The sequence below is a fragment of the Epinephelus moara genome, chromosome 4, assembly GCF_006386435.1.
Source record: "Epinephelus moara isolate mb chromosome 4, YSFRI_EMoa_1.0, whole genome shotgun sequence".
Classification (NCBI taxonomy): domain Eukaryota; kingdom Metazoa; phylum Chordata; class Actinopteri; order Perciformes; family Serranidae; genus Epinephelus; species Epinephelus moara.
This window is the reverse complement of record NC_065509.1, coordinates 15,268,198-15,412,376: the sequence shown is the minus strand read 5'-3', so window position 1 is coordinate 15,412,376 and position 144,179 is coordinate 15,268,198. Positions and strand designations below refer to the sequence as shown.

Genomic DNA, 144,179 nt, shown 5'->3' with positions numbered 1-144,179 from the left:
CCGGTTCGGACTGTTGGAGGCACCAAGTTTTGGTCAATAGATATGGCACAATTATGCACTATGTGCTTCTGTGGTGACTTAATTAATCGTAACTATCAGGCAAAGGCATCAAGAGATAAAGTGAACAGCTCCTGTATTGATTTGCCTACACAGGACAGCTTGACAAAACTGAGTTACTTAAGAGAATCAGTCCTCCCAGCGCTAGGTATTAGGGAGCACAGTGGTTTATGTTTAGCACAGGAACAGCGCGAGGCAGCAACACATTATGCCTCCTAATGGTCATTGAATTGGATCACCAGCCACAGTCATTATCAGCCCTGTGTGTGTGTGTGTGTGTGTGTGTGTGTGTGTGTGTGTGTGTGTATGTGTGTGTATGTGTGTGTGTGTGTGTGTCGGGGTCAGTGAGACATATAAAGCACTGGAGGAGGGGGGTAGTGTAGAGGAAGATGTCCACACAGAGCACCCAATTAATATCACATTGTTTCCAGTCACTAAGCAGAGCTACAGAGTACAACAGTATTTCTTTGGGTAACAGAGAAAGCAGTAAACTCAGCCCTTGTCCAAATTGGAACATATTTCATACTTCAGCATATTCAGTAATAAGCAGAGATGTGATCTGATGACGTCTCAACCACAATCAGTTGCTCATGTAAATCAGGGGAAGATTGCTCCATGGTCCATACATGATAAACGAGCATCAAAACATACTGTACATTCAGAGCCACCCTCGAGATAAAAATGAAAGGATGCATCATGGGTGATTCTGACTGGTACATTAGATCAGTTAGATTACATTAGATTCATGCTCAGCTTGAGGAATGGTTGCAAGTCAGTTGCATTATCTCACTGATATGTTACCAGTCCTATATATTCAGTGATAAAAACCCTAAAGAAGTTAGAGCAATGCTAATCACATAGTCACATGGATGAAAGTGGACGATTTGGTTAGTCAAAAGGTCAGATGGTCACCAAAATAACCAGGAACCATCACTCTTGATACCAGATTTCATCGTAGCCAGTATCTGTTGAGACAGTTTTAGATAGAGGGACATATCATGAGCACTCTAAGGCCCTGCAACTAAAAACTTTTGAGAAGCTCGGCCACAAAGAGTTGGCAGACTTGTCATCTGTAGCTTTTTAAAGTTCTCTGCCGTACTGTGGGTGAGCCCTCATGTCTGAGAGTGACTGAATTGAAATCCTTTCGACTGGCCAAATATTGTATGACAGACTTAGATTGGCCATGAGTCACCTAGCTGTCTTTCTTCCTGAGAGGTTTCATTGTGGTCCCTTAATGAAAGCTTTGCCGGAACCCAAGTGGTTTTAGAGCCAGCATGATTTTGAGTCATGGGTTTGTGACACCAGAGTGAGACGAGTAACTTTTAGCTTCAAAAGGCAATTATTCAGCTTTATTGTCTTAAGGCAAACTGGAAAATAATAGAGAGGAAAGCGCTGGAAATGTTACGTCTGATATGATTGATGAGGCGAGGGACGAGGGACAGACAATATGAATTTTACCTCCTCCAGCTAAACGCCAGCAGCTTGCAGAAGAGAAGCGGAGCAGCAGGGTTAAAGAGGTGAGAAGTCTCCCATCGTGACAGGAGTGCGGCCATTATCACGCAACAGCCATGGGTATTAAATTGAGTTATTTCTGCCACGTCCAGCTGCCAGCTGGAGATAAGCGCTGTTTGGCTGAACCTGCGAACTTACCAGCATCTCTTGGAACCTGTCCTCACCACGTTAATTGATGTATGCACCTTCAGCTGTGTAGCCTCATACCAACACAACAAAAATGCTGTCGCTGGGATAAGTGGATTGGCAGAATTTGATTTCAGGTAAAACTGAATTATTGTGCTGTCAGGATAATGCACATGATGAGGTATTGAGCACTAATTTAAAAAATACTGATAAAGGAAAAGCATAAAGCTTCCAAGCCACATGTGCTTTTTTGTTCTTGAAATTCAAGATAATTGAGGGTTTGTGTGTGTGTGTGTGTGTGTGTGTGTGTGTGTGTGTGTGTGTGTATGAGGGGTCAAACGTTTCACCCAACCACACTACAACGTGTCACTTGTGCCTACTTAGGACACATCAGATCTAATCAAACCGTGTGAGCGCACGCCTACATTTTACATAGGTTTCTATGGAGACACGAGTGTTACACGCACGCCCGCTACATGACGCGCAGACGTTGTTCGCTCCACTCACATGACACGCTCACACGTCTTTTCAGGACACGTGCACAGCGCGTTACAAACACCACACATACACTACACCTGCATGTGCGTGTGAATCTCGCACACACATAGTGCATGTACACATCATTAACACCTGAACGCGTCAAATTACTTTGGCAAACTGTCTGTCTCCATAGTTTACACGTGCAGGCAGGCGTGTGTGTGTGCTTCGCAAGAGTGGAATGAATGAATGAATCAAGTCGCTGCAGACATACGCCTGCATATACACACGCATGATTTTTTTAAATTTTTATTTTATCCTCACAAATCAGAGCTACTGACCACCCTCGATGTCTGGCTGTGGTTTAAAAATATTTAACTAAGATAATATATAAGCTACAACAGCCTAATTGTGAATATATAGCCTATTATTGAATTGGATCCTAAATGCTGCAAACCTCCATCTGTATGTTTTTAATCAATAGTTGTGTTTTCATAAACATTTTTTTCACATTTTGCCCTTTTGCGAATTTGACTGTTTATGGAAACAGCTTTTCAGACATCCTTAAATGGGTTTAAATGGGTTAAATTCAGTCAGACTTTCGCTGCCAGGTTGAGAGCGGGGAACACTCAGCGCTGTTCATGCTGATGTCTTGTCAAGTCTTTCCTTACTTGTAAAATCTAGATTTATATTTTATTCCTGTTTGCTGTAAAAAGCCTATATGCCTGAGGGACATTCAGTTTTGGGATGACGTAAAGTAGGCTAGAGATATTCCGGATATCCACGGATTTGGGTCATTCAGTTTTAATTATTAGCCTACTTAATAGCAGATAGGGTACGGGCGGATTAAAACCAGCAGACTTCTGTGTTATACTTTCCCAAACTATAGTCTTTATTGTGTGTAGAACCACTTTCTACAGGTAGCGGCTGGCTTAACTCGCCAATAATGCGCTGAGAAAAATGTTTGAAGTCCAAAAAAAGTAATTAATTACAAAAAAGTCAACAAAACAGGTTTCAAAATTCAAATTATATTTTGTTCAAACAAAATCTTCAATATGACACCTTATCTTTGGTTACTTTTCTTTCAAACATTTTTTTAAAGATATGCACTCCACAGACAGAAAGCACCGCACGGAGCGAGGTTTTTGAGCGCGCTCGGCTTTCAGTTATAACTGACAGGACTGCAAATATAACACAGACACTTAAGATGTCATACTTTAAAACAAACTCTTAACTGTCTGGATTGACGAGACCCTCCCCCGGGGTCTAGGCTTGTGGCGCTGGTCCGACCCGGCCCGTACGCAGTGGAGGTTCCAGCGCTGGAACACCGAGCGGCTGACAGCGTGACAGACGCCCACACACACAAAGCTGGAAAGCGGGAGGACACTCCTAATTCCCCGATCCTTAACTAACCTCCACCCTACCCCCGGAACTTCTCCACCTACGCTGGCTGTCTTCGCCCCCCCTCCCGGTGGTGAATGCAATAAAGGTGGCTTCGTCGGGCTCCGCTTCCCAGAGCCAAATTGTCGCTCGGTCGGATCTCCTTTCTCATTTCTTGCCCTGCAATCAGGTCCAGCTGTGTATGATCAGTCCAGAGTCTCTGTCAGATCCACAGGTGAACGCATTGTCTTTGATTACTTGTCGCCATGGCAACCGGTCCGCTCAACCCCAGTTCATTAGCCTACAATATGAATAAATATTGGACGGTGATCAGAAATTCCTCCAACATGGTGCAGGGAAACTATTTTTCGGGTCGACCCAGGAGAGAGAGACTAGGATTTTTTTCCCCTTGATATAAAGCTGCGAGTATCCTATTATTATAACAAATGATCTGATGTGTTAAAAATAGTGCATGAACAAGGAAAGAAAATAGATAGATAGATAGATAGATAGATACTGTGTAAAAATATACACTACTAGCATAGCGATGCTACGTGTCACACGTCCATCACATGACGCGTTGTTGCTTCAAGAGCTGACACTTTTGACCCCTGTGATCACATGACATGTCTACGCACGCACGTCTGATTAGCAGAGTTAGCATAGCAAGCTAGTTAGCATAGCGATGCTACGTGTCACACGTCCGTAACACGAAGCGTTGTTGCTTCAAGAGCTAACACTTTTGACCCCTGCGATCACATGACATGTCAACGCACGCACGTCTAATAACCACACGTCTAGGCGTGTGCAGGCATTGCACGCGCATTGCATGTGTAACAAGTACACGGTCAATGCACGCGCAGTGCACGCGAAGCAAGTGCATGGTGATGGTTGCACACGCAATGTACACGTATCAAGTATGCAGTGAATGCACTGTGTGTGTGTTCGCTGATACGTTTCACCCCTCATAGTGTGTGTATATGTGTGTGTATATGTGTGTGTGTGTGTGTGTGCGTGTGTGTGAGAGAGAGAGAGGGAGAGGACATGCATTATGTATATTTACTCAGGAATAAATATGACAGGTCCCAGGTGGGAGGACTGTGTACAGATTATGTACCTGCAGAAATAAGAAGATGAAACGGGAATCTGTTTTTAGGTGTAATGCATCTGTTTGGGGATTCTCATTTTGCCTCCTTTCAAGCAGGTAAAATATGCTCTTGATAATGTGGATAATTTACTGTACAGTTCCACTCACATTACAAATTAATTTTTCAGTTAATACATGACAATGACAGAGGAGTGCACTCCAGATGTAAACATTTAAACTGTAAATGCATTGCAGCATTGATAGTTTGATGGACAAAAAGTTAAATATGTTATCCTGACGGTCTGTGATACTTTGAATCCTATCAGTCATCTCATGGCGTATCTAAAATTATACACCTGAGGCTTATACAGTACAGCTCACAACAGTGGTTCCCAAAGTTTTTTTGGTCATGCCTCTATCTGGAAGTGAAATAAAAATAAGAAAGAAAGAGTCATCCTCCACCTTGCACCGTTTCTATTTTATCAGCTGGGGAAGGATAAAGCAATTAAACAAAATATTACAGGGGATAGTAGTAACAGAAGTGTGTTCATCTCTAAATCTTGCTAACCTCAATTTTGTAGCCTTGCTACCATCGTTTTTGTTTTCTTTTTTCAATCGATCCCGAATGAATCAGGCTCCAACACCTTGAAACTAATTGAATTGAACTAATAAAATTAACAATGGCTGAGTTTCAGCAACTATTCCAATGCGCTGCTGTAATTATGTTATTTTATACATTTGTGTTTAAAGAGTAGAAATGTCTGCTATAAAAAGGGTGTATTCACTGCCCCCCATTTTGAGAACCACTGCCTGAAGACCCTTACACACTGGGGCATTATTTTCATGCAATTAGTACTTTCACACAGAACGTAAATATTCCGTGGCAAAAAGCAAAGCTTTCTTACAGTTAATGAAGGCATCAACCAATCACATTGCAACATTGGGATTATACGATAAAACAACAACACGGAGGCTCCATAGTCCAACCAAGCTGACAAACTTTATTACTCCTTTCAACCTTTAGAAAGGCAGCACAAACACATCCACTACCACCACTAATATTCATAGATGAGTATTTCCCATTTTTGTGTTGTGTATTTAAAACGAGAGAATACTTTGCACATCTGTTTTCAAACAGGTGCGTAGGAGAGGGACTCCCGCACACTGTCTAACTTCCCAAAATAATGATTTTAATGCTGCTGCAACGTTTCGGTGACTAGACTTTGATCAGACATACAGTTTTGTGACAAACAGAAGCCATCTTAAGTAGGAGTGGCTGTGAGTTTGCAATCAGTCACATAACCCAGGTGCAGTAGCAAAACCATCAATACCAAACATCAGTAAGTTACTAATCAACATTATACATAGAAATAGAAGAACAAAGGCAAAATTAAAAACAGCTTGGTGACAATCCTAAACACATCCCCCAAAGGTGGTAGAGTGACTTGTTCAATACCACAGAAACGTAATGAGATGTCATGGTGAGCAACATTGAAATGCACTGCTATGGGATAGTCCCTATCGTTTCTATGTATAGTGCTTTTGTGCACTATGTGTTGTGTATTTGTCACACCCCTGGTGTGTAAAGGCCTGAAGACTGATGAACGTTTAGCCATTCTGACAACATTATTACAAGGGTGAGTCTAACTAGCTGAAAGCATGAAAAGTGTACAAAAGTAGCCACTTATGAGAGGATAAACCAGTTGGATAAGAGATTGCCTTTTCTCTGACCCCACTCCCAAGCCTAACGGTACATTTTTCCACCACTATTGGTAAAGATGTAACAGTCCATTTTATATCCATCCAACAATCTTTGTGTCCTGGTGTGTAACAAGCCTCAGAGCTCCTTGGGCTTCACCACTCACCTGGTTCTACTAAATACAGTATCTGGTGTTTTACAGTGTTTCCTTCCTTTAATTTCTGTCATAGTGTTATGTAACTGTCAGTCATGCCCCCAATTCCCAAGTCCAGTGACCCATAGCAAGCAATTTTGACTGACTCAGCCCTGACACTTCACAGACATGGATCCTTTGTAGACTCACCACACAGAGGTCATATTAGCACTACGGGTCTCTGCTGATGCAGATGACAAAGCCCCGGGCTACTAATGGGAAGATAGAGACTCAAAGAGGAATCATTAATTTATAGTTAAGCATGTAACAATGACAGTATTAATTGCAGTGACGACAGTGATGATGATAATGCTGATCATTTTATTGATGTCTATAACGTCAATTATCCCATGTTAACACAGAAAAAGCCCTTTTTAAAATCAATCATCTAAGATTCTGATCATAAAGTGATCAAATACCCTGGGGGCTTTATTTCTGCAAAGGCTGTGCTGCTCTCTAAAATGTTATGAGGGATTTACCCTTTCTGTCCTGATTGGTGTTGTATTTCCTTGAGTTATGTGGCACTTGATTTTTACAGAGCCTCTTGTTTAAAGTCTGCGCTCATTTGGTTTTAACCTTCACTCCCTGTTGTCAGGCTTAGAAGACAGACATCAAAGAAACGGTTTTGTTTTTAATTTCCATTACATTAACCACCCTCGTGATTGGCTCTGTAAAACTGGCAATTATAACCATGGCTTCAAATACCATTAACTGTTTCATGCTCAGCTCAAGCAAAATAAATGGGAGGAAGTAAATACAGTTCATATGCAAAATGATTTGAGTCTCACACATGTGTTTTTGTGAGCATTTAAAATTATTATTATTTTTTTCAAGATGGAGTGAGGGAGAATGTTGCTTTTGATGATGAAGTCCAGGACGAAGCTAAGCCAAGGGATAGGCTCTTGTAAAAACAGATGAAGCCAAGTCAAGGTTGAGGATTTGCTTGGGAGCGTGGTATAGCTGCAAGGTCAGCTAACGAGGCTAGTCCGCTCTAGAACAGGGGGATTAGGAGCTAAAGATTAAACCCTAATGATCCTCAGGTCTGTGTGGTAAGAGCTTCAGCACAAGGACCATTAAACTTACTCCAAGCCTGTCATCAAAAACAATAGTGGGCTTAATAAGCTTTTCCAATGAGTTCTAGCCCACAGGCCTGTTTCCTCGTCTCCGTCTGCATTCGGATAATATGCTGATAAAACGCTGTAAGTGTTGCGAAGCACTCTCTTGACCTTGATAAGGCAACCAGGTATGATGAGGGGCTAGGGGAATTTATACATCAGCTTATCTAAACAGTTGACTACAGACTCTTAACACACAGAGAACGAAGGAAGCAAAGTGAGAAAGGAGGACAAAGAAAATAAAGGGGAAAGAATGAGAGAGACACAATAAAGGAAAAGGGGGGGGGGGGGACACATATGTGTGTTAGAAGAGATGTTCAGTAACTAAACCTGTATCTTCAAAAGAGGCTCCCTGCCTCTAAGAAAATATGTTTTCTTGTACGCTGGATGATTGTACATAAGAAATAACTGCCTCTGAGGAATGACCACATTTTAATTTGCCCAAGCGGAACAAATTTAGAGGGCATTATCAGTCTTGTGAAAACAATCACACCACAGACATTGATCATACCAAGAATAAACAGGGTGTGCAACTGACCTTTCCCTGAAAGAAAAAGACCACAGAAACAACAGAGAAGCCTGCTGATACATCTCCTCTCTCCTTGCACCATTTTTGGAAGCCTTCATTCAAATTATGAACATCCCCCGCTGACTCTGAATACGTTCTACCACTACAGGTGTCTGAAAACAAAAAGCCGTCCTTGTCATGATCCAAGATTTGAAAAACTGCCTTGAATGGGTAATGTGGCATTGCACAGTAGGAGCTGAATCTTTGCCATTTGAGCAGAGATTATGGCCAAGTCCTTAAACGCTCTGCCTTTTGATGTGGGCCCCAATGATGCACCTCCACCAGGGAGGTGTGAATGAATGCCAACAGGATATGTTTCCACCAGGACTTGGGGATCACTTCATTAGCAGATGTGGCTAATGTGCAAAAACACCAGGCAGCACCACAGGATGAGCTGCCAGCATCAGATCGGAGAGGTGCATGAAAGTCAAAGACGTTTATTGGTTGCACTGAAATCTTCAGTGTGTAAGTCTACAGAACTCCTCATTCTTTTAACCTGGCCATTATAAAGAGGGCATCCATGTGGAAGTAGACAGGCGTTACCTAACTGATGCTACAGTGTCTTGAGCACTGTGTTCACTTTGAGTGTGAGGCACTAAGGAGTAGCCAAACAGTAAATTGCTTTACTCCCTGAAAGGTAAAGAGGAGGAAACTTGCTGTGCCTGAAAACCACCGACACATGTTAAAAGTGGATGTCAAGTGTATCTTTGAGTACCAGTCAGCCAGAAGTGAAATCTCTGCAAAAGGCAAGCATCCAGTGGGTCAAATCTACGTATACCTCCTGTCTCCTTTTTTCCTGGGTACCAGAAAATGAGCAGAGTAGCAAATGTCGTTCCTGTCCTCTTATTCCAGTTCAGTAATCGGCAACTTATTTTCAAGAGAAACAACTTCCTTTAGAAAGGACACTTATAGGATTCTCCAGAAGGCAAACTTTAAGAATCCCTGAAAACTAAGTACCAGGTTGCAGGCAAGCAATCTATTTTGGCGCTGATGCTACAAAGTCCTTATGCTTCCTCCTTCATCATCGGTCCCAATGGCTTAGATAAACACAAGGGGGGCTGGAATTAAATGAAGCGCTCCTGTACAATGAACAATGACCCTCTCAGGCTTAGAGTGGCCAAGCAAAGGGAGGGCTGCAAAAACAAGGGATTATCTTCTGCTTCTGTGATGCTGCCCACGAAGGCATGAACGAAAGGCCATCGACAGGGGAACTGAGCCCTTTGGGGGAGGGAGGAGGCCCCTTTGGCTTTACTTTCTAAAGCCACAACATGCACTGTTTTGGATCTGGTTGTTTATGTGCATGAGGACTGACCACTCGACTGAACTATCTTCAGATGGTGCTTTCACAGAAGATTCCTGCATTTGACTGGTGGTTGACACAATTAATCAAGAAGTACTAAGGCAGCAAAAGATGATGAGGATGACATGATGGCCATTAAGGAATTCATAATCCGGCTAAGTATCGGCCACATTACTCTCTGTCAAACAACAAATGATTCACACAGCCATGCTCATAGTGTTTCATAGGATGGGAATCTTAAGGCAGGAGAGCTGCAAAGGCAGGATACAAATACAATCACTGTTTACCCCAAAACCACCAAGGGTCCTCTTCACCTCTACTCAGACCACTACCTACTTGAGGACCATAAGCCCTTGTAGGAAAACATCCCACATAATGAGACGCTACCTTACCATTACCAATACATTCGGTAATGAGTCTTCAATACTGTATATTACTGCAATTTGCACCCTGATGTTTTCCTCCCCACTAGGCATATTAATTTGAAAAAAATTGCTTCAGGGCTTTGGGGGAATATTATAATTAAACCGACATTACTCAACATGAATTTGTCACTTCTATAGTTAAAAAGAGTCAAAGTCTCCTGCATACGGCTTACACAAATATGGGAATTATTTGACATTCTTGCAGCAAAGTAAGAAACCAAACTCTGAGGCACTGTGAAGCAAAAAAAAATGTTGAAGAATAAATGCTTCTTTCTATTTTCTTCCTCTGTTTTTTATCAATCATGCCACAATTACCAGTAAACTTTCTTCCATCACTTTAGGGGGCGGCTGCATAACAACAAATGCTAGTGGTGGAGAAATGAAAGAAACACATAAAAGAATGATCTTGCAGAGATGCAATGGCAGAATCTATAACATCTACTCTTACAAACCCACTATAATAACACCTCCAGACTATTACCAAGTAACACACAAAGAGGCAAACAGTTTTATTTCAGCAGCGGTGTTATTTTGTAGCTTCAAGATATAACCAATGAGAAATTCCTAGGTACACACTACTAAAAGTATGTTGTACTGTTTAAAAGCAGCTGAATAGAGCAGTCATCTTTTCGTCAGCCGAGGGGGCTCTGCCTCATGATTGTGTCTTTGCTTGAGTGTGTTCACATCATACACACATGCAGTATATTTCAGCACATGCCTGCCAATGCATATTCATTATTTTTTTCCTGTTTGCCATTGTCTCATGTGACAACGAGTTATGCGTTCAATATTTCCATGTTTATGAAATGTGATTCCTTTATCCCGCTCTCTGCTCTCATATCTTCTCCATGCTTGTCCTCAGAGGCCCAGTGAGCTTATCTCTCTGCAGTGTGTTCATCCAAACCGTACATGTACAGCGGTGGCACAAACCCCCAAGAGAAAAGGTGATGAAACATCCCCCCCTAAGCAGCTTAAAAGAGAACTGCAGTTTCCATAGGAACAGATCTAAAAGCAATTAGATATGATGCAGGGAATGAGGCTTGATGAGCCATCATTCAGGGATGGCCCTCGAAATTCCATCTCAGATGCGCTGAAGCCTCTCCACGAGTCCCTCTCTCTCATTTCCTTCTCTTCATTGCTTGTGTTTCCACCGTCTCTCCTTTTTCCTCCTCTTCACCAGATGCTAGTTTAAAGCAGGCTTTCTGCAATGAATCTCATCTTTACATCATGAGGGCCCTATTCATCTTCTGATCAGCCAGCATGTCTGAAGTGCAGATCGATGGCACAGTCTCGCTTTGTGAAAAGGAGAATGGGATGATGAGGATGGGCCAGAGAAGCAAACACAAGGATGAGTTTAGGGGAGATTAGGAAGTAAGAGAGGGCATTGAAAAGAAAATTAGAGGGGGGAGGTAAGGACACAGACAAATTGAACGATGAGGAGGATAGAGAAAGAGGGCGGGTAGATGCAGAGAGGAAGAGGAGGAAGAAGGAGATGTAGTGATCGGTGACCCTGCCTTGGGGCTGCAGTCCACGCTCCATTAAGGCTCATTTGCATAATGTTCCTCCTGGCCTCATTAAAGATGAGCAGAGGTGCTAGCAACATTCTGCCAGGTAATACATGTGATAGCATCTCCTCCTCCTTTCCCTCATTCCCATCCTCCCCTTATTCAATCGCCGCCCTCCATCTTTGCTCCTCACTCCTCCCACCCTCCTCCTGTCCGACCTTCCCTCACTCTGTGTGTCAAAAACGCATAAGAGAGATAAAGGGAACATCTGACAGTCTGCAACCCACTCCACCTCTCATCCATCATACATAAATGCTTCCCTCCCTTCCCCTCCATCGCCAAGCTGCCACCCCCCTACTCATTTGTTGGTATATGTTCTGCCTCCCTTCCTCTCCCCTCCGGCATATCTCTGCTTGCTCTGGGCTAAAGCATGACTGCACGTCAGCAGCAGTTTAGCAAAGTACACATCTTTCTAGGAAGAACTGAATGGATTTGATCTCTATTTTTTTGCCTCGCTGTCCTCCTGCTTCCCATTAGAATTAACGGAGAGTGACAACAGCTCTGGCTGCAGTGTAAAAGTCCACTGGTAAATGGATAGCATGAGGGAAAATGTATTTTTTTCCTGTAAAACTGAATTTTAGCCACCAAATGTGAGCAGCAACCAATACAAATCAATGGTCCCCAGGAGGAGAAATTCAAAACCACATCAAATACCATCCATCACATCCCCCTCCATTATTTGCCTTAGTCTCTTGACTTGGAGAATAATGCCTGCTGTGGCAATCAATAGATTTCCTCAAACTAATGTCACTCCCTGTTCTGCTCTCTCCCACACACCTCCTCACTTGTTGAGAGGCTAGATAGCACAGCACAGATTTTTTCTCATTTTCCGCTCACACACTCCATTTGTTTTTACATCTTTGTACTTCTCTCCAGCTCTGGTCCCTTTTCGCTCTCTCCTCTTCTGTCGCTCCCCCTTCCCTCTCTCTTTCTGCCTCCCTCTCTGTCTCTGACAGCTGTTGTTGCTTTGCTGTGTTTGCAGCCTACGCCTTATCTGGGCATGAATTCATTTAGCTGCCATTAGATGCCTCTCCACAGACCCTGCCCAGAGCTCGTCTAAAGGAGGCAACCCATTTAAACGGCATAATTCATAACACAGAGAGCAGGGATACAGATGGAGGAGTAATGTTCTTTAATGCTGTCAACTGTGAGTAGACAAATAGCTGGTCATTAACATCCATATCAATGCATGGGGAAAAAAGTAGATGCTCCACTGTTATCATTTACATAGGATATGTTACAGTAAGCGCTGCATTTTTGACATCAAAGTATTCCCCCAGCAAAACGACTCATTCCGTGGGATTTATGCTGAAATGTAGGGTCTTATTTTGCTTCCACTGCCTACGTATGCAAATTCTGCTCAACTTTTAAACCTTTTATCCAACTTCACTGGATTCTCTGGCTCTCATGCTTGCCATCAGCATATTTCAGCAGTCACCTATCCAGATTTGTGTACCATATGTCCTGAAATCTGCAGGCCTGTTTTTAGACTCAACCCCTCCTTCTCCTCCATCCCTTTCTCTACCTTCTTTTCTTCCTACCTTACAACATATTACTGGACAGACTGAAAAGTTGGCTGGGATTCTGTGGAGGAGTACTGAATTGGATCGAATCCTGTGTGAAGGACAAGGACACCTTTCCATCTATCGGTAAATACACATCTGGGCATACAAAAATGATATCGGAGTTCCCCAAGGCTCCATTATCGGGCCTCTTCTGTTTAACATGTACCTGCTCCCACCAGCTCACAATTTTTTTATTATACTCATGTGGACAACACCACTGTTGCCAACTCCTCAGTAAGAAAAGTAGCTATTGGCTGTCCTAAAAGCTGCTAGAAGTCGCTAAATGACGTCATCGCCTAATTTGCATAATTGTCCATATGCATGTAATTGTAATGGCTGCTGTAGGAGAGAGGAATAACGTCATGGGAGAGACAAAAACTGAGTAAAAAAAAACCACTCTGAATATGTTTAGAACTACAAATGAACCTTCTTTCAGTGATTTATATTAGACAAATACAAATGAACCTTCTTTCAGTGATTTATATTAGACAAAGAAAATTCTACATTTACATCCCGCCCTGACTGTAAGCCAGGTCGGGATCAGCCAGCGGCGGTTCCACGCATGTGCTATTCACTTGCAGTCTGGACGTGGAGGGGTTAACATCTCCTGCTCTGACTGCTACTGGGAGGGAGGACTGGGCCGCCTTTGAGTGCTTTGGGGTGAGAGAGGAGCCCATGGCATCGTCCACTGCTCGTTGAAAAGAATAGAAACGATACGTGCTCTCACGACAGAGTCTCCAGAAGTCTCCAAAAACATCAGAAAAAGTCACTAGATTTGTTGCTAGTCGCTTTTTTGAAAAAGAGTCGCTGGAGGGGTCTGAAAAGTCGATAAATATATCGACAAAGTCGCTAAGTTAGCAACACTGGACAACACACAGATTTACATACACATCACCAAGTGCCTATGGTTCTGTACAAGCCATGAGTTGCTGTATTGAACAAATCAGTGATTGGATGCCACATTCACTTCAGTTACACAAAGATAAAATAGATTATTGTTTTCGGAACCAAGGAATAATTACTGGAAGTCAGTGCTGAAATCAACAGCCACATTAAGAAAAGTCTATCACTTTAAGAATATAGAATTAAAGAATTAAAGAGCATATGTCTCAGCAGGACTTAGAAAAATGTGTCTGTGTTTATCTTAAGTAGCCTGGACTCCTGTGATGCTGTCTTTAAAAATGCCAATCAGACATTTGCATCTGCTGCTGAGAGTCCCCACTACGGAGGGTGGATCACAATACTCTAGGTCTCAGATCTTTTCAATAACTTCCTATTTGTCACTTTACTTTAAAATGCCAATACTGCTGTATAAAGTACTACATGTTCTGCCCCCAGAGTCAACTAAACATGGGGAATTTTGTTTTTATGCACCTCGTACCTGGAACAAACTTCCGGAAAACTTTAGGTTTGCTCGAACTCTCAGTTCTTTTAAATCAAGGCTTAGGACTTTTCTGTTTGCCACTACATTTTAATAAATTAAAACTGGGACTGTTTATTCTTATCTGGCACTACACTTTAATATCTTGTCTTAATGCCTTACTTCTATACAAAAAAAAATGTGTCTTGCCTTTGTCCTTGCTCTGTTGTATCGGTGGTATGACCATTAATACTATGGTCACTTCCTCTTTAAGCCAAGTCATCAGATAGCTTTGTCACTTCCGCTCAGCTCTGATAATGTGTCTTCATATCATCCCTCTCACACAGGTCCACTCATACATATTAATTGGAAATCAAACTGAAGAAGCTCCTCCGCCCCCCTGTCACTTTTGCAGGGGTATTAATGGAAAGCCATTAACCTGTTAATGACCAGCATACTGTAATGTTCAATTAAATGACATTATGCATGCATTTATTCAATTTGAGTTGCAGAGTTCAAACATCACAGCAAAGCACAAAATGAGAGGCCTCAAATATGCAAAAAATTTAGATAATGTTAATAGTATGCATATAGTCTTCTTATTTTTATCCTAATGTGGCTGTGCGCCAGAGTGTGATATGTATTTGTCTAGTGCAAAGCCTGCACACTTTTCCTTTCTCCTGCAGGGAGGAAGAAAATGAATCCGTTTTCCACTGAGATTTGTCCCTAGTTGCTGTTGTCGCCGCTTCAAACTGCTCGGTCATTACTGCACCACAAGCAGCTTGGCTTAATGTCTTTTGACTTAACACTAATGACTGACTCTGCATCTGTCCCTGCGGGGACGAGAGCGGACGAGAGCACTATGAAAAGTCACTCTAACTCTTATTTGCAACAATTAAGGAGGCAATTCTCATTTCATCAGTTTTGTTAAAGTATTTCCACAAGGATGTTTTGGGGTTTTCATATGGCCGTTAACAAAGGAATTATGTCCTCCAAGAGGAGAGGAGATGAGATGAGAGGAGACAACTCTATCTCCTCTCTCCCTTTCCGTCCTTTCTCCCTCCCACCTCCCCTCCATCTTCATCTCTCCTCTCCCTTCCTCTTTCACCCCTTTTTTTCTCCACTCCATGCACTGTGTTGGATAACCCATGCATATTTAACATAGCTGCATCTTCAAAGCTATGAACTTATTCATTAGCATTTAGAGTGCTAATGAAAGCACGCAGAGTGCTAGCACCCTCACTGTTTCCCTACACCTCCTCTCGACTCCTCTCATCTAACCCCACGCCACCCCGTTGCACATTGCACTACAGTACATTTCATCTACTGCACATCTACTCCCAACCTGTCCGAGCCCCCTCTGTCTTCCTGTCTATTTCCCTTTTAGTGTATTCAGCACAGAATTCAATTACAGAAGGACGCACTTAAAACTTGAAACTTAAAACAGAGAAATGTGTGGGAGAGGTAGCAGAACCCCACAGGGTTTTCTTTCTCTTCATCCGCCACCACTTCCACCCAAGGTTCCTCTCTTCATATTTCACCCTTCTCTTTCCTTATTTCATCGTTCCTCTTTCTTCCTCTCTCCCAGTTCCAGGCTGACTTGGGGGAGGAGGAGGAGATGCGAGGAGTTCCCAGGGGTCATAAAGGTGTGTTGTTCATTCCTTCACATGCCCTCATTCTCTCCCTGTCTCTTTCTTGCTGTAATCACTCTCTCTTTGCCTCTCGCTACACACTCACAGAATAGACAGGAAGCAGCTGGATGCTTGGCTAATTGGACAGGAAACAATGTCCTGCTCTCCCATTCAGTTCCGCGCGGTGAATGAAGTAAAAAGTGGGCTCCTTTTCTCACCACCGTGGCCTCAGTTTCGGTCTGTCCCCACACAGTCTCTCTGGCGCTGCCCCTTTCTGAAGAGAGGAGCTTTTGATGCCGAGGCTAACATGCTCAAAACGGGGGTGGATCTGTACACCGCCTCCACGGCTACAGATCCATCGCTCTCCCACACAAATACACAGGAGCCCATGCAGGTAGCCTGATTGACAGAAAGCAAGAGAGAGAGGCAGAGGAAAGCAATAAGGGAGAAACTGGAGGGAGTGATGAGGGAGGAGGAGGAGTGGGAGGAGGGAGAAAGACAGACGCTGGAGATAGTGGGTGTTTTGGAGAAAAGAGGGGTCTGGAATGAGAGAGTTAATCTGCAGAGGAACAGATTGGCTTCCCATCCCTCCTTCCCTGTCCTTCAAAGCAAAGCACAAATTCAGCACTCTGAGACACACATGCTCTCTCTCACACACACATACATACACACTCATGGGCATCCACACACAATAGAAGAAAAAACCCACATGGTGAACACTCAAGCATGCAGCTTATACCATGAATTTGCACATGCAAAATTTACACCAACAGGAAAAGAAGGTAATCCAATTCCATCACACACATAAACAGGTATGGATGTATATACAGTAGACTACATGCTGATTTATACGTCATTCAGTGGCTCGTTGCTGTGCTCCATTTTTGCCACCAAGACACTTTGGGTGACCCGAATGGGGTTGGCGACTTGAAAGATATGGGTCAATAAAACACAAGGGGCATTTTAGCTCAATAGGAAATGGATTTCTCGGCAGCCAGAATGTGCTTTGACCTTCACAAACCTTCACAGACCCTTTTCTCACGACTTTATGAGGAATGAGCTACATTTCCTCTCTTGTTTGTTCCAAACAAGTCCTACTGCTGCAGCCGTGGCCCTTCAGCATTTCACAGTACATTAGTCAATATTCTGGACTCATCCCCTCATGGAGACACTCAATGGTTTCACTGTAGTTAAAGCCATGGGGATCTCTGTGAGTAGCCACAGACTCAATTTATTTTTTCCATTTCACAACAGTAACTACTAAATTACAAAGAAACATATCAGTAAATCTGCGTTTATTTATACAATAAAGGTTTTTGTAGATAAAGTGTTAGTGTGCTATTTTAAAGGAATACTTCTTGGGCTTAGTTGGATGAAGAGATAAATACAGCACTGAAATCTGTTGAACTTACAATCCTTTTTCATGATCTCAATAGTTTTTATATTATTTATGTTCAGCATTTTGCCAGCAATTTCCATTTAATGTATTTACATGCAGTAATGATCTTTCTACAGAGTTGTTCATTGTCAGTGGTGGAATCTGCCATTCCTGTACTGGATTTAAATTGGCTTAAGAAGAAACAGTATTATTTATGCATTGATTTACAGCAGAGTTAACATTCCCTGCTTCTGCTTCACATTGAAATAATTCAATTGGTGAAACAAGAGGTGGATTTATTCAAAAGTAGCTGCAGGAAACTATTTGTTCCCAGTGACAGCAACAGGCAAAAATGCATCCACATAACAAGATGGCAGTCATTTTTAGCATTTTTCCATCAGGGGATCATTTTTTAAATTTTTGCAAGGGAGTAATGGGACAAGAAGCAGCCATTATTTTTGAGGGACTTCTCCATAAAAAACAACAACATTCATTTGTTACACAGGGAGTGTTTTCTGTTTTCTGTATTACACCACACTTGCTGTTGCCACCGGTAACCACATTTCTTAAAGGAACAGTTCACCCTAAAAACAAAAATACTTATTACAATACAATAATTTACAATATTACTTCTAGTGCTATTTTATCGGTTTAGATTGTTTTGGTGTGAGCTGCCAAGTGTTGAAATTCATAAAAACAAATTCTGAAAAAAATGTTTTTGTTTTTTTTGGTGCTTTGGGCACCAAAAAAACAGCGATGTCTCTTACCAGAAATCACGACCTGGTCACTCAAGATCATCCACAGACCTTGCTGTGAGCAGTTTCATATAGGATCTTTTTTCTTTCAACCCAAATAGACCGTATCACTGAGCGAGGGCTGCCCCCAATAGTCCACTAAACAGTAGTCGACCACAGAGGTCATTGGTTGGCAAGATTTGATTCGTCACTTAGTTGCAGATAAAAATAAAAAATAAAAAAATTGAAACTCTATTAGGAGCTGTGCCTTGTCAAAATAAAACAAAACCTATATGACTGGACCATGTGGGAAATTCATTTGAAAGGACAAACACAGGAAGTGGGCTTGCTCAGCAGTCAGATCAAAAAATCAAACCAAAGGCATGCACATCTCACTGTGGGAGGGCAGGTGCTGAGTCGATAGTCGTAGATGAAAAAAGGGTGAATGACTCGCAACACTGCTGGACTCTTTGCAGAAAAAATTATTATTTATTGCACCTTAAGAGAGTCCTGCAGTGTTGCGGGTCATTCACGCTTTTTTCATGCTCAGCAGTCAGGTTAATTTCCAGGGCTGGTACCTGCTGTTATTCCACAGACTAGTTAATAACATGTCGGGCAGGAAATCCAAAGTGTGGGATCATTTTGAGAAGGTGAAGGACGATCCCAATGGTCAACCATCTTCATTGGTCGACTACAAACGTGACGTATCATCTGAAACATGGAAGTAGCTACGTGTCCATTAGCCACTTAGCACAATCATTACTGCTTTGCCGACAGCGTTATTAACAGGTGGCTCGATCAGTGTGTGACGTGCACTTGTAGATAAAATATAGGCCTATATTAATGAAGGTTCATTGGTACGGTTTTGTATTTCTCTGTAATGTAGCACAGTGTTAACAATGTTACTGATACTATTCTTTCCCACACCTTGAACTCAAACCATTGTGCTGCCCCGCCCAAAATATATCATTTAATGCTTGGATTAATATTGTAAACATGTGGGTAACTAGTCGACTAATGGCCCTTAATGACGACTGTTGTTCGACTAGGAAAATTCTTAGTTAGCGGCAGGAGGAAAAAAGGAAGCAGGCATCTGCTGATGGACGGAAGCTCATGCTTATGACAGTGCAAGATGTAACCCTTATTAACGCCATCCTCGGCTGAGCTGTAACGTTAGCTAGCTCAGTGGTGCTAGGTGAGCTAGCAGTAGATGCACGCTTCCTTCTGCACAGTGACACAGTTGGCGGGTGTACTTGGGTATAAAGGAAATAGTTCTTAAATAAAACTGCGCACAACAAGGTTTGTGGATTATTTTAAGTGACTGGGTTATGATTTTTGGAGGGGTCACTGCTGTTGAGTTTTTCAAATGTATTTTTTGGCACTTTTTGTACCACAAGCTGAGTGCCATCTAGTCCCATTATATTGGAGAGAAGGCAGATATCTCTATGGCCAATATCTCCAACACTCAGCAACTCACACCAAAACAATCTAGACTGATAAATAGCATTACAAGTAAGAGGAAAAATATGTATGGGGGTGAAATGTTCCTTTAAGGATAATAATTTTTAATCTGGAGCTGGAGCCGGCAGTCGGTTAGCTCATTATAGCATAAAGATTTGGAACAGGGGAAAAAAGCTAGCCTGGCTCTGTCCAGTAGTCAATGACGATTAATAATACATTCATAGTTTTATTAATTTTCTTTTGTTTTGTCAGTTTGCATGTATTTTCTTGCAGTTGCAGTGCACTGGGGTCTCACACAGACTTACCTTGACCTTTTGTTCCATAATCGAGAAGATGAAGGGAATGTAGTGATACAGTAACAGTACGCTGCAGTCACATGTATTCCACAGTTGTGACAGTAGACATCCCAGCATGTTTGTATATGCATTATGTGCATGTGTGGCTGACCCAGTAACAGTGGGCATGTCCACCAGTATTACTCACACTTGTCTGCTCTGCACAGCTCGAGCAGCCCAAGAGCAGACCGCTATATATCAGGCTCACTACTGAATCATAACTCCATCCAAACCGCAGGACACCTGGGGGGGAATGCTGTTTTGAGTGTTGCTGTAAACAGTTCTGCCATGTGATCAAAGCAGAAAGATGTGCACTGCGGAAGAGAAGCTTCAAGGTTTAACAGGCAACCAGCAAGTGTGATTTTTCCGTATGGTTTGACTAGGAGTCATGTTTGGGGCAATGATGAAGTGTTTACTCTGCTTACTAGAATTTTTTTGTTGAATGGCTGAGAGTGTTGTGTGTGTGTGAGAGAGAGTTTCTACTTGCTGAAAAGTCTCAAGTTCTGCTGTTTTTATCGACTGCGCTCTTTCTCCTGTCTCTTCTACCGTGACTTGTCGCTGACCTTTCCACCTCTGCTTTTCTCTCCCACTTTCCAAGACTTCCTCTGCGAGTATTGAGTCAGTCGGACTGCATCAGGCAGCGATTGAGATCATTAGAGCTGCTGATTTAACGAGCTCATGGCACCCCGTGCAGCTGCGGCAGTAAAGGTTTGCACCGCTGATAACACAAACACACACACACACACACACACACACACACAAGTCCAAATTGATTGGGCCAGCAGTGATTTCCCTGGGCAAATATGTAATGCACGGTTGCTTTCATGGGAAGGAGCTGTCAACTTCATCGCCTGCAATGTATACTGCAACACATGAGCCATGATATTGAACCCTGTGTGTGTGTGTGTGTGTGTGTGTGTGAGTGTTAGAGGGAGAAAAGAATAAAGAGACAGCGAGTGGTTATTCAAACCAGCCTCAAAGGTTTCCAAGGGATTTCATGATTAGAAAATTAATTACTTTGCATCCAAATTTTTTTTTTTTTTAAACAAAGATTTCCAAGGCCTGAGTGTCTGCTTCTCTCTCAGGCCACTGACGCCGGCTGTGTGTAATAATTAGAGTCAACTGTCTAAAAAAATAATGTGAACAATTTAAACAATACATTTTTATTCCTTCTCTCTCGCCTTCCGGCTAAATAGCCGAGACAGCCGTTATTGCAGCTTCCTTCTTAGTTTGAAAGGTTTCTTGTGAAAGCTGTTCACTGGTCACACTGGTCAGTGAGATTGACAGCTCGGGGTCTTCTTAATCATTCATTTCCCCTTGACCGTCCCTGTAAGCGTGTCTGATCTCATTTGAGCTCACCCTGTTAGCCGTGCAGAACGTTAATTTGTTTTGATTGATCCTAAATGCTTGTAAGCGGAGGCAGAACATTCATACAGATACGTCAGGTTTGATATTCAAAATGATTAGATAGTGGGACAGTTAGGTAACGTATCAATTAACGCCTCTCAAACTTATTGTTGTCATAGCACACTCTCCCGACATGTATCCCTTTACCATCATAAGTAATGTGCAACAAACACATCTTACAAAAAGCTAATAAAATGATTTTCTCCTAATTGTTAATTGTGTGTTCCTCACAATAGCAGATGGTGGAGAGACTAAAAGGTTTTATGTAAATAACAAGATGTGTTTATCCTCTTCAGTAAAGCAATTAAGAAAACAAGAGTGGTCTAATTTGTTTATTGTAATTAAACCAAGGTGTCATAATTAATTTGACCATCATACATGCAGTAAAAGCTTTAAACTGCTGTGACACACGGAGCTTGCCGTAGCTGTCATGCATGCATAGTCTGATGTAAGTGACACCAGGTCACACGACCTCACACACAGGGTTACATAAAACGTCTTTTTCCACGGAGGACACTTTGACATGTCATGGGGAAAAAGCATGGGTGTAAATAATACAGTCAGTCTCAGTCCTGGTATTGTGCGCGCTGGCTCACTGTCAAACTTAAATAGGACGGAGATATTGTCAGTGTTATTAGTAACAAAATGTCTGTTGTGAAACAGGTGTTTTTCCTTAAATCAGGGATAAACACAGGTTATTAGAGCTCAGAGGCAGAACACAGACAAAAAAAGAGAAATAAAAACAACAACCAAAGCCCATTTATTCATGTGCTAACTCTGAGGTACTGATATTCTACTGGAGTATTTCATTTTTATAACATTTCTAGCAACATTTTTACTGTATCTGTGTAAAACACTGAACCAAATAAGCAGGAAAAAATACAATGTACTGCTTGTAGATTAAACTACCCGCAAGTATATAAGGGAGTTATTAGACTGCTGCCTGGATGAGCTACAGCATTAAGAAAAATGCTTTTACACACTAATAAATTCATAATTCATTACTCTGAAGTGGGCACCTACAGGAATATTTTTACACTGTGGCATTTTCCTTTAAAGGACAAATGTTTCTTCATTGCAATATTTTGATTATTATCACTGAAAAGCCACAATTACAGATACCTACCACCTCACTGTGCTAACAGGTGTTTTAACAAGACATTATCCTGCCTTTTTCTCTAATTATTTGACCTTATTGAACTTTAATTAGCTTAATTCGACCTGTCTTTACAATAGCATGTCATACACACTTGCCAGTTTTCTTATATGGTTTCATAGGGTTTTAAGTTATTAACATAAAACTGTTTGTCATTTAAGTTTCCTGACAAGTAAATAAATCAGTAATAACTGGATGAGCGACTTACTCCCTATATGGGTTTCTGTAGCCTGATTTATTACACAATATATTGCTGTAATATGTGTTCTTATTGCACAGTCAATACTAAACATCAGGTCAGTGAGTCGTGATGAAAGTAAATCAGCAGGCTGTAAACTGATAGGTTACAGATACTTGGGTTTTAAAAGCGATACACCGTCTGTACACTGAAGTACCATTTCCTCCGAGCTCACAGTGAATTCCTGTTAATCAGGAAGTGAGTAATGAAAATATTTTCCAAGGATTTTGAAAGAGATGAATTCCCCATCATGTCACCAAAAAAAAAAAAAAAAAATCTCTATTTGAAATTTAATGATTTATCATTGGCTGTCCTTTCACGCATTGTTAGGCAGCCCTAGCTATGAGTTTCCTCTTCGTCATCCGTCCCCCCTGTATGTGTACAGCGAGACAATGGATACAAAAGCCCCCTGAGTGTGGTCCTATTGTACGGCTCTACGTCCTCCATGAGTTCATAGGTATTCACAATATTTCCATTTCCCTAGAGGGGATTAATCAGGCCATTATAATTTGTTCCCTGAAATTTGTCATGTCTGTGTGCGCTGATGCTCGATGTTCTGGAACCGCACAAGTATCGACTCCATCAATCAGTATTACCACGGTAACGTTGTGAGAGCTCGACTTCCCCCGCGGCCAGTGGAGGGGAAAGGCAATTATGCAGGTAGCATATGAGGGAGAGGGAGGTAGAGTCGGAGCCAGAGAGAGGGAGAGAACACCTGAATAGCAACAAAAGGATAGATGGGAACAGAGCATGTTTATTCCCCACATCACTTGTGGTTTTCTGTGCGTACTGTATGTCTGTGTGATAATTGACATTATCCGATTGACTGTGCTCTCTGAGCATAAACGGCCTCCTTGGGTGTATGACGCTGAATGATACAAATATTACAAATAAGTGTGACCATCTGCAATGCCTGTCCATAATTTGGTAACTGAAAAGACTGTGCCAGTGTTTCTCTATGGTGCAGCTCGCAGGCTACAATACAGTAGTACTGCTGTGCCTTTTTTAATTTTTCTCTTCTCCGACAGGCATCGATTGATTTCTATTCATTTCACTACAGTATAAATATGAAACAAGAAGGACAAGTATTCTCTCAATTTTTCCCTTTTTTGAGCCAAAAAAATCTATTTGGAAATACCTGAAATATGTGAACCGTAGTAAACACTGTGTTCGCTTTTAATAGTTTTTTTTAAACCATCTTGTTGTTGTGACGAATAAAAAACAGTTGCCATGTAACTAGTGTAACTATGAAGATTGGTTCCTTTCTGAACCTTATTTTAGGGGGATTTTCTTAAAGGATAAGTCAAAAATAGGCACTGTTTATTTTGGTTCAATCTCACATACAGTGTCCAGCTGCTGTAAAAACTCAACAGCACACCAAACCTGAGACTGAACCCAGACCCCTACAAATACACTGTTTACTCCGACTCGAGTGACTTCAGCTAAAACAGAGTCCAACTGTTTTTGGAGCTTATGGTTTTTATTGAAAAAATAAATAAATAGAAATACAGTATGCTTTTGTGACCCTTTTATGAAGATTTATGTCTCCTGAAGTAGTCCCCTCGATGGGCTTGAGGATGAAAGCCAAAGGCAGGCTGGGGAAGTCAGAGAGCATTAAAAGATGGACTACAACATTGCTGGTTTATAATTTACGTGGAATTTTTAACAGTAAAAAAAGAATATTAGTAGCTTTTTCCTATGAATAAAATAAATGTATGTCATGTACGAAATACATGATACATGACACGTAGCCTAATAAGAGAAATGTTTAAAAATCATGCATCTGTCAATGAATTTATCAGATGTGACATAGTTAATTACATTTTATTCATGTAAATTCATATGACTGTCTTTGTAATGATGTGAAACATCATGATATAATGTCTGTTCAAAACCACTTCAGAAAAAGAAGCATACCTTAAAGGAGATCTATACAAAATTCATTCATTCATTATATGATTTAGAGGTTGTCTGCACAAAGCTCACAACATGGACGTGACTGAGCTGGCGGCTAGCAGCTAAAGCCCCATTTCCACTGAGCAGTACGGTACAGTTCAGTTCAGCTCAGTTCAGTATGTTTTTTTTCCGTTTCCACCGTGAAAAGTTGTGGATGGTACCAATGGAACTGCTCTGTACCGTTACCATTTTTGGTCACTCTTCTGTTGGGGTACCTAGCACACAGATCTGGTACTAAAAGGTGGAGCTGTGAACACTGCAGTCTGTTGATTGGTCAATAGCAGACAGTCACTCTGCTCAGGGCTGAGTTGTGGCTGGTTTTGAGGCTCATGTAACCACTGTTCATACTGTGGAGAGTTTTATTAGCAGACTGTAACTATAAAATGAAAGGATGTTTTGCGCCTCCAGTAGCAGCTGGAGTTGGAGAAAAAAAAAAAATTAATTCACTGGGCCGAATGCTGGCAACTTTAAAGGTGGGTTGTTAACATATAATGTTACTCAATGCATGAGTTGACGACGTGAATCAATCAGCACACCTTAAATTTCACTGTGACAAGTCTGACCATTCCTTTAGTTTTTATATGACATACACTTTTAGTAATGAGTGGATCTTCAAGCGTTTATATATATTAACTGTGACTGGATTATGTGAACTGCACATACTATAATCCTCACTCTGGAAAAAAAAAATCGTTGTGGAGCGTAGTTTCTGTGGTTCCACTAACATTAAACCCCTGAGGTTGCCTTAGAAGGACTAAATGCACAAACCCGCTATTTTTAAATATCCCATTGAGAGAGACTCTCACTGCAGCCTGTTTTATTTTGTTCTGAAAATGTCAGCGTGCAACCTCATTGTGTGGATGCTAAATGAGGCGCAGACTTCCCTCTGTGTCACCAGTAATGAGGAACTACAGTCAGTCCTGGACGGAGCAGTGAGTGACAACATCCCCGCCCACATTTAAGAGTACTGCTTGCGGTGGAAACGTAAGGGTCTAGGTACCATGTCTGAAGGGTTACTTTTGGTTCCAAAGGTACCATACTGAAAATGTTTTGTGGAAGTGGGACGTACTAACAGCACAAACGATGCTAAGAATGGCAACCGTGCTGACAGAGCTAGTGGTGTTAACCAGGGAGGAACCAGAGGGTGGGCATAGGTGTACACTTCTATGACAATGCTGTTTTGATATCACTGGTAACCGCTGTATGAACACTGTACACCGCAGTGCAGAGAGTGCTCAGGGCACCATTAATGCACTAAATCTTTACAGAGCAAATAGTTGCTATATTTTGCTTTGACTTTTTTTTAGAGTTCCGTTAAAGGACTAAAAATACCTTATCTTCCTCTTAAACAGTTCATATGAATTCTGACACAACTTCAGTACTTTCAAAAGTCCCAATCTTCCCCTACTTCTAAAAGGCACGCCTCCTCTCTGGGCAGACCTGCCGAATCAATTATAGAGGCGACTAATTAAGCCACATGTCAATATAACTCATCCCAATTAAGGTACAGAGCAGAAATCCGGCATGCACTGATTCCAGGCCGGTCTGCTTCCTATCGATTCTGTAATAATGCCAGGCATTTGTCCAAGGCTGGTGCACTTCCACAGTGTCTGTCAGTCAGTCAACAAGTGCTGTAATCAAGTGTGCAGATAAAGCGAGTAATAAGCCAAAACTATCAGAATCCATTACTGATTTCTGTGTGTGACATGAAGATTGATCACTTCTGCACAACTGAGAGAGCACATGGAGAGAGATGGGAGGACAATTTTCACACTATCTAGTGCTGTATAGATTATGTTTTGCTATGCTTTTTCTCTTTTGTTAGTAAAGGATGGGAAACAATAGCACACTCAATTGTACTGCTCTGCCTTCTTTGACACAGTTTGGTTTTCTCAAAGGCAAATGGACTGGAACATCTCATAGAATTGATGAAATTTGTAATAAAAATCTGGGAGGCTTTCAGTCTGTTTTATTGTGTTTACCAAAAAAGTATATGCTACCATTTTTACCACTGAAACATTTACAGTATATCTTGTAAACCACTGTTACAACTGACAAAACTACCCTCACAGTGTCAGCAAAACAGGGATGTGTTAGGGCCCTGACACACCAAGCCAACAGCCGGCCATCGGTCAATGTGAGCATCTGTCGCCCTAGGTTTTGTGGCCCTTGTCAGCGTTTTTCTGGCTGATTCAGCATGTTGAATTGGTATTGGAGATGGCAGAACCTGTCAGTAAATAAAATCACTCCGATTGGCAGCTCAACTCAGTGCACGAGTAGAGAAATAGAAGTGAAGACAGCAAATAAATGACAAAGGTAAAGAAGCTGTGACGGCAAAACAAACTTGTTATATAAGGTTTATTTTGTTTGCTAGCACACGGTTTATGTCATTCGTTTTTTTAACATAGGGTTGTGTGCTAACAGGCTAACTAGCATGTTGAATCTGTCCTGTCAGTCTTTCCCTTATTTAATGAATACACACTACCACCACCTGCTGGTATGCAAAGTTATTTCCTCTTACGCAGTCTCAGAACACAACGTGCTTCTTGGCTGTTGGCTGCTGTTTTTGCCACGAGTTCAATTGTAAATTTTGGATATGACAAAGGCGCCCAAGGCAATGCAACAGTCGGCCTTTGTTTGCACTCAACACGTCATCCCAACCCGTCAAATATTGCTGCTTTACGTCTACATATGACGCGCTAGGTATCCTCCTGCGTTTGTTGTTGTTGTTCTTGAACGTTGCGTCAACTTATTCTTGTTACATGCATTGTGTCTTTTCAAAATTATCTTCTGTTTTCACAAGAAATGTACAGTTTCTGCTTGTGACATGCATACAGTATTTTTCAAAACAAACTTACTACACCATTGAAACACCTTGTATTTACATTTATTTCCTTGCAACAAAAGTATATGGTTAGGTTTCGAAAAAACCATCATGGTTTGGCTCAACATTCACACAGAACGCAAACAGCAGGCTCCTGTGTGAAAGTCCATGGTTTGTTGGACCCATCCACCTCCGCCTCCCGCCTGCCCTACAGGGACTGTCCAGCTCCTTTTATTATGTTGCTACTCATGCTGTTTGGCAGCATTATAAACTGACACACCTTTCATGGTGGTATGATTCGTCACTAGGCTGTGTTTAGTTCCTCCACGAAAGGTGCCTTTTTGCATCAGTGTCTGATGCTGAAATCACTGACAAAGTGGTGTTATTTGACGAGTTTGATGTCGATTTGGTGTGTCTGGGCCTTTCGTCGTCATCAGGGCTATAATTACTTTTGAGGTAACAGAGGTCATTTTTTTAAAGGCTAATACCAATATTAAAAACTGATGCTTTTAACCTTTTGGTTCTTCATTATTTTCAGGCCAAGAAACAATAAGAATAATATATTCATTGACTGTCAGATGGATAGAAGCTAATAAAAGTTCATAGGGCTTTGTGGTGTAATTTGTGTGTATGATTTTTAAAAGGAAAGAAAAGTTAATTAAAGCTTTTATTGATCCTTGACCACTAGGGGGCACCAAAGCAAGCTTAGAAATAAAGAAGAAGTTGTGGTGGCTAACATGTTACAAACAGTTAACTGATTTCACACCCAGCAGACACGGAGCAACATTAGCATTCAATTGAAATCATGTTTGTGGCCATCTCACAAATGTAAGTACAATATTTGTGAACACCTTTAGTCTCAGCTAATGCTTGAGAAAAATATCTGGCTCTTGAGCTAACTTTAACTAGGTATTAAGGGCCCGTCACAATACCCCCCCTTGGCCCTACCCCTACATTTGCACATTCCCGCGAGGGGTAGTGGTGTCCCAATTCCTTTTTGCGTTTAGGGGTAGGGGGCATAACGAGGGGTAGTAGGTATGAAACTAGCCCTTCGGAGCGAGGGATTTCAGATGCTGACTTGCCAGCGAGGGGTAGATGTCGCCATGGCTACCACCGAGCAAGAGACGGGGAAAAAAGTTCATACTAACATTACTGTCGTCAGGTTGCTTGTTAGCTAGCTAGCTAACTCGCACTATCTGGCGTCTGTCATCTGTCCTGTTCTGCAGAATTGTTGGACTTTTAACATTACGATAACACGCCAGCTAGTATAACTATGCTGCCTTGTAATGTTAGCTGGTTATCTAGCTATCTAGCAAGCAGAAGTCCCCTGTCGTCTGTCGTTCCTCAAACGAAGCATGATGAATGCGGCGAACGGTAGGATGAATGAGACTCCATTGTAGATGCCGGTTGGAAATGTAGATGGCCAGCAGCTTCCTGTTTAAAATAGTTATGTATGCGTGAGCGTAACCGACGTGGTGATGTAGTGAGTGGTGTCCCAATTCCTAAGGAAAGATTTCTACCCCTACCCCTTGTTGCTTCATTTTGAGGGCCAAGGGGTAGTGGCCAAGGGCTAGGGGTAGGGCCAAGGGCTAAGGGGTAGTAGACAAGGGGGGGTATTGGGATTGGGCCTAAGAAGGCATGGGAATCACCAGAGGATTCATGATACTATATTATCATGATACTTTAGTCACAATACAATATTATCATGATTTTAAAAATGCAGTGATATGCTGAGTATTGCGATAAAATATATTGCAATATATTGTGATTACCTTTATCAACTGTAAATAATGTCCCCAAAGGAAAATTTTGTCAGCATCTGTTCAGCAAAATGTATCTAGTGGACTGAAAAGCAATTTATTATAATATTCTTGTGCGTTACCTAAACTTTAATTTGTATTTGTCACATTAATAATTTACCTAATTAAGAAATCGATACTTGGCACTGTGTGACGATAGGATATTGCCTCACAAAAATATAGCGATATTATGGTGTATCGATTATTTCCCCTTACCCCTAATATTAAGTATGTTCACAAGATAGCAATTTGCTAACTTTGTATGCTTACAGTTTAGTGCTGGACATATAGCTTAAAGTTTGTTTGCATGAGAACTTGTTTGTTGGGGTTGATGTAAGTAGTGATACCTTAACATTGCAACAACAACAATGCAGGGACAGTTAAACCATAGCAGTTAGCTATAAAAGGCTAACAAGCTTGTAGAGCTCAGAGTTTGGTGATGATGCTCTGTTTTGAGCACTAAACGCTACCTAGAGTTGTTTCATTCCAACATATTGATTGATTCAGGTTGAGTAGACCGTGTATTCAACCAAATATGACTGAATTGTTGTAAAATCCATTTCTGACCATATCCAACAACATCATCCGTACTATTTTTTTTTTCATCCTGTCAGTAGTTTCTGTTGTCTCTGGAGAGCTATCTATGGCAGGTTGACATTATTCTGCTATTTCACATCTACTCCTCGGCCTGTTTGACATATTTTGTTTCTTTGTCACCTCTGCAACAACATACTTTTTATAGTTTGCCTCCAGCAGTATGACGTACACAAGTACTTGACAGCACAAGTGGTGCGGTGGCTCAATTATAGGAGTAACACACTGGGGAGTTTTTCTTTTTTTTCCCCCCTCCTCACTCAAACTGGAGTGGAACCAGCAGATTTTGACGGATTAGCCTCATTATACTCTTCACATAGACTTCTATTAAAAACCCTCAGACAGACACTCACATTATGATCCATGATGAAGACATCTTCAGGAACAAAAAGACAGCGTATTTCCTTCTTTCTGTTACATAGTGTCTGTCTGATGGTGATGATATTTTTACCTTGCACAACAAGCACCATGATTGTTATTCCTCCACTTAGCACCATAGAATATTTAGCCATCGTTACTAATGCTATTCTAAGATCTATTTGCATTAATCAGGAGTTTAAAAAAGATTGCATGGCATTCATTACACATGGGGCACTGCAGGCAAACGCGCGCACACACAAAGCGCACCCAAACACTGAAATATGCACTATGAAACAGGCTGGTAAAATATGCATAAATCAAATGTGGTCTTGCACACAGAGAATAAAATGCCAAAAAGATGTGAGAAAAAACTGAAGTATTGCATTGAAAGGCTGCCCAACCATTTCTGTTTCAGCTAACCACTCATCATTTTGAACAAAGGCGAAGAAAATTGACCATTCTGCCTGTATTTATAGGACGTCCATCATTCATAGATTAGATAACCTTTTACTTCCTGCATTTGTATTGCTCAAGTGTGCAATGCCCCTCACGCAGAGACATAGTTTTTATCACAAATGTTTCTGCTCAATTGGAAACACTAAAAATCTAATTCACCATAAGCTCCTAATCTTCTAAATTTCATTTTCTGGGAGAAATGTGTTAATGGCTGCCTTCATGTTGTAGAAACAATAAGTAGGGAAAGTGATTTTAACCAGAGCAAGAGCCCTGCCTTGGTCTGATAAGTGAGCTCATCCCTAATCCTAATTGTGTCAAAGGCAGGATTTACCACTTCACTCTCTAAACAAGCACCGGGGCATTGCGCCATAGTGTGGTTTGCAATCAATCTCATGTGAATATCGCCAGTGCTGATTAATTTTTCATTGTGTACAAAAGCACGGGGGCTTGTACCTTTTCTTCAGGAAATAATTGGCTGTAGCTGTCTGTAAATACATGGTATGAATCATAACCCTCCTTATCAGCTGTTTGCCAGTCCTGCACTGTGTGAGAGGGAGGGGGGAGCATGCAAAGCAAAAGTCCTCTTCCACATTCAGAATTCAAGATTTTTTTATATTGAACCTGGCCAGTTTAAAGAATAAATCCTGGCAATATTAAACCCATTTTCCAGAGTTTACATCCCCTTTACTAAAACTTCTAAATCTTTGAAATTGTTACCTTCAATTTAAATCCCATGTGCTTCAGCTCCCCGTGATACCAAAGTGTAGTTATCCCTGGTGGAGATGTTGCCATCCATTTATTGTTTTTATTTTCTAATCCTGTATAAGCAACCAAGCAAAGGCAAGAATGACTCATCTGAGCGTTGTCTTTAACATGCTAAAACTGTAGGATGTGGAAGCAGCAGCAGCATTTTCAAAACAAGAAAATCATATTTGGTCTTTTTACTACTGACTGCATCATCTGATCTCATCTAAAAGCCAGTAGATAGGCATCACAAAGGTGTAAAATATCAGTCACCATCGTTTTATGTCAGCTTGGATGTAAATAATACAGCAAGACTCCCTTAATATTAGATGTGCCAAATTAAAGCTGCCTTTTTGAAGATGAAGTACAGACCATCTCCATCAAATGTTTTCAATGCAGCAACAGACCTCTGAAATTAAACTTGGTTCTCTTTGTAATGGGAGATGAAATTAAAAGTTAAAATGCACCCTTGATTTTGGAAACAGCCATTGAGAAAACACCAACAGAGTAATCTTAAGTGCTACATCGAAGGCAACTGGACTTGCTTGGGTTTCTTGAAGACGTGTCACCTCTCATCCAAGAGGCTTCTTCAGTCTTGATATGTTACACCTTTCTTTCTCTGAGAACTGAAGAGGCCTCTTGGATGAGAGGTGAAACGTCTTCAAGAAACTCAAGCAAGTCCAGTTGCCTACGATATAGCACTTAAGATTACCATGACTGAGAATCTTTACTAACATCTTCAACAGAGGATCATTTAGTAGCTGTCTAGAGCTGTTGGTCACATGATCTTTCTTTCATTCATCAGCAGATGGAGTTTGCCCAATTACCATGGGTTTGTTGTGTTCTATGCTTTAACCAGGTTGGTTTGAAAATTGAGATTCAAAGGTGATTGCTGACCATGGAAACATTAGAAAATTAGGAAAAGATATCCTTGAATAGCATAAAACAGTGATACTCAACTTAGACCCTGATCACACAGGACGATGCATGCTGCACTACCTTTTTTTTAACCGAATGCCACTAATAAAAAAAAACGCCTACTGTGCCTTTTTATTGTTGCCAGGCAACCACCCCATCACCTCCTAACATTCCTGTGTAATCAATATACTGTTTATTCATTTTAGTTATTTAACAGTAGTTAGTATCTAGTCCCTAAATTATTCAGGCAGACTTGCTGTAGCTCTGGTTGAGGGTGAGAGGCTGTCAGTTAATAGTTTGTCAGGCACAAGGAAACGGAGATCTGTGTGGGTACATGAGACCCTAAAAAAGAGGCTGGATCATGGGGAGTACCACCAGTTGGTCCAGGAGCTTCACCTCGCTGATGGCTGTCTCCAGGCACATTTTAGGATGACACGGGGCAGTTTGACAACCTGCTGTCTATCGGCGGGCCGTATAGCTTTGGGTATCCAGCAACCGCTACTACCAGTTTCACCTCCATTGTTTTGCCAGCTGTTAACTTGTTGTCATGACCACCACAGAAGGCCCGCCTCTAAAATCATCTGTTGGACAATGGTGATAAAGCGGAGATGATGTGAGGCGTTGTTCTGTTCTGAGCTGAAGTTCTTTCAACTCGAGGAGTTCAGAGTGCTCCAGCAAAAACGCCAGGCACTTAGAGCGCAGAAACAGCAAGCAAAAAGCTTCAGTCTCATTAAAATCTATTACAAAAAGGTGCCCCCAGCTGCTAAAATGTGTCCTGTGTGATCAAGACCTTATGGTCCATGGGCCAGATAAGGAGCCTGGTGGCCCACTGCTCATTTTCTAATTTACAATGAAAATAAACTGACTGACACAAAATAGACGACAAAAGACCATGCTGCAGATTTCCTGGACCCCCTGACAGAGGTCCTGGGTCAGCCCCGGATGTCCTCAAAGCTTAGAAACGCCCCTGCGTCACCTGACCTGTGTGAGGCTGCAGATCCAGCGCAGAGATGACTGAGGAAAGCAAACGTGGAAAGGTTAAAAACAGGCAAGATCATAAATGAAATGTGGGGGTTTACATCCAAACTGGATTGCATATTATATTATTTGTTTTTAGACTACTCACTACTGTACTGTATATATATGCAGATACTAAACGCCTCCTCATATCCCTTAAATCACTTCACTATTTGAAGAATTTCAAGATGCAGAATATGGACAAAAGTAACACCCCTTTCTCTTAAATTGTTTTAAAAAAAAAATGCAAAAAATAATTTACTACAAAATAAAAGCACATCATAAAGACGTTGTGGGTAGTATTGTGCATACTTTTGCAGGGCAGGAAAGTGAATGGATATCCATGAAATCCCGTGCGTCTCCTGAGGGACCTGTGGGTGCGCTCTGAGGGTGTACACTGCAAAAAATATTCAGTCCGCGAGTCCTTTCTGTCAGGCATCGACATTTAAAGTGTTATTTTGTTTTATTTAGAAGCGAAGACATCCTTCAGTCATGTGAAATGATATCACTTGTTTTCTTTGCAGAATTCTGGGATGTTTCTCATTTATCGATATGATACTGAGCGATCTGCTCAGTTCCACCTTGTTGCATTGACACTTATTTCCGGACATTCCTTTAAAGAACCGAGATGTCCCTGCAGGCAAGAAACAAGAAATCATGTCGCTGCATTGTGGGGAAAAATCTGCTATTTTAAGAGACAGAAATATTAAAAATTGACATTGAGGCTCAACAGCTTCAAAAGCCAGGCATATTTTTTGCAGTGCGGCTAATGCTGAAGTCATTCTCCGTCTCATACAACAGCAGCCAAGGACAAGAGAGCATCAGCAGAGAGAGGGAAAAGAGGAGAGAGAAAGGTGCCTCCTCTCGCCATTGCGATAACTGTCTCGGTGTTGAATCGATGTCGGTGTCCGTGCTGCTCTAACAGGAGGCGATAGGAGTGGCGGAGACGCGGGGGATTTAACTTCACACACGGACAAACCTATGCGTGGATTTCGGCTCTTTTTCCCTTCGCCAATGCAAAAGGAAATATGCAGCGAAGCTTCACCATTCTCTACACCAGTTTACTGGGGATGTGCTTGGGATCAAGCTCAAGTTTTCCAAGTAACATCAATATAGGTGAGAATGGCGCACAGGCATCAGACCTTTGGTCTCAGCACTGTAACCTTTAATGCAAGTTTGCTTCATGTCTCTTTTAATATCTGTGTGTTTCCCCCTTGATTTGAGTCCAGTGTGTCCAACATTAACTCCTGCTTCTTTGCTGCTCAACAGGAGGATTGTTCCCAACCGAATCGCACGAATATGAGGTTTTTCGTTTCGCCCTCTCTCACCACCAGGACATCCCCAAACTGGTGCCGCAGGTGGATATGGTCAAGATGGGGAATAGCTTCTCCATGACATATGCCTGTAAGTACTATCATCTCACTGGAAGCAGATTATATTTACTGGCATTTCCCCATTCTCTCCCTGCAGCCCTTTCCCTTTCCCTTTAATCTGTTTATCGACTTCATAAAGAGCGCTTGGAACTCCACGGGTATAAAACCTGCGCAGGTTGGTGCCATATATTATAGGCCTACTGCAAAGACGTTTGTTCGTAGGTTATCTTAGTAACTGTTGCGTGGGACCGCGAAGGACTTGTTTTCTCTGCTGCTTTCCTCTGCAGCGTGCATTTTGCGCTCTGGAGAAGCCACGGGGATTTAAAAGCAACCTCTGCAGCATCAGACCCAGCAGTCATATAACATCAGCTTTTACAGCTATATGAATTTGAAAACGGCTGCTGCTGATCCCTGTGCGCCTTTCTTTTCTCTTAGCCGAGAGAGAAAACAAAGAGACAGAGCGCAGATCAGGGCTCCCAGGCGATGTGCACAAAGAGGAAAAAACGACTCTTTAAGTGCATTTCTAATTAGCCACGGATCACAATCCGATTATCTTTTTCTGGCAGAACACACACTATTAAACCCTCCCTCCCTAAAACCTTAACAAAGACATGCGCACACGCATGCACAATACATATTTCAACTTTTAGGACTTTGGGATTACCCTGATCTTTCTGATCTGATCCTCATTAATATATATGTTCAACAGAAAGAGCTTCTTTAATTAGTGATGTGAGGGATAAGTGTTGCATTTTAAATGGAGATCATAGCATGTTGGTGATGGGAAGCAAGATTTATGGTCAAGAAGGAAGTTGAAAAAAATCATTGCAGAGTCCTTGGTCAGAGCAGTGAGGACGCCATACTCCTGTGGGTGATAATGTGTGCCATTATGCCAGCCAAACATAACTCCATGTCTTAGCTCGACAAAAGAAATGCCAGTCTAAATTGTTTCTTCTTTGTTAACCCTGCACTTATCCCCTCTTTGTGTTCTGACAAGAGTTTGTCGCCCTTGAGGCTTTTCAGCCGTGCTTTTCTCATTCCATCCTCGGCTCCTCTGAATTTGCCTGTGGCTCACTCACACTCACTGTGGCGAAGTCGCACACTTCCAGGAGATACCCTTTGACAACTGCGCCTTCCTGACTCTCTGCCAGGTGTGTGCTTCAGTGACAGACATTTGATTACTTCTTTCAGACATTGATTTTAGCATTTCCACTTTGAGACGCGTCTGGAATTTAAATACTGGTCTTCATTCCGTTTCCACTGGCTTGGATGCAGTCACAGAGATATATTAGAGCTCACAGACTAAACAAAGGAGTGGAAAAAAACATGATGCAGTTTTTTAAGACACGAAAGACATTCTGACTCAGAATGAGGGAAAGTCTTAGAAACAAATTCTCTATATGCTTTAAATTTTCTTGCTCTGTACATTGAATAGTGACAGACGTCTGCTCAGGGACGGGGCATTGAATTGTTTTCAAGGATTTTTCCGTATTGCTGTTGCCACACCAGCCAACACAACTCGCGTGTGCATTTGTTGTTCAGTGCATGGTTCTTTACAAAAGAGCAAAGCCAAGCTATAAACCATTAATACAATTTTTTACTTTAAAATATTCAGTACTATTGCTCACCCTTATCAGCAGCAATGGAAAATACGCAGCATTCTGTTCTAACTGTGGCACTGGAATTTGGTGCAATCCTAGATCTTCCTGCGAGAACTGCAACTTCTGTCTATCCTCTCTGTGACCAGATAAGTACACATTCTTTGATGCAATGAGAGAGACACAGATGTCTCTCTTGTTCTCTGACTTGTCAATGTTTGGGCTCATATAGCAGTGTGGCGGTGATATCTTCAAGGGGTCAGGTAACTCTGCTTGCTGGGTCTATCATGCATGTAGGAGGTTGTCAGGGAGCCTTGGATAATCCCACTCTCTTTTCTTGTCCTAAAGACCTTGGATCAAAATCTTAGCTTGGGTGGTAAAAGGGACAGCATACTCTAAGTCTGGTAGATACTTTGCATGGTGATCACGGTGTCATCAGTGGGGCTGTGCTCGTGAGATAACACGTCAACAATTCCAATGTGAAGCAAATGGGGATTCATAGAAGTGTGGTTGGCCATGATTGATCCAAAGGTCAGTGCAGGTAGATCTGGCATCTGCAATAAGATGGCTGATGAGAGACAAGTTATTGCTTGCCCACTGTAGTACGTTGAATCCTCCAATAGCCCGGAGGTTGCAAAGCTTCACCGCCAGAGCCTTTGCCTCTTCTTCTGAACCAAAACTCTGGAAACCGCTGACCACATGAAAGGACTTCTCCACCAGCTCATGATCTTCTCATGACTGGCTGTGGTAACAAATATGCTTCTGCAGTGCATATGGCGCATCCTAGCCCTCCGCAGTGTGGAACTGTGATTTGGGGACAGGAACCTGGGTTGGGTTTAACTCCCGCTCTGTCAGTGTTGAAACCCTCAACTGCTCATCAGCCGTGCTCATCATGACCTGCTCCATCATTTGCTTAATTGCTCCGAATGCCTTAAGGACCATAGGCAAATGATCTGTTGTTTGATGCAGTTCCACAGTCTCTCTCCTCCTTGTTGCTCCTATACAAGTCACCTCTGTCGCTGGTCAGCTCTTAGATAGCAAGATGATGATCATTTTCTCTTTGAATATCTTTGATGGGATTCCACTAATGCACCACCATCCAGCGTGGAGGGCTTGTATGCTGGCTGATGGGTGCACTGGAAACTGAACAGTCCGATTCACTAGCTTCCCGATGTAGTGTGTAACCTGGTGGGTGACAAACATCTGCGCTGCCCCTCACTAAGGTCGTAGTGGGCTTAATAACTAGGTCAACGGATGCTGGGTCTTGGACGAACTGAGGGCTCCTTTGCAGGCTAATCTTGATTCATGGTGATTGCTAGAAAACAAAACAGTCTCGGGAACTGACTCTATATAACCTTTATCTTCTCTGGTTCAGTGTGTTGAATAGCCAACAGGAGTTTTACTGAATACTTTCACCACACCAGTCACCACACACTTGTCCACTCGGTGGTTAGTGTATGTCTCTACACAAAAATAACAGATGAACAATGCTATAAACCATGCAGATTCATCCTAATGTAAATAAACCCCAACAATAAGCAAATCTCCATATCCACACAATGACTAGATAAACATTATCAGCAGCAGATTAATGGACAACTAAAAATGTTCAATTTAAAATACATGACAGCTCTAATCACTTACGTTTATTAGCAGCAATGGAGAGTATGACATATTAAGTGAAATAAATGCAGCATTTATTTAACAACATACGCTCTAAATGGATCACTATGTTCTTATTTAAACTAATATACGACACTGGGAGGAACAGCTAAATGATAAAACGGACAGTTACTAATACAAAGGTTTGGCACTAACAAATAGCTGCACATAAAAGCACCAATTAGTTTTTAATAACTCCATATGAACTGTATCTTCAACTGCAGAAACTACAAGTCCATCTTGGCTACCCATGGAACACTGCTTGTTAACTATTTCACAGAGCTAGCTTAGTGAACTAAGACCTTGTCCATGTGTGCATGCGTAAATTTGACAGCCCTTTTTTTTAAATGCTTTTTGGCCTTTCATCAGCACAGCTGTGTTTTAGGTCACAAAAAAAACTCCATTCAAGGTGAAGATTTTCAGAGACTTAATTTTCACTGTTGACGTGTTGATAGGTAAAACTGATTTTCTGGCTTGAGACCTCAGAATGTGCGCCGTTACCTCCTTTGGGAGGCATCACAAATGAGGCGACATTTTGTGCAATGGCGAACATGGCTGTTGTGCTGGTTCTAAAATAGCTACCAGGACTTATGTGTTTACGCATAAATGTACAGTTACTGTTCTACTATACTGAGGAATAGAGGCATCAGCATGCGCTACGATCACTGCTGCAGGTAACCCTCTGGTAATAACTTTTTTCAGGCTTCTGATTACACAAAATCTTCGTCTTCTTTGTGTGGCTTTAGGGTTATGATTATATCACCGCTTGTTGGTTTGGCATGTTCTTGATAGCTTCAGAGTTTTTTTGCGATTTCATTTGGATGGAGATTTTTTTTTAACAGTGCGTGTGGATGAAAATTTTTATGAAAATGAAGGAGGGGAAGACCCTGTTTCCAAAATACATATGATCCGTGTGGATCAAACCTAACGTGGCTGGTAGACTGACAGTGGCCATTTAACGTTCATATCTAGGAATCTAAGAGCCTTTCCCACACACAAGTTTAATGTAATGTGGTTGTAGCAGTTGTTATGAGATTTAGTTATGAGCTCTGAATTGGATTGGAAATAAAGCATTATGTGCAACAGCCCTCATGCAGATTTATAGACATTCGGGGCTAGCGGCTGGCAAACGTTGAACACTGTCACTAAAAGGAAATTTGCTCCCTATCCCCGCACTTTACACACATTGCACATTATTTAGTTTAATTTCCCCTACCTGATCATAAAAACAGACTTTATGAAGTCCGTCCTGTCCTCAGCTTTATAGTGTGGTAAATTTTGCAGGAATGCATTTAAAAACCACAGTAAGAGCTGCAGAAAACAGTCACGCTCCCCCTCCCGAAAAAAAGAAACCAAATGCACCCAAGATGCCCTCATTAATGAGATGGTCCTCTGCTCAGAAGGGAATGTTATTCGAATGTGAGAGTCAGGCTGCAGCTGACGTTTCTAGGGATGTCGCTTGTGGAAAAAACATGGTGCCTAAAGCAGCAGAGAGGGATTGGGGGGGGGTAGAATGATGTCTTAGTCACAGCGTGCACCCAGTGGGAAGACAGCAGCGCCAGCACACATACAGTTAAAGAACAACATGGCGATTTGGACTCAAATGGCCAACATGCAGCATGGCGCACCTTCTGTTGACTGCCTTTTCTCTGTCTTTGTAAGCAGTTGATTGGTGGAATTGTCTCCATCATCCATTCAGAAATTGATGAAACTGTAAAAGCAGCTCTTTTGCAAATGAAAAACTGACAGGGATCAAATATCCTTGTCCAAAACATTTCAGAAAACTACTTGAAACTGATTATTTGATCAAGGATCACTGCCAATATTCAGGTTTTCCTAGAGCTTAACTAGATCCAGGAGCTCTCAGCACTACAGGATTTCTACAGATTTTCCCTTCATCCAGTCAACCCTCTCAGTCTTCTGCGCCATGCCATCAAATATGACATCTTTTCTTCAGTGTGTCACGCATATCACTGCAGTCCATGGGTATGATGGTGGGCTGTGGAATAAGCGTGTCAGAAAGATTCACAGTGGAGGGAGACGGCAAAAATGAAAGTGACACCTCTGCCTGCTGTGTGTCACTCGCTCTGAAAGAGTTTTTGGATGTGGAGGCTATGGAGACATGTTTGTAAGGAAGGGCCCTAGGGCCCGCTTATAATGAGTCAGATGATAAAAGCAGCCTATTCCTGGGTCTCTATTTAGTATGCCTGTGTGGAGGAGTGTGCATGTGTGTTTCTGCGCGTGTTTGCATCTGGGTGCCCATTCTGGCATCTGTGTAGGATGTCCTGAGTGAGTGACAGTTCACCTCTGTAAGCGTGTGTGAGTGTGGGAATGTGCTCGGGGCTCTTGGGGGTCCGCAAGTGTGAAAAGCAGCGGGTGAATGGGCCTTTGTGCACGGAGATGAATGGAGCTCCGGATGAGGGTGATACTCATCAGCTGGCTCTTATGACTAGCCACTTCCTCCAGAAGCAAGCCCTCCCACCACACACACACACACACACACACACACAAAAACACACCCGTACACATGCTCACACGCACTCCCTGGCACCTGCCTAAAGAGCAGGGGGCGAGAGGTTGGGGGGTTGGGTGGACTAGGGCAAAGGTGATGGAGAAAATAAAGAGGAGAGAGAAGGAAAAACATAATAGACAGAGACATTGAATGTTAATGGCGATGTGATTCATTTTATTTCCCGCCTGTGGAGTCATTGGGGAAGTAATGACGATGGCAACACTGTCGGCATAATGTGAGACAGGATACTGGAGCTAATTTGCATTTCTCTGTCTTCTCTCTTCCGCTCACATACACAAACCAAGTCATAAAGTGGCAGAGTGCCTGTATTTTTAGCATTTATTATTATGGATCCTGGCTCTCTTTCTATACGTGCCTTTGCTTTTACATGTGCGGTGAAAGCGCTTTGCTGGACTGGCTTATTTTACATGTTTCCAGTGGTTAAAAATAACTGCCAGGGATGGTGTGTGTACATGGAGAATATTAGTCACTGTTCCCCTCAGTTAGATCTCACATTACCATAATCTGCTATTGACTTGGTTTGTAATAAGGACGGCAGTGAATCGCTAGCTTCATGTCAAATCCCCTGCAGGCTCACGCCTATATCATCTACTCTTCCCTTTGATTTCCTGCATATGTGTGGTGAGATTTAGGCTAAGCTTTGGCTATTTTGGGTTGAAATATGTCTGCAGGATATTGCACCTAGCAACAAAATTTAACATTTCAGAATTAGACGTACTTTAAGCTTTGCGAATCTTTAACTCGCATTTGATTTTGTGTCTGGTTTAGACGTCGCGATAATAAAGCTTTCATTAAAACTAATTAGTGTTCATGGAAAAGACGATTCGGGTTGTCACTGTGATGTAGGCAGCAGTATCTTCCCGGGTCTCTGTGGGTCGGTTAAAGAGAACTGGAAGAGGATCTATGAGGCTGCTATAATCAATGAACTGAGCACCGCACAGAGGCCTGCCCAGCCAATCGATACCAAACAGATGAGAGGCTGGGGGGTGCTTCCCTTCGGGCGGGCCTAGAGGACAGTTATGAATTACTGTCGGGTGATGGGATGTATGTAAGTCTATGTCACAGAGGGAGTGTACAGGTTGAGGTCAAGTACAGGGGTGGTCAAATGTTTGTGGTAAATCAAGACTATAATATCAGTGAGGCCATGTGATATTACTGTTCAATAATGAGCATAAACATTATAGTTATAACCAAGTTTTATGGTACTGGATGTATTTATTGATTTAAGTTATTGATAAAGTTGAATGGTGTAAGGCTTAAGCTTACAAGTCCCAGAGAAACAGGATGTGATGTCATAGGTCTGACATGGATAATCAGAAAAATCTGAGCAAAGCAATGCTGCATTTTTTTGTCTGATAGTTTAATGTTGTAAACAACTATGGACACTGGTAGAATAAATTATCACAACAGAAAGCTGGGTGTTTGCAAAGAAAATAGGTGTGACTTCGTTTCCCACACAATGCCAAGTTGCAAGTTGAAGTTTATTAAATAAGTTGTTTAATTTATTACTAGCAGCTGCTTAAGTCGAAGTGTCTAAGGCTGCATCCACTCTAATACGTTTTTATTCTAAAACACAACGATTGCGACATTTACACTAAGCATCAACACTACTCTGGCATTTTGGAGCCCCTGAAACGGAGACCCTTAAAAATGCTGCTGACATGGTTTTAATTTGAAAATTCCACGGTTGCGTTTTAGTCGGGACAGGTATAAACACAAACTTTTGAAAATGATGATGCAGACACCCACATTTGCTTCCCGATTGGTTCTTAACAGTCACGATGTGTCAAGCCAAAACATTATAACTGAGCTTACATACCTCTTGTGATTTCATCCTTCTTGTGTGGGTAGCGTAGCTGCTGTCCCACTGCCATGGCTCCCTGTGGCGATGGATAATGCTCCTGGTAATGCTCCTGATAATGCTCTAATAGGTCACTGTATTTGCTTTGCGATGACTCTAAATCTTGATCGCCTGAAGTGTTACTTTTGATCTTACTTTTTGCCATCTCCGTAGTATTTTCTGTAGCTAAGCAACCAACTGCAGAGTAGAAAATCTGCTTCCTCTTCACGTGCATGTGCACTGTACTTGAATGGTCATGTGATTTTTCTTTTTCAGGTGTGTAAGTAAAGACGGTGCAACAACGCTCATGTGTATGGAGATGGTTTCCATTTTAAAACACAGTTTGAAAATGGCAACGTATCGGTGTAAATGTGGCCTGAGATGCAGAGGGAATATTCACAGAGGGGTGCAAGTGTGACTCAACATGAAAGAAAAGAGTGATGTCATTTTATTATGACTTATTTGTGTAGTTTTGTCCAATGTTCTTATCAGTAATAATATCAGTCCAAAGTTAATTGCTAATTGAACCTGGGAACACTGTGTTCTTCCTAAAAAAATCGGAGAAAGAAAAACATGAGCAGTCAGTCGGGCAGGTTTTAAACATACCCATAAGTTTATCAAACCAATTTGAAAGAGAAAATGAAGGAAAATTTAAAAATGAATCACCCAAACTGACCTCCTGATTCAACTCACATCACTTTCAGTTTTACCTTATACAATAAAGTATTTCAGAGCAGTGGTTTCCAACCTTTTGGACTTGTGGCCCCTTAAGTCAAAGCAGCATCTATGTGTGATCCATCATCACTGCTTCCATACGTTGGTGAGTTTTGACCTGGTCAACCACCATTTTTGTCTGCTTTATTCATTTTATTTTTACGAGCCTAAAGAGACCAATCATCCAGTGATTCTAAGCAAAGATTAGAGTAGTGGAATTGGAGTCCGACTACTGCTACAAACACCTTGCGTAAGTTTTTCTCATCAGAGTAGTTTCTTGCTCCGACTACCAAACAGAAATGTGTGCGAGCATGTGAGACTGCTTTATGAAGTTCTCACTCGCGCACTTGCACACACACAATAGCTAACAAGAGACGGAGCTCGAGCAGATGCATTTAATGTATTATTCAGTGCAGCACATCTAATGCTATCACTTCATGGAGTTATGAGCATAAATATGTGATAATAACTCCACAGAAAAAAAGACAATTGGACTAACTCTGTTAAGCGCTGTTATGCTTAAAAATACACAGCTCTCAAGGATCTGCCTGGAGAAACTTAAAAAGAAAAAGTCATCTCCTGGAAACTTTATGTCTGTATTTATTACATTCACCCTTTTTGCTCCAATCTTTCCCCCCTACAGGGGCAAACAACACCCCAGAAAGAAAAGTCTAAGCTGGGATGGAAGTGTTAAGAAGAGGAGGGTGGGGGGTGGAGGTTAAGCTGCAATTTCAGACCCCATGGCTGGTGTCAGGGAGGCTCTGGGGTGTTGTATTTTTTTTGTGTAGCTACTGTGTCAGTCATTGAGGTACAGCTGTGGTGACTGACTTCCACAGTGCATGCATGTTCGGAGGGATTACCGAATGTTCAATGGGTTATTGAAAAAGGCGGACGAATAGCAGATCACCGCTCCCTCCTGACTGTTCAGGACATGACAGTTATTTGTCGAGGAGAAAACAAAGAGAATGGGAGAGAAGGGGGGAAAAAAAGAAAAGAAACTGACGGTTGTTCTCTTAGGGCTAGAGTCTGGCAGGTGCTGGTTTGATGAATGAGAAGGCTTGGATTTTTTTTGCTCCGGAGCGCCAGGGATAGAGAATGGCCCATAGCAATCAATGTAGATCAGCCAAAACTGCTCCCCAAGCAGCAGAGTGATAGAGTGTGGAGCAGAAGGGGGATAGAGATTGTTTCTGTGTGTTGTATGTGCCGGCATTGCTTTGCAAAAGAAAGGAAGAGGAAATGTGCACGTGGGGCGGGGGATTGAGGGTGAGGGAAGAGAGAAACGGTTAGGAAGGAGAAAATAAGCAACCTGTCATTTAATCTCCTCACCTGCTGTGTGACCATTTTCTAAGAACAACTCGCCTCATAAAAGTAACCCAACGGCCATCCAGTGCCTTGAGGTTTAAGAATTCCGTCGTGTTGACAAGACACCGGTCTTTATCACACATACGCTTCTCGTTCACCACACAAACACACACACACACTTCGCTGATGACTGTGTCCGCTCTGTTTCTATTTGTTCTCCTCATTGTCTTTCTAAGCCTGCTCCGAATCCTTCTCTGTATTCATACAAGCTCACCAAGTATTTAAAACAAATCTGTCGTCTCTGGAGGTAATGGCAGCTGGGACGTGGAGGTCTGAGCTGAGACGTGTGGGGCTGGCAATTAGAAAACAATGTGTTCGGGGATGAAGACCAGGATTTGTGCTGCGGGGTGGAGGGACGAGCGCCGGATGATGGCAGCTGTCATGTTTTTGCGGCAAAGACAGAAGCGAGTCCCTCTTTTGTCATACAGTGCATCTCCGGAGCTTCTGTGTATTTTAATGAGGAACAAAGCCTACAAGCATATTAAACACTGTGACATAGTGTAACTGCTCTTACAGTGACAGCACAGTCGCACAGACGCTCGTTGTACTAAATGACTGCCTTGCCATGACACTAGACCTGCAACAGTTGCTGAAAGTTGGGAGGCAGGGACTCCTGCAAGATGATATTGGATCTATAATGTATATAATTGACTGTTCGCTCAGCCCAGCCCCCCTAGGTTACTGTTGCTACATCAAATTATCTGTTCTTGCGCAGGACATTCACAGTTTACAAAAATATTTGTAGCAGATTTATTTGAAATTCTAAGACATTTTGAAACAAAGGGTCCTTGACTTCCAACGAAAGTGGACCAAAGCTCTTAAATTCTGGCTGGTGATCGTCTTTTTGTTGCTGAAATGACACTGTCTCAAGCATTGAAGGGTTAATTTGCAAAAACAGATATCCATTTGTATTTCTTTCTCTAAATTATATTTTCTGTGTCTGCAGTCCAGGCAATATCAATCAAACCAGAGTTTGTTTTTGATCTGTTTTTGCTAATTAATTCTGTATATATTCATATTTTCTTGTGGCTAGCTGCATACTGCTACTGTTCGCCTGACTCTTTTTAAAAGGTTCATCTTTTTCTGGCCCAGCTAATGCTATACTGCCCGGCTTTGGAAATAACGCTACATTTGCATGAGGCTACTGGTCAACAGTCATGTAGTGGAGGGTATATGTAAGTATTAATAAACTGTCATCTAATTAAAAGATAAAATAAGGAAAGCCAAAACTAAAATCAAGATAATAAATGGGAAATAACATCAACAAGGTAGCAATAAAATAGACAGACAGTAGGTCTACTACTAGTAGTAGCAGTAGGTTTTTAGGAGAGACTTAAATGAAGCCAGTGACTTGGACAGCCTTATATCCTCAGGCAGGTCATTCCAGAGCCTCGGGGCCCTGGTGGCAAAAGCTCTGTCCTCTGTAGTCTTCAGCCTGGAGTCTGGAACAAGCAAAAGACCTCTGCCTGTGGGTCGTAGCCCTTCAACATCAATGGGAGCGCCTGCGATTCCCTTTTGCACATCTATTTTTAAATGCCGGTAGAATTGCAACCAAATAAGATAGAGCAATAATTATTTATTATTTTGCATGTAAAACCAGAGGAGTTACACTAACATATCACGCATTCATCGTGTCCCAGAGGGTTGTTTCCTTGCACTAATGGGTTTGTAGAAATCCAGTAAAAAGCGCACACAACAAAAACATTATAATCCAGACCGCGGGTATTCACAGCACTTCCTACGTTGGAATAAGCACCATCACGTTGTGAGCATGAACTGATTTGCTTGCGTGTATTTAGAAAAATATGTGTAAAAAAAAAAGATTTTAATTTTTGGGGGGTTTATTGCACTTTTTAGCAATTTATTTCATGGACATATGTCCGTACATATTATTAAAATTTGGGATATAAGGGGTGTATTTATGTATAGCATATTAAACTACTCCAAAAATGGCACTACAGCATGAAAAATGTTAAGATGTGCTGTGGCGGACTTGTTCTACTACGCATAGATTCATAAGGTACTAACAGGTCTGAAATGTAATCTGAAGCCAGGCCATGAAGAGCCTTAAGATTTTAAAGTCAATCCTAAAACAAACAGGGAGCCGATGTAAAGAGGCTAAAACTGGTGTGATGTGGTCGTGCTTCTTGGTTTTGGTTAAAAGTCTTGCGGCTGAGCTCTAAACAATCTGAAGTCGTTGCAAGGTTTTTTGATTAAGACACGAATAAAGGCTGTTGCAATGATCAAGTCGCAAAGAGGTAAAAGCATGTACAACAGTTTCTGCACCTCTAAAGGGCCGGTGTCCACACGGCCGGTGTCCACACGGCCAGTGTCCACACGGCGTTTTTCTTTGGCAGGAAAATGGTGGCAGAGCTCTTCATCTCAGCGCTTCACAAAAAAGCTGCTCCCAGTGTCTTCTTTTAAGATGCTAGGTAATAAAGTATTGACCACATAGCTAACAAGCTTGTACAGGGTATAACCTTATCAGCACAGTGATGGAAACACCCTGCATGCTCCCACAAATAAGCTTTTCTGTTTCCGTTATGATAGCTATTGTCCGACATATGGGACACCTGGGATAGACACGGTCAGAACAAGCTTCTCCTCGGTTGTCTTGGTTACACGGGTGAGGAGTCCCACCTCATATGACAAGGTTGCCTGAAAAGGAACGACAGGGATGACACCAGTGCCTCTCTGAGAGGTTCTGAGATTTTTCAAAGGAAATGCTCTGAGCGGCTGCACAAAAAGGGCAGAGTGTTCTGAAAAAAGACGCTACACCTTTTCTGGAGGCAGCCGCATACACTCTCTGTCTTCACTGGAATGAATTGAAAAAGAGACACTATGACTCAGAAGAAAAAAAATGTGGACACAGGCCCTCAGTATTTTTTATGTTTTTGGTTTTGGAAATAGGACAGCACCCTCCAAATATTTTAGATATTAGTTCTGCTAAAAGCCTCATGCATACCACTTCAACATGTGGAGAAATCCAAGGACTGACAGGCCTGCTGTGCCTGGTTACAGTTGCTAAGCTATGATTGGATTTTTGTTGTGCGGGTGAGGGGCTCAGCAAATTGTCAGTTTTTACATCAATGTGATGAAGTACCTTTATTTGTCAAATATTTACTGTATTAACCAAAAGACTGTCTGGTCACTACATCTATACACAGTTTCCCAAGTGATTGAAAACGAATTGACAACATTAATCAATCATTCATTTCAGTCATGCATCAAGCAAAAGTGACAAATGTTAGCATCTTAAATCAAAGAAGTCATTGCTTTCATATAAAGACATCACCTTGGGGAACTGTGCGGCCAATTTTCAGTATTCTCTTACATTTGATAGATTTTTGGAATCAACTGATGAAGCACAAATGATCCCAAAATAAACAACAGTTTATCAGCAGTAACAGTAATTATAACTTGCAGCTCTGGTTTGTTGTAAGCAAATGAATGCAACATTACTGGTTGTACTCATACATTCTGCTCAGGTCTATTACGAACATTTTATTTCCCAGTGGCTCAGCTGGAATTTGTTGAGGACAGTTTTTAATTTTTACAGTCGTATAAAGTTGCATTAGCATGCAGGTTGTGTGTTCGCCTCTTCTTGCTCCACATATCCACTTCCATCACTTTTTGTGTCAGAGAAAGTGTGCGAGCGGGACCGTCCCTCTGCACCTGTCGACACCGATACGCAGATGGGGAGATAATTGCGAAGGGATGATTGTTAAGGAGATAATTGGAGTTTCCATACCCCCTGACAGGAGTTGGTCTGGGCTGGGTTTCTGACCCGCTGCCCAGGTAAGCGTTTATTCAGCAGGCGGCAGGGCTCCGCAGCAAACCAGATTGGAAACGTGGCGAGAAACAGCGAGGAGGGGAGACAATGGCCTAGCGTGAGAGGGTTAGAGAGTGAGACACAGGAAGGGAGAGAGATGTGTTCGGAGCTGAGGGGAGTGCTCTCACACCCTCGATTACCCATTTAATGAGGCGATGCAGTGCCATTGTTTTATTACTTAGAGGAAATAGGAGAAATCTAGATTTCGCCGTGTGGTCCCTGTGTTTCCCACTGCTAGGCTGGCATCTGTTCCCTTTGTTCGCAGCAGTCTCCCTATCATCTCCTTTGGTAGACACTAATGCTTCTGTTTCTTCTCCTCTCCAGAAACCAGCTTTGCCTTCTGTCCGCCCTCACCTACATTTTCAAGACACGCTTGATTTTTGGCTCATCCTTATTAACCTTCCATTACCCCCGTTTCGACTAATGTAATCTCTCATGAGTATCCAACACTTCCCGACATTAATCTAAGATCTGTTTGGCTGGTCAGCTGCTCTGATCACTGCTATTCCCAGCGGTGGAAGCTTAAGAGTTTAGAGGTTTCCTGTCTGCCATATTTCTCTAAGTTCCCCATTTTTTTCTTTTTTCTATCTTCACCTCCTCATCTGTCTTTTCCTCCCTTTTCTCTTATTATTTTCTCTCTTCTTTTGCCACACACACACACACCAGTAACAGCACTGACATAAACACAATTTTATTGCTCTTGCACAGGCAGTAAATCTCCCTTAAGCTTGAGGAGCTAAAGCTGTTTATACCAGGGAATAGCAAGCGCACCTCTCTGGAGCGCAACACTCCATGGGGCATATGGATACTCTGGAGAGGTAGAAAGGCAGTGAGGCAAAGCCCACCCCCTCCTAAAAACCTCTTAAACCTGTTGCATTTCTTGACTTGGTATTAGTCTGCATGGATGAAATGATCTCTCTGCAGTACATTGACACATTATCATGGAATGAATCATTTTCTCCAGGATACATTTCAAGTCGTTTGCAGGAGATCCCAGAGAAAACTGTCCTCGCAGTAAAAACCCTCCTACACAGGCATTTATGCAGATCCCTGTTGGTGCTGCGTTTCGGTCCCCTGGGTCCCTGTCCTCTGAATAGCAGGAGATTTATTGCACCGCGTGAGTCATTCTGTGGTGGAGGGCTCATGGTGTAGGCCACCCCCACCCATCACCTGAGGGATTCTTCACAAGCACAAGCTGTGTGTGAGATGCTGTCTTGTCAAAACCAGCGAGACTTTTTTTTTTTTTTTGAGGGGGGTGCTGGCAAGTCCTAAATGTATTCATATGTGCGAATCGGATATCGACTCCTTTTGCCCAGGCTCTCATTAATGTAGCTGATTAGCTCTCTGGAAGATGGATGGGACCAGAGGGACCACAACATGCTCTCTGTTTTTATTACACACATCATCTGACAGTTATTAGCCATGGGTGGCTGAGTTGAGTATGATTGTGTGCGTCTTGCAGTGTCTGGTGTCAGATGTGTTTATCTCCCCTCAAAGTGCTCTGTGGTTGATTGAGTGACCCTTCACCCTTGTGGAGGTGGTGTATATTACTGCCTGATGTGACAGGAACCTCCTTGCTCCTGTCATCCTTCTCATTTTTCAAAAGGATACCTTAAACTAAGTATGGCATAGATACTATAGCATGCAGTGTGAATGTGTGCCTTATAGTACCTTTATTAAAAATCTGACAGTACACAGATGACAGGAAATGAGATGGGCGAGGGGCAAGGGAGATGGTAAATGACATGCAACAAAGGTGTAAGACCAGACACAGTTTAGAGACGGTCCAGTTCACAGTAAGCACCGTAACCCTTAGGCCCACACCTGCAATAATTAATTTTAAGCATTTATAAGATTTGTGCGGCAGCACAGGGTTTGGCTTCCTGCTTAAACCCGATTTGTGATAAGCATTTTACATTACGCTGTTCTTAAAATTATCAACAAAATAATGTGTTGACCCCTGGAAACACAGCTGGAACAACTGATTAAGCTCATTCATTGATTAGCTGTTATCAGGCATCAAGACTAGAAGTCCACAGCCATGCTGGCAGCTCTCTGAGCAAAACTGCAGCAACAGACAGCAAAACTGTGGGTTACATGCTAATGTCAGCATGCTAACATGCTAACACGAACAATGGTAACATGATGATATTAAAGGAGCTGTATATGACATTTAGAGCATATGTATGATTTGGAGTCTGAGGATTGTCTGCACACAGCTCTCAACATGGAAGTGGCTGAGCTGACAACTAGTAGCTAATGGTGCTAACAGCACAAAAAAGGTGCTAACAATGGCATCAGTGTTGACAGAGCTAACAGTATTAACCTTGGGGAAACTGGAGGGTGGGTGTGAAGCCATGATCAGCAGTAACTGCCTGTAACTGCTGTATGAGTGCAGTGCAGTGCAGCGACAATTAGCTAGCAAGTGAAATATACACATGAGGGACGTACATGCACTAACATGCAGGCCTGGCCAGACCGTATACCACAACAACAGAGAAGCTCGAATTATAACACATTCAGAAGTAATGTGACTGAAGTCTCTGCTCAGGACGCCATTACTCCACTATGTATTTACATAGCAAATGGTTGTTTCCTGCTACATTAACGCTCTGAATGTCATATACAGCCCCTTTGAGGTAATGTTTACCATGTTCACCATCTTGGTTGGGTGTGTTAGCATGTTAGCACTAAACACAATGTACAGTTGAGGTTGATGGGAATGTAATTAGTTTAGAGGTTAAATGAAAACCTGCCAGTGGTGCTACAGAAATTTTAGGTGATCACCAAAGGCTTCATCTTTTGGGCACCATTAATGTCTGTGAAAAAATTTATGGCAGTTTTATTGAGATATTTCTTCTGGACCTGCGTTGACATTCATTTGTCAATAAGTTCTGACATTTATTGAGTAAATGATAATTAATTTTAATAAAAAGGATAAACTGATAATAAAAAATAATAGTTGCAATCTTTTATTATAGGCTAGTGTCCTTGGTTTTCCTTGTTGTGTCCTTTTTATAAACCGATTTTGACTGAAAGTGAAAACAGATTTGACTTCCTGAGGCATCAGCCTGAGATCTGCGATCTTGTAGTGTAAAGGTGACATTGGATAGACAACATAAACCCAGTTGTGTTCGTAGAACTGAGACTCACTGAATAAGGGTGGTGTGTGACTCTGGGAGTCAATCTGGCAGGGTTATGCTGAGGTGGAGGAAAGCTGGGCTGGATTCAGCTGCTCACTCTTCCATTCCACAGTCTTTGTCCATCGATGCCCAGAGGAAAATAAAAACTATTTTCTTTGGAGTTTCACAGGAAGAAATACTCAGACTAGAGAAGGGTACATGTATGTTGATCAGTGGATAGGATGAGCTACTTAATTGGATGTCCTATTTTGTGGAGTCACCTGATATGTCTCTCCTCAGTGGTAAAAAAAAAAAGACCTTTATGGATGGCTGAGCAAGAACCCTCCAATCAGAACGTTCCCTCCAGCTGAACCCAGCTTCCTGCTGCTGTGAAATTCCTTCTGTACTGCTGACCTTAATGTTGCACAGGATAATGGCATGCAAGTCCCAGGGGAGAAAAATAGTAGAAGCCCCGTGTTCCCTTTGTGTGTGTTTGTGGAGGCATATAATGTATATAACAACCTTATCAGAATATGTGGTTTGCATGAGGCCGCAGTAAACCCCTGAGTCCAGAGTACATGTGTTTACCGAGCCAACACGCTCAGACGACGTACCTCATATTGATTCTCGCAAACATGGTTGTGGCTTCCCCTTTGTGACTGCACCCGGTACATTTAAATTCACCTTCTATTGATTTTTTTTTTGACATATCAAGCAATGCAGAGCTATTGAAGAAAGAATCACACCCACACAAAGGAGCTGCTCTGCAATACCACAGTCCTGAACACAGGTTAGTGTGTGCTCCAGTGGAGCAGCTGGGAGGCAGGTAGCAGGCACAAGGGCACCTTGACACCCTTAACTGATGCAGTTTGCCATCAACCTGTATTTACACTGTGCCCCGTCTAAATGGTCTCACTGTGATTTCAGGATAATTTCCCTGTCAACAATTTTAAAAAAAATCTAGCGTTATTTTATAAATTATGTGTCATTTATTTCAGAGCATCTATCAAATACGGCTCAGGCTGCACTCTAAGCCCTTCATACGTTTTTAGAATCCATCATTATTTCAAATACATATATATTTCATAGCATCATTAATGTAATCATAAAGTCAAAGTCAGACTTTATTTTTAAGAGCAAACCAGCAGTGGTCCAGTATGTGATTTTGTACCGAGCTATAAACATTCATGGGCAGTTTGAAGGATGCAGCGTTGCCTACCAACCCCCTAGCATCACCCTCCCGTCATCCACAACTTCAGATGCAGGAACAACTGTCACTAACACGCCCTCTTTGTGCAGCCGGCACAGACACGTCTGTCATTTGATATTTGGCTCATGCTAAGCAGAGGAACAGCTGCAGGGCACAGGAAACAGAGAACAGGGAAGACAGTAGCTGCGTGAGCTGTTTCTGACAGCTCCTCCTGTTGTGCGAGTATCAGTCCCTTTAGGATTTGAGTTTTTCCTCTCTTTTCCTGCGGCCCGAAACTCTTTGACCACGCCAAATGCAAATCAACTTATTGTTCATTCATAGGAGAAGTTTAGAAAGGGTGAAAATATAAAAAACAGAAGACCGTTCCAGTGAGTTTCCCCTGCATCATCTGTATGCATATGCTGAAGGGTTTGTTGACTTTTGGAAATGATTATGGTTTGTTTTGAGTGTAAATAAAAAATGTGATGCTGTGGAAATGCGCAAATCTTCCATTATTTCCGACATTATCTAAGGATTTATTTTTGCAAAGCCAAGTCGGTTTTGCAAATTTGCTAATTCCTTGAGGGGGAACCTAATTATGACAAAATGTCCAAACACTCACAATTCCCACTTCATCTTCCAAAAGTCCTTTAGCAGCTCTGAGCTACTGTAATCCCTGCCAGAGAAACAGACCGTTGCCCGGGCAACCTCAGTTCTGCCGCCATGGCAGCTGTAACTGTGGCGAGGAGACACGGAGTGCCAGGGTGGACAGGTGTTGCTGGGGTCTTCGAGATCACTTTAGGTCTCTCAGCACTGCCTCCAATGTCGTTACACATGTGGAGCCGCGCTAACAAGCCCCCTCGCACACAAACAAACTCAATACGCCGCTCCTCTATACTGCTATCAGAACAAGACCCGACACTGCTGAGTTACACTAATGTCCTGTGTCATGCTCTTGTCGAATTAGACGAGCACATGGTTCTCTTGCCAGCTCGGAGCAGGAGGTCCGTGCCACATGGCTGCATGTTTTATTTTTTTTTTTTGTCAGACAGACATACTGTAGGTATGAGAAATGAGTCATATTCAGTGAAACATGGTAACCTGCTGCAGGGCAGAGTAATGGGACACTGCACAAAAAGTCAAACAAGCTCTCATTACCTTTCATCCAGGCAGAACATGGAGGCCACCGCTGAAATTGGTCCTAGAAAATTGTAAGGGGAAATATAATGTGTGCTAGTGGAAAGCAATAGCAGAGAGAGTGTCGATTTAATAGCAAGAGCGTGTGCAGACCATGAAGGAAAGATAGTTCTGTTACTGAGTCAGTGTGGCGAGGCTCAAAATGTCTATTTCAGGGCTTGCTTTAAGTAGGGTGAGTCACCAGGCTTTTGGAGCACTAGAGACTGCATATGTGTGTGTGTGCTCATGCGTGTGTGCACACGTATTTTTATGTGATACCGCCGAATTTCTCACTCTCCCTCTATCTCCGTCACACACACGCAAACACACACACACACGTGCCTGCCCCGCGGGTGCAGGTCTGTGATGGGTTAGGCGTTTTGGGCACGGGCCATCCTCTCTCTGTCTTGCCTTCAGCTCCTAGCAGCGAGCTGGCCCTCGCGCGGGGACAGGCAGCGACTTCAATCTGTTTGGTAAATACTGAGATAAGTAAGGCCCACCCATTGCCGTGGCAGAAAATAGCCCAGGCCAGACCTGCGAGTGCAAAGATAGCACGCCATGCCGAAAGCATGGAGAGGACATACCTTTTTCCGAAGAGAAGACTGTGAACATAAATTAGCTATTTTAAGGTATTAGAGGGTGTGAAGGAAGTCAGAGTGACAAACAGACAATGAGAGAAAGGGAAATGGAGAGACGGAGGGAGAGAAAGGAAATGAGAGATGCAAACCGCCTCCTGCTGCCAGTAAAATGTCAATGGAACCCTGGGGATGCATTGATTAACCTCTCCACTTCTAATCTGCCTTCACCCGCTGCACCACTCACTGAAGGCAAACACACAGACTGGTGGTATACAGATGGACAAACTGGCCAGTTCTGCATAAACATGCCACAGAGTAGTTGAATGGAGGTGAGGACAAGGCTATAAGAGCTACTTTAAACAAAAATTTGGAAGCGCCGTGTGATGACTCAGGTTTTAATTGAATGGGTAAAACAAATTGTGAGTAAAGACAGATTTCTCTCTCAGAATCTCAGTTGTTGTTTTTTTTAACATCAGGGATAGCTTTTGTTATATGCATTTGGGTATTTAGGTGATGGACGATAAGAGAAAAAAGAAAAATGAAACATCCACATGATCTAGAATTCAATTTTATTCAATGCAGGGCTTTAACTATCAACTGTTTGTTATGCTCTTGAATCAGTGGTTAGTAGTTGGTTTGTTAAGTATCAAAAAAAGGTGAAATTTAACATCTGAATTTCCCAGAGCGCGGAAGAATCTGTTGACCAAAACACCAGAACTCAAAAATATCAAATTAACTGTAGCAGCAAAAGCAGCAAATTTTAACATTGGAGAAGCTGGAATCGACTGTCTAATGATCTGACGAATCATTTTAGCTTTAATTCAATACATCTTTGTTTTTCCTACATGAGGAAATCTATGGGACGTTATTTACAAGCGACAAGACAGTACAGATAATCAGACAACATTTTATTGCATTGTGCAGAATGTGAATCGCAGGTAAATTCCAGTGTTGAAAATTCCTATATTTTGTAGTTTATTGTACAAAAAATCATGGGTCCACCAAAGTAGCAAGTGCCTACTTGATGAGAATATGTTGCATTCATTTCATTTGATCAGATACAGTAAATTCAGAGACTAACTTTCTCCCCGTTTTCTCTTCTCTCTTGCAGTTTGCTCCCAGTTCTCCAAAGGTGTGTACGCCATCATCGGCCTGTATGACAGGAAGACAGTCAACATGCTCATGTCCTTCTGCGGAGCACTGCACGTCTGCTTCGTCACGCCATCCTTCCCCATCGAGACGGCCAACCAGTTTGTCATCCAGCTGAGGCCTGAGCTCCAGGACGCCCTGGTGGGAGTGATCGACCACTACGGGTGGACCAAGTTTGTCTACATGTACAGCTCTGACTCAGGTAGGAAACTCGTGTATTTAATTTCACATCATAATATGTATTTAACATATTATTTTAAGCGGACACCTTTATGTTTGATAAGCTTATATGCTTTAAGCTTTCCCGCTTCACAATGAAAATGACTGTGAGGTGGACCAAGCCACTTGGAGTGTACATGTAGGTTATTTTCGCAAATATTTCACATGAAGGTTTTCAGTGGATTGTCAGTTATAAACAGGTGCATTTATCTTCAATGTGTCATTATCCTCATTCATGTTTGAATATCAGCATTTTTCACAGTGGGATTTCTTTTCAAAAGCATTTCAAGTACATGCACATGAAGACACTCACAGGCAAAACCAGTCGTTAAACCAGCCACCATTAGTCGTCTTCATATTGCCATGGCGACAGCAATGGGGTCAATCATAGCCATTGTGCTGCAATGAGCTGCCATCAGAACATTTATTTCAGACCACCGTCTCTGTGCAGACGGAGAACACATAAAAGAAACATTGACCTGTGCTGAGTAGCAGATAAATCACACAATGGAACAAAAGATTAAGCTTTTCATGGAGCAGCTCTCAGCAGTAACTCCTGTTGCAACTGTCCCTTTATTAGGCGCATACTAAAAAAAAAAGAAAAGCACAAAAACTGCTGTGGCATACAATTTAAACATCTTCGAAACATTTCTGCAGAGATAAAGCAGCACACCTGTCAGCCTCCTCCTCTTCCTCCCCTCTCTAACCAATCAGCTGTACCCTTTCCCATAATGCCGTGCCATCTGTCCCAGGTGTTTAGGGTTTTGGAGCATGACTGTGTGGGTGTATTTTGTGTGCATGCTTTGTGTGCACATTTTGCACATGCACATTATTGCAACTTTTCCCTCCTGGAGTTTTTGACTTGTGTGAGAGACATAAGCAGACTTAAGTCAGCTTTAAAAGACAGATGCCATCATGTCACTCTGCAAAGCACACGATCACGCAGTGACAGGGGAGATTTCACAGTGGTCTCTAGCCCTATTGATTGATGATGGCCGTAGCGACACACATGTCCCACTGATTTTTTTTATCTGCTATGATCCTTTCATTACCAACTGACAAACTGTTGGATAGTGTGTGTTTGTGTGTGTGTGTGTGTGTGTGTGTGTGTGTGTGTGTGTGTGTGTGTGTGTGTATGAATGTGTGTGTGCAGGGTCACCCCTGTGTGATTGAGTGGTGGGATGGAGCCAGTGGAATCCATATCAGTAGTCCTCTGTTGCCTGGATACTACGCTGTAGTCACCCTTCCTACAGGGTTATTTTAAGCCTTTAAGAAAAATCATGTTTAGTTGTGAGGAATTTGTTTGGCGTGTGTGTGTGTGTGTGTGTGCGCACATGTGCGCCATGGGCAGCTCCATCAACTGTGAGCATTTCGCACAAAATTACAATCAATTTTCCGATTATCATTCTTCACACAGATTAACATTCATTTATCCTGAGGTCAATTTGGCTTTACCACTCACAGATGTTTGTTTTGTTATTGTTATTTGTTTAAGAGGATCAGTCACTGCTCATATGAATGCAGAGGTTGAATGAAAAGGTTGTTTGTGGCTACACAGATCTCAAACCCGTACGAACTATGACCTTTTTTTTAGAAATATATTTTACCAACACAACAGAAATAATTCATAGCAAGTTGAAAATGAAAATAATCATAGCTTTTTTTCCACCCTAACAACTGGGTAGTACACATATCTTGCAGACAGTACACCAGATATGAAACAAAGCAAGCATGAAATGAACAGATACGCGAGCTCTGAGTTCCACCAGGCACAGCTGCACCGCGTTTCATCTGCAACACAGTCGCCGGAGCTGATCGTGGCCACTCTAGACCAGTGGTTCCCAACCGGTGGGTCGCGGGTCCATTCTGAATGGACCACAAGTGACTCGCTAATGTGTCAAGTTTGTAAAAAGCCACTTTATTTTTAAGTACAGTGAATTTCCAGCACAGAGCTTTTATTTTGAAGTGCCGTTACCTCCTGTAGAGTGACAGCTACTTGACAGAGACGGCAAACTACCTTGACGACATGGCCAAACACAAGAATATGACACTGAATGTATTAAACTGTGTGGACCATGAACTAATGAGTAAGGAGAAATCTGGACCCCATGGCTGGACCAGTTGGGAACCACCGCTCTAGGCAATGCTTGTGATTCTACCAGACGTGCAACAGTGCATTTCAGAAGCTTCCAAGAAGACCTTGTCTTTTTTTGACGGAGCGGCGGTGCATTTCATAGTGTAGTTTTCTGTGTTGTCTCCTTTACACATGGTAAAGGGTTTTTAAATTATAATTTTAGCCTCTTACTAGCGCCCCCTATAGTCTGTGCTTTTTCCAAGTATCTGTATTTGGCACTCGTTGGTGATATTGCCCATAAAAAGGTTAAAAGCTCTCTAATGTATACAGTATATATATATTTATATTATATGCATTCATACTTGAGATTTTTTCAGTGTTTTATCCATTATGTGAATTGGACAAGGACATAAAAATATACCATATGCAGTGTCACTTTCCTAACACTTCTGCAACTTTAATATCCCCCCCCCCCCCCCCCCCCTTTTTTTTTTCCCTATTAACATCTATCTTGCTGTCTTACTGCTAATAAAAGTGCCTCTCCTTTTATTTTCAAAAGCCAAGCACGGGAAAACAAATTTGATAGCCCATTAAACCTATCATAAACAATATTCAGGAAATGGTTTCCCCAAAGTGTTATTTTCTTTACCTTCGATTGCCTGGTGCCCGGGTCTCCGTGTATTGCCTCTGGCCAGAGGGTTGCTTATGACAGCCAGATTCCATTATGATATTATTCTCTTCCAGGATGCCTTTGGAGGACCATTTTTACCTTGGCCAGTCTCACGAGCCTCACTGTCAGGCTGGCTCTGATTTATAGGGGTGCATCAGCCACATAGCTACATTTGAAAAGGCGAGAGGATATTCAGTGCTAACAGAGTGAGACAAAAAAGGGAAGAAAGCAGGGAAGGAATGAAGAGTAGATGGAAGATAAGAAATGTAATAGACCAGCCACACAGATAGCATTAAAGCAAAGTTGACGCCAGGTCTCGCTGTATTACATTACAGTGCAGAACATTCTCAACACCAAGCGTTAATGAGATTCCAGCACTAATTTTAACTGGTCTTGCTCAAGTGCTGGAACATAATGTACATAATGCAAAACCAGATTACCAAATAAATACACACAGAGACATTAGGACGAGGTGAGATAATTAAAAGAGAAGGCATGAGGAGATAGAGAGAGCTTTAGCTTCCTCAGATCACGGTGCACGGTGCTGTCCATGGTGCTGAACCCTTTCACTCCGTTCAGAGGAAGTTGTCCACTCTCCTCAGAGCCCACTGGCCTTATTCACGGCCATGATTAACTGCCCCCTGTGTTCCCATGCCTATCATCTGTTTCACAGCTTCTACTGAATCTGTCAACACCAAGGACTACCATTATTCACTCATGAGCCACAGAGAATGGATAGAGACACCACGGAAGGAGCTACATGTCTCCATGTACATTTCCAAACGTCATTTTTCGGGGGGGTGTCTATTTTATTTACATGTACTGTGTTGTGGTCATGTGTGGAGGTGAAACAGCATCCATCTTTTCATTTCTTAATGACCTGGTGTCAAATCGGCAGCATGGATTGCCTGGAGAGCAGCTGGTGTGCATTTTAATAAGGCCAGGCAATCATCTTTCAAAGGCTGCGAGTGCCTCTCTCATTCTTCTTTTGACGGGGTCTGTGTTGCTGTTGTTGTGGATAAGCCATATTTACATTTGCTCAATATGCATAAAATGCCTGTATGAACATGAACAAACAAGCATGGAGGAATATACAAAACACATTATGTGTAGGCCCACGGTGACTCCAGCAGTGTTTGCCAGCTTAGCGGTGGTAAAACAAATACAGATAAATCAAGTATTAGTTTACATTTTCTAAATTTTTGTAATTGCTGTAATTCATTTGGGTAATGTCTGCCAGTCTGCTGCGGGTGAAATTACTTTATTTACTCGGTGGAACAACTGTGGCTGCCAGCTCGAGAGGAATCTGATTGGTCTACTGCCAGCAGCAAAGGAGTACAACAGTGAGTCAGACTGTAAATCAGAGCTCAAGATCAATGTGTTCCCTAATCGCCTTTTTTTTTTTTTTTTACTGTCTGAGCATGTGCCTTAAGCTCATTGGCTGCTCAGCCTCTGCCTCTGTGATGCACAAGTGTCTCCGCAGAGACAGTGTAATCGAGTAACGCCACCTGTAATTGGTGCTCGGAGGACGTAAAGCTGGCTGTGAGTGCGTCGTCTGCGCTGATGCACGGGCTGGTTATTTGTTAGTGTGAAAGTGGTGATTATTTAGCCCCACGCTGTATGAAGTGGAAAAACACACCTGTACGTGTCAAAGTGCTTAATGGACTGTCCCACTCGTTACACTTCATCACTGAGGCTACAGGGGAGGTTCTGATGGATAAGCTTATCAAGAGCGGTTTGGTTTTCTGCACAGCTTCTGTTTTGTTCCCAAATTGTTTTAATTCATCTTTTAGCTCATAATATAACCACACACTGTATAACATTAACCTGCACATAATTTATGTCTCGTGCTGCCTAATAAAATACAGACACTTATGGATCACCCTCGGTACAGTACGTGCTAGTCATTCATCACTTCATCTTGAATGTCTTTGCAGAACTTTTTCTGGAAACACCTGCACAGTTTTTTTTTCTTTCCCAGTTTAGTCAGAATGCACTTCTTGCACTGATAGTTTTAACCTTCTCCACTCTTCCGTCTAGGCCTGTCAGTGCTGCAGAAGGTCCTGGACACAGCAGCGGAGAGGAACTGGCTGGTGACCTCAGTCAATGTGGAGACCATGACGGAGGCCTCCTTCTTGAAAGTGTTCCAGGATTTGGACAAGAGGAAGGAGGGCCAGATTATCATCGACTGTGAGACAGAGAGGCTCACTGGCATCCTGAAAAAGGTGAAGAGATTTTCTCTGTTTTTGCAATGAGACAGGATTATGTAATTATGTTGCAATATATAATGCAACTTCAGCTGAAAGGCTGCAACCTCATAATAAAGCCATGCATGTAATGCTGTAGCTCCCAATAACATAAGTACGATTCTTACATGATCAGCACATCAAGCTTATTATAAACCGAGTAATTAGCCTGCATGTTACGTTTAAAGGACTTCTTCAGAAATTCAAAATACACACACTGTAGGACAAGGCTGTGCATGTTTTAATCAGACAAACAAAGGAGAAAGGAGGGGATGTAAATGGAGAGTGGGGGTTGGTTGGGGGTCTGCTGTGGTGTTTAGTCTCCTGGAGCGTCAAGGACAGGAGAGATAAATAACCCAGCATTGGCATTTGGAGTCGGCACTTCTTCTGTGATAGGATCATCACTTACTCACCTCTGTGTGGTTGGAAGGAGACGGATCTTGGCATCACAATCGACTGTTGGCTAAACCTCTTCCCCCAAACACAGTTTGCCCAATCACAAGCTTAGCAACCGTAATTAGGCATGACAGGCCTGTCAAGCTTTGGATTTTACTGCACATTGAAGCAGTGTGCCTCAGCATTTAAAGTGGAAACAGACATGTTTTTTGCTTTAACTTATTATAATGGAATCAGTGTTGATTGCACAATGTAATGGCTATAGAATAATGACACCATTAGCGTTTAGATTGCTTTCCTCTAAGCCTTACTTTCACTATGTAATTCTGCCTGTCAGCGGGAACAGTCTCCCAGGAAAATGAAGGCTTACTTTACAGCTCAAAGGAAGAGCATCAATGATTGTGCAACCAAACAGGAAGCGGATAGAGCTTTTGTTTAGCTGTCTCCAGTTGCAGAAATGGCGGATGGTGAAACAACCAAAGTCACTGTAGAAAACAAAATGCAGTGGGTCCAGTGTTGTTGGTAGTTGCTAGGCTTTGATGGAAATGTAAAGTGATCCGGTTGTATTTGCCACTGAGCCAACAATACTAGGCTACCACCTGGAAAAACGCTAGGGGTGGAGGAAGTTGAAAAGTTGTCTGTTTCCACTTTAAATAGTTTTGATGGTGGCGCATTTTTGTACAATTTACAAAACCAAAATCATGAGAGTGAAAGTGTGAAAAATGAATAAATAGCATTTGTGTGCTCTAAGAGAAGATGCAGTTGTTAGCATGTCAGGCTAACTAGTGTGCTTCCTACAGAAGTAGCCTAAAAGAGGATTACTCCAAAGTCAAAAAGTATTTTGCGACATTATTTTATGGTGTCAGAGGTTACATTATAAAAAAATAATTTCATGCATAGCACATCCTCTTTGTGTGGAAGAATTTAAAGTAACGTTAGCAACTCTGTCCTACTAGTCTCACCCAGACTCCTTATCCAGGTACAGCAGCTGGCATACCGTGCTCAACTGTACGTTAGTTTTCAACCTAAAAGCTTTTTCTCTTTTACAACTGGAACATACGTTTTAAAAACAAAAACATATGCATGCTATGAATGTTATGTTAGAGCGACAGAGTTAGAGCTTAGAATGTTATGTTATAATCAACTGGTGAAGATGCTAACTTTTTGCCCAGGGCACATAGCTTTAGCCTCAGTCTTTAATCACAATATCATGCTTGTAGCCATTCATTACCAATATTACACCCCCCTTAGGCTTCTTGTTTAAAACGATTCAGGTGGAAACATGAAATAGTCGGCCGCAGTCAGCTTTTTCAACCCACTCATGTAGTTAACCTTAGCTTAATTAGCTAGCTACAGCTGATAAAATCTGCCAGGGACAGTTGACTTTCCAACTGGCTACCTCTGTCTTAGCACCCATTGTTTCTAAAAATGACTAAAAATGTTGAGCGGTAAATCTGCTACTGTGATTATAGGCTTTTTCACAGCAGACATTTTGGCGCATTGTAGCAAGAAAAGCAAAGGTATAATTATTGAAATTTATAAAGGGTGCATTTCATACAGGTGAGCTAGTTCCATGGCTCTGGTATTTATGATGCTGGCTCACTGTCATGGCCTAGGGATTGTACTTTATTTATCAGAGGAGGGAGGAGGGGGATGACAGGGATGCAACTTCTTTCTTTATATTTTTAATCTCGAGCCTTCTAGAAGCTGCAGATATATTTTCCTTTAGCCTCCCTGACTGTCTTGTTGAAAGTATGACCCTCCCTCTACTATAAATAACCATATATTTTTTTTAATATTTACAACAAATGTACGTACATGAGCCAATGCAATGAGCAAACAGCAAGGGAGTGAGAGTTATCACCAAAACAAACAGCTAATTTCTTAAGTAAAATGCAAATTCTTCTTACAAATCACATCATTGCACAAGCTGTGTGTGCACCTCAGCAGAATATGGATGCATGTAATGACTGCTTTCACCCAAAAACTGAACACAGCATCAGTAATTTGGCACAGCAGACGTTAAGAGATTTTTATAACTTACCCTTTGATGTTTGAAAGTTAAAAATTGAAAATGAAATCCTGGAACTGAATCCAGCCTTGGTTTGTCACTGTTGTCATGCATGCAGGAGGGCAGAATCTAATGTTAATGCGAGCAGTTTGTTTTTGGCGAAATTTTAAATGAGATGTTAAATTAAAGGATTTTCATGACGGAAGCCTTCATTGCACATGATGTGTTCAAGGCCTGTAGTAATTTGAAAAGCTAATGATAATATCTGTTTTTAAAGTTTCAGGCAATGATAAATGGTTAAATTTTGGTGTTTTTTAAAGGAAACATGTCTTTTTAAACCCACTAGCAGGATTTGAGGTTCCAAGGGGAATTTAAAAAAAATACAAAATACAAGCATTTAAAGTTGTATGTCCCCTGTCTAAGCTAAAATAAAAAACACAAGTCCCTCCCTAGTGCTTAAAAAATTATTTGACTTGCCTCCCCATTTTGCACCACCCCCTCCCTGCTCATAAATAATGAACGGTTCCTTTCTGAACACTGGAACTGAGCCATCTTAAAAACAATATTTGTTTCACCTGAGCTTTTCCTGCTATGATAAGTCAAAATCTGCCGTCAAAAAGGTCTTGTAAACTGAAATGTACCGTGCAAGAACAGGAGCTTGACAGACACAGCAACATTTTATGTGCACAGGCAATTGTATCCTCAGAAATATCCACACATTTGTCATATTTGTATTGTTTTGCTTGCTGATGTCACTTGTGTGATTTATGACTTTTCAGTCAGATTTTAATAGTTCTTTTCTGGCTCAGTATATTGTTGTTGATAAGAAAAGAAAAAAAACGCACACACATGTTCATGACACACAGACGCACACATGCACACACACAGTCCCCATCTATATGTGTAGGCTGTGGCTGCTCCGTGACTGTTATTGATGGCCCGGTGTCTACAGTTAAGGTTATTGCATCAGTTCTTACCAGTTTACAGGAGCTGAGCCTGAGAAGTTCTCCGTTCAGACGGCCACCATCAATCACCCACATCTGCTCCCTGCCTCCACCTCCACCGTCCCGCCTATGCATCCAAACAATGGCGAACGCACACACACAGACACACACAGAACACCCCTGCCTCTTTTGCCCTTTACACCCCCTCCTGTGCTCATCTCATTCATCTCATACAGTACACAGATTCTCCTACGATAATGTCACTGACAGTTTCCTGAGGGCGACTTCTCACATGAACTGAATGTTGATATAGTCTCCTTAGAGAACATTCATTGTGACAGAAGAGCTACCTCAAAAACGTTTCCAAGTGCGTTTTCCAGCAGAGAGACAAAAGCGCGACCCGTTCTCTTGGGGCTGAACTTTGAATGACTCTTTAAATCTGCATGTATAATTAAAAGGCTCCTCACATCCAAAACATTTCCATTTGACGGTCCACTGTGGCAGTAATAAGTGTTTTCCCCCAGTGTCGAGTGAATTGGTGTCTCTCCTTCCCTTCAGTTTTTCCTTGCCCAGGGCTCAGCCGTGGGGCCCGCCTTGTGCTGGGGTCACCATTAATAACAAATGCCACCTTCTGTCATGACCTACAGCATCATTAGACACACACACATAACACAGAAACAAATGAGTACACGCCCTGAAGTATACGCGAGGGAAAATGCTCGCAGAGAGCGAGAGGAGTGAAAAATGTGTGAGGTCATGCATAGTGCCTGAACAGAGACTGTGGAATGAGCCTCTTATCCGCTGTCCTAAGGCTATTAATTGGATGGTGCATGGCTTTGAATAAGCGCTGCACGCTCTGCCTTATTCTAACTGACTGCCCAGTATGCTGCGATGACACACGCATTTGTTGTACAGTACAGCAGGCTCTTTATTTAGGCGAACTAGACAGTTGCCCTGAGTGCCACCAACGGGGATTTTTCTTTTAATCTCACACCACATCTACAGTCAAACGTCAGTCAGACTTGTGTCCAATGTGCCCATTTCATACATAAATAAACCAGCTCTGGCACACACCTCTCTGTGATGTTCAAACGGTGCTGACCCTCAGTGCTCGGCTGACCTGTGACGCCTGCAGTTAGAGAACGACAGCAGCGCAGGCAGAGGAGAGATACAGGCGTGGGAGAGGGGCTTGTGCACAGTTCAGCACTGACAGACTTTATTATTTGACGTTTGGTAGCTGGCGGTGGAGTTCCAGGAATATTGTAAGTTATTTCAATATTAGATCAAAGATCAAATCTGAGCCCTCAGGGGAACACAGACGAGGTGGAGGAGGAGGGAGGCAAATATACTATAGTATATATACAGCACTTACAAATCGGTGACACGTAAAAGCCCAGAGGATGTGGAGTGCGATTTGTTATGTATAGTTTCCTTCCATTTAAGAGTTGAATATTCATTTATTTGTTCATTCATGTTCTGATCCTTTTATTAAGTCATTTGACTGTCCTTCCTATTTTCACTTAATTGTAATAATTATAATTTCTTGCTTTTAAAACGTTCAGCTCGGGTTGTTTCAGGGCATGCTTTGCCTTTATTTGTAGCTGCACATCATAATTATAATATTTAAGTGAGTTTGTTTATTTAGTTGCTTTTCTTAGAAGTGGTGAGTTTGTGAGCGGTAGACAATATGTTTTTACAGGAGTGAGTGTCTGGCCAAAGGCAAAACAATTGTAAAAACAGCCCTGCAGAGCAGAAAAAAAGATGACACAATAGAGGAAAGGAAAGGCGATGGGGGAGGGGAGGGGAGGGGAGGGGAGGAGGAAATTGGAGAGGAGAGGGGAGGAGAGGGGGATACGGGAGAGCAGAGCAGAAGAGTGGAGAGGAGGAAATGAGAGAGGAGGAGGAAGCAAAAGAGGAGAGGAAAGGAGATGAGAGAGCAGAGGAGGTGAGGGAATGAGAGAAAGAGGGGAGAGGAGAGGAAAGAAATAAAAGGGGGAAAAGAACAGGAGAGAGGAGCAGGAAAAGAAAAAGAAGAGGCGAGGCCAAAGTCAAACAATTTGTAAGAAATGCCATGCAGAGCAGGGCAGAGGAGGACAGAGAAAGAGGTGGGATTGGGAAGGGGAGAGAAGGAGAGGAGGAAAAGGGAGAGGAGAAGAGAAGAGAGGAGAGGAGGAAATGAGAAAAGAGGAAGAAGCAAGATAGGAGAAAAAAGGAGATGGGAGAGGGGAGTGAAGAAGGGGAGAAAATGAGAAGGAAGGGGAGAAGGGAGGAGAAGAGGAAATGAGAGACAAGAGTAGAGGAGAGGAGGATATGGGAGAGGAGAGGGAAGGAGATGGGAGAATAGAGGAGAGAAGGACATGAGCAAGGGGAGGAGAAGAGGAAACAACGATTGAGAGGAAAGGAGATGGCATTTTTTATTAATTGTTTTTTTGAACAAACTCCATAACTGTCATTTTCTTGAAGCTACGTTGATGTCTTTTATTAAACGGAGTGCGTAATCTGTTGGCATGTTGACCTGTTACTCGTATTAAAGCTGATTTTTGTTAAGTTACTCACCTGTATTCTTCTTAATGTTAAGTGTTAAGTCCTTTTAGTCTGATACATTGTGAACCTCTTCTCTGTCTGTCCTACACAAGGTCGAGCACTGTGCACTGTACCAGGTATACTGCTGAGACACTGTCAAAGCCTCACACACACACACACACACACACACACACAAACCAACAGTCTGTTTGGATCACAGGCGTTTTATTCTCTCTATCTCCTCTGACCTTGTCTTGCAGATTGTTGAACAAGGCAAGAATGCAAAGAGCTACCATTACATCCTGGCTAACCTGGTAAGGAATCATCATTATATCACAGCATTTTTATCTGTTTAGATTGTCTTTGAAAAATGTCCATACTTGTCTGCACACTTTCATGTCTCGATGAATGAATTTGCGTTGCTATTAAATGTGGCTTTTAACAGGATTCCAGACTTTCCTTGCTTTATTGCCAGTTTAATGGACTTGCATGTGCCGAATAATTTAGCCTAAAACTATCTGGTTTTATGTCTTTTATGTTCTCTCATCCCATTTTCCTCTTCAGCTACTTCATATATTCTTCCTCTGCGCCGTCAGACCTGCAGACATAACAGCAGCACAGTGGTAGACTCACAGTGAAGCACAGGCAGGGGAATGTGTGACAGTCAGAAATCTATGCAGACTCACAGTGACAGAAAAAGGTCAGGCAGCCAATGTATGCAAGCTTATATCCATTAGCTCGCTTTGTCTGCTGCCATTTTCTCAGTGCAAATGGTGTGTGGACCCCTTCAGCACTGCTCAGACTCACTAAATGCAACCAAATGAAGAGAAAATTGACATCAACCGAAGCTGTAGTAATAACAGCATTAATATGCAGCTGCTGGCTTGAACAATTTCTCACTGCTGGAGTTTTAGATTGGCTCAATCTCTCTTGTCGGGCCAGTTTGCCAGATTTAATTTTAAATGATAAGGCTCGGACGGTAATAACAGCTGATACGCAAAGTGGCCACAGTCATTTATAATGGGCCCATTAAAAGGTTTGTACAAAAATTACTTTTTCTATGTCCTTGCACCTTTTCAGAATTTTCTTAATTTACTTATGTGTGTGTACATTTGCAGCTGTGTGTGTGTGTGTGAAAACATAGTGTGACAGAGCCATACACAAAAGAATTTGAGTGGTTAAAATGTGGATGAAATATCTGTCAGAAATACCACCCTCCATGTCCAGTGTTAGCAAAGGCTAGTTTCTATAGTAACCTCTTCAGCTCACTGCGCTGCATTAGCTCATACATGGAGCAGAAAAAAAGACACTAGTCTGTCTGCTCAGCTGAGAAATATGGACACCTGGCAGCACACAGGTACATTAGGGAGACGGCAATGAGAGGAGGGAGAGAGGCTGAACACTATGTCTCTTCTTTACTTGCTTTTGTCTCCTGGAGCTTGAGCTAGCCTTCATTTTGTACCTGCCACCCCGCCGACCTTCCTCAGCACCAAATGGAAACAATCTGAACTCTGAGCTAGAGCTAGTTAACAGCAGTGGTGAAGGAAGTATTTAGAGGTTTTACTTAAAGGGATACTTTTACAGTTTTCTACCAGCTTTGTATCATAACCATACGCATAGTGAATGAACTGTGGTAACCTTCCCTCCATTTTACCAGCGCCCAGATCTCCCTGCTCATCCCCCGGATTAAATCCGCTGGATGATGTGAAACATAGATTTGCACTGGCTCTAGGGCTGTTGCTCATACTGCAGATCTTACTCCCGTGTGTCGTATGCTTTCCACTATACACACAAAGGGTCTCATTCATTTAATATGAGCAGAAAAGTTTGTGTGTAAACTGTAAACTGTATTTCACCATTCATCAATATGTTAGTAACTTCGATCTTTTCATAGGTACTAACAAAATCTACACCTGTTTCTGACTGCTTGCAGTGCTTGTGTAAATAAGATATTGCACATAAATGATGCTTGTCATTATTAGAAATTACTATTACTTTGTATTGTGCTCTTTTATGTACACAGATGCCTTTGAAACATGTATTTAAATCGACCTTATACAAAACCGAAAAACACTGTTCTACCCCTCTGCCCTGTTTACGTGATGCAGCCCCAAACTGCATGTCATTTTTGTTAAATATCAGAGATGCGACATGGGAGACGTAAACATTATTTTAAATTGAGTTTTGGTTTAATAAGACCTGTGGATGTAGGAAAGTAATTTGGCGTCTGTCTCTGCTCACGCCGGGCAGTTGGTGAAGCCGAATCTGAGGGAGAGCTGAAGGGAGATGATGTGGTTTCACACCAGACTATCTTACTTGTTGGGTTAGTGTGGTTTATTTTCACAACAGTGACAAACAGTGCTGAGGACAAACTGACAGAGGTCTCTCCAATGATGCAAGCATTGCGCTGGTCTGCAGCTGAGAACTGTGACTGGGAAGAGCCTCCTTGTAGCTTTATGTTGAACCATTTTCGTTTGACTTTTTGGATGGTTCTTACAACAGATGACACTGAGTTAACGTTTACCTCCGTCCAAGCCTTTGATTTACCTGTCTCTGTCACATTACTAATCAACCCAACTTCACCTAAAATAACTTCAGTCTCAGCGTCAGACGGATGTTTTTCTTTTTCTCTGTTTCTCTTTCTTTGTTTGCTCCATGTTTGCAGGAGCAAATGCAGAACCTATCCATAGTAATTATCACCTCCATTTATGGTGGCCATTGGCTATTTATGGGTGGGGATGGATGTTTATTGCTGACAAGCGGGAGCGCAATTTCAATTTATGATTGATTGGCATTCATGAACATTCACACGTGCCTACAATCAAATCCAGTGTTTTCCGCGGCGTTCATGAATCCAGAGTAGGTTTTTAGTACCAAGGGTTTTTTTTATGTGCAAATCTACTCACAGATTTATTAACATTTCATAAATGAGACCCAGCACCTCTGTCTCTCTCTCTCTCTCAAACAGATCAAACAGTAAAACTAGGCAGTGCTGATCAAATATAAAATCTGTTACGATATTGCCTTTTTCTTTCTTAACATGTGTTCAGAAACATATTTTAGTGCACTGTTTAGCTGTTACATGAGAATTTGTGAACAGGAAGTGGGTGCCAAACTGTTTCCTGTATTGTAAAAGCAGAGGCTGAAAATACTGAGCTCAAACTAGGCAGTGCCGATCAAATATGAACCAAGATTCTGTTACTGTGTTGCCTGTGTCTCACCTCAAATGTTTTTAGAAACATATTTTAGTTTACTGTGCAACTGTAATTCAACATTGTTTGTTACCAGCCAGCTACTACATTGTTTCCTGTGGAAAACCATCCAAGCTTGCATTATGTCACCCACGATGAGAGCGTTTGTTGGTCTGGTGAAATACTTCTTTAGGTAAAAGTAGCAATGCTTTGTTGTACTCGAAATTTTACTTAAAGAACAAAACTATTACCATCAAACTATATTTAAAGTACCAAAAGCAAAAGTACTCATTATGCAGAAATGGCCCATTTGAGAGTATTTTATATTGTATTATAATTGTTGATGCATTAAAGGTCCAATGTGTAAGATTCAGGGGCATCTATTGGCAGAAATGATGTCTAATATTCATAACTATGTTTTCATTAGCGTACAAATACCTGCTGAAACTAAAGCCCCATTTCCACCAAGCAGTACGGTACAGTACAGTTCAGGTCGGTACGCATTTTTCTGTTTCCACGGTAAAAAAGTTGTGGATGGTACCAATGGGACCGTTCTGTACTGTGCCCATTTTTGGTACCCCTTCTGTTGGGGTACCTATCACACACAGATCTGGTAGGAGCTAGAAACACTGCAGTCTACAGTGGAAATGCTAGGGTCTAGGTACCATGTCTGAAGGGTTACTTTTGGCTCCAGAGGTACCAAGTGTTTGGTGGAAACAGGGCTTAGGAATCATTGTGTTTTTGTTACCTTAGAATGAGCTGTTTATATCCACATATGCAGTGGGAACTCTCCCACTGAGTCCGCCATTTTGTTCTGCAGTAGTCCAGAACAGACAATTAAACACTGGCTCTAGACAGGGCCACTGGCATTTTTGTGTCAGCCATTGTAGTTCTTCTACAGCACTGTTGGATGCAATCAGCAACCATCTTAAACCTTATATACTACTGGGTAACTTGTAGGTACTTTCCACCACTAGTTAACAGCCATCCATTTCTTTTTTTGTCTTTTCTTCTTATTTGTCTTTCATCAGAGACAGTAAACAACCGAGAGTTTGAGATAGACATATGGCCAAGAGAGAGCCAAAGCTTCAAATGACATGAAACAAATAACATCAGGGCAGAGAAGAAAGGGAAAGGATAGAAAGGTTTGTGTTGTCAGATATATGCCTGGCGAGCAGGAGAAACACCAGAGACACCTTTTTCTTTTCATCAGTCAAAACTTTACTCTTAAATCTTACACAAATCACAGACAAATCTTCTCTCCTCCACTCCTGCTCAGTCTCTACTCCCACCCATTCCCACTTGTCTGCCTCTTCCTTTTCCCGGCGCTGACAGGCAGCCTGCTGAGAGACCGAATCTGCCTCTCTGCCTTTCTCTCGCTCTGCTCTCTCCACATAATAGTCAGGGGGAAAAATACATGATACCATTACAGTAAATCGCTTCTTTCTCCATTCTGCTCTGCCCGAGGCATCCTTTGCATTGTTCACAGTAGCCTATAAGGTTTTGATCCTTCCATTGTTAACAGTAGCCTATGAGGACTCAGTCTATCAGAGATTAGCTCCGGACTGAACACAGACATGAAATGAGGTTTCTATTTTCTTTCTCACTTCTCCTGCCCCTCAGGAAAGACGGGGATGAAGTATGCTCAATGGGATAACCTCTCTAAGTGAAAAAGGAGGATTTGCCATTTTCATTATGATATTAACCCTTGCACTTTTGATGGCAGAGTTAAAACAGTAGCCAGAGTGCAGCACATTTTGCAGGATTACCCTCTAATGCCAAGTGACCACTAGACCACTGGTTCCTTTTAGACTCGTGACCTCCTGAAACAAAGTAATGTCTGCCTGTTTCCCTTGTTTTATTTGAAGTGTCAGAGTTAGACTTATCTGCCAATTCACAATAAATAAAAGTAAAGGTTAAAGAAACAAAACAAACATGATTTGGTGTTGCATAATCTCTATAAATAGATATCTGAATATGTATGCAGTATCTGAAGGCAACAGGACAAAATTTTGATATCAGAAGCATTCTGGTTTCCATTTGTAGTCTGAGTGGTATTGACCAATCATGTTTGAATGAGCTTTGGTTGCCTGCAGATAAACAGTCCGTATTGAGAGCAATAACAGGGGGAACACATTGGCCAAAATGCAGTCTAGGAACCGATCAGCTATTGTCTGATGACTGTCTAGCTTTTTATCGTATTTTTTCTTCTATATCTGCACTATATCTGTTTTAGAGGGGTAGGCTAAAATGTTGTCTGGACCTGTCTCAATTTGCTAATTGACCCTTCGCTTAGTCCCACCACCAGACGCAGACTGGCCAATCATAATGTAGCATAAAGGTAGAACAAGCAATAACAACAACACAGCTGTGCTCCATTGACTCTAATGCAGTCGTTTCAAATTTGGCCAGGCTGGTTTTGTGGGCATCGAGCTAAATGTTGTGCCTGGGGCACATTGTGTATTAATGATAGTCGTTACCTGGAGAGGTTGGAAAAAGATATACGTTTCTTCCCTCAAAAACCCTGAAAAGTGTAGGGTTAGCTAGCTAGCTACTGAAGATATAGCCTACTGAATGTATACACACGCTGCTGTTGCTTTTTAATGATCATAACAATGAAAAAAGACCGACCCTGCTGTACAGGAACCAGTGAAGGGAAGCAGGGAAACTTTGCTGATATTCAACCAGCTCTGTGTCATCGCATTGTGTGCAGATAAACATTGTTTGACTTCCCTCTGAGATCCCTGCCTGTCCGGCGGCAGAGGTCTGGGCTCAGGCAGCGGCACAGGGTGAAGCCAAAACCCGTTCATCTGCACACACTGCGATGCCACACAGCTGGTTCAATATCAGCAAAGTTTCCCTTTATATTCATTGTCTTCTGTGGCGATCAGCAGTGATGTGGTGGTTCACTTTTACACTGTGATCTGTAGCCTATAGTTCGGCTTTAGCTTCTAACTATCTTTGTCTTTTTAACCTGTTGTTGCTGCTGAGTCAGTTTGACATCCTGGATATATCCTTCAAACACAGACTGTAGACCCCTCTGTCTGCTTCTCTCTGGAATCACTGTTTCATTGCTTCAAAACTATGATAATATTTCTTCAGGGAGTGCAGTTAGTTACAGTGTGGGCTTCGTGCTTACTCCGACAGCTTGTTGGACCATCACAAAGGGGCAGGCCTTAGCATAAGGTCAGTTGATCTGTAAACAGTGATAACAGAAAGAATAAGTCTTGGTCCAGATATCTGCTGGCTACACTGGAACCCCCAAAATATTGGTGGTCAGATGGTAGGCAACAGCTTCCGAGATTTGGTGCAGCATAAATAGGTTTCTTTTCTCTCATGTGATTCCTATCCCCCAGTGGTTCACAACCTGAGGGCAGGACCCAGAAAATAAAACAAATTTCAGTTTCACAAAACGTTTGTTTTTCCTGCTGTTTTTCTTCCTCTTTTTCTTTCGGTAAAACGCTGGATACTTTGACCTCGTCAGGCCTTTTAAAATCCTTCAAATGAAAGAATCTATAAAGGAATAATCGGTCTGTTGACTTTTAAAGTACTCAAAGCTGCAGCTCGCCATGAGGCATAACCTGTGACAAGAAGCTACAAAGCAGCCATTGATTTGTTTGAAGGGGTCACAGGCCAAAAAGTTTTGATCTGATCTAGTGAGACCTCAGATTTGGGATTGTCACTCCAGCCAACATTAAAATAAAAATCATGGTTAAGCAATGCAAGATGTCCACAGTGTCTTGTAGCCCTGTATCTGCTTAAATGGAATGTCTCTTTTCCCTTTTATCTTTGTGGAAAATATGGTTCAGTGTCAGCTGCCATGAATTTTGGTGAATTCCTCTGAGGACTCTGCTTTGCTTGCAACTGTTTTTGCATATTTCCAATATGCATATCTTTTACCTACCTGCATGTCTCAGTTTACCTCTCTGCCTGTCCACTTCCTTTCTCAGGGTTTCCTGGACATCGACCTGACGGACCTGAGGAAAGGTGGGGCGAACATCACCGGCTTCCAGCTCGTCAACAACTCTGAGCCCACCGTCAGCCGTGTGGTCCAGCAGTGGATGGAGTTTGACAACAAAGACTCCAAAGTGCCCAAGAGTGGACTCAAAGTACTACTGCTTTGCTCTCTGAACTCTCCGTCTTTTAGTCACTGATAATGAGGGACAACATAGGGAGTGCTGCGCTGGGTTAAGGCTCTGTGTAGCTAGTTGTAAAAGAAAATCAGGTGCTCTTCAAGGATGGGGCAGTCACTTGAAGATAAAAAACAAAGACTGGCCAGCTCACTCAGCGTAATACAGACTTTCTAGTTGAAACGTGTTGGTAATCTATGTATTACTAAAGGATCTTTAACTACAGTCAGGGTGCCTCGGATGCATTTTTGGACTGCCTGTCTGTACTATGGACTTTTACACTGAGGGAGCTGGCCAGTTGTTTTTTCATCTTTAACTGTCCATCTTTTATTTTCCTTCCTTTATCTTCAAAGTATTAATACAAGAAGTCATAAAGCAGCACAGCATATGCTAAGATGTCACGTTTAAAGTAACGTAAAACTAAACCATGATGGAGGAGTTGTAATAACTGATTTTCTGTGTGAGGTCAAGCCAAGAAAGTTGTTATTTCCCTCGTCAGTCAGTTAGTTTGTTTGTGACTGTCAGCAGCATATTGCAAAAAAGCCATGAAATGGTTTCTATTAAATTTGGTGGACAGATAACCCCTGATCTTATCTGAGTTAGGTGATTCAGATGTGGGATTTCTGCTATTAAATGATTATTGATTTTTAGCCATAACAACAGTCCAGCCAGCTGAGATAAAGGATTGTTTTTGCAGGGTCAAGAAATAAACAGAAAACTTAAGCAATAGAAATGATGTCTTTTCGTGTAAACTCAAAGCTGGGGAATGCTGGAATTCATTGAATTTTTTTTTCATTGCTGCCTTGCCTTTCCTCGACTAAGACCTTTATTAGTTTTTTAACACTGGGCCTGTGTGTTATCTGTCTGCTCTCTCTTTACAGTACACAGGCGCTTTAACATATGACGGAGTGAAAGTCATGTCCACGGCCTTTCAGAATTTAAGGAGACAGAGGATAGACATCTCTCGCAGGGGCAACGCTGGAGAGTGTCTTGCCAACCCACCAGCTCCCTGGGGACAGGGCATAGACATCCAGAGAGCCTTGCAGCAGGTCTGTGCGCGTACAAAGATACACACCATTGCGTGCACAAACATGCAAATACATAGACACACACACACACTCACGCAAGTTCTTGAATGACACATTGGCTAACAGCTCCTGAGTTGGGGCTGGCTGAACAAATTAGGTCTCATTCTGTCGTGTAAAGTTCACATTAAGTCGTAGGAGAGCTCTCCAGTATCAAATGTGACATCATGGCTCGTAAACAAAACCTGCAGGCAATAACGCTCAGCAGTGATCATCATGGAATATGACATCAACAATTGAGTTTAGAAATGTAATATTTGGCGATAGAAAGAGAAATGTTGTACTGGCCTTGAGACTTCACAGTGTCTCATGGAGACACAAACACACTCATGCATGTAAGACCAATTATATTGAGGAACAAGGTCAATTATTTTATTATATTTAAAATTATATTCTAAAAAATGTGACTTTGCAGAAATACAACTGCCAATTGAAAACACAATTAAAAGTCACACGTCATTTTTGTACCCTGAAACGGCATTTTCAGTGTGTAGGTATAATAAATGCACTGTTTGTGAAGGCATATCTGTAATTGTGTGTGTGTGTGTGTGTGTGTGTGTGTGTGTGTGTGTGTGTGTCTGTGCAGAGCTTGAGGCTCTGTCTGCAGAGTGGCTGTGCAGAGGCCTGCTCAGTGTCAATCTAGCCATCTGCCTGCGGATGGACTGGAGATTTGAGCTGTGTTTGCTCAATTAACTCCATCACACAGCCAAGACAAACACATTTCACTGTACACATGCACGCACACCGCCTGTCATTCACTTCCATGGGGACCAGGCGCTGTGGACTTTCACAAATGAATACTTATACGAACACGTGTGAGCTATGCTTAACATGCATCGCGTGTAAGCGTATTATGCAAATCCTCGCTGCCAACACAGACATGAAGAAAATGGACTGTAGGAGTATCATGCTTCATGGCAGCCATTATTTACCCATCCGTCAGAGCCTGTGAATTACTTATTCAATATCTGTGACTCCATTACAGGTCCGCATAGATGGATTGACTGGTCACATTCAGTTCAATGAGAAAGGCCGCAGAACCAACTACACTGTTAGCGTCATGGAGCTGGCCCCCTCTGGACCAAAGAAGGTAAGGCTGTTGCCTGAGGCGCCAACTTAATATATTTATTCTTGCTCAAGGACTCTGTTTAAAAACTGTGCCTGCTCATTTTACACAGTATTCAATAAATCCAGAAAGGTCTGAGCTCGTATTTGTCGAACTAATGAGAGTTACACATGAGAATGCTCTGAGGAGACTCCTTGAAAGTAAAGAAGTTCTTCTCGACAGAAAAAATCAGACACATTTATCAAGTAACTTACCTCTATTTACACTGAAGATAAGGAGTAACATCTTAGAGTGATCAGATTATTAATCACAGGTATGTTTTGAGTAGGATGATAGCTAGTGTGTGTGTGTGTGTGTGCGTATGTGTATGCTTATGTATCTCTGTGTGGGAGGACTGGGTTTTCTCTTTTCTTTTTTGTTTTCTGTTTTGGTTCTTTGTTGTTTTTAACCTCTGTGAGGCACTTTGTATTACTGTCGTATGAAAAGTGCCATATAAATAAAGTTAATTTGATTTGATTTGATTTAGGAAAAGTCAGAGACAAGGATTTATCCTACATCCTTTAAAAAATCCTGAATATCTCCATTGCCAATTTACATGTGAAATCAGCAACAATGTAATATTTTTATTGTAAATTGTATCACTATATAAGTAGGAATGACATAAATGGGAATTGTCTGAAAGGAAAACAAAAAGAAAACCAATACTGCTGCAGATGGACAACGTATATCAGAGAAATTTAATAATTTGAACAATTTGTTACCACATTAAGGAGTGTAAAAAGTGAAGATGCACATAAAGTGACAACATCAGCTTTATTTGTGTTGTTAGCACCCCTATGAAACATCAACATCCTATCAAATATTAAAATCAAATGTCCTCGATAGAGCCATTTCTAGCATGTCCTAGTTTCCTATTATTTTTTGAGTCACTTTAATGTGCCACCTGACCTGGCATCTGGGGAACCTTTAATTAAACGCAGGTGTGCTGAAGTGAGTGTGAAGCGTGGGAGACACCACGGGGTTACACTCTTTAACCGCTGCCTGTTTGGTTAATCTTAGTATTTCATTGTTTGATGAAGTCATTTAATACCCCATTGATTTCAACTCTGCATTTGTACTTTGTTTATTTGGGGAATGCTTGTTTGGGGATTTTTGTATTCATTGTTTTAAACACGACAGTCAAGACAGTTCGTTCATAGCGTCATCTTGCAACTCTCCATACACCCTGCAAACCAAATCTTATCAACTCTTAAACCAGCTGAAGCACCCTGGATCATCAAGCAGTGAGTAAGCTAAACCAAAGACTGACAGTGAGTTCATCATATCTCCCATTATGGCGTCTGTGGGCAGCTATTTTGGAACTCATTTGGAAGCCGCAGTAGTCCTATTTATAATTAAAACATGTCTCAGAAGGTGTGTGCTCACCCTTGTTTCAAATGTCATAAGAAATTAGATAAATAGCATTTATTCTCAGTGTGACTGAAAGTACTTTTTAAAGCTTTTTTTGACATATATTATCCTTGTCTTAGGTTGGCTACTGGAATGAGGATGAAAAGTACGTGACTACCGCCAGCTTGACGAGAAGCAGCAACGATACTTACGGCCTGCAGAACAGAACTTACATAGTCACCACTATCTTGGTAAGTGAAATAGTGAGGTTGAGGGACTTTCGGGGAGGAGGGGCCGGTGAGATGTGGTGAGATGGAGACAGAGAACGGGAGGTGTAACATTTTCCATTTTACCTTTATGATAGAGTTCCCAAAAGTTCAGGGCCCCAGAAAGAATTCAGCCGACATCTATGATTGTATCTCCTCCTCCTTTCCTTTCCTTACCAACTCTATTCTGCTAACTTCCCTCTGTCTGACTCGTGCATGCTCAGAATCACAATTGTTATCACTTAATTTGGCAAGTGCATTACAGAATTTTATCTTGGGGACACTGGCTTACTGACTTGCGGAGTTCCACTGCACATACTTACGATAGATTTAAGAGACAGCACAAGGACACAGCACACAAACAAAAGAAAAACTGGAAGTGACCCATAGTGCATTTATGTTTATTCCTGTACTTAGAACACTCATTTCTGAGGCTGTGCAGTGTCAGTGTCTCCTCCATTCCTCTCTGCTACCATGCCCTTTATTTGGCTCAACTTTCCCCATCAGGCCGTTCAACACGACTTGGTCAGGTTGTTCAGTGTCCTGGCCTACATTACTGAGATGGAGCTGTGAATGAGGTTGGATTTGAGAATATGGCAGCAAAGATTCAATCTGATTAGCTCTCATGGCGGCTAGGATATCATGACATTCTCTCAAAAGAAAGAAACATGACTGGCGGTGCCTGGCTCATATATAGTAGGCGATAATAAATATTGTAGTATATCTTCACAGGTACAGGATGTTCTCAGTGTCTGCATCTTGCTGAAAATTTAATATCAGAGAATATTCCATGTCTGTGGATGCCTGGAGCCCAGCGCTGGCTCTTCCTTTACTCCTGGTATTGTTTTTCAAGTGGAAATGTCTTTTATCTGCGAATCACCGCCACTATGTTATTTTGTGGGACTTGAGGCAAATATAGTTATCCAATGCACGACTGAAACACAAGCTGGTTTTTTAAAAATTCTGCAGCAGACTTAAGGTCCAGCAGGGCAATATGTGTGCAGCTGATCTCCACCACGAGGGTTAATGGGGTATTTCAACTACAGTATGTGCTTCCCTTAAGAGGAAATTCACCGCTCACCAGATAAAGGCTTGGTGGAGATGATGTCGCTGAGAGACAATGGAGAATAATGGAAAAAAACACTCCAATCTGAGCAATCTTTTTGTAGAGGCAAGCTTTCAGTCAGGGACCTTGTAGCATCAGCAGAAAACAGCTGAACACAACAATATATTGTGACACTACCGAAAACAATCGTCTGCTAACGCTGCATTCATGTCATATCTTACAGACCGTAAATACAAGCACCCTAGTGGGAAAAACGGTTCACATCAACGTCTTAGTTGATAATTAAGATATGAGAAATTCATGACGGCAACTGTATTTCCCACCTGGGGAAAAGAGGTGCTTAAGTGATAACAAATTGGTGCTAAAGTGACTGCAGTAGTGAGTAGTTCAATTTAAATACACCCCAGCAATTACTCTAATACAATCAATTCAGATCATTACAAAAGAGCGACATGGTACACACTGTTTATTTGTATCTTATTTAACTCAATGGGAAAGGGCAAGAGATATGTTACACAATGAAACTAGCTAGTTTAGGCTAATTTGACATTTATTTGGGGTGTATACAAGAATAGCAGTGTACAGTGTTCAGTTAGCTAAAAGTAATGGATAAATGGTTGAAAGAGATGGTCCAAAAAGCTAAAGGTTGCCCATCCAACTGTCTCAGATGGAGTTGCGTACAACATATACAGACTGAGCTCTATAATTAAAAAATATTGGCATATATTATCATCAGACCCAACGATATCCATGGATTTAAAAGAACCATCACCCATAGTTTACCGAAGAGGACATTATCTTAGAGACAGCCTGGTACATGCTAATGCAAAACTCGAGGAAAAAAGTAGTCTTTGTTAACACCTCTTCCACCTGGGTGTTACAGATGCAGAGGATGTGCTCAATATAACAATATGGCCAAAGGGAACTATTTCACTCATCCACACACTGGGAAAAGTATTTCATCAACGATGTCATTGCGTGTTCCACCATGCATGTAATTTATATGATTAAACCTCCTTGTGGGTTATGCTATGTTGGTGAAACATCACGTGGACTGAAGCAGAGAGTAAGTGAACACAAGAGCTCCATAAAGAGAAATTATAGAGATTACACAGTAGTAGTACATTTCAGTGACTTCAAACATGTTATCTCATCATTTAGGTTCCAGGGCACTGAAAAAGTTACTCTGCCAGAGAGAGATGGAGGAAATACTTAGCAGAAGAGAAGTATACTGGATATTTAATCTGCAAAGTCTATCTCCCAAGGGATTAAATGATGAGATACCATGGCAGGTCATGCTATAATGGATTTGGGGATCTCCAAAGACCAATTTATGATACAGGGTATGAGAGTATACAATGTTGAACATTTTGAGTGACTTATGAAAGCTGCAAGGCTGATGTGCTCTCTCAGAATATCAACATTTATTTGTAAATAATTGTGTGTAAATGTAAATATAAGTGCTAGATCGTAGGCAACTGGACTTGCTTTTGTTTCTTGAAGATGTTTCACCTCTCATCCATGAGGCTTCTTCAGTTGTCTTGGATGAGAGGTGAAACGTCTTCAAGAAACTCAAGTCAAGTCCAGTTGCCTACGATATAGCACTTTTGATTAGCATGACCTGGATGACTGAGAATCTTCACCGACAAATCTCGTAAATAGCTTTTGTTGTGTAAGGAGCTTGAGTTTTCGAGGTTTTTCCCTTGTTTTTCTTGCTCCCTTGTTCTTTTGTTTGTGGGATATGTGACATATGGTGCACAGGCTGTTGTCAGTTATTCAGAAACACACACCCACATCTGATTAACTCCCCCACACCTGTTCACACCTATGAAGTGGGTGGAGCAGTTACTATTTAAGCTCAGTGTTGGAAATAATGGTGCTGAACACTCTTGACGAAGGTCCAGCAGGACTGAAACGTTAGTGTTACTAATGAATTGCGAAGCTGAGCAACAGCAGTGTGCAGGGTTTTCTTCAAGTGAAATAGATAGCTGAAAGTAATTGATAAATATAAATAATAAATAACATTCAGTTTGAAATTTAGTCAATTGAGCACATTTTTAAAAAATGACAGGTGATGCTGATGAAGGGGTATTTCAGTTTTTCTGACAGGACTCTGGTGATACATGAGACAAAAAAGGAGCTGATGCAGAGCACTGGGCATGCTACAGTACATGAATCCTAACATGTAGTCGACTGGCATCTAATTAAAAAAACGTGAAAATCCTCATTTAAACCCGACGGTTGCAGTCTCCCAAGAGAACGGACCTAAAATAAGTCTCTCTGACATAATCTCCTATCAGTGTCCCCTTTTCTTGGAAGATAAATTGGTTTTCTGTCTTGGAACCTAAGAGAAGAGATAAGGTGTGAACAGTTATTGGGCTGCGGGGTAGCAGTGGAGTTTTACACCGTATAACTTTTGTGGTCGCTGATTCGTTGCCTGGGGGAGTGTGTTGTTTTGCCAATGTGAAGGTTTCACTTTGTGCTTTCCCACAATCCCTACCGTCCCAGCCGCTGCTTTCAGACCAGGCCGGGGTTAACGGGAGATTCGGAGGAGTGAAGCAGAGCATGTTTAATGGGAAATTGGCGCTTGGTGTCTTCACGATCGAGGCTTTACACTTAAACCAGGCCACGGCTGGAATTTTAAGATTTATTGTAAGCATGCTAGATGTTGGTTATTATTGGTATACACCTTGTGTGTAGCCATGAAAATATAAATAGTTACTTTATTAGGCTTTCAGCAAGAAATGGCAGCATTAAATGGCAAATTATATAATTTGGTCTGTTTAAATTGCTCTCAAAGGAATAAAAGAGGCTGATTTGTGCAATATGGTCAAACTAATCAAACACACTCATTCCCATGCATTTTGTATACGTCTGTATGTGTGCGCATAATGTTTGTTTGAAATGTGTTCTTGCGTGTCTCTGTATTACATTCAACATGCTTGACTGACAGCGGATCTCAGCGGAACTGTTCGAGGGCAATGAGACTGAGTCCTGCAGGACCCTCTGTATGCCATGACATGCCTCAGTGTGCACGCGTGTGTCTGTGTGTGTGAGGGCACACGTGCATACTCATGTGTGTGTATCTGTCTGCGACTGCGAGTGCAAGTGTATACCCTGTCAAAGCGCAGCACGCCAGACCTTTCTCACCACTGTCTCCCTGGGGTGCCGTTTCCCTACCAGTGGGCCTCGGGTTTCCATGTGTAACAATGATTACCTTCACCTCAACCATAGAGAGCAGGAGAACCCACATAACTGTAACACACACAGGAACACCCCCCCCCCCCAAGACACACACACACACACACACACTGGACCCTGATGAAATATGATGGCAGGATTTGCTCCGCTCAGCACAGCCTTAGCTAAAAGCAGGCACACATAACAACTTGTGGGAATTGAGGTCCTCCAAGTGCTGGTGGACAGTGCAGACGGAGTTGACTGGAAGTCTATATGAAATACATTTTTCTTAAGGTAAAGCGGGGCCCCAGGTGTCATGTCAGCTGTAATTTCTCAGGACACCCAATCAGTGTGAGATGTACAAATGCGGGTGCAATATAACAAGAATAACAGCCTGGCCCTGGAGCAGAGGTCAGCGATATACATGGCTCAAACGTAGACACACATGCACACACATAGGGACTCCTTCTTCTCAGATATAGTGTGTTCTCAGCTTTAATAACCCTGTCCAATTCCTCCGCTTCCTCACAACCTGCTCCGAGTTATCAGCGCACCTTTCAATGTGGCAAACGCTGTCGTAATGATGATACTTATGCACCTTTTGTGTTTGAATTACACACCATACCTCCAAGGAACAAAGCCAAAATAATATCTTGTAATTTCATGTAATTATCTTTTCTTTCAAACCTTTCAGAGTAACAATTATATTTTTGGCCCATTAAGATTTTTTTTTTCTAAAGCCTCAGCTATGGAACAAGAGGTAAAAAAAGATAAGTGATGAATGGTACTGAAGCATAAAATGCACCCATAGTCCCTTCCCAAATTTTTGAATAGTAATATAAAACTTAACTACATGCTAAAGCTTTATTATCACCCATAATGCTGTCTCTGACTAGATAAGCTTAACAAACTGCCCAGCCGTAAAGTAATGTTACTTACAGTCACAACAGCTTGTGACAAGAAATGATGCATATCTGCACATTTTGTTTTCACATCAGCAAATTCGTGATTATTTCAGAAACTGTTCTGTAATTTCCTGTATGTTATTTTTGACACTGGGGTGTAATTGCATTAAAATTGCCCTACGTCCGACAGGAGTCTCCATATGTGATGCTGAAGAAGAACCACGAGCAGCTTGTGGGAAATGACAAGTACGAGGGCTACATTGTGGAGCTGGCTGCAGAGATAGCCAAACATGTGGGCTACCAGTACAAACTGAAGATTGTTTCAGATGGCAAATATGGAGCCAGGGATCCGGAAACCAAGATGTGGAATGGCATGGTGGGAGAACTGGTGTATGGGGTGAGTGGACGGGATTATTCCCCATTTAAAACTGGATAACAGACATAAACTACTAAAAGACTAATGTGAATGCTGTCTAGCCTTAACATGCTGATGTGAACATTGTCAAAACCATTAAATTAAAGAGACTAAGACTTTTATTTTAATAGTAATTAAAGACAGAAAACTTCCTAGATTTACTAACCCCTTACTATAAATATTGTCAGTCTGACAGTGTCCAATGTCATTGGATCAGAGCACTGTTAATCTGCATGCTGCAGCATTTGTAAAAATATAACAAGTTAAATGAATAATTTATGTGATGTTTTTGTATTTAATAGAACAAACCTCTGTTGTCCTACCCATGCAAAACAGTCCTTCAATACAAAATGATTTTCAGGCCCTTGTGCCGTGCCTCTTTTCATGAAGTACCTCCTGTCTTGAGGCACAAGGCGCTGCACAAGAGCCTGAAATCGTGCCTAATGTTTTTTAAAGCCATTTTTCAATGCTATATTTATTTCAGATAGAATTTTCTGATTTCCCAGGGGCTCCCCCCGACTAGTTCTTGGTCCCCCTCCTGCCACCTAATTTGAAAAATCCTGAAATCAACTCTGCTACTTAGATTCTTTGCTTTAAGTGATTTGGTGAAGACAGTCTTGTGCTTTCCCCATTAAGACACGCATATTTTAGAACATAAAAAAACGATGTGTACGTCATTTTACATGGCTGCTTGCCTCTGTCCCTCCCTAGAAAGCAGATGTGGCTGTGGCTCCTCTGACCATCACCCTGGTCCGTGAAGAAGTGATCGACTTCTCCAAGCCCTTCATGTCCCTGGGTATCTCCATTATGATCAAGAAACCCACCAAATCCAAACCTGGCGTGTTTTCGTTCCTGGACCCGCTGGCTTATGAGATCTGGATGTGCATTGTGTTTGCCTACATCGGCGTCAGCGTCGTTCTGTTCCTTGTCAGTCGATTCAGCCCGTATGAGTGGCACGCTGAGGACTACGAGGAGGGCGCTGAGCCGCAGACTCCCGACGCAGCATCAGCATCCAACGGGGTGCAGCAGGGCCAGACACCAACACAACAGAACACCAACCAGCAGAGTCCCGAGCAGACCAATGAGTTCGGCATCTTCAACTCCCTTTGGTTCTCACTTGGGGCCTTCATGCAACAGGGCTGCGATATCTCACCTCGGTAAGAAACTCAGGCAGCATATTTTGATGTATTGCATCCACAGTGCTTTGAGTCTCTGCTTTTGTTTGTTGGTACACAAAGAGACATTAAGTGCCACCTACGTACAATATATTTCTGTCTGCCACACCGACGCTTCAACATTGTGTGTTGCTTTTTTGTTCAACTCAGTTGGGCTTTGTTTATTGAGATTTTGTTCTTTGCTAGTCACTTGTCATACAGAGCGACGATAAAAGTTTGATGAAGAGCAGCAGAGGGAGTTTATGATGTGGTCATGTTGCAGAGTGTTGTATTTTCATCCTCCTGTTTCCAGATACTTCCTGTGGTGATATAAACATGCCATGAACTTCTAGTACTATAAAAACTTGTTGTTGGTAGCTCTCTCCAGTGTTTTCCAATTTTCAAAACTATCTATCAGTGCGCCGGTCTGTGTATCGATCAGTCAGTCTGTGGGTGAAGGTAAATATCAGAGCCTTTGGAGATTGTTCTGAAGGATCCTGGCGTGAGTATTGAGTGGTATGTGTCAGCTTCCCCTCGAGTGCTCTCATGAGCTGTGGTATGAAACCATTCTCAAAAGGTCACCAATTAAAAATCTCATTAAGTGTTTGAAATTAGAGACACTGAGGTCGACTTTCTGAGCTTTCCAGAGGGAGTAGCAGGAGGAGATGAGAGGATAATGTCAGTGTTATCACTGTTAGTTCTAAACCAGCAGAGACATGCTGGGTCATGGATAGACACAGAGCGTCTTGTCTCTTTAAACATTAAGCCACATACATTATGTATACGTGCAGTGTGGTGGTGAAAGTATGCATAATACATCTACTAACTATACTGTGAGGATGGAGCGGCTGATACTGTTGCTTCGAAGAATAGCTGTTAGTGGGCTCAGATGATCAAATATCTAAGATTCCTGCCTCCACTCCAATACAGTGGAGATGAATGAATTTTTTAGTTTGTGATGGACCTTTTATGCTCATTTTCAGGTTCATACTTGCATTCTGGGTTTCTACTAGAACGTGTTTACATGCTTTAATGTTCAAAGAACACTTTATGTTCCTTCACTGTCTGTGCTGGAACACTTGTATTCACTCTATGTCTGAAACGCTCCGTTCAAGTGCCTGTCTCTATAAACCCCCCTTCCAAACAAAGCTCGGTCTGCGCTGTTTGGTCAGTGTCTCCAGTTCTTCTGTACCTTGGTGTCTCTGTGCTGTCATTGCAGCCGAGGGACTGTAATGGGAAGTAGCAACACTTTCTACTATGAAAAATCACCCACAAAAGCTTCTAAGCCAAAATCTTTACAACTGGAGATGTTCCAGAAGGAATATACTCTGAAATACGCACGCAGCTCAACGTATCTCCATACAATGGTTGAAAATGCCCTCACAACGATATGTATGATATCTAACTGAGTTAGCGCCCCATAAATGATGTTACGTACTTAACATAAATTTATGTAGGTTAGGTTTGGGCAAGGAAAGGAAAAGAAACATGGTGACAACACTTTAATGACTCAAAGTTCACCTGGTTCATTTCACACGGTATCCAACATCAGTTTCCTGGGGGAAAGTCGTGTTTTGTGACCCATCCACCATCTCAACCCTGCCTCTTTACGTGGACTACTTCCTTGCTTACTCCTGTCAGCACGTTGGTCACGTGATCGCAGCCTTCTGAAATACATGGGTTATACACAAATTACTGGCTCGTGATTACGTGGGATATATACGAATTTTTACTTTTCGTAGGTATAGGAACAGCCTGTATACCTACAGTATATGTAGCAGTGTACGTAACGTAAACACTTGCAGTAGTGTGCCTGAAGTAGGTGACCATATAAAGAAACTGGTCATGTGTTGCATGTCTTTTAAGCCCAGTTTAGACCAAAGATTTGCGATGAGACAAGTTGAAACTTGCAGCTAATTGCAATGTGCCATTCAGCAACATTCTAAAAACCTGCCAGTTCACACCAATGCAAATAGAGGAGATGGTGTATCATCTCTGTGCAACAACTCTCTGTACTTGGATTCTGATTTCCAGCTTTTCAGGCTCATTTTGTGGTTGAATATGATTTGTAGCATCTTAAAATATAAATGAGGATAGTGATAGTGAGATACTGGCAGCAGCTGCATTTGTAGTAGTGATGAAACAGCAAAAACATGAATAAAACAAGCATTGGATCGACTGTATTCATAATAAATACACCACAATAATATAAGTAAGCAGCTCCAATTAATCAGTCAATGAGAATGTGTGTGTGTGGTGGGGGCGGCATAAGCACATACAGCGAGCAGCAGCAGTGACCCACCATCCCACACCGGCACAGGTGAAGATGGAAAGAGAGGGCTCAGTGGGGATGGAGCACCTACTGTAGCAAGCAAACATTCCGTCATTTTGACTTGACCAGTGGACCTCACTACAAGCTGATTGGATGTTGAAACAGGTGACAAGCTTTGCGCTCTGAAACCAGATGGCAGTGATTTGAGCCACTGAGTTGCAGGTGACGCCATCAGGCTGCTTGAGTGGAGCTGAGACCGGCCAGTTCACTCTTGAAACTTTTCTCTGCAATGGTTTAAAATGATTTTGTCTCGTTGGGAATCTTTGGCCTGAACTGGGCTTTAAGTAGAAAAAACGTTGGCAACGGATGATTCAGAATAGTCTGAAGCTTGACCATCAGCCAGAACATTGGATATTGTAACAATATCCAACAGTGGAAAAGCAGTTTCAGTGAAAGCTGTTCACAGTCACATCTGACACAAGTCCAGAGTGTTCAGGACATTGTGTAACGTGACTGTTGAACTCTCTTTTATAACTTTTCAATGCTGTGAGCACCATACACACATTTTATTCACCTGTATTGTATCTGGGATAATGGATAAGCCTGAGAAAATAAAACCAAATCTATCTGCACGGCTGGATACCACCAGAGGAAGGTTAGAAAGCATGTTCTCTTGTATTTTGGGTGATCTGACCTCTGCATCATCTAAGCTGATCAGTGACCGACAACAGGAGACGTGTTGTGTTTGCAAGGCTCCCCGGTCTGACTGCAGGCAGCAGTGCTCAGTCAACCTTCTCTGATTGAGCAGCTGAAGGTTAAAGAAATTTCAGCAATTTGTAGCAGTCCATTTTTTTTTTTATCTTGGCTACCATCTTGTGACATTTTTAAAATGTATTTTCACTCTGCGCTTACCTTACACAAATATCAAAAGGGAGGAAATCTCAGCACCTACAGGCCTGCATGCTGTAGATGCTCAGCAGTACATGATGTAGGTACTGGATCCCCTCTCCCACGGGCCTTCACCTGACATTTACCATTTTCTGCCTGGAGACTCCGCTGTGCTTCTTGCAGGATGAAGCCTATTGTCCAAGCGCTCTTCTCTTACAGCCAGAAAATGCATCTTCAATAACTATTGATTTCCTCGTACGCCTCGCAGAGAGAGAGAGAATGTCACCATGCATCCGCAAATTGTCCGTTCCCTGTGGTCTTTCTTTGTATGCACACACACACTTCTGTGTGAGTGTGTGTGTGTACATTTATGTGTATGTCTCTGTATGCGTGCTTGACCCGACATGGGTTCATGCATATTTGCACAGATTTGCATTTGTTTTGCCTGGGGAGGGGGAGCAGTCTCTGCTGATGCAAGACGTTTCACTGACTGTTTAAGAGGAAAAAGCAGATTGTTTCTTTACTTGCGGCTGTTCTGCTGATGCCACCTTTGACTGCAAATTAACCAGACGTAAGACATGTTGCATTTCATCTCCTGACTGTTGGCCTAAAGTCACATTTCCCTTCTGACATAGATAAAAAAGATGTGAAATGGCAGCACGTAACGGGAACATTTTGGTACTTTTGTATGTTCTTATTTAAATAGAACAGAAGATTTCCTCAGTGTAACCCGTGAGGCTTTAAGGGCTCCTACCCTCCAAGGATTTGACTCAAATGTCTTCCGTTTCTTACAGTGTCCTTTCAAGGTGACTCTCATTGTCCCTTTTTGTGTCTTTGGTGACACAGAAACTGTTTGGGAGTCAGTATGGCAGCATTATGAAAAAAAAAAGAAACAAAAACACCACAAGTCGGTTAGCGTGTGAGCAGCCCACAGTGTAACGATTCGGATGGTGGAGTCTGCTTGGTGTCTTGAAAACCAACACAGTGAATGTTTCACCCCACTGAATACTGCCCTGAAGGAAACATCTTCCCCTTGAATATTTGGGTGACCTAGTTGCTCTAGTTAGCACAGCCCGTATTCACACACGGAGGTGCATGTTGATGTATCTCCTAAAGCGTTAGAAGGAGCGCCTGCTAGATTTAAAAGGGACACGTGTTTTGTCAGATGAAAGCAGTAGTATTCGTAACCTCACATGTTCTGTTGTTGGGATTTCATATGAACACGGTGTACCGTTGCCTTCGGGCTATTGGGATTTGAGAGAATGAGTTTTTTTATCCAGAGAGACTTTTGTGAGAACACTTGTTCTTTTTCGAATGTGAGCCTGTACTTCGTTCTTTAGATGTTTTTTGTTGGTAACTCATGCACAACCTGTGTTTATACACTTTATTTTAATCCATTTCCAGGTATGTGATTAGACTTATATCATCATAGTAGCAGGTGTGGTGGGTGTGTTTTTGTAAAGCCTAGTTTAATGTGAAACTGAAATTTTTGGTAATTACCCTTTTCTATGTCTTCTGATTACTGAATTCGTATTGTACTGATTTATTTTATGGCATCAGTAGTTGGGTGGGGGGAATTCTGCATTGTATACCTTTAAATATCACACAACAATTATACTATTGCAGAAACTAATATATTATTATATTATTTGAACACAAATAATTATGACAAATCATGTAGGCTGTACTTTATCGTCACCTGGTCGAGTACTTCGATCGTATCTTTTGTATGTAAAATCTCAATCTGAAAAGTAACAGCTTTCAAATAAATGTTGAGTAAAATGTACTAGGGCTGTCCCAAACAATTGTTTTTCTAACGATTAATCTAGCAATTATTTTTTTTGCTTAATCAACTAATCTAACGATTAATTTTTCGATTAGTTTAATGATTATTTTTTCGGTTATCGTTTATTTTTCCATCATTTGATTAATGAGGCAATTTAAACAATATGGACATCAAAACATTTATTATTAACATTAACATCAGTGTTTTGCCCACCATTATATTAGCCCCACCCCCCCTTGAAGGTCAAGCTAATTTTATTTTCTATATAGCACCAGATCACAACAGAAGTAATTTAAGGTTACCTTTCCTATAGAACATTTACTTTTATTAAACAAAGTAAATAGCCTTATGTTATTTATCTTATGCCATTTCTGTCTATACATGGTCGCACGTTTACAATTCTCCTCTGCTCTCTGTAACGCGCATGGCAGAGTTCGGCCCCGACGCACGCATAATTCGCATCAACGTATTTACGTAGTCGATGACACCGTAGACAACGTCGACTCGTCACCCCAGCCCTAGAATGTACAGTATTTCCCCCTGGAATATCAAGGTACCTTAAAATTAAGTATAAATTCAGTATTTGGGTAAATGGTACTTATGTGGAACCCTAATGCTAATTGTCCAAATTTACAAGACAGAATAGACAGTTAGCCGGCTAGCTAGGTAGCATCTGCAATTTTTGTCAAACTAAACAGTATGTTAGGTCAGTTTCTGTGTCTGTGTGCTGTGCTTATTTACTACAGCAGCTAATAAGTTGGTAGAATGAATTTGACATTGCTGTTGTTCCAGCCAACAGGGGCTAACTAGCTGAGTTTGGTGCCAGTTGTTGTTAGCTTGAAACTTTGAAATAAAATGTGACATGAAATACAAATGTCACTGGGGAAATTGCCACAGTTAAAAAATCTTTTGAAAAAAGGCATTATGAAATAAAAAATTCTGAATGGAATAAACTGAACTAAAGACTTTTAAGTTTTAATCATTTCTGACATTACTTCACAAACAAGTGGTTGGTTCAGTCATGTGTTTACTTATTTTATATCTAATTATTTTTTTTATATAATATTGAACACATTTTAGCTCAATACTTTGAACCTCTGGTAGCTTATTATTCTCGTTATAAAATCTTAAAGCAAAAGAAAACCGTGTAAAAGACATTCTGTCTCTGAATTAGCTGACATTTCTGAGCAGGTGGTTGTAAACCTCTCGTCACTGTGTCTTTGTCACTAATAGGTGAGAACAAAATGTTCTAGAGGTGCATTCAGCTCCGAGGTAGGCAGCTCAAAGCACCTCACTCTTTATGCTTCTCCATTTAATCAGAGACAAAAGGCCAAGGAACAACACTGACGATCCACTCTGTCCTGGATTAATTTCTCCGTCTGCCTGTATCTGTGTGTGCGTGTGTGTGCGTGTGTGTGTATGTGTGTGTACTGTATAGACTGATTCTATTAAAAGCAAGCACTTATTGCCATTTTCTATGTCTGCTATCCAACAGTATCGCTTATATTTGTCCAGTCTAAAGTTATGGCATGTGCTTATTCAGTGGCTGTCATACATGCTTGTAGGAGTGTATTCATACACTGATGTCCATGCATTAATGTGTACAGTAAGTGTGTATGCGTATAAGCCTCCCCTGCTCCCCCTGCTATTTATTCTCTGTGAGTCCTTGTTTACCGTGCTCTTTCTAAATGTCAGCACTGTCAGTCAGGCCCTCCCATAAGCCCCAATCCGTGCTGTTGGGCCCTCCCTGTGTTTATCTCTGACGACAGGTGGACTGTGAGAGTGATACCACACCATTCCGTCCATCCATCCATCCGTCCATCCATTTACTTCCTCTCCTCTCATCTTCTCTGCTGTCCACCATTTATAGATCCCTCCTCCAGTGGTGGTCTTTGCTAAAGAATCTGTCATGTGTGGCACATACCCTCCCATCTCATTGCTCAACTGCGGCACCTTGTTTCATCTGGCACATCTCCCACACTGGGAGATTTAAAAGTGTGATATTATCTTTTTCGCAGTAATAACAGTATGTGCTATTGTATAGCTTATGTACAGTAGTCATTTCATGTAACCTCTGAGATCAGAATCAGAAATGGTAATTCCATGGGGACAAAAGGTATAGTGTGCAGCAAAGATGCTCTATAACAAAAGGTGACGCATTATAAGCTGCACCAATTGTATGAAATGCTATACACTTCATGTCACCTAGGTGGGCGCAGTCACCTCTACCCCCGACCTGCACCTCATTCATGTGAATGAATGAAAGCAGATTCAACACAATACAAGACACTGGATACAGGACAAATGTAGAACTTGTCTCCGTAGTTTGCTGCTCGTTTTTATCTGCTAGCCCAGTATCTGATACCAGCCCATTACAACGTGATATCAGCTGTAGCCAGAGCTCGTGAGAGTGTGCGTCTGAGACAGAGACAGGTCTTGAACAAAGTTAATTTTCTCCTGATTTTTAGGAGAAATACCCTTTTAGTGTCAGAATGTTCGGAAGATAAGCGGCTTCTGAAAAATGTATCCAAAAGTTTCCTCAGAGACTTTGGGCTAAAATAATCTGTCATATTCTGTGCTCATGTTCACTTCTCCCATTGGATTGAATAGACTCAGGATGTGACGCTAGTCTCCTAAAGGGGCAGGGAAGTGGCAAAATCCACATGACACAGATACAGGAAATGACTCTAAAGTGTCTAAACCACCTCTGCTATGCAAGAATTTTCAGTCACTGTTTTTACACAGCCAACACATTCTCACTCCGACCTCGTCACATATTGATGTTTGGTCATGGACTTTCCACATCCACATTGGACGCGCAAGGTACCCTGGGTGTGTTGGTTGTAGACGTTCTGGGACACCCTGTCAAGTTCTGCCTGTTACTTGCATTGTCTTCTTTCAAAATACACTTCCGTTTTCACAGGAAATTTAACGTTTACATAGAGTCTCTTTCAAAATAAATGTACTATATCGGTACAACACCGCAAATGGACATTTTTTTTTGGCTTTAGAATCTTACAGGGCGCGAACAATGCTCTCTTGGGTGAAAGTCGGTGTTTGTTGGACCCATCCACCACCGCTCCCACCTGCCCCAGTCAGACTTTCACTGCCTTAATTTTCGTCCTTGTCCCACCATGTTTCCCCCTGACTATAACGCAGATCGTCCGCATATCATGCCGGCGTTAAAGAACACCTTTTTTTTTGTTGGTTTCTGACGCCGTAAGTCACTGCCCAAGCAACGAATTTCGACGACTTTGGAGTGAGACCGGGCTCACACAGCATTCAAACTTGGCCCCTCCTCCCTATGCTGCTTGTACGTACACTTCAAGCTGCTGTACTATTGTAGGAATGTAACAATTGTTGTTATGGAAAAGCCGATCCTGTAGCAAGCTAACTGAACTAACCACCAGCACTTACCTATCCAACAGCAAACAGGCCAACTCAGCGTTGCTGTTCATCCTCTTCATCATTGTTCGCCAGTGTAAGTGAAAGCCAACCCATGATACACTCTCATTTTGGAACGAGTTTTGCCCCATGACGTTTCACCTCGCTATATTAGCATTTTTTCAACACTGTGTCTGCAATTTTTGTAGCTTCCTCTTGGATGCATACTTCTTACGGTCTGGCACTTGATCCCTACCTTTGTATAAAGTCTGGAAGCCAACTGCACGCTGTTATTGGCTGGGGCCCATAAATGTCCCTACCACAGGAAATTAAGAATACACCGCCACATGATTCTAGTGGGTTATAAGTGATGATTGAGAGGGATTACTTTTGTATGAGGAAAGTATACCTCTAAGCATGTTCAGATACCCTAAAATTATTGGAGTTTGGGCTTTGATTTCATGAGCTTCTGCAATATCTAAAGAACAAGGTGTTTTAGTCCTGATTAATTCTCACACATTTGTTTTTTCTCCTTCCAAACTCTGAGGTAACCATTGCTGATAAAAGCACCATGCTGTTGGAACGCTTTTACTTTGAAGCAGCAGCCGTACAAAAGGTCCTGTTAACCCAGGTGTATTAAACATTGCAAGTGAGGAATTTACTTCCATACAGCACCAATGAATCATGGCACATATCTCCTGTGTGTTAGCTGAGGGTAAGACAGTATAAACGAACTGCAAAAGAAGCAGCATATACATTCAGCACGATCTGTATCGTACTCGACCTTGTGGGTTTAAACTTGGCTCCCACTTTCTGTGTGAAGCTTGCCGGGTGGGAGCTCTTGGCAGGAGCAGAACTTGAGTAAAAGGGCGTGGGTTCATGATGTTCCTCCAGTGAATGTGTTTTGAGATGTTTATGTCTGTGTCTGAAGTCTGCGTGTGTGTGTGTGTGTGTGTGTGTGTGTGCCCAGGTGTGTCTGTGTCTGATGGCCCTGTGGAGTTGTCTCCTCTCCACTGTGCCTGTGTTGCTCTCGTTACATGATTCTAGACTGAAATAAATCAGCTCTGTCACTCACATCCCGCCTGCCACAACAGCAATTTCTCAGTCGGGCAGTCAGAATCATTCAATAATGGATCGAGTACTTGGTGTATTATAGTAAACGGGGTGAGGTTTTTGTCATACAGTGATGCTTGTTGTTTATTTTTTGTCAATAATGGCTTGTAGTAATTCCATTCTGAACAGTTGCTGTTTTAAAGGAGCTCTGTGCAACATTCAGAGTATTAATATAGTGGCAAACAGTTATTTGCTATGTGAAGATATGGTGGAGTCATGGCGCCCTGAGCACAGAATGAAGTCACGCTCCCTCAGTGTGTGCTGTAATCTGAGCTGTTCGTTGCTGTGGTAGACGATACGGCCACACATGGATGTTAGTGCATGTGAGTCCTACTGAGTGTGTCCGACTGGCTAGCTAATTGCCACCGCTCTACATTCACACAGCAGTTACCACTGATAAGCACTGTTGCCGTTGTTAGCACTGCTCACACTGTGGGCACCGTCAGCTGCTTGCCGCCAGCTCACCCACTTCCTTGTTAAAAGCCATGTGCAGGCAATCCCAGCTCAGACTCTGAATCATAGATGTGCTCTGAATGTCACATGCAGCTTCTTGAAAAACTTTGATATTTAAGATGTCAGCGTGTCCTTGAACACAACATCACGGGGAGCTTTCACAATGGTCTCTGCTTGAACCTGCATTAGTGCTGGATGACAATGGAACTTTGACAAAGACACCCAAATGTTCACTGTGGGAGAGTATCTATCACAGCCAAGTTTTCAATTCTCTTTAACTTGATATTCATCATGCACTCAAAGTGGAACACACTGGCTGTCTGAATAGTGTCAGATCTACAAAAAAATAGACGTATTACACTTAAGCATATGTAGATAATAAAAAAAAATCAGGGCTATTCAATTACAAATTGAATTGAGCTGGATTTCAAAACCAGAAAATGTTGATGGGCTAGACATTTTCAGCAGCCTATTGAAACCCTTTTTATTGTTCGCCTTTGGTAATGACGAATTTTAAACAAATGCAAATGAATGCAGTTTTAAAAAACAGCAATGTTTATTGTTTGACTTAAGAATTAAGAAATTATATACACATATTCGAACCAGGCACATCACAAGGTGCAGAAACAGAATGCCAAAGAGTTATCAATGCAGTTAAGGCACAGAACCATAACATGTGGCAGTAACAGTAACCATCTCCCTCCCACACAAGCACATACCTCACCACATGCTGTTTTTTCATTGAGGTCAAGGAAAAGTGATTAGAAAAAGACATAGGATGAGGCCCATATGTTTTGAGGAGCTAATAAGCACGGTCGGAATTGCGTCACATGAAGAGACGTTTTGTAAAAGATATGATTGCCAGTGTCGCCAATCCAATCGGTACATCCTGCCCAATGGTACTGTCATGGCTAGAATTTTCCTAGTCGATCATTTGTTGTTATTTAAGGCCATTAGTTAACTAGTTGCCCGCATGTTTTCAACATTAATTTCATTGTTAAATTACATATTTTGGGCGGGGCAACACAACAGTTTGAGTTCGAAGTGTGAGAAAGAATAGTATCAGTAACATTGTTAACACTGTGCTGCATTACAGAGAAATACAAAACGCCGATATTTTATCTACAAGTGCACGTCACACACTGAGCGAGCCGCCTGTTAATGACGCTGTCGGCAAAGTAGTAATGATTGTGCTAAGTGGCTAATGGGCATGTAGCTACTTACATGTTTCAGATGATACGTCATGTTTGTAGTCGACCAATGAAGATGAGTTTACATATCACCTTGGGTTCGTCCTTCACCTTCTCAAAATGATCCCACACTTTGGATTTCCTGCCCGACATGTTATTAACTAGCCTGTGGAATAACCGCAGGTACCAGCCCTGGAAATTAACCTGACTCCTGTCTGACTGCTGCTAAGCGACCAATGAAATCTTGCCGACTAATGACCTCTCTGGTCGACTTTTGGTCGACTGTTAGGGGGCAGCTCTAGGTACTGTGCATGTGTAACTCAACAGAGACGAAAAGGAAATGAGATGTCTCACTCGTTTGCTACTTCCAGACACTGTATGTAGTTTATATATTTGTTCTTACGTATATCAGATTTATGTAAGCTGGGCCACCCGGAGGTTTCTTCTGGGCCAGCGTTGTTTCATTGCTGGTACTATTTTAATCCATTTTATTTCTGCAGATTTCTTCTGTTGATGCTGTGTGTGTGCTTGTTTATTTGAAGATGCTCACCTTGTTGCACAGCAGGTGTTTCTCCTCCTCCTTCCCAAATTTTACATAGCACACTGTACTATATATATATATATATCTCTGGGAAATGCTCCCATCCATGCGTCTAATGCAGTCAGTCTCTGCATTACAAAGTTAATGTAGTCATCGGGTCAAGAGGTTTAGTACAGTGTGTATATATGTGTTTGTTGTATGATCTAATGTAAGTGGCTGTTTAGTTGCGTAACAAGCCCTCAGGGAGGAGCTAAGTGGGTTTTTTTTGCTTTGTGATCAAGGGAATTATTGATCTTATCATATCAAGTATCACATTGCGTTATTGTTGTTGTCATTATCATTAACAACGAGAAATTAGATTGTGTTACGAGCCACAGAGTTACATAATTGTGGTGTTGTGAGTTGCTGTCAAAGCAGTTGGGGAAGACTTGATGGGAGGGAATTATTTATTCATAAAGAGACGGTTCAGTTTAGTTCACGGCATCACTTATGTTTTATTTATTTGGAGATTGCATGAAGGCAACTTTTGATCATACATGCATGCACGCTCACTTGCAGAAACTAGTGAGAGACACACACACACACACACACACTGATCTCACTGGGGTATCACGCTTTGTACACAGACAAAGACACCATCCCCTCAGAGGCGCATACTCGAGTCAAATCTGCATTTAAAACACAATCACACAGAAGCGCACATATGTTTCCAGCGGCAGAGAGGAGTTTAATGTAATCAAGCTGTGACAGTGTATGAATGTCTTTCCTGCAACCATGAATTATACACCAGGCCAGAGGCCGCATGGGAAATCTACCTGGACCAAAGTAAACATTGCCAATAGTTTGACTGGAAAGATGTGCGCCATGACGCTTAGAGGCTTATCAGTCAGCCCTGTGTTTGCTGCTCTGTAAGTTGCAAGGTGCAATGAGAGCTTTCACTCTGTAATAGCAATTCTATCCTACTATAGGGTTGGTTGCCCTTATAGAGAGAAAGCCAGAGAGAGGGAGGGGAGGAGGAGTGAGATGACTAAAGTCTCTCTCAGCTCAGCTGTACTGTTTGGAGTGCAGAGTGTGCTGCCATGGCAACCGTAAAGAGACAGATTTTTCTGTCAGGCCAGTACAGCTTCACATCAAGTGTCTGTGAAACTGCAGTTGAGTGCACACATGCATGTCATCTCTTTGTGTTATTACGCATCCAAATTGAACGCGCCATAAGTCAGTTTTTATGTGCGCTGATGGTATTGATTTTCAGTGAACAGTTGTGATGTATCCGTGTTTGGATTCCTGTTTTCTGGCTGGAGTGACTAAGAGGCTGTGCGTATGTGTGTGGGCGCGTAGCGAGCGCTCTCACAGCTCGCCAGCACTGACTTATCTCAGGTTACATGGGGCTAAGAAAGCATCCATGATATCACTCAGCGAACCTGTGCACAAGCACGGATACAATGATTACAGCCATATCTCAATCACATTGATTCTCTGCAGCGGCGCTGGGAATGGCTGGGAGCTAAATTGTTGTGTTTTACATGCACCACCACTCAAACGAGCCATATGTTGTAAAGCAGCACTTAACTCTGCTGCTTCTTAATGAAACAAACATGCATTAAACGATTACATAGCATTTTGTATCATAATGCTTTTTGTCAAATTTGCTGTAGCGTACTTGAATGAGTTTAATTACGAGCTTTTGGTGAGGTTGCTGCAGGCTGGTAACAACATTATCATAATATTCTCTTTTCAACTCAATGGCATGGTAATGCTGACCTTTAGCGGGAGAGAGTGGGAGAAGGAGAGAGAGACGTTTTAATAAATCATTATTTTTTTGCCCCCTGCTTAAAGCTTGCATGTTAGTTTGGCCTTGAAGATGAAAGCGCTCTGAAAATATACAATCTAGCAACCGTGCGACTATCAAAACAAAAGCAACCAAGCAAACAGAAATCAGAAGCAAACCCACCACTTTGCAACAATATTGGCCATAACACATTCTCATCCCCCAGAGCCTCATTTAGCAATATTGAGACAGAGAGAGACAGAATGAAGTGGTGGAAAGCTTCAAACACACTGTAAGCGTCAGATAAGTGCATTTTCAAAAAGTGTCTGTTGTTTTCAGTGGCCTGGTGTGCACTAAAAGCATTGTGTGTTGCACATCAAACCAATTTGCCGTGTCTACTCGGAGCTTAGTTCAATTTTGAAGCCACAGCGGAGGAACAAAATTGCCCTTTTGCGTGTGGTTTCGGGAACCACAGTGACCTATATGGCAGCAGAGTTACATAAAAAGGTAATCACTTTTATAAATACTTCATTCTGGTTAATTATCCAGACATGCCCACATTATTATGCATGTTTTTAACAGGCTGTTTTTTGCTGAGGAGGCTATAGGGAATCAAGAGCTTAATAAAACTTTTATCAACTCATAGCATTTACAAGCAGCTAAGGCATAGTTGGGGAAACACTAATTAACAAAAGCCCTGTGATATAAGTCAGCAAATTGAAAGGGCTGTTAATCCAGAATACAGATGAGACGTATGGGCTAAATAGTAGTACGATAATTGATGTTTTGTTGATCCACATTAGCCCCAAATCATGTGCAGAGTGTAGAATAAATTATGAAACATGTTTGCTGTAATGCCATTGGAACGTAATGAAGCAGTAGCCTGCGCTACAAATCACGCAACTGAGATGATTCACCTCAATTATCACAGCCTTTAGATATTAGATGAAAGTACGAACACTGTGTACACTACAGAGCTGTGCATGAAATATCTTTCCAGTAGCCTCTGACTTGGTTGTTCAAAAACTTTTTGGAGAAATAACTGATGTGCCCAGCAAAGGAGGATAACGGTATTTTCTAAGTCTTGTATTTACAGTATTTGGCTGAACCTCAGAGGAAGGTCTTTGTGTGAGAGCACATAAAAATGCAGACTCGCTTTATCTGCTGTAATCTGGCCGTGTTCATTAGTGGATGCTTTCTGATGCAGTCTTGATATAAATAATGCTCTGGTGTTATGTTGTCGCTTTTTTTTATATCTCTGTCATCTCTTTCACATCGAGGGAGCTGCGGTTGCTAAGGATATTTCCTGCAATTCACCACAACAGTGGCCAATTAGTCAGCACATACTCACTAACACTTAAGACGCTGTTATTACATGGGGTGTGTTTACACCTCTCTGTGTCTGCTGCATCTGTAGGTTTTTCTGCTTCTATGCATGCCTTTTTCTTTTTTTTTGCTTGCAGGCTCCACTTTGCCAGCCTGTCACTCTCGCTCTATCTTTTTTATTGACTTGCACAACACAAAGTCGCGTCCATCCAAGACAAGATGTGGGAGTGGCTGTGCCCAGTCATTAGGAACATACAGCTGTCTTGCTAATTTTTAAGAAGCAAAAAAAGCGGTGTAGCAGAAAACTCCTTTTCCATCCCTGATTTGTCTTAGAATCACACCATAATTAGAGACCATTTTCTTTCTCATTTAAACCTCTGTAATTCCTAATCCATTGTAATGTGGCCATTACTGGCTCATTTTTTACACTTGCTAAAGTCATTAGTCATTGCTAATTACCATATCGAATAGAGGAGGCCAGCCGGGGGAATTCTAATGAGAGTTTAGTGCTACAGCAGATTCTCAGGGAGCTGTGGGTGGAGATCGTACAGCAGAGGATGAAGATCTGGATCTGACATGCTGTAGAGAGGTGGCCCAATTGGTTTTGCTGTCCATCATAACAGACACACACGGAGGAGTGTTAGTCTCTCTTATTTGTGAGCACATAGGCTTGCACTTCTTATAATGGTATTGTACTGTACCGTACATATATGACATGCTCACATGCTAGGGTTGGATTTGCAGTCTGAGTTGGAATAAATACTTAAATACATTAGAGCTGCCAGACTTAATATCCTTGCCTGATCAAAAAAGTACAAGTATTTGACATATGTGCCAAATCCACAGATAACAATCACCTGACTCTGCAGTTTACCTCAGTTCTGCAGTGTTTCAGTGTCTGTCAGCTTTTTAGTTTTATAGTCCAAACTTTACTGTTTTAGTTCAGTCTCACCGGTCTCATCAACCCTGTTTCCAGACGCAGCAGTAGCTGTTTTCTTTTACAGCGCTCATTTTGTGTCTCGCTGCTGGATACGCCCCCTCATCGTGAGACATGTTACTCAAGCTACTCAGAGAACCAGGGTTACACAAGTGACCTAAAATTCCACTAAACCCCCTGAACCTCAGACTGGCAGTGTGTCATCTAGAGTAGGCTCTCATCACCATGCCCCCATTTGGGGGAAGACAATTCAGCTTCCTGCGTAGATGGCTACACAGGGAGTAGAAACATGTCTTCAAATTTCTACTTTAACAAACCGCTTTAAATTGGTAACGCATGCCAAAAAGTTGCCGTGTTGTTGGTTGTACCAACAATGAATCCAATTACCCTGATCTCCAAGTTGTTGCAAGATAAAAGGGCTTTGACTTCAAGTTATAGATCAGACCAACATCGCATTATTACCAAGGCTGTGTCCCCTTTTGGGAAAAGAAACACGGTGTTACATAAGGAGAGAAACAGGAAAATGCAGAATAGCTGTTGTGTAGCAGGTAACCAAGACTTTCATGCTAAAATTTGAGGCATATAATATACTTAGATTTTCACTGTCAGTGTGGTAAATGGCTAGATAATGCTGATGACAATCACTACTGATGGACAGCTAACGTTAGCTTGAGTAGGAGGCGGCTGCAGTACAATCATACAGTACAGCAGCATGACTGTCATCTCCAGGTAAATCTCACTCTAGATCAAACAACTGGCTACCAACAGGTTGCTTATTTACAGAAAACACAACCAACGCTACCTGGTGATTCATTCAAATATGTATACATGTACAGATAAGCAATATCCTGCTCCTGTTAGGTTATTGATCCACTTGGATGGGGGGAGACCAAAGGGACATGACAGCGATCAATGGATCATGAAGCTCAGGTTCAGGCAAGGTCGCATGACAAATATTTGACATGTCTATATAACAAACGTTTGTTTAACAAGATGTAAATACGTACAGACGTGTCAAAAATTATAATCCAAACACACGTCAAATTAAATTGACGTCTATAGGATCTTCTGCTTTCTATCCCGAAAAGGGGGTGTAGCCTTGACGTTCTGTGACGTACTAGTATTTGCCGGGGTGACATTTACCCGCCCAGCTGTAAAGCACAAGCAGACAAAGTTAGCGAGAAGCTGGTGAACATATTTGAGCATATAGCAGCTAAAGAGCTAGAAATTTCCTTAAGGTGTTGACAGAGACAAAAAAAAGAGCCAGAAATGGAATGAAACAGTCAGGGTGGTCCCATTGCTTCATATTTACTGGATGTGTAAATGAGCAGTTGTGTTGCGATCACTTTATGATATGATGATATGTCTATGTTGCTTGTTGCGCTGCCCCCAAGTGGCCAATCAGAGACTATAAGTTCAAATTTAAAAAAGAGACACTGAATTTGGTACTGGATTTAAATTAGACACAATTCTATCAAATACTATTGTATTTTATAAGGCATTAAACAGCGGATTACTTTTTGATTAATCAGTCTTGTATTTATTCTATAAGATGTCCTCAGAGCCTATAGTGATGTTTTAAAATGTTATTCTGATAGAACAAAAGAGAGGCAGATATTTTAGTTTCGCAGGGGCTTGTTGAATGATTTAAACAATCAACTATCAAAAATCATTTGAGCTCTAATGATATGCCTACCCAGCTGCATCTTTGTATACATCGCTGCTGTGGAGCTGGTGCCTTTGCCTCTCCCATTACTATTCCTTTTCATCGTAATGCAATAAATGTGGGAGAGTGAATAATTGATTAATCATTGCCTTAACAAGACTATGAAATTACAGTGCTACTTGGAAAGATTTCCCTTACTGTAATAAGACAGCTTAGTTAATGTTTAACAGAGGCACCAAGGTTGGCTGCTGTGCAATAATGTATGAGGAGCGGAAAGGAGGCTCAAAGGAAGCGAGTTCAAAAGGAAACAAACAGAGACAAACAGGTCTGTGTTTGCCAGTCGCTCTGCTCAACTAGGGAGGAGGACTGCTGCAGGAGAACCAACACACACCCACACACACTCACACACAAACATCTCTCTTTCTCCCAGTCACACAGTAAATGGTGACCCGGTTGTTCTCTTGCACAGACAAACTACACACACACAGACACTCACACATTGTCTCCTGGAAGAAAGCGTATGCATGTTTGTTTTTTTGTGTGAGTGTGTGTGAGAGTGTGTGTGTGTGTGTGTGTGTGTGTATGTGCGTGCATGCATAGTTGAATGCATCAATGTCAGTGCCAAGGTGTAGGCCATTGTTGTCTTGGCCCAAAACAAGCTCCTGTCAACCCCCCCGGCACATGAAGAGACAGGCAGTGAGCACAGCGGAGACGTAGGGTGGATGGAGAGGAAAGGAAAAAGAAAGCAGAGGAAGGGTAGAGAAGCAAGAGCGAGGGAAAGAAAAAGAGGACGACTGAAGGAGAAGGATTAGACAGCTGTTTACTGCCATCTCTGGAGGCCAGCAGCAGTCAAAGCTAAGGAGTTTGTCAGCCTCTGGTCGCACTATCCAGTTTACGTTTCATCCCTGCCATTTCTCTCTCTTCCTCTCTTTTTCCCCTCTCCTTCTGTCTCACTGTTTCAACCCAACATAACACACTTTCTCTGTGTCCCCGAAATCGTAAGGTGCGTTCTTTGTTACCTCTGCTAAGGAAGTCATGTTTTTTGTTCAGATTGCTTGCTCATTTGTCAGCAAGATTACGGAAAAACTTTCAGCCCGATTTCCGTGAAATTAGTTGGAGGGGTGTAGCATTGGCCGAGGAAGAACCCATAAAATTTTGGAGAAGATCAGAATCACAGGGTGGATACAAGAATTATTTTTCCATCTTGTAGCACTGCAAGACAGGGCACTTGGCCTTGGCTGAATAAATGGCATCTTAAAATCCACTAGTTGGTAGTAAAGCTAATTATTGACAAAACATCAACGGTTGTAGAAATAGTGGCAGTGGTTTCATTAGAGGACTGGTAAGTCTGTAAGTCCAGTGCTTTTCTTAGTAACTAAGGTGTTTATGGAAACTCAAATTCAGACATCAAAATCATGCAACTAATTATAGTCAACTCACATCCAGATATAAATTGTCTGCACAGCTGACATGATGAGGCATTTATTCACTCATTCTTTTTTGTAGCGGCTAGGGCTGGGGTTAAAAATAATCGATTAATCTGATTCAAATCGATCTTCATTTGAATGACCCAATATCAATTCATAAGATCTGAGATTGATCTTTCACTACACGCTTTTTGTTCTTTTGTCTGTCACTGTATAACAAAATATCCCCAGTTGAAATGATATTGAATCGAATCGAATTGAATCGAATCAGGACCTTGTGAATCAAAATCAAATCAATTCAGGAAATCAGTGGTGATATTCAGCCCTAGTAACAGCTCAAATGTGAGAATCTCCTGCTGTTGTTTGTTATGTATGATAGTAAACTGAAGATTTGGGGGTTCTGGACTGTCGGTCGGGCAAAACATACAATCGGAGGATGTCACCTTGTCCTGGGGAAATTATAATTTACCATTTTAATCTCTATCTGGCATTTTATTGTTAAATTAATTGAGAACACAGTTAGCAATGAAAAAACTTAGATGCAGCTCTCTCTATTTTCCTTTTAAATGCTCAATTTTAAGACATTAATTTTTTCTTAATGTCACTAAAATTTTGATTTTCCTAGTAATCCTAAGAACGTGTTCTTAAATTTCATGCTACTGATCAATCCTTTGACACTGAAATTACCCACTGGGTGATGTTTGCCTAGTTGGCTTATCCTTTGGCCATGTATTTTATGTTATTTGATTACTCCTTGTAAATAGAATTAGACTATTGGATGATATGTGTATATGTAGTTTATCTTTTGACATTTCTAGATGAACGATTCTTGTTTAGAAGATAGATATTATATATGAATTTTACCAAAAGAAAGTCTGGGGATGGTTTGAAGAATTTTTATACTTGTATAACTGTACAGAGCTTAAAATGGGAGTTTTGATGCAGGAGAATTGTTTGCTTTAATATTAAATATGCATTGAGGTATCGAAAAAAGCATGTTGCTTTTCTCACTGCACAGAAAAAGCTTAACCTTACCCACACCCTTTTGAACAGTGATCAGTGAACAAGTCAAAAAACACACACACACTCATTCACACACACACACACACACACACACACACACACACACACACACCCTGCAGACAGCTCTGCATTCTCCCAACTGATTTTCAAAGGCTCGGCATCCATTCTGTGTTTGCTCTCTTCTCGCTCCCTGACTGCTCTTTCATCATCCACCCGTCATCTGAAAAGCATCTTAAATGATTATGTTTTAGCTTCTCCCTTTTTTCTTTTTTTTTTCATACTTAATCTCGCCTTCATGTTCACGCTCCATTTGGCTTGACGGCGCAAAGGTGAATCATGAAAGCCTTTTTTTGTTTCAGATTTGTGTCATTTTCATTGCGTAAGCTCTGCCTCTCTGTGCCTCTGCACTTGTCGGGGACCCGATATGTAACGCAACATGATTTCTGCTGTTGCTGTTCGAGCTGGCTTCTCTTGAGGTGAAGAGAGAGAGAGAGGAAAGACAGGGATTTGACTCAAGGGATTTTGCTCACAAATTATCCAGTTGTTTTTTCTTTTTTCCTTTTTTTTTTTTAAATGTGCAATTATAGCAGTGGCTAAGTGTTCTACTCTGCCTATTAATCCCCAACAATTAATGTGCGTGGCTCCATGAAACATATTGGCAACTTTCTTAAAGTGAGATTAATTTGGCAGACAGGAAGCTGAGTGGGCCTTTGTGGAACTGGTTATCTTTCCTGAGCACATTGGTCTAAGCTCTCCAGGCCTGGTGGAACGAAGAGTGTGTGAGTGCAGAGGGAGTGTGATGCAATGTAGGTCATTTGGATGGTGTGAACATCACAAGGTTTTTAGATTGCTCTTCTTGATTGCGTGCAAAATTGGCCGGGCAGAAGAAGATTGATGCTATTTGTTTTCCAAGTCTTTGCATTAACATAATTGATTCTTGATTGTGTTCTGTATATTTGTTGGTGACCAACCAAAGATCCTGCCCTTCTGTTTATAGCTCTCTGTCTGGCCGAATTGTTGGAGGCGTCTGGTGGTTCTTCACCCTCATCATCATCTCGTCCTATACTGCCAACTTGGCTGCCTTCCTGACAGTGGAGAGGATGGTGTCTCCTATAGAGAGTGCTGAGGATTTGGCCAAGCAGACGGAGATCGCCTATGGAACACTGGATGCCGGCTCTACCAAAGAATTCTTCAGGGTGAGAAACCAAGATTCGAACATTCATTCAAAGACTCAATCTCTGCTAACCTCTGTTACAAATACAAATTCTTCACAATAAAATCCACCCCGAGTTTCACCAGCTGAATGATTTTAAGGAGATGGTGAGTTTGCATTATCATTAACTAAATACAGCTCTGCTACAGTGTTAGGAGAGTCAACAGTAAACACTGAGGCTGACATCAGTGAGATAAAACTACAAACAGTAACGCTGGATTACATACATGCCTCATTTCCTGTAGAATCCAGCATAGGAATGGCAGACCCTGCCACTAAAAATTAAAACTGCTGCACAGAGAGCAAACTACAGAATATAAATACATTAAATGGCTATTGATATAACATGGCAGCCATTAATAGTATCCAAATTTGGTTTCATGAATATTTCAAGAATTCTAACTTTAACACACAGCATGATAGAGCATTTAAAGGGGACATGTTGTGGTTTACCTTATTTTATGCCTTATATATAATGTTAAAATGTCAGATGTTCACATAAAATGTGGCCAAAGTTTTAAATAAAGATGTACATGTATGTAAAAGTAATCCCTAAAATACATTTTTTTCTACTTTGAAGACAAACTCCCATCAGCTTGTGACGAATATCTTTATACAGTTATCTGCTCCAGGCAAATTACTTTAAGTGTTTACACAATGTAGCCTACACTGCTACATGTAGCAACATGCTATCGTCAGGAAAACATGTAATCTTGGTTGTCAGTGTTGTGAATTTATCCCCAATTTCAGATCATGTATCTGTTGGAACATGCCTGGTTATGAAGATTTAAGTTTGGAAGCTTTTATTAACACTTCACGTGAGAAAGTGCAGCTATACTCCATTAGAGTAATTCCCTGGCTGCAAGTGCACTGCTACATGTAGCTACATGATAATGTCAGGAAAACATGTTACCTTGGTTGCCAATGTTGTTAAATTATCCCAGATTCCAGATAATGCATCTATTGAAACTGTTGGAACATGCCTGGTTATGAAGATTTAGGTTTAGAAGCTTTTATTGACACTTTACGTTAGAAAGTGACATTCCCCGGCTGCAAGTACACTGCTACATGTAGCTACATGCTAACATCAGGAAAACATGTAATCTTGGTTGTCTGTGTTGTTAATTTCTGCTCTTTTTATAGATAATTTTCCCACTGGAACAGAGAATTTTAGACAGGGTAAATACAGGTATATTCAGGCAGACATAATGAGGAAATAATGTTTTTTGAACATTAAATCATGTAAACATGTTCTAGCAGAAACCCAAATACAAGTATGAACCTGAAAATGAACATAAAGGGTCCTCTGTCAGTTAGATGATAAAATATTCTCACTGACAGTGTCTCTCTTCTTTCTCTGTCCTCCCATTTTGCTCGTTAACAATTCTGGCTGTCAGAGGTCGAAGATCGCTGTGTTTGAGAAGATGTGGTCCTACATGAAGGCGGCCGACCCGTCTGTGTTTGTCAAGACCACAGACGAGGGCGTGATGAGAGTAAGGAAGTCCAAGGGCAAATATGCCTACCTGTTGGAGTCCACAATGAACGAGTACATAGAGCAGAGGAAACCATGTGATACAATGAAGGTGGGAGGAAACCTGGACTCTAAAGGTTATGGCATCGCCACGCCCAAGGGCTCCCCTCTCAGGTAAACCCCTGCCACTGCAGCGTGGCTGGATAAAAGCCTCCAAGTGCTTTTATTGGAGCTTGTGCATGAGCCTCATCTGTCACCTGTTGATTTGTCCATCAAGTTCAGTTCTTGCAGCGTTTGATCATGTATTAACATACAAGAACTTGAATATATTACTTTATCCTTTTTCCTTCATGCATTTCAATTTATTTATGCATCTTGTTGTCATCAGAATAACACAACATATCAGCATTAGTATTCTGCTCTTGTTTGAGTCTATTATAACCAGACGTAGAAGGCATGCCATTATTCTTACAGTACTTCCTTTATGTTTTTGTTTCTTTTGTCCATAGTTTGCACACTGTCACAAAGACATGTACAACTTCATCATGCCCATTTTCACCACTGATGGCCATCTTTGTTCACGCCTGCATATGTATGTATGCAGCTAGCCTATTCATAGCTGACTAGCAGAAGTGTAAAGTAGGACTATGAGATTTCACGTCCTCTTTAAGTGACACTTGTTTTCCTGCTGCCCTCTAATTAAATTCTAAACCTTCCTCATGAGCAGTTGTGGTGGCTGGTTTCACGTCTGCTTTGAAACTGAAGCATCCCCTCTCAAACACACAGAAACGCTCATACAAAATGTAAATGTACCTCTCACAAACCAACCGGGCCCTTGAAAGCAGGATTACAGCTTAGAGGACCACATCCCATACGGCTACTTTCCCACTTACGCCAAGGCTCGCACCTTGAATGTGAAGTCAGCAGAGTTGAATTTATATTTGACACATTCAATGTGATAATTGATGTAATGAACGATAATTCATACTGGATGTACTTTCCTGCCATCGATGTCCAAGAGCAGCAGCTGTCCTTTCATATTACATTAACACCCTTAACCAACTTCTCATTCATATTTCTCTTGCAACTACAGAGAGAGTGCAGGAGCTGGTGGCATCTGAAGCTTTTAATCTATCTCTAATAGGCCTCATTCATTTTAATGAAAGGAGCCATATGGGGAGATTTCATTCAAACTCGCTGAGGATTCATTCGGGGTTCCACCTTGGTTGACAGCCAAAGGTCAGAACACGCTGACTAGAAATGTTTGGTATGTCTTATTCAAAGGCTCCAATTAAAATAAATACAAATTACATCTCGTACAGCAAGTAAGTGCTGTTTTAGTGTCAAGGCAAATGATGAAATGAATGTGCTCTCAAGTCATGATGCAAACCTACCATGTAGTAATGGGATGCAGCGTTGAACTGCTGAGGATGGCGCCATTATCTCTCTCTCTCTCTCTCTCTGTTACTTGTTAGCAGAGTGATGTATGTTATTCTCTGGCTGTTCTGTTCACAGATGTCAGATCCTGAGTTTCATCAACAGATAACAAAAAATCATGATTGGAAATGTTAAAGGAAGGGAATTTTGAATAATTTACATATTTTTTACGGTTCAAGTAGTTCTTTTTGTGCAGCTCACCAGGGATCTGACATCAGTGAATGTCCAGTGAAATCAAAGAGCTGAGTTCAATCATACCTGCAATACATTTTTAATGCATTAATTTGTACAGAGTACTGAATATAAGGGATGCACTGATTAAACTTTTCCTCTCTCTATGCCAAATGTGATACCTAAACTCGGGGTAAATGCTGAGTACAGATCTGATACCAGTGCTCTCTTTTTTAAATTACTTAACCTTGTCACCATATTATGAACTGAAGATGGACACAACTAGGGGTGGCAATCGCCAGAGGACCCGCAATATGATAATATCATGATACTTATGTCACAATACGATATTATTGTGATATGCTGAGTATTGTGGGGAAAAAAATATTGCCATGTATTACCTTTTTTTTCCCAACTGCAAATTATTTACCCAAAGCAAAACTTTGTCAACATCAGTGTTTCCTCATAAGATAAAGTTTTTGGTCTGTTCATCTGAATTTAATCATTTTCAATACAGCAAAATTTGATGCAAAGCAACCAGACTGACCAAAACCTTCATAAAACCTGTCGTAAATGCCACCCTTCCTTCTGTACTTCACGTCTCTGTAGAGCTTGCGTACAGCTGTGTTGGTGAAAAACATTGGGACGGAGTCACATACCTGGGTTTCATTGTTTTTAGCGTGTAACAAAAGCCTTAGTAGGTGATGGACTGTGTTATTTTGTTAGCTCTCAGAGTTGGATGGTAGTTTTGTCGAGCTAAGTGTGTCCAGCATCTCAGTGGAGAATTAGTACCACCTACTGCTTATGTCGATTAACCAAATACTCGCATAACAGTAATGGATGGGAAAGTGCATAAATTTGCATTTTCTTTCGCAGATTTTCTAAGAAATTCGATTAAAATTTGCACTACATTTGAATGAAATTCATTCAATTTCCCAGTAAAAGTTTACCGCCATCTTCATGCTAAAAGGCAGTTAATGTGCCTCACAAGTGGAGAGTAACAGCACTTTAATGCACCACATTAGCTCACTGCTGTATAAACAGCAGAGAAGAAAATATTTATATATTAAGTATTTCATGTGATAAACCAGTCCGACAGATCTGAGCGTCCCTGCTGCTTATATGTTTATACATATGTAAATTGTAATACCCATATTGTGGTGCAGGCCTGATTGAAAGCAACACTTTGAAAGTAAAGATACATAAATAACATAACCCTTCATTTTACAGGATGCGCAGACGGCCTGTCTTCAAACTACACTCTGTGATCAGTCTGTGAAATGTTTCATTTCTTACATGTATGATGTCCAACCACCCCCATGCCTGCCTGACTGTTTACCCCATCCCACCTAACATACAGCGCAGTAGCCTTCCTGACATTCTGCTCGCCTCGAACCAACTGACCAAACTAACCAATGACCTGCAGGTCTCCATGTCCACACACTTTGACTTCTTTCTTTGTGTCTGCGCCCACGGGGCTGAGAAAGAATTCAGAGGTTTTACCAGCTCTGAGGATAACTGTGTTCCCTACAGCTGTGTGGTGCACTCAGGGCTGGGGATAAAGACTCTTCTGCGTCTGCTGGTGAGAAAGGCAGAATATCACCAAACTAAATTGCTGCTGCACAGAAGAATTGACACTGATTTGAGGGAAAAGACAATCTGGCAAAGGCTGTAATCTTCATTTCTTTTATGCAAATTGTGATTGCAGATTGTGCCTTTCTGTGATTTGTGGATGGAGAGAGTCTTTGTCCACAGCCAGTCAGCTATAGGAAATACACACCCACACTCACCAGAGAGAGAGAGCAAGCCTCGGGGAGTTGCTTTGGATGAGGTGGTTCATATAGATTTAGGACTGCGTCTATAGTTGGTCGCACAGTTTCCTCTCAGCCTCTTAAAGAAATAGACCTGTTGTGGAATTGAACCTGACAGTTAAAACATTGAAAGCCTCTGTCTGCATTTGTCTGTCCTGATAGTTATAAATTAATCAACACAGGCCTCTACTCACCACGATGCAGTTATGGGTTGAATATTGATAGGTTAGTTACCATAGCAATCTGTATGCTGGTGCCACTGAAAGGAAATTACCATCTGTAGACAGACTTCCGCATCCAAGGCATCTCCATTTATAGAGTCTGCTCTGCCTCCTTCTGAGGCCCCTGCTTGGTAAAACCTGACTCTACTGCTGTATGGGCGCACAGCATTTCAGCCCATTGCAGATACACAACTAACATGTGCATCTAAAGCCAGTGCTCCTGCTTCATATCAGTAGTAACATGCAGGAGTTTCTAATTGCAAGTCAGTGTTGTCATAATCACCACCACCATGCGACCAATCTCTTTATATCTGTCCCATAGAGTGTCTCCTAATGGCTATCGTTTTATATTATTTTCAAGAAACCCTGTAAACCTGGCAGTGTTAAAACTGAACGAGCAGGGCCTCTTGGACAAATTGAAAAACAAGTGGTGGTACGACAAGGGAGAATGCGGCAGCGGGGGCGGGGACTCCAAGGTCAGAGCCAGTTTGATAAACCCTGCGGGTAACCCACCACCACTGGGAGTGGGGGGTTGTGGGGAGGGGGGTAACCAGCAGGCCCACACTGCACTACCACTCTGGCATCACTTAATCTCTCTGTGGTGTGGCGAAGGGCAAAGGAAAAGTGCCAAGGGGGGGGTGATTATTTGGCTTTCGGTGACTGGATTTGAAAATCACAGAGGGGGATATTTTGTATCATCTCCCCTGCTTAAACAAAATGAATATTGATGATTTCAAATTGATCAGTGTGTAGTAATTAAACCAGCTGGGTCCCCAGTGTTCAATGCTCTTTTAAAAGCCTGTTTATCCATCTAGTTAGGCTCTGGAATTTGTTCCGTTTGAGCTGTTAACTTTAGTCAATTACTTCTTTTGGCGAAAGATACAATTGAGACATCAGTGTTGCATAAATGAGGGTAAGCAGTGTGCCGGTTACCCCAAGTGATATAGTAATACACATCTACTGCCTTAGGGAGCAAGCCAACCAAGCTAGATGGAGTATTAATGCATATCACTTTGACTGATGTTTCTAATGATGTTAATGCTATATTGATTATATATATGTGTGTGTGTGTGTGTGTGTGTGTGTGTGGTCTGTGCGTGTTCGTGGTGTGTGTGTTTTTGTTCTCTGAAGCGAGCTCAAGCATATAAGTGTGTTTGTATTTGCTGCTCTGTGTCTCTGAATCAATAACATAAAATAACATGGTATAATATGTTATTTATGTTATTTCCTTATGGTTGGAAGAATCCCAGTAAACCTAGCGGTGTTGAAACTCAATGAGCAAGCCGTCTTAGACAAACTGAAAAACAAATGGTGGTACGATAAAGGGGAGTGTGGCAGCAAGGACTCCGGAAGAAAGGTTAGTCTCCAACCCAAACCTGTCACCTCACAGCACCTCCCAGCACAACCCTGCCCTGATCCTAGACCAGCTCCCAAGTCCAGCCCTCAGTCTCTATTACACTGAGCAATACTCCCCATGTGGTTCTAACAGTGGTACTGTATTGGCCCGAACATAAGACAAACTCCCATTTTGCAACATATGCTTATGAATAAAGATGAGAAACACTGAATGTAACAAGTGTAGGCAGATACACTGTGTTAAACATATTTTAAATGTAGTGTGCATTTAAATAAGAATGCAGTAAATACATAAAAAAGCAAAGTAAGCTTTTTTTTAGTGATTGAAAATGATGGAACACCAGTGAATCAATTTTCTAAAACAAATAACTTGATTAAATCACTGATTTCAGGTTTAACCAATAAAAAGAATGTGAACTGCAGTTATCAAATTTAATCAAAACAAGGATGAGAATTCTTCCGTACTGACAACATCATGGCTACCGCTATTACTGCTACTACTGCTACTGTCAGTAAAGTTATACTGCTACCATCACTTCTACAATTTCTGCTGCTGCTGTTGCTGTTACAACTTTAGCAACACCTGCTGCTCGCAGCCCGTTCTCATTCCCAGGGCATCAAATACGACAGCCCAGTCAGTGGTCGTAGGCGTCTTATTCCTACACACAAGGCACCCTTTAGCATCTGATAAGACGTAGCCTACTGGGATTTCAGCTAACACTAGTGTAAACCCATCTGCAGCAATGATGTAGTATAAAGAGCAAGAAAGTCCAAGTAGGGTGGGCAGAAGGGAGGGATGGTGTAAGTGCTCCAGGTGAAACGTTGCATTTTTTTAAACACTGTTACTGTCACATCACACATGAGACTGATGTGATGTACATCACTCATCAACTTATTTGAGTTAGGTAATAAACTTACCATGCTTTTACATTTAACCTGTTTGGTTCAGTTCAATAAAACTCAAGTTCATTTGCCCCCTAAGAGTGGTTTGTTTGGGCAAGTATGAACACGGTAATCGCACTGGGGTGTGCACCAAAACAATCACACTAAGACCTTCTTGAAAAGGTGGTCCGGTTACAACTCTATGAACTCTGGTGCGGTTCATTTGCGGTAAGAACATCTTCCGACCTCAATCCGAACCAACTGCAGTCACATTACACAGTGTTTGGGTTAAACATGAGCATGTTACAGTCCTGGAGGATTATTAATGTGCACCTCCTCCTGTACTGCCTTAATATGCACATTCAGCACATCCAATGCATCAAAACATTGTTTTCCACAGTTGTGCCCCCTTTTTCAAACTGTATGGTTTGCCTAAAATGAACAATGACAGCAATATAGTACACGATGACCAGCGCTAAAATAAACCTGCGTAGTTGTCCCTCCATTGTGACATTAGAAAGTGTCACATTTATCTTGCAAGTGTACTCTTCTTCTTCGTTTTGTTTACTTCCTGGATTTTTCCCACATGGAAATTCTGACCAATCAAGAGGAGCTTTCTCATGCAAGGCATTTGATCTGGTCTGCTTGTAAAAGCTGCCGTGAGAACATGAACCAACTCTAGGCAACTATGCAGCTTTGTAACAAAACTAGTCCCTGATTCAGATTAAAGCAAGCAGGCTCTACGTCTGACAGCACCCATAGTCATTTTAACCCAAACCATGATTTTTTTTCCAAACCAAGTAGTTTTGTCACCAAAACCCAAAGTAGTTTGGTGACAAAACCTACGTTTCCTGTGAAAGCAGAAGTTTGTTTTTAATGAACATTATTCATGTAACAAAGGGGAAATTGACACACTGTTCCTGAGCATCAAAAACTGGTGCTAGAGGGGTTCCTGGAGCAAGCTGACCAAGTTGACGTATTTGATGAGTTGGAAGTTGAGCGTGCTGGCTGAAAATTAATGGTAATCAACTTTCATGCCATCATCAGTAAGCTCTGTTTTAAAGTGTAGGGAACTGTTAAATTAGTTTTCAAATTGTTACTGTCTCTCAGGGCTAACAATGACAGTGTATTTCTGCTGTAAAATTAACATGAGGCAGTAGAAAACCTCAACAGCCTACGTGAGAGCCTATGTATCTTTTGCTGAACAACAGCCACTGTGGCCAGTGTCAATTTAAGACAGAAGTAAAGGCTAAAGCATAGTGTAACAGTAGTAGAAATAGAGCAGGGTTACACTGATTCAGTAATATCAGTCACACCGCCTTATCTATGTGGGGTTTGCTAACATTATTCATCAAAAACTAAAACCATTGTCTTATATTCGGGCCAGTACTCTGGTGGTACTCTTGTGTCTATTTCTCCTACTGAGTTTGTGTTGTCAGAGATTTAATGTTCATTACCAGCGTGTAAATAAATATTGTGTGGTGGATTAGTCAGGATTGTTACAATAGTTTGTTGTATTTATATACAGCCACTGCAGTTACCATCTAAGTGGAAAACATCCTCTTAGAATAGATCTCCAACCCCTCAAACACACATACACACAGATCAAGTGTGATGATAACCTTGAGTTTGTACTGTCGATTGGATATGAATCACTCTGAAAGCAATTTGCAACTCTTTACCAAAGAGAAAGAATGAGGAAAAGAAACACAAGGGCGTGAGGAACACCAATGATGGGCCACTGAACTTTGCTGAGCCCGTCAAACATGTTGAGCCATAACCTTTGCATTCTGGCCCTTACAGTAATCCTGCCCCTGACCCTCTCACTGCAGAGTGCATGTGTGGGTGCAAACCCTGTCAGTCTGCTAGATCAACCACAAGTCACACTAAGTCTGCCACAGTGCACATCCATTTACTGTTGATGTTATCCACTGTTTCAAGAAGTAGTCCCCCCCCCCCCAACAGAAAAGCTTTCCTCCTCTCCTTCAGCTGGCCTTTTGATCCTGTCAATACAGTACAAGTGCCAAAAATGTTTTCCTTCCTTTCCTTTGCTTATATTTTGATACTTTAGAGCAAGAGTGTCAAACCATGTGCCATGATGGGCTCAGTATCCAGGGAACACACTAAAAACAAAATGATTTTTTTTTTTTTCTGAGCGGTTTTAACTTAGCCACAGGCTCACAGCAAGGAAGTACATTTAAGGAGAGATGTAGTAGAATACACTGTCTCTGCAGTACGGTTGCATAAGTGTTTATTTAAGAGTAGTTTACTGTGAAAATTTAAATCCGCCCCCAGTCACCAGAAGAAAATGTTGGCGTTGTATGTTTCTGCACTTCATTAGTATATTAGATTTCTAAAGTCATGTAGATCAGGTTGTGTGTTTATGAGCTGAGCTTCTCATCAGGTGCACGAGGGGATAGTGGATGGCGTGAGACCTAGGTGACCAACCTGGGTATTTTTAACGATGGTTTGTGACATTTCCAGCTGTGTTTTTGGCAACAAAAGAGGGTATTTTAAGCCAAAACATGATCTTTTCCTAACCATAATGTTGTGGCTTTTGTGTCTAAACCTTACCATGCATTAGCCACAGCGTTGTTACAACAAAAAATTGAAAATCAAAATGTCAAGAAACATTAAGTGTCTCATATTCTCGAACATATTCTTCGTTTGCAGAAACATACAATGCTAAAATGTATTCTGGCGAATAGGTTATACATCATGTAAATATTATGGATGGGACTTCCCAGATACAACACAATATTACACAATACTTGGGTCACAATACAATATTATTGCGATTTTAAATGTATTGTTACATCTTAAGTTTTGCCATAATATATTGCAATTTATTACCCTTTTTCAAGTTAAGAAAATTAAGCAAATTAAGGAAATACTTCGTCAGCATCTTCTTTTATCTAATAAGATACGTTTTCAGTCTTTATATCTCACTTCAGTCATTTTTATTGGAATGTTATTGTATTTAGTGGACTGTAAAGCAACTGATTTTATTATTGTAGTAGGCCAACAAAAGTTTAATTTGTATTTGGAATATTAATAATTTATATAGTAAAAAATCAATATTTGGCCTCCAAGCCACACAAAATATTGCAATACCTTGTTGGATAATTTTTTTCCCCAACATGCTAAGTAAATATTACTATTCACTTTATAATAAGTGTTTGTAAACATAACTTGAGTTAATGAATAATTTTACAATATGGGAATATGTTTATTCGCTTTCCTCATGTCACGTTAGATGAGAAGATTGATTCCTTTCTCATATCTGTAGGCTGAAGTTCGTGCCAGCAGCTGCTTAAGCTTAGCTTAGCATTAATTCGGGGAAACTGCTAGCAAGACTTTATCTTAAGGTAACAAATTCTGCCTACCTGTCCTCTAAAGCTCATTAGTTAGGCATCACATATATCTCTTTTATTTAATACAAAATACAAATTGTAAAAGAAAAAAAACTGCCCAACAAAAAACACATTTTGACACTTCAGTTTTGTATGTATTGTACAAACAAAGAAAAACCCACCAACCCCTGTTTCCAGTCCCTATGCTAACCTAAGCTAACTGGCTGCTGGCTTTAGCTTCATTTTAACATACATGGATGACAGGATGCTGTTGATCTTCTTTTAATATTTGAGGGTTATCAGCAACCTAAGTAAGTGATGCTTTTATTTGCAGCTGTTGTCTGATCTGCTTAAAAAAAAACACTGAAACTCTCTAAAACAACACCAGCTCACGGCTCTAAACAGTAATTAGCTGTGTGAAGGACCAAGACCATTCATTAGTAGCTTTTTTCTTTGGGTGGTTTTAATAGTATTTTTTAAGTTTAGACACACATATTTATTCTAAAACATTTCTAAGGATTTGGCCTCTGTGACTAAGCTGTGTGAATACAGCCTCAGGGGATATACGTGAACTCAGCCAAAGAGAAGGGAAGGGTCTTTGAAATCACCTGTTGTTTGGACAGCTTGCAAACACTTAGTCCATCGTAGCACATAGTTTGACACACATGCCCTGGTATAAAAAACTTATTTACATCACATAATGCTACTGCATGACAGGGAGAATCTAATAGTTGACCAAAATACAGACTAAATGTATTAAAACACAAATTTGCCCTGGGGTTCAAAACTATTCATTAAAAAAATAGACCATATTAAAAGCCTGAATGTAAAGTAGAGACATAATGAAGTGTTTCCATATGGCATTAATCCCCTCAAGTGACTCAAAGATATTCCCATAACGTATTTACATGAGATAACGTCCTCATTAGACCCCATTGTTCCATGAGAGCCCTTTAGGTTGACTGATTCAAGTATTCATGATTACTGTTCATTACAGGCTATAAATAGGCATAAATGTAAGTAGGCTCCACTGTGATAGAGAATAATGACCTGTAATATGAAGCAATGTCCAACTAGAGACTTGTTTGTGTTGTTGCTGCATGAATGCATGTGTTGTGAGGTGTTAACACACTTTACCTGTACCTCTTCTCTCACAAAATGTAATAATTTTGAGGAAAACAGTCATGTGTATGAGTATTTTGACTTAAAGGTACAGTGTGTAGGATTTAGGTGGATCTATTTGCAGAAACGGAATATAATATACATGATTATGTTTTTATTAGTTCACAATCACCTGAAACTAACAATTGTTGCATTTTTTAAATAAAATTTATAGTCGTTTAAATCTTAATAGGGAGCGGGTCCTCTTCCACAGAGCCCACCATGTTTCTACAGTAGCCCAAAACGGAAAAACCAAACATTGGCTCCAGAGAAAGCCTTCCTCATTTTTACATTACTTGAAAGCCAGCGCAGGTTTTCTTACATGCTTGGAAATGGAGGGTGAGGGGAGGGTTTTCATTAGTCGCAATCTGCATTCTCACCTATAGATGCCACTAAATCCTGCACAGTGTACCTTTAAAGGGTTAATACAGGAATTGTGTAAAATGTTCTAGATCGGTATCTTTTTTTCATTATCTGGGACCTGTCTCACAAAGCAAGTGCAAGACAGTCTGGCTTTTAAACAGGCCTCAATAATAAGGCTGACATTTTAATATGCTAAGTAGCCTGGAACAGGAAAATAAATAGGTTTGCCTTTCTCTCTTGTAAAGAAAAAAAAAATACAGGATGAACAAATACAAGAAAAAAAAAACAGAACATTGAAATGTTTCATTAATGTTGCTTGTGTTGGAGTGGCGAGGAGCACTGCAGGAGTGTGATTTGTTAAATTAAAAAAGACTTGATAAAAGCCTGTGACCAAAATGTAGCTTGAATAAATCACTGGGAGCTAATTTGCAGTGTGCAGACATCTTCCTTTTTTAAATTAAAAAGGCTGATCACTGCTTGTCATTAGGGCGCACTCTGAATACTTTTCAGAGTACTATTTATATGACAGTGTCTTCATGAAGTCGATTAATTTTCTCTGGTCCTGCAGTGAGGGAACTTGAGTCCAACTGTCTACATTAAACCAGTCACTGAAAGAATTTCAACACAACAGTAGATTTCAAAAATGTTTTTTCCGACTACTCACTGTATATATATATATATATATATCTTTATTTCAGACTCAGGGTCCATAATGAGACATACATGGACACAACAGCAAACATATAACATAGAATAAAAAAGAATACAGCTAAAGATATAAAAATAGAGATTTCTATAAAGTTAAAAACAGACAGCTGTACCAGTGTTTCCAGAACAGAGATTGATAGTTACTGTTTTGTTAGAAGCACTGTTTTATTCCCATAAAGAGGAACTAACTACACTACAAATCTTAAATATATTTCTGTTACAACAAATAATCTTAGGAGCAGTAAAGCAAAGTCATTTGGACCTCATTCACCAATAGCCTCCTAAGTGTTTTTTTCTTAAATGTGTTCTTAAGAAGGGCTCTAAGAAAAGTCTCCGTCAGATTCATGGCATGTTCTTAAACTGCAGATCTGTTCAAACCTGTGTTTTCATAATGATGAATCAGTGTGATGTGTCAGTTGATCCTCATTAGCATAGGTAAATGCCCCGAAAATCCCCATTAAAGGGCACGAGACTGCAGGGCCATGTGCACACACAGAAACTGAAGAAGAAGAAAAGTTGAGAGAGTTAAGTCAAGAATGCCCAAGTGAAAGTCTGACGAGGGTGGAGCACTGGACTCCAAACATTAAAAAAAAAAACAAAAAAAAAACTTTAATAGGTAAAAGTGGTGGTGCCTCTGCAGGAAGTAAACACCAAAGGAGTTATCATATTTAATAGCATCAGGAGTGGATATAAAATAACCAAAAAAGATGCATGGGATGCCTAAAATATGCATTAATCATCCACCTGACCCACAAACCACAACCTTAATGCATTACAGTAGCACATCTGTCAGGACTGAGCGCTCATTAAGGTGTACATGTCTGTGTGTGTTTAGAGAGAGACTGAGGGGGAGGAAGTGAAAGTGGACTATTTCACACAGTGTTTCTGAAAGTTATTAATAACTTACTCTTAATGCTGCTTTGTCACTTCTTGTCCCGCCCACCCAACAGTGATATTTTCTAGCATGTTAACTATTAGATGGCCTGGCTCCCATGAGCATAACTGATGTTAATTGAATTGTTAGTGTATTTTTTATTTTAAGAGACCATAATGCTTATGATAAAACAATCAAATTAATTATTATTCTACTAGAAAGTAAGTGAGCTCTTGAGTGTGCGTGCGAGTGTACACATTTTTACAGTAAGGGGATGTAAGACTTTCTTTAGACCCACAACAATGATAAATTCAAATTCAAATTTTTACAAAAATAAACTCACTCATAAACACTATTCATTTCCATACAATTTTATTTTTCTAAAGCCACAGGAAGCCACAGGAGAGGGGCTAAAGAGCTGCATGTGGTTCCGGAGCCACAGGTTATCTCCCCCTGCTTTAGTCATTTACATGTGAAAAGCAGTATGTTTTACTAGCTTTGGCCATAGCTATTTTTGTGAAACCTAAAAGCCAGAGATAAATGCAAATGTATCCAGCTCATATATAAAATCCTGCTTTGTGAGACAGGTCTCCACAATAGGTTTTTTTTATTGTGGATGTTTTGTGTGTGTGTCTTGTCGTCTTGTCTTCTTTGATATCTTCACATGACTGTACTTTGTCTCGTTGTGAGCCTAATTAGTCAAGGCCCGTATACTGTGTGTGTGTGTGTGTGTGTGTGTGTGTGTGTGTGTGTGTGTGTGTGTGTTCTTGTGTTTCTATATTTCTTGGGTCCCAACCAAGTAGCAGCCTCAGAGGCTGAAAATTGAAGCCAACGCTGAACTGCCAAAAGCTGCAGTTCCTTGTATGGCCACTTGAGGCTGACTCACAGAATGTATAAAAATAATGGACGTAGCTACCGTGACGTCACCCATTGGCTTTTGGACTCCTGTTTTGAAGCCCGGAGTTTGGCAATTTGGCCATCGGCATCTTGTTATTTTGGAGCTAGAGGTGACCATATTTGGACGAGAGGGTGGAGCTGTGGAGGAACGAGGATTGGATCTGACTGAGAACCTGAGGACACACCTTAGAGTAACTTAAAGATGTACTTTTAAGCCTTTGTAAAATGTGTGTGTTATTTAAAAACTCACCCCTGTACAGTTGTCATGAAGGGGGAAATTAGCTATAGCGACCAAAATCTTTTTTTGCGCTCTACTGTCAACATGTTTATTTCTGCTGTCAAGTATTGACTTCTGGAGCCAGTCTCAAGTGGCCTGTCAAGGAACTGCAGTTTTAAGCACTTCCGCATTGGCTTCATTGATCCCCATAGACTGTACTAAAATGCCCAACTTTACAGCAGCTATAAACATGTGTACAGCCTGGTACAAGAGATGTTTTTTATAGCTAATTTCAACATTCATGACGACCGTATGGGGGTTGAATTTTTATGTAACTCACCCATTTGCATTTTTGTAAGGCTGAAAGTTACGGATATAGCAACAGCCAAAATTCCAATCTTGAGGCTTCAAAACTGGAGTCTACAAACCAATGGGTGACATCACAGTGGCTATGTCCATTATTTATAAACATTCTGTGGTCCCAACACAGGGAGCCCACCCACAGTGTGGGGTCCGACAACCTTATGAGGACCAAAATGCTTGACCCCACAAAGTTAACCATTTAAATGAGTTCCAGAGACTTCCCTGATGTGCCTGGTGGCTCTCTTAAAAAAATCCCTCGCAAGAAAAATCAGTGTGTGTGCATGTGTGTGTGTGTGTGTGTGTGTTTGTGTGTGTAGTCCTTGCACTTGTGATTCCTATTTGTTAAACTAATGTTTGTCTATGAGTTTAAGTGTGTGAATCTGTGTGTCTGTCTTTAGTCTTTGGTCCTATGTGTGTAAGAGCTGTAGAGTGTGTTTTGTTGCCACTATCGCTCCTCACCCCTCTGCTCTGCACCCCCTCCACCTTTCCCTCCCTCCCTCCAGGACAAGACGAGCGCTCTGAGCCTCAGCAATGTGGCGGGAGTCTTCTACATCCTGATCGGCGGCCTGGGCCTGGCCATGCTGGTGGCGCTGGTGGAGTTCTGCTACAAGTCCAGGACCGAGTCGCGCCGAATGAAGGTGTCCACCGCGCGAGCCGCTGCCGCCTCAGCCGCTCAGGCCTTTCACTGCTCAGCCTTAGACAGTGGTGCTAGCGCCCCCTACACAGAGCTGCAGAGCTACGGCCTGTACGCCAACAACACTGTTAAGATATAAGGGCAGAGCACAGCCACGGGGTAGGAAAACGCTGTGATTCAAACCATGATGATGATGATGATGATGATGATGATGCTGATGACATCCGCCTCCTCACCCTCCCGCCCATCTAACCGTGATCACAGTAGGGCCTCTCACGGCTTCCACCGCAGTGCAAACGCTGTCCTGTACCTCTCTCTACCTCTGCCGCTACCTCGCTCAGTCTTTACGTCACTGATCTCCTGCAGTGTTGTTGAATCACTTGATTTGAAAATTGCCATTATGCCTGTTTCTTTAGATCATACAGCTGACATTATTAGCACTGTAGCGGATATGGTAACAAAACAAATCATTTGTCCTGTGTTAGTATTGCAGGGTTTTAGCATGTAGCATATTTAGCATAGTTAATCTTTAAATTCACGTTTGGACCTGAACATCTCACACTGTATTTTATCGACTAGGGATGCACTGATTGTAAAGTTCTGGGCTGATACCTTTAAAAATAACAATTTGGCTGATAGCTTTTTTGTTGTTGTTTTTCATTTTGTTTTTGTCATTTAATTCTTTTTGTGTCAGGGAAACAAAAAAAATCTTCATCCTAAGAAAACCTAAAAAACTGTTTTAAAGTCATTCAGCCCTTCATTACACTTCATTACACCTTTGAATGAGCACTAATTCAGTCATACAAATTTATGACACAAGCCTTTTTAATATATATAATATATCACAATTTGCCCCTAATATCTATTTTATGTTACTGTGAAAACACCAACAAATTTCTCCTTCAAACCGCTGTATTTATTAAACTTTCTCACCAAACACAAAATTTTACAAACATACATTTGAACACATCATGATAACGTTATAATTTACCTTCGCCCAGTACTCATTTGTACTGAAGAGAACATGTTGTAAATCAGTTCAACCTCCATTAGCTGTAAGTTCTGCCCACCGGCTGCTAACAGCTAACATTAACTAGCTCTCCTCCTGCCGACGTTAGCACAGCTTTGTTGTTCACTATGTAGCATTATTGGGGAAAAAATAGGGTGTCTCCTGATGCGTAGATAGTGAGTTTACCGCTGTCCCGATGGCGCCCTGGGGGCAGATCTCTGTTTGCTTCAAACATGTTTTCTATGGTGCCTGGGTAAAAAGGACGCTGTTAGTCATTGAATCCTGCTTTTTAGCCTCTGTAAAATTAATGTGACAGTTAAACGTCGGCCACTGCCATCGGTGACTTTCATCTCACTGTCAGATAGGCTGATGGCAGTTATAAGGCGATGTGTCGATACCAGTGTTTGGCCGATGAATCGGTGCATCCCTAATGTTGGCAATGTGTTGATACAAATTTGTCATTTATAAGCATATTGTTAATTTCAGTGGTGGATGATATAAAATATAAAAACTCACAGGTTAAATACACATTACTTTTTTCCTTTCAGCCCTTTCAGCTTACACAAATGTTCCTTTTAGCCCAATCCCATTACTACACTGATTACAATAATCTTGGAGCACACATTCACAAATGAAGACATTTCATTTCGCAGCACAGGTATAAAGGCAATTTAAATCACAGTGGTACATCTATCTACCTCTGTCGCTCTGAGCAAATCTCTCCCCTGCTCCTTCTTCTCTTTTTGCTGACTGTCTCGCAAACGCAGGGCCCATTGTGGTGAACATCCTTTATATGTATATCATAAGGCAGGCCTGGTGCGGCTCACATGTGTTCCATCACTGCTTTTTAACCTAGAACAGTCTAACTCAAGCTGTTGTATGTTCAGAAATCTGAAAGGAAGGACTTGTTGCTTGTTACACTTAATCGGGAGATGTGAGGTTTCTCCTCCGTCAACAGCGAAATCGTAGCTGTTACTCATCTGCCTCGTGGATCAATTTGCAACAAACAATCTTTGATTTATTCTCCCAACATCAAAGCGCCCTCACTGATACATTCTTCGTGTAAACAGATAGAAAAAAAAAAACAAGGCAGGGCCAAGACAAGGAGTGATCTTCTACATGAATCTCTTATGTTTTAATCAGCGCACGAAGAGGCACCTGATCAGTATGCTGATGAGATTGGCGAGCAGCCTATTAGTGCGGCGGTGCCTTTATGCTGTTTGGCTTGAAAGAAACAACAACACCATTCCAATTAGAGGCCGGTGTAATTCTCCAATCCCCACGTAGCACTCACCGGTTGCTCCAGATCTCGCTCGCTTTGCCCAATTTAATCAGCTATAGAATAGGGGATGCAGGCAGACACCGAAGACGAACACACACACATACACACACACACACGTGTATCACACATCATTAGGTCGGCTTTGGAGCCCAGTGGCTTTTATTGCGCTAGACTGGAGAATAGAGCTATTAAACCAATGAGTGAAGCCTCGGCTCCCTTCTTACTGCCCACACTTCGCTCTGCTCCTCCCGTTACAAATTAGGACATTGATGCACATCAGCCAGCACCGCAGTTTACCACCCGCGAGTATCACTCAGGCCCAGATAAAGAGGGTGAAAACTAGCACCCTATGACTCCTAACAGCTAATTCTGCTCCTGAATTTCCTGGCGTGCCAGCACCACATCCAGACAGTGACATAAACAGCTGCTTATGTGCATAAATTCATGTAATAAATAAAGAGAAATTGCATAACTTATCTTTATACTTCTACAGCTGAAAGGCCTTTTAAAGCACATAATTCAGTGCGCTGCTAGCTCTAAGTGTTGCATAAGAGTTCTCTGTTCTGATTAGGATATAATAGATGCATGTGTGAAAGGCTGAAGTCTGGTGTGGAGACTAATTGTAACCCTTTTTTTCCCTGACAGCAATCCATCAACGACGCCATGCGCTGCTCCACCCTGACCAGGATGAGTGGCAACGGGAGCGGCGGAGAGAACGGACGCATCCTCACCCACGACTTCCCCAAGACCGTTCAGACGCTGCCCTGTATGAGCCACACCGCCAGCATGGGACTGGGTGCCTCTGGCATGTGATCATCACGTGACTGTGCTGGCGGCGAGGAATAGGCAGGGTGGGGCAGAAGAAGAGCAACAAGACTCTAATGACCTCAAAAATCATGGCTGTCCGGTTTGACCCATCTATTCTCCTGGCTGTCAATGCGCCCAACTTGAACAAGACTTAACCTACTGCCAAAATGCACTCTCGAACCGCTCCTTACAAACTCCGAACAGAGACTCGCAACATTTTTTTAATTAGTGGATGTTTGAAAAAGAGATATGGAAAAAAGAGAAGGGAAGTGTGCTGCAATAAAGAAGCCGTCAACGGGGCGTGTTTTTGAATTTTTTACAGTGTTCATTTGTGTGGAGAAAAAAAAAGAACTTTATTCTTCAGTGTGACGCCTGCGCTGTGCCATTTCGATGGAGCTGTTGACGTTAGTCTGCGTGTGCAATATCTTCACCTCCACTGCTGACCCTGTACTACCTAGATGCTTTCTGATGGCTGACGGGACGTGTCTTTGCACAGACGTGGCAGAGGAGAACAAACACCTGTGACTGCTACGATGATTTGATATTGTTTTGGGACATTCCCGCTCTCTTTCACTCTCACATTTACACGCCATTTTGGAAGGACAAAGTGCTCTGTGTAGCATAGCCAGTTTTTAATGATATAGTTTATGGTTTACACTGTTGTAATAGCGCAAAGAGCTTCGTCAAAAGTAGTTTGATTTGATTTATCTGAAGGTTAGCGCTGTTTAAATCAGCGGTTGACCAGGCTACAACAAACATGCATTGCTGCTACACCACATTTAACACATCATGCCTTGTCTTTGTGCCATATGACCATTCTCACAAACGCACACAGATACACTATACACTTGTTGCTACTGGGTCATTTGTTTGACCGACAGATAGATAGAGAGTTTTACTATTTAATGATCACAAAAAAAGTCAGAGGGGAGATTCAAAAATTCTAACTCTGACTCTGAGAAAGGTTATAGAATAGAGAAAACAATTACTTTGTGGCTATGTACAGTACTGAGTGACCTTACACTGTATTCTACTGTTGTGACATTCATAGCATATCCGTTGATATACTAGGGAGTCTGTTTGCAGCACATGTTAACAGACAAAGATCGACAAATAATTCAGATAGAATCTGGAGAAATATTCCTCAAACTATTGTCGGGGCTGCATATTTCACTCACTCCTGTGATGTATTTTCAGCTGTATTCAGTTTTAATGAAATGGGCAGCCGGCTATTCACTCTCAATTTCTTGAGATCCCCCTGCAGATCGTGCGTGGCCTATATAGAAGGGAAGCTGGCCTCCTCTCGCTGTTGCTAGCTGGCTCAGGAAAGAGGTGTGACTGAAACACTTGGTGTGAGTGACAGATTCACACTCACTATTATCTGTGCTTATTGGAAGTCAAGGTTATGGGTGGTCGCCGCACTGCTCGGCTGTAGACTTCTCCCTTTCAGCTCGTGTCAAGTGAACAGAAATCAGAGTGGCACGCCCTGGACAGTAGAGGGCAGAGATGACACAGGGCAGACAGACTGGGTTTGGCATGTAGACCTTTAAGGAAAATTCCACGTGAGAACATGTATGAAGATGTACTTTGCATTTCTTGGCCTGTTTTGTCGGCTTGTTATCAGCTCAACAACATCAGAAAACAATCCTTAAATCATGCTGTGATTTAGAATGAAAGGACACTTTAGAGGAAAGAATATTTTTCTCATTGTCAGATTATCCCATGAAAGGACATGACACAGTGGGTTGTCGTGTATTCTGTGAAGCAGTGAGGATTTAGCAATATTTAACACAAAATGTGATGACAGTTGTGTGGGATTGAGGTCGTGTTTATTTATTTAATTTATCTGTTTGTTTGACAGGGACAATGCACAGCATCTTAGCAGTACCAGGGTTAGCTATAAGCTAATTTACAACTGTAGTCCCTGGGCATGAAATGGAAGATAACATCTCTGTTAGGAAGAAATTAACACTGTAGTATAAAAACACAGATACGAGACAGGACATATTTACTATACAGCAACTACAGCAGCTGGTTAGTTAAATTTTTGAGTGTTTAACCAGTTTTCCATAAGTGCATGCAATGACCGGCTGGGTGAAAAATATTTGCAAGCCAGGGGAGGGGAATTACGTAAAGAGAGAGTCAGTGGCATATGGTAGGGCTGGGCGATATGGCCTAAAAAAAAAAAAAAAAAATCTCAGATTTTTTTCCCAACAAATCCCATTCACGATTAAACATACATATTACCCAGCAATCATCAGCACAAATCTGTATATGACAAAAACACCAAATAAAATAAGAAAGTATTCATTCAATTAAATATTTTTATTATAGTTTATGTCTCCATGGTCCCAGTGCAACCACACTGCCTGCACTGTCTATATTTACACCCCTGTAGAGTGTACATTTCACTACTTTGTTGGATGATAAGGAAACTACTCTGAATGTGTCACACAAAACACTTTAAATTAATGCTAGTCTGTTTCTGCTACAGATGTAAAGAGTGGAAACATAGCTAATGACTGATGAGGTCTATCTGAGTGAAATATTTATAATCGCAGGAGCCAATTAACAGTATGGATCATCTTTCATTTTTTATCTCCAGTTATCATCACAGTGGTGTCTCGTGTTATTTTGAGCTACAGAGATAAAATCAGAGTGTAAATCAGCCTTACTGTGAGCCATCACTGCGGGAATTAAATAAACTTTGCACAATTAAAATGCAGCTAACTACGATCCGAGCTGCCGCTAACGTTAACTCAGCTTGTTTCTCCGATAACTTATGATCCATTCATCCGGGTAAAAGATGTAGTTAACGTTAGTTTAATGTGTTCTGATCTCCCTACCCTGTCTGTGACATTCAGAGCTAAGCTCCTTAATTCCCACAGAAGACACACGTATTTAAAACAGCTCATAGTTTTATTTTTTTGAACGTGCAGTGTTTTTCTAAACTGGGAGATGTAGTTTTTAGCAAATGTTACTCAAACAGGAGTAAATAGTGTGTTTGTCGGGGACTATTTTCAGCAGCGGATTAACTCATATTTGGTGTGTTAATGACTATATATAGTAGCCTCCAAATAAACTAACAGTGCCCGTGCTCATAAGGTAAAGGTAGAAATGTCAGACGGTGCAGTGCTGTGGCTCAATGTTTTGTAAGATCAATTCATTGTTGGTTTTGGTCTTTTCATGGGAAATGTTGACAATAAGAAAAATATTGAATGTCACCAGCCTTATCCTTTAAACTCAACACTCTTACAGGTGAAAAAAAACCCACTGTCGAAGCAGGAAAGAAACCAATAACCGTTGTTCACGATGCATCACAGCCAGAGGCTATGTAAAGGGTACATTCTGTGCCTTCTGCCAGCACGAGCATCTTTTCCTTTTACCACCTACACAAATATTCCTCTGCAGAGTAAAACCATTTCAGGCACCTGGATGATCAGAAATAATGTAGAATATAAAAAATGATCAGGTTAAGTCTGAAGCATGTTTAGGAGGAAGTCCTGAAATGCACTGAGCATCATCATCACCACACACAGTCGATGTCTGAGAGCCCGACAGTGTCCAAAAGTGTGGTTTTATTTAAAGGTGACTGGAAGGTTGTTGCTTAAAAAGGGATTTTCACTGCTGCCGGATGCCAGAGGTCAGCTTTGGATTATGTACCGCACACTTTAGCCGACCTCTCGTTTCACAGCAGAGGCCAAGCGCCTGTACAAAGGCAGCGCTCATCCCCTGCTCCCACAGCTGGTCGTGTGTTATTTTTATTCTCCTCTTGAGTTTCTGTTTTAAAAGACAAAAAAAAAAAAAAGGTACCAAAACTAATGTATGACCTCTCTCTTTCTCTACATCATCATACAGGCAAGAAAAATGGGCAGTCAGAGTTTACTGAAATCACACATATCTCCACCTATTATGTATATAAAAGGCTTTTCTCTTCCCCCCCAGTGAAAATGTTTGTTCTCCTCCCGATCATGCCTCAGTGTACCTGAATTAGTTACCTGCTGCGTGAGTACTTTTCCTTTCTTCCTCCATCTATGCGTCTTCTTTTGCTGATGTTGTATTAATTAGAACACGGCACAGCACTCTTCAGCGGAGGCTTTACCTTCAGACAGATGTTTTATATGCCATAACAGATTTGTAAGAAAAAGAAAACAAACAAAAAAAAAGACACTCAACGTTTGTATTATAAAGGAGAGTTGGGGTGCCGCAAAAGTGTTATACACTTTTAAGAGTGTAAAGAATAAAACACACACACATGCACGCACACACACACACACACACACACACACACACACACACACAGACTGATGTTAAATAATCTGTAGACGCTAATGTTGTTTAAAGCCAGTTTTGAGTTCATTTCATTTTATTTTGTTGCAATTTCAAAAAGGATTTCCTGTTGGTGTTTTTTAAGTGCTTGAAATTTAACACCATTTGAATATTTCTTTGTCGTTTTCCTTTTTCACAGTATTTTACTACTGGAATCTAATCACCAGAGTTTGTTCACTAGAGACATCATTATTGTTGTTTTTTTTTTTTAAACTACAGAAAGGGTGTCAACTGAGTTTTAAAACTAAAACGATGGTCAATAAATGGGTTCACAGTTTAAAAAAAAAAAAAGAAGACTACAACTATTAGGAATATGACTTTTGAGAAATAAACTTTTTTTTCTAACCAAAGTGTCCTGGAAGAAAGTCATCATGCTTTTGTAACTGAATAAAGGAATAAACTATGTATATTTGTTTCCTTTTATTTCCATGGGAGGCATATATCTCACTCTGTGCCTTGGGCGAAGGGGATATGACTTTAGATATTTCCAGCAAGGGAAGAAGAAAGCGCTGCCTGGGTCAGAGAGGAGTGCAGTGATCCAAAAAATAATCTCAGGCAGTCTGTCTCGCGTGAGCAAAAATGAAGAAAAAGCCTCTGGTACATGAGCTGCAAGACAATTAAAAAGAAGCAGTATGTGTAGTCTTAACGGCCCTCGTCAGGGTCATATAGATTAGGGAGAACAGACAACATTTAATTAAGGAGCGTCTTCACATGCATTCCACTCAGACTAATTTGCACCAGCATGTATACATCATTTGCATATATATAAAAGCAGGTAAACAAATCTGCAACGTCAATATGATGAAGAAAAAAAAAGAAGTACACTCAGTATATTATTTCACCTACGTTTTTAGTATTTTTCATTTATGTGATGATGTCTGGAAAGAGAAAGAGGGAGCGCATGCAGCAAAGGTCCTCAGCCAGGTTCAAACCAGGGAGCATTTCTTTTTGTGGTACCTGCCTCAGACCAAGAGGCCATCCCATTATGTTTTTTTAAGCTGGTACATTTATAGAAATTCACATCCATTAGTGCCCCCACTGGTCCAAACTCAGATCTTTCTCTTTAATCTTAATTTTCTTTGAAATGTTTAAAGAATGACAGTAGAGTCCAGTTACTATAATATCAACTCGTCAAATACCGGCTCTTGGTCACTGGCCTTCTGTGTCTGACACTGACCCACTGAGGCACCCTTTGCTGTCTGTGTAAGACGCACCTGGCTGTGTCACTGTGAGCACTCAGGACAACTGATGTAAAGCGCAAGCACAGATAACACACGTTAGACATAAATATACACACAAAAAAATATTAGGCTGATAGGTCCAGTAGTTTGTCAGATAAGCTGCAGACAGACAGACAGACAGATACAAGCACAGATACACACACATGACCAAAGTGATGATCCTATGTAGGCTTATGCCGGATGGAATTAAAAAATAGTCTGCTTTAAAGCCACACTGTGTAGGAATTTCTCCCATCTAACATTGAAGTTATATATTGCATTCAAATGGACAGCACACTCTAGCGCCTCACTGTTTCAAATGCCTAGTGCAACAGCGGTAGCCGCTCTGTACCAAAAAGCTATGATAACATTGATGAAACCATGTCATCTGATATTTCATGGAGTATTCATTCAGGCTCCTACACAGACACACGCCATGCAAGTTGACAAACCCCCTCCTCACCATGCTGGCTGTGTTTACAATGTAGGACTGTTGGGGCATGTGTAAATCGAAACAAAACAATCACGTCTTGTCTTATGACAGTGGCTAACAGCTGTTGCCGCCGTTAGCCGCTGTTAGCGACGCTGGTCCTAACAGCTGTTAGCCATTGTTAGCGGCGCTGGTCGCTAACAGCTGTTAGCAGCGCTGTTAGCTGTTAATGCTGTTAGCTGTGATTGCATTACCTCTCCCCTGTAGCAGCTCCTTCCAGCTGGGAAAGGCTACTCCGAAGTTGACCATCGTTTTTTGAATTCGCCAGTCTCGTTGCCTTTTTGATTCCCTTTTGAGCTTTCTTGGCAACGAGGATTCTGTCTCCCGTGATGCTGCATATGCATGATCCTGCATTATGCTCAAAGAGTAGGACTTTGTTTCAAATTTGCTGGGGTAGTAGCGAAGTGCCTGTAGCTCCTCCCTTCGGCTTCTCAGTCACGCAGCGCAGGCCTGGCTCTCAATGAAAACGCCAAAGGCGAGGCTGAATGTCCCTTGTTGGCGGATGTATTCTCAAGATGGCGCACGTACATGACGAGACACCGGTCGCAATGTATATGTAAATGAGAATTTCGGAGCTTACGGACATACTTAGATACGCTGATGGAGGTAAATACACATGTGCTAGGACACACTTTTGACTGCAAAATTTGTTTGTCTCAAAGAACAACTGAAATTGTTACACATAGTGCCTTTAATGTTTCTTGTGAAGCATAAGCGCAGATAACAAAAAATTTAATTTATTTAGGTCATATCGTGCATAACTTTAGTGAAACACAGCCAATATGAAGCTCCAATTCAATATAAGACCAAGCTTTTCTATTGATGTCAGTTTTTGAGCCATCAAAGACGGGGTTAAGGCATGTTGTTTTTAGCCCAGCCGATTTCCAGAAATGCCTTTTGCGCGATGCTTGTGCTACGTGATTTTGTTGATGGCTTGCAGCCCCTAACTGGCTTGTTAAGGAGAGTGAGAACTCAGCAGTCGATGGTATAAAACAGGTTTTCAAAAACTGTAAACCATTACAACTACGAGAGGTCCTTGAGCTTACAGACATAAATATGCACCAAAAAAATATTAGGCTGATAGGTCCGGTAGTTCATCAGATTAGCTGCAGACAGACAGATACAAGCACAGATGCACACACTTGACCAAACTGATGATCCCCACTAGGCTTATGCCTGGAGGAGTTAAAAAATAGTCTGCTTTAATGTTTCTTCGCAGGCACATTTTTTTACGCCTTCTCCAATAATGTCACCCATCTTCACCATTTTTGATGTCTATATCTGTGTCGTGCCTTTTCATTCTTGTTCAACACAATATAAGTACTCGACTGTGACGCAGGAATTTATGTAATTCAGTTAGGCAACTCATTTGGGATAGATAATTATGTTAATGTAGAATATGTACAGCCTTAATGTTTTGCGTCTAGGCCCAATCCTCATCACTCCCCATGAGGAACAGCAAGCTCAGCACAGCAGGGAGTGGGGAGTGATGATAATAACTTCCCCACCTTAGAGGAATGTAAACTGAGAGCCCACAGGTGGATGCTCAGATGTAGGTGGGACTTTTTGCACTTTTTTTGGTCAGTAATTTTCAAAATAGTAGTTCAAACTCGCTGTATCTTTGTGCACATTTAGAACATGGATGGTGACAAGTCAAGGGAATGTAAACCCGTCAAAACCGCACCCATGCAAGGTATGTTATGACGCACTTGGCTTTTTTTAATATCAGTTCAGCAGATGTTATTACTCCAAGCACAAACTGACTGTAACATGTCAATGAAGCTGTGACGTTGGACACAACCTCAGTGTACCTACGTGCAAGAACTCTGCTTGATGATTAATTCATTTGTTTGTTTTGTTATTAATTTATTTTCTTGCCTGGATTGCACACATTCAGCTTAGGAAATTGCATCTCTGTGCATGAGGGGTGAAACGAAACATACCATTCATTACTTGGAAGAAACATTTCATGCAACAGTCGTTTCTCATATTATTGTTCAGCCTGGAAGAGGAATTTATTATTATGATGAAGAGGCAAATATAGAATGTGCCATTGTGCGCTGTAGTGCTTATTGTGTACGTTCACATTTGTGTGTGTGTGTGTGTGTGTGTGTTACATAGAGATAGCAGGGTGTCATGCTGTGTCACACCCCATGATTAGTGACATCAACTACCGGAGAGGTCCCGCGCTTTCTCAGTCTGACAGCCGAAGGCCTGCTGTATAATTAACATCTCTCCCTTTCTCTTCTACATGCTAGGTGTTTCAACTGGATATTTGCATTTTTGTTTACAACCTCTCAACAAGCTCTGAAGATTCTCACTTATGACTTTAAAACAAGGTGTTTAAAGACACTTGCCTCACACTTAAAGTGATCTCTAGCATCACATATTCATATGACGTCTGACAACTAACTTTCTGTCCTCGCTATAGGTCACTATAACGATTGTAAATGTCCAGGAGTCACGACTCACTGGCGCTCTGAGCCAGCACCTCAGATGAAATTTATCTTGTGAGATTGAAGTCATGTCCCCAGGTTTTAAGTAATCAGTCCTTATCTAAAATTAAATCTGGACACGTCACCTGTCCTGGATCTTTGAGGACCAGTGAATCACATCCTTGAATTACGACGTTCTTTGAAACTGTAATGTCTGTAGGAGGAAAATTTTAAAAAGAAGCATTCAACAGTGAAATAATGAAGATTCTCAAAAACACCTGCAGGTTTACTGATGATGGTGATGGCAGAGGGTATAGTATGTAGGAGCGAACAAGAAATTTTGATGAGAAAACAGAAAGCGTGCAGACAAAGAGACGGGAAGTACAGAGAGACATCTTGTTCCAGCCTGGAGAGTCATTGAAAGAGAATGCTGGCTAATTGTGTCCAGGTGCGGAATTCTCATTAGAGGACCTTTGATGAGCGGCAGCCTCATACCTATGTGGACACATACTCACACTAATACGCATATTCACAAATTCTCTATCAGGGACAGTTGATTAGCAACTGGGACAGTTTCCAACAGACCTGGACAAACACAGGTGTGGACTCACACTTGTGTGAGGCTTGTGGATGGATCTGCTATTGACGCACTCTGTACCTCAACAAAGTGTATGCACTCAGTCCAAAATCGAGGTAGTTTACAACATCCAGGTTTCTGAGTAGGGGTAGTGCATCAGGGTCTGTAATCAAGCCTTGGGCTTCCACGTCATACGTATCTTTGTTGTTTGTCGTGGTTAATTTGTCCAAATGAAGCTCTGGCGAAAGTTCAGTCAGGAAGACACCACTGTTCATGCTCAGGCTGTAAGTTTCTTTCTCACCCTGCCATTCACTCCTTGCACGTAAGCTCACGCACTATCTCTAGGTGTCATCGTCTGGGTAGGTCAATTGAGTCATCAGCTGAGCACTATCTCTAGGTGTCATCGTCTGGGTAGGTCAATTGAGTCATCAGCTGATTCACAATCAACCAGTAGCACAGCGACACGCCTTCTCTGTCAGCCTATCATATTACTGCTCCTCATTTTAAATATGGTTCTTCCTCTGCTGTAGTCTTTTCATGCTGCCGTCATGCACGCCCTCCACCTCCCCATCACCACCTAGCCTTACGGATTCATCAGCCTCATATGCCTCAGCAGTCAGCAGCCTCAGAGTCAGCAGCCACCACCACCACTAGTGTCTGGACTCCATGGGGGGATTTATCCTGCTGCCACTCAGATGTCCCTCCATCACAAAATATCTCCTTCTGGTGTCCAAGCTCCAAAGACTTCTGTTAGATCCTAATCAGCACAAATCATCTGTTAATCTGTACACTCATATTCTCTATTAAATATTATCTTTACTTCATTCTTCTGTCTCTCCTAGGCACAGGTAACACAGCACTATTCTCACAAGATGGCGCCCTTGTCCAAAACAATTTAAATGGTGCAACATTAACTTGACATTCTCTGTTGCAGTGTAGAGCTAGTTGGTAGGCTATTGGGTTAACATGATTCATATACTATGTGTGGACTGCTAGCGTAACAAGAAAAAAGGCTTTGGATTGAAGACTTACATGATACTGTCTAAAATAAAAAGTTTGGCTGGAATTGCTGGATTGTGAATTCACCCAAAGAATATGCTAGCAGTTGCATTATTAGGGATGAGCCTTTTTTGTCATAATCTGTAACCCCACAAAATGGAAGCAACTCTGGGTTAGTTTAGTTACATGGACATCTGTAGCTTACATTACAGCTGGTAAAACACACTGGTTTCCAATTGGTGGTCGCAGTCCAAAAGACAACAACCAGCAACAACAAACTAGCTCGACGATATAGCCAAATGCAAGCATAATGCTTAATGTGTTAAACTGTGTGGACCTCGAACTAATGACTGAGGAGAAATCTGGATTCTGGGGATGGACCAGTTGGGAACTACTGGTCCAACACATTTTTTGATTTTGCTCTTGACTGTCTTAGTTTTGCAAAGGCCAGTAAGGCACCTCCCTCCACACTCTTTCTCCATGCCCTATTGCTCTTACTACAGACCTGACACACACTTCAGCTCATGGAGAGATCCAGTGCTTGACAGGTCTGCTGTGCTGAGTTATGCTGTTAAGCTATGATTGGACCATTGGTGCCGCAGCAAATGGTCACTTACATCAGTAGCCTTGCTTTTTTTCTCCTTTTTTTGCAGAAGTGGTGCCTCTTTATAATAAAACAGCAGCAAATGTTCATTTCAAGGATGCAGTGAGCCTACAGTTAGATACCTGGGGCTTTGATTAAGCTGCACAACAATGTTTTGATATTATTTTGCCCCAGCCGGGTTCAATGCCTCTAAGGGCATTACCATGTCAACACTTTTTTGCAACCTGTTGTCCTTTACATAGTTGTGTGTGTGTGTCTCCAGGTACCAGTGCATGGTGAGAATATTTTCATTAAGTCATAATTTTGGTTTGTTGTATTTCAGTTGAAAATATTTGTGTGTGTCATGGTGGTACTACTATTGATTTTAGCTGTGGGCGTTTTGTTTTATAAATGAGATCCTTTCCCAAACTCTCTTCTTCTCTTCCTTTGCATTTCAATAATGCTGTTATGAAGAGAGGTGGTCTGACTTTGTTGCAGAGTCTCCTCCTGGCATGTGAGCCATGTTTTTCCAAATAGAGGAGGAAAGGAAATCAATAGTGGTGAAGATGCTGCTGCCAGCTCGTGTTGCGGGGACGGAGTAAAGTCTTGCAGCCATCAGGGAGGAAATGCTTTGCTCCTCTTTGGAACAGCTTGAGTAAACTGCCTCAGTCCAAAAGGCCAGAGTCACACATATCCTCATGATTGTTGACTCTTCCTGATTATTTTTTTATCTTGGAAGTCACTTGTAATTCAGCTGTCTCTCTTTCTGTCCTCTCTTGTCCCTGCCCCATGTTCTCTCCATGTGCTCCATACACCCACAAGCAGCTGCAGGCAGCGGCGCCTGCACACATTTCTGTGTGGGAGTTTTCTTCTACACATATACATGAGCAAAGACGTAGACACAGACATGGACATGGGTGCACACAAGCCCAAGCACACACTCTCCGCCCACAGAGATGCTGCAAGACTGAGTTCAATGGCATGTAGCACCTCTCGTCTCTCATCCATCCAGCCCTCAGGCCATTTCTCTCAGACTGGCACTCGCAGCAGGATGAGATCTGAAGACAGCATCTAACGGCACATTGCCATTGCACAGAAATTGCCTCAGGACAGTCTTAGTGCTTTCTTGATTTCCAAACATATCTAGCTACTGGTACTGTGAAGGAATTTTTAATCATACCGAAATGTTTGACTCTGTGTCTCATAAGAACGTGTAATTTGTGCATTGACATGTAGTTAACCTGAGACACATCAGCAGCCTTCGCACTTAGCATGTTTTATGTTGAGAGGCTCCTGCCTGTCTGGAAGATAAGATGTCGCCCTTGATGCTCCCAAGTAACACACACACTCTGTCTGACTCTTGTCTGATGATGCGATGACACTGCATTAAGCTGAAATGATTGTTTCATGGTATTGTCATGTCTCTGTCCATGCACATGTGCTGCGCCAAAGGCTTCTCTGATATCAGATTTTTTTTCTCTTTTTAAAGATGATGTCTTTTGGCTTTTATTGCCTATACTATAGACAGCTGTAGAGTAACAAGGAAGGCTGCAGAGAGAAGGGAAGACACACAGCAAAGAGCAGCAGGTCAAATTCCAACATAGGTCGCTGTCGCTGCATGCTAAGGTGAGCTAGAGGTCGTCCCTCTGAAATCAGATTTGTATTATAATTTAACTTATATATTCAAGTCAAAACAACTGAGGCTCAACTTTATTTCATTATTCATGAAAATGAAGACTGACAAGAGTACAAGTTTTTCCACATCACACATGCATGCCAATCTAACCACACACATATATATCGAAAATGTGAAAAGTGATGTTAGTGCAACTTTAGCATCTAAATGCTGCTTTCACTCCTGGACAAAGACTGTTCTTGATTAGCCAAGTCCGTCACACGACTTCAGTCTGACTGTACCAATGACTGTATATCAAGATGGATGACACATCTCCACTTCCTCCCTCTGTACAGAAATGCCAGAATATACCAGATATGGCAGCTGCCATCTTGTGTTGGGATGTCGCTGGGAGGCAGAGTCTGTGTGGTAGCAATATCTGTGGTACTGAGGTCCCTCAACCTGACCAATCGCTAACAGTGCCACTGATGGCGATTGCACTGAACTGATAGGCACCGGATAACTGCATCAGATAACTAATTAAAACCAAACTTATCAGAAAAGTGACGGATGAATATAAATTAGCGTGGTAAGAACTAACTTAGGGGCCGTACACATGTGGCGTCTTTAACCACCTGGAAAACGCAAGGTTGGGCAATGGGTGCTACTTTTGAGCGGGCGTTACACTTAAAACAATGAGTTTGAGGGCGCAAAAAACACTGCATGTGTACGGCCCCTTTAATGACAGAAACTATCTTTGGGAAAAATTTATTTGACATGTACTTCAATCTTTTAGTTTGGCCTGTGTCCCATTTGGTGACATAAAGTGGACACAGTGTATGACCTATGCTCCGGCCAGCCACTAGGGGGCGAGACAGTTTGGTTTCACTATCGTAATCTTTTGAGTGTTCATACCTGGCAACGTGTGTTTCTGTCAGCAGGAGTCTCGCCAACTGCATTACGACCTGTGTGTGCACACCACAAGATTTTAAGCCCTCGCCAAGAGATCAAGATAACGCGGTGACGTCACCAAACTTGGAGACGACAAATTGTAAAGGCATGGATATTCTTCCCAGTGTTGAATCCGATCTGCTTCGAGGGGCTGGGACTCGTTGTGGCAGACTATCTGCCGACTCACCTCCGACCCAAGGTGGCTCTCAAGAGACTCTGCGACGTCAAAATCGTGGTGAAAATTGTGTAATGTGAACTAGACTTTATGGGGAGCTGTCATGTCGTCCATCTTTAAATACGGTCCCTAAACTGAGCACAGTTGCACTTGCTAAAGACTTGACCACAACCCAGAAATGTTTAAATCCTACATATGTTGTCATTGAAATTGTGTTCATTTGTAAATTACCTTCCGTCCCCCAGAAGTGAAGGTTATGGGTAAGAAGAAGCATGTAAAAAGTTTCAAATTCAAGCTACAAGTCAGAACTATAACCCCATTTTCATTGTTTCAATTTAAATTCATTGTGCTGCAAACACGGCTGGATTGTCCCGACCTCTCGTAAAAAAAATCCACTTTTGCTGTTAGCTTGTCTCAAACAGTAGTCTGCTGTCTGCTGCTTTACAGACGTCTCGCCTAGGTGTCATTGCATCCACCATCCCCTCCTCCTGATGAGAAACGCAGCTCATACAATGTAATCTGAACATGTCGTATGTATGAGACGTACAAATGTAACATATCCGTGGTTTGCAGAAACGCACAATGCCAACATTTTACTCTGGCGACTGGGCTCTCTGACTGCACTACACAGATACCACCCTGGCCTGAGGCAGGACACTCTTAAATATTGCCTCAGCACTTCAGTGGTCTGTACACACACCAAGGCTCACAGTTTGAAGCTTCGCATATCCCATTAGCTGCAGATTTATAACTCTTCCTTCTATTGCTCTGTAAATGAAAACGTATGAGGTTATGATGAGTTATTATCCAGTTGGAGCTTTAATCGTCCTCCCACGTCTCAGTGGTGTTGAGGGTCACCCAGGGACCGACTGAAAGGGACAGTCAATCACGAGACAGAGCCTGTTAGTCCGATGCTCTCAAGATTAACTGCCCCTGTTTGAGATATGTGCCTCCTCATTGTTGGGCGAGCAGAAAAAGTTGCTCTGCTGCCAGACCTCCTGAAGTTAAGGGAAAGCTCGCGCCCTGAACCCAACTTCTCTTCCTCTGTTTCCCATCTGTCCATCTTGGTGGACGGAGGCAGACGACGGCCTTGAGGGGAAGATGAATGGAGGCAGTAAAGGGGCGCTGGATACAGAAAGAACAGGAGAGAGTGAGGGAGAGATGTATGGCAGGCCACATCGCCTCAGACAGAATGACAGATGAGGGGATTATGGAGCAGGGCCTCTTTCCACAGTGATCAAAGTTAGGGAGGCTCCCTGCACAACCCAGGTAGACTCCCAGCCAATCACTCTGGTGCATAGGGTCAAAATCCAAGCAGCAGGAAATACCCTCCATTTCAAAGTAATATTTCACTCAATAGGCCAGAATTCCCTACTTAAATCTCTTCACTGCAAAGCAATGCTTCAATTGTCATTTCCATTTGCTGAAAAGGAACAGCTTTTTGACAATAAGAGACATTTTTCATTCTACCAGTCAGTGCAAGCTGGTGCATTTGCTGGGAGCTGTGAGTGGGCAATCTCTTCAGTTTTAGCAGACAGCTTTTCTGTTCCCATTCTCAATGCCAGAGTTCACTCGAAAGACACTCACATCACTATAGAAACATTCTTAACTCTGAATTTCAGCCTTCATCTTCAATACGCTATGCATATTTAGTAGGCACACAAATCAAATTTGCCAAGACAGTCACATTACCTAAAATGCATTACTGCAGTAATGGCGCATTCAGACTAATGCATTTATCTGCATCTGTATGAATCTGTGTGTGAGCTCCTGGAGGGAGCATGCATATATGCATGCATGCATACATGAGTGCATGTGCAGGTGTGTATGCATCAGTGTTTGGAGTGTGCAGGTGTGAACGTGATTTTTGGTAAACACACGGTGTGAAGTAAACCCTGCATAATGGATTCAGCCCCAGTAAGAGTAATCAGTGAACCCTGAGCTCAGCCTATTGAAGTTTAATAACATTCTGAATGTCAGAACACATGACAGCAGAGAAACATAATCCCCTCTCCCTGTAGAGAGAGGCCACAAAGTAACTCTCCCTCCCTCTTTCTCTCTTTCTATCCCCCTCCCTCCTCTCTCCTTCTCTCTCTCTCTCTCTCTCTCTGTCACAAACTATATACACACACACATCAACACTGCTAAAACCTTTCAGATTAGCGGGTGTGATTTAAACAACATTTAAAAAGCAGTAAATAGGGAGAGTTCCAGTTGAACAGAGTTCACATATCCCCTATCCCCTGCGGGGGATTGAGATATGTTTGTTGGAATGAAAGTAACACGACGCCCTCCGTGGCATCGTTGTGTTTTGGGCTGTGTGACTGTGTGGCCTGTATCAATGTTAAACACCTCTTGTCTGTGAAATCCTGACTTGTTGATAACCGAGCCGTGAAATCCCTGTCGGGTTTCTGCTCAGATCGTAATGATTGAAGCTACGCTAACATGGGACAACAAATCATAATTGACCCTTTGCTAAGCCCCGACCCCTTGTTTACTGTTGTCAAGCCTGTCAAGCTTTGTACCCGGCATTTCGGTATGGCATTTTCAACGATATCAGTGACAGATATTTCAAAGGATAGGGAAGCAAATTTCTGGAACAGAAGTTCTGAAATATCAGAGAGAAGTAGAAAGAAAGGATTACAAGGAGCAGGAGTATTGTGAATGGATATTTAAATATAAAGCTCACCACTCTTAACACAGGCATCAAGCATCACGTTTCGACAATTTCCGTGACGGACAAACATACTATTTTATTTCATTTCATTTATTGGACTCACTGCCATATCACATGGCACACGGCGTGGCTAAAGTGCAACCAATGTTATCTGATTGTAACAACAAAATTACTCCAAACATAGATGGACGGTTTAAAGGCGCTGTATGTAAGAATGTGGCCAAAACAGTTACTGCACTCAAATTCAAAATACTGCTGCGAGTCATGTCCGCCCCCCCTCCCCTACAGATTCGAGGTTGCTGGACAGCGGCACGCTGGAGACTGATTTGTTTGCCCACGGGCGGCTGCCGTGGCAGGGCCGCGTCACCGCATCCTTGATCTTCGGTTTTCCAGCGGACCGTTCGAGCAAGTCCAGCTTCTCTGCTGCTAACGCTGCTGCCGGGATACAGCTCATGAGGAGCCGGCTGCTAATGCTATGTACCGGGACACTGCTAATGCTGCTTGCCGTGCTGCTGTAGCTCAGTCGTAACTGTAACTGATGCTGAGACTCTACTGACTGCGTGACTGGTAGACGGCGGTGGGTGGCGCAACAGGCCAAAACAAAAATTCAAAACATAAACATGATTTGCGGATCGTAAAACATTTTTTTAAATGCGAATATTCTGGCTGTACTATTGTTGTCGGTGAGATCAGTATGTTATATGAACATTATTCCTTAGTCTCTGTGACATATTAGGAGGATTTTACAACTATTTGCTTCAGATTTCTTACATATAGCTCCTTTAAATAATACTTTGGCAAATACCTTTCTCTGTGAGTCATTAAGCTTATATTCAGACAGCCAGACAAAATATAATACTCATCTCCCACACAATTATCATCACAGAGGTAGATCCTCTGGTTTCTGTCCAGCCCTTTATATCTCCCAGTGACTTTAGGAATACTGGTGTTATTTAATCTAAAACTACAAGTAGACCTGTCTGTACGTTTGGTCGTCATGCAACAGATACGTCTCCAGTTTAAACTCTTGTTTGATTTAGACATATAATACATGACATTATACTTCTGAGCTCATTTTGCCACTTTTGTATTATCGTTTAGCCTCTGTTCAACAGTTTTAACCATTCATCCAGTATCTGCTTAACCCACAAGACCCATGGTGACACATATACGCCCGTAATAAGCAGACTTAGCAAATAGTTGTACATTATTCAACTGATTTTTCTTTACCCTCTGTCAGCCTCTCCAAGCAGCCAATAATTCCATTTTTAACTGCAATACAGAGTGGATATCTTCCTAACTCCCCATAGACCAGATTATTGCAGGATGTCATTTTAACTTTTAAGATATATTCTAAAATTTGAGATGTAGTTTTTCCAATATATCTATTATTTCAAACCCCACGCTTCATATGCATACAACATAACTGGTGTCAAAATGATATCTACAGGTAAATCAAATTTTCTGCATTTACCGAGAGTAGCAAACATTGCATGACAAGCTTGCTTATGCAGCTCCTCCATGGTAGTCTTATATGAACCATTATACTTCATGATGACCCCGAGATATTTAAAGCTAAATTTTTTTTACACACACATTTCAATTTGCTGACGTCAGCTTTTCTGTGACCAAAAAGTGTGACTTTAGTTTTATCACTATTAACCTTCAATTTCCTTTTCTTGCAGAAATGACACATATGATCTAATGCTTTTAGTAAACCTTCTTTTGTTGTAGATGTAATAATTGTATCATTTGTGAGAGGCCACGAAAATGCAAAAATAGCCAGCTTAGTTGTAACATTATAAATTATGACAGCAATTTTATCAAATCTAGCCAACACCTGCTGGGAGTTGGTAGTTCAAAATGATGTTTTAGGCAACAATATGGTTATTAAGATGGTATATGGTTGGATTCGGTGACTAACATAGAAAGCTCAGAAACCAAAGTCCAAGTATGTCAAAGAAATTAAGTTATATCGGCAATACAATCTTTGTTACTGAACTTGGCTGAACTACGTCCAGTCTCTGTGGAATTTCGTGGGTCACTGTTTGGCAGTATTTTGGTCAACTGGCTGGAAGCACGAAAGGATCGACCCTGTGTAACATGTCGGTGAAGACGGGAACTGCCCATTGGTCCGACATCCCATTGTTCCAACCATATTAAACCCACTGTTCAGAAGTCCCGTTGTTCCGAAATCATCATGATGCCCTGTGGTTAAGGTCTGGTTAGGTTTAGGCACAAAAACCATTTGGTTAGGGTCAGGAAAAGATCATGGTGTGGGTTAAAATGAAAAAGAAAGTGACAAACACATAAGCCGTGAGCCTGCTCCGCCTCAAGCCTTTCCCAGCTGACCCAGAGCCGGTCACGGCGCACCATCAAGGCAGAAATATGCCTGCCGGGAGCCGTTCAGCACCGCGGACCGTCGGACTAATGGGCCGGGAGCCGTTCAGCACCGCGGACCGTCGGACTAATGGGCTGTCGGACCAATGACATGGACCCGTGAAGACATGGGTCATGGTAATTGTAAGGGCTATATCGTAGGCAACTGGACTTGCTTGAGTTTCTTGAAGACATTTAGTCTCTCATCAGTTCTAGAGGACTATTGCTGACCCACGCGGCCATCTTGTTTGTCGTCAGGGTTAGATGGGTCCTGGTGATAATGGGTATTAAATCGTCTGGGGAGGGATCTACCCCAGGGATCTTACAGTACAATTACCCTGCATTAGGAGATTTCCTGTGCTCCCCTACCCCCCTCTAAAGAAGAAGAATAGATAAAAGATATTTGAAGATATCTACTGTCGGACTTGCAGGTTCTACATATATATACCGTTCGGCATTTTCCCTTCCTTGCATAGATGGTTGCCAATGTAAGATTGGAAAGTGGCCGTTTTAGGTAGGGGCTGAGTGAACGGTCAATTCTTTGTGTGGATACAAAGTGAGATCGTATCGGGAAAAGGACACATGCCTGGTGATGTTGATGTTACTATATATAACAGCAGAAACTCTCAGACACCTCTTGAACTTTCGCTCTCTCACATACACACACAAGGTAGCCACATAATAACGTTCACACACTTCATCCCACACAAGCTCTTCATATAAAGTGGTCAGGTGGGGTTTTTTGAGGATCTACAGCAGAGGTTTAGCTTCTCTTTGGGATTATTTATCAATGATTAATCAGCGGCAAAAGCTGGGGAGGTCCAACTGTTTGTTGTTTGTTTTTTCCATTTATTCTTCCACAGGAGTACAGCCTCACTGTACTTTCAATCTCCGCCTCAGCTTGACTCTTTTACCATCAAGCCAAAGATGTTATTATGATTTCCCTCTCTTTGCCTCCACCTTTATTTCACCTCAAGTTTACACTTTCGTCTGAGAAACAAATCATGATGTTTAATTTATAGGCCCCTGCGGTATATCAATCACACATGAGAGCTGTGAGAAGTTGCAATGCACACATTCAGTCTGCAGCCATACGACCAGCTCCAAGCTCAATCTCAACACCGCAGAGAGATGATTAAAGGTTGGAGGGAAAGATCTCAGCTTACATCACATTTCTAGCCATGCTAAATTTGTGCACTAATACTAGATATTGATCTAGTTTTAAATTGTTTAGATAGAATTATATCTTA

General features: G+C 41.7%; 1 protein-coding gene across 1 annotated transcript; it reads left to right on the top strand.

The window, feature by feature from the left end:
• Positions 1-34,094: 34,094 nt before the first annotated feature.
• Positions 34,095-129,223, top strand: gria1a (glutamate receptor, ionotropic, AMPA 1a). Its single transcript, XM_050042273.1, is given in 20 exon segments — positions 34,095-34,553; positions 34,707-34,841; positions 55,528-55,767; positions 60,569-60,753; positions 66,909-66,962; positions 73,790-73,948; positions 74,851-75,018; positions 76,040-76,144; positions 77,650-77,760; positions 83,117-83,323; positions 84,053-84,498; positions 105,267-105,465; positions 106,880-107,127; positions 110,955-111,069; positions 121,271-121,405; positions 124,338-124,391; positions 124,393-124,429; positions 124,432-124,499; positions 124,501-124,560; positions 124,562-129,223. Coding segments are annotated over 20 exon segments (2,907 nt in total). The 5' UTR covers positions 34,095-34,465; the 3' UTR covers positions 124,655-129,223.
• The last annotated feature ends 14,956 nt before the right edge of the window (positions 129,224-144,179 follow it).